This window comes from Theropithecus gelada, chromosome 13, assembly GCF_003255815.1.
Source record: "Theropithecus gelada isolate Dixy chromosome 13, Tgel_1.0, whole genome shotgun sequence".
NCBI lineage: Eukaryota > Metazoa > Chordata > Mammalia > Primates > Cercopithecidae > Theropithecus > Theropithecus gelada.
The window spans coordinates 70,213,857-70,358,035 of record NC_037681.1 but is presented as its reverse complement, the minus strand read 5'-3'; positions in this window follow the sequence as shown (position 1 = coordinate 70,358,035).

The window sequence follows — 144,179 nt, the reverse complement described above, 5'->3', positions numbered from 1 at the left end:
GTACAATTATCAGTGTTTGATGTTTTCCTTTTCATAGATTGTTTAAAATATTTCTGATTTGGAGGCTTCAGGAGTAAACACAATTGGTGAAATCTTCATTTTAGATTACCTAACAAAGTAACTATGCTTCTTTTATGAAAGTGTAAGTTGATTCTTTTTGAAGCACTGATCCTCCATTTTATACGTATTTTTTTCTCCTTGGGTCGCCTTTTTCTTCATTAAGTATACTGGCATACTATCAGATCAGAAATCTCTGCCAACTGGAGTTTGTGAAGATTTACTTCTCCAAGTCTTCATTTCAGATTCACTTTTCATCTCTTGCTAATACTAATTTCCTGCTTACTTCATGCCATGGCTTTTCTTGACTATATGGTGGTGTTAAAAAAAAAAAGAAGTATTAACATTCCAGTATAGGTGTAGCTGCAAGAGTTTAAGAATCTGTTCACATAAACACTTTGGCAAGATAATGAACAAGGAGTTGGAAAAAAATAGTAACTGTGAGAAAAGTTAAATATATTGTCAAAGTAGGTCATTTTGTATTCTACTTAAAGTTCAAATAGGCCAGAGAATATTTTTAAGCTGAATTAATCCTGTCCTATCAAATGCAGACCAAATCCCCAGGAAGTCTGATTATGTAGCATGCAGGCATATGCTGAGAGACCAATTGACTGCTTTCTCAGGTTATGATCATCATTAATGATAATGGACATTCTATTCTAGGACTGAGGGAAGGGTGTGCCTTTTTATTGTCTATTTATGCCACTGAAAATAATAGAGACATTTGTGTGGGGAAAATTAGGAGAATCTCAGGGAAGGTGGCTGGAGGTCAATTCAGCATGGTAAAAGAAACAACATCCGACCACTCAAAAGCGTTTGGCTGGCCTGTGAGTTGGGGACGATGTTTTGACAGATAAAAAGTTTGCCACTTTCCTATATTATTCATTTGAGTGCTTTCAATATATTCTTTCCATATAAATTAGTTTTCTTTCTGTGTTCCTTCATGTGTCCTAGGTAAAATGGTGAAGTGAAGTGAGTTTTACAAAGCCTTCTACAGGGAAAACTAAGGGACAAGCTGGAGAACACAAACCCTTTGTCTTGAATAGCTTGGTGTGTCCAGTTGTGCCCCAGAGGGTGTCTCATGGCTCCAGAAGACCCAGAACTGAGTGGAGTCAGATAGTATCTAGGGAAGTATTTGTGTAATCAATGAGCTGAGGAGAATAAAATTGAAAGCTATAGCAGAGCAGTGCATGAAATCAGAGACCTGGGGAAACTGGCTCACCTCTCAAGCTGAAGGGAAGAAGCGAGAACATAAATGAACGATTCTCAGAATCTCTCTCTCTTTTTAAAGTTTACCATTTTAAATGAGATAATTGGACGTGAATGAGAGAAGTGAAGTCAAAATCAAGGAGTCATCGATATCCTAGTAAAGCTCTCTCTGTACATAAAAGATTGAGAAAATGGGAAGACAAGCGAGGAGTGGAACTGGTAAGATTAGGCAAATTGGGCTTCAAGCATCAAGCAGGGCATTTCTACACAGAGATTAGGATTTGATTGTATGTGAGGGAAAGAAACCTCCCAAATAACAGTGGCCAAAACAGGTTAGAAGTATATTTCTGTTTCACGTAAGAGTCTGGGTTGGCACATCAAGGCTTAAATAACATAATATAGTGTTTGGGGCCAACGATTCTTCTCTTTATGTCCTACTTGGTGTTATGTTACCTGTGTTTCCAGCAGTGGAAAACATGAAGACAAGGGGAACATACAATAATTGTTAAGAAAGAGTCTGTGAAAATGCCGCAAAGCAGTTCGGCTTACCTCCCACTGGTCAGAACATAGTCATATGACCATATCAGCAAAAAAAATGGCTCTGAGAAATGTATTCTTATTCTCATAAACCATATGCCCTATTAAAATAAGAAGAGAGAACATTATTTTACCAAGGAATAAAAAGGGAATAGCTCTTTGGAGAAAATTTAACTACAGAGCTAAACGGGATCAACGGCATTATAATCATATGACCTGGCGAATTGCCCACTGAAAAGATAGAAAATGATTCATAGCCTACATAGGGAGGGGCAAATGGAATGTTTCAATTATCAGGGACTCACCCTGTCTTTGAGAAGGAGTTGGAAATCACAGGGGACAAATGATAATGAGATAATTCAAGTCAAAATCAGGGAGATATTCATATCCTGGTAAAGTTATCTGTGCTTTTAGCAAACCAGCCTCCAATGGTCAAGCATCTGAGAGCTTCTTACTTACTGTGGACCATTCTAGGAGTTTGAAACAGAGGTTCAGTCCTCATAACTTAATATTCATGAAACACAGAGCACAGTGGGAAATAACTTGAATTTGTCCCTGGCACTTAAACATGTACAGATCCAATTGGAAAACTTGGTTTTCCCTAAGGAGATTGAACTGAAGGAAAAACTTAAGCCTCTTAAAAAAATTACTGTGAGTTAAGGAATCCAGAGAAATGGGCCAGCATTTTGGCAGCAGCAACTAGCTGTCAAAATAATGGTTTCAAATATAGTGTGAAACACATCAGACTAACTCTTCCTTTTCCACCTGCAGAGTGCCATACTTGCTTGAAAGGGGTGGGCTTCCATCTCAGGGAAAAGTCTCTGCATTCAGGGACCAAAGCTCACTTTCTGAGCTCCCCTGACAGAACTGGTGATCGGTAGTGCAAGGTGTTTGCCCTCTACAAGGGAGAAGAGAACTAAAAATTTAACAGCAGAAGGTCAAAAGCCCTGGTGGTGAAATAAACAGAAACCTGTTAGAAACAAAATCCCAGGTGATGAGAGTGTTGGCTAACAGAGCAGAATTGCTGTGGGGCTGCATATGACAGGTTTGAAAATCCCAATCATTCCTGGCAACCTGAGACTCTGAGAGAGAAATATCTGTGAATGAGATTGCTAGAGCATTTCAGACTTCTGAATAATTGGTCTGGCCTCAAAACCTTGGTATTTGGATAGTGAGATGGATGGATGGATGGATGGATGGATGGGGATGGATGGATGGGGATGGATGGATGGATGGATGGATGGATGGATGGATGGATGGGGATGGATGGATTGGATGGATGGATGGATTGGATGGATGGATGGATGGATCCCCCTGGATGCTACATACACCGTGGGTGTGAATCAGTGATGCCAGGATCCCCAGGGCCCTGCACAAGGGCTACTGGGAAGGCACTTTTGCCCGTGGGGTTCCAGGTACCCTTCTCTGCAGCGTCATTTTTTTCCACATATATATATATCATACATATATATCATAAAAATATCAGTGATATATCTGATCATATATATCATATATAATATCATATGTGTATATATATAAAAAACTATATAGTGTTTTCTATATAGTGTTTTCTATATAAGATGTCATCTTGGCTCACTGCAGCCTCCACCTTCCAGGCTCAAGGGATTCTCCTACCTCAGCCTCCCAAGTAGCTGGGATTATAGGTGTGCACCACGACACCCAGCTAATTTTGTATTATTAATAGAGAAGGGGTTTCACTATGTGGGCCAGGCTGGTCTCAAACTCCTGGGCTCAAGTGATCCATCTACCTCAACCTCCCAAAGTGCTGGGATTATAGGTGTGAACCACTGCACCTGGCTCCGGATAGTGCTTTAAATGTGACAGGTCAATGTTCATTGATGGGACACAGCAGAAGTAATGCAGATTAAAATAGGAATGAGGCAAAAAACTGATCTATTAGAATTCAGATGGGAGCAGAGTCAAGATGAGGGTGGGAAGCAAAAGCATTTGAGAATTAGAAACTAAATTATTTAGATCTCTTGCCTAGAAATTTGAAATGAACACTAGAACAGTCTCCTCTGGCAATGACATCCTGGTGTTCTGTTCAGCATACACAGTATTCATTAAATTAAGAAAGTCAATGGAAGGGCTATGAAATGCCCAAAACATAGCCAGCTCTCATTCCTATAGAAAAAAGAAAAGAAAAAAAAAAACATGTGCACATGTTACTGGGGACATAGGATGGAAATTCTTCAGTCAAATACACATTGGGAATTAGGCATGTTTGGATGTAAGCAGTCAATGGTTTGGGTCACACAAAAATCATGTGGTTAGGGCAGATTACTGGATCTTGAAAATATGCACTGACTCAGGAATAAGCTTCCTATAATGAGGAATAAGATCAATAAGAAATATGATTGACAGGAAATGACCCTCTCACCCCTCTACAAAGAAATGAAGTTTAGGTATACAGGCCAAAAATAACTAATGGATACTAAGCGTAATACCTGCCTGGGTGATGAAATAATCTGTACCACAAACCCCCATGACACACGTTTACCTATGTGACAAACCTGCACATGTACCCCTGAACTGACAATAAAAGTTAAAAAACAGAAACAAAACAAAACAAAAAAAGCAAGGAACATGGTTAGAGATGAAAGCACCCATTGAATCTGTAGAAGCATAGTGACAGTTTGTTTTCCAGTCCACTGAACACTCTAAGGTTAATTTTTTCTGTAAGCATTTACATTTTGTCCTTTCTTTGGAAAGCAGTTTTGCTGACTTCACAATCTAAGATGGTCAATATTATTCAATTACTTTTCTTTCACTTTTACTGTTGGGAACTCTGCTGTCATTCTATTTGTTTTTCTTAGGTGATCTCTTTTTTCTCTGACTTTTTAAAAGATATTTTTATCTTTAGGGCCTTCTGACATTTAATTTCAATATATAGGCATATTTTATGAAGACAAGTGAATTTATTACTTTTGATTGGTGCTGTATAACTTATGCCATTACTTTTTAAAAATATTACTTCTAACATCTCCTTCCAGCATTCCAAGTATATGAGCTAATAGGTTCAAAATGTCTTGTATATCTCTTAGGCTCATTTTTGAATTTATTATCTTTTCCTTAGTGCTACATTCTGGATAATTTATTCACATATGTATTCCAGCTCATTTATTTTATCTTTAGCTATGTCTAATCTGCTGTGATTTTTCTTTTTATTTCAACAATTATATTTTTATTTTGAAAAGAAACTTTATTGTGTATATTTAAAGTATACAGTATGATGTTACTACATATAGATAGTAAAATGGTTACCATAGTGAAACAGATTAACATATCTATGATATCGCATAGTTATTTTGATTTTTCTTTTTATGCAAGCAGCTAAAGTCTACTTCTTTGGCAGGAATCCCAAATACAGTATAATTTTGTCAACTATAGTCTTCATGTTGTACATTAGATCTCTAGACTTATTCAGCCTATGTATCTGCTACTTTATAACCTCTAAGTCATATCTCCCCACTCCAACCCTGGTAACCACTGTTTTCTGTTTCTGTGTGTTTGACTCTTTTTTTTTTTTCCAGAACACCTATAAGCAAGATAATGAAATATTTTCCTTTGTGTCTGGTTTATCTCAGTTAGCATAATGTTTTCTAGGTTTATCAAGTTGTGGCAAATGGCAGGCTCTCCCTTTTTATGGCTGAATAATATTCATATATATATATGTGTATGTATGTGTGTGTGTATGTGTGTACATACACATACCCATTCATCTGTTGATGGACACTTTGTTTCCATGTCTTGGCAGCTATGAATAGTGATACAGTGAATGTGGAAGTGAAGATACCTTTATGAGATAGTAATCTTATTTCCATTAGGTTTATGCCCAGAAGAGGGATTTGTAGGACACAAAAGCCCCTAGGAGAAAACAGAGGGGGAAAGACCCTTGGCATTGGCCTTGGTAATGATTTTTGGATATCTCAAGAAAAGCTCAGACTACAAAAGCAGAAACAGACTACCTCAAACTAAAAATGCTGCTGCACGGCTAAAGAAACAATTATCAAAATGAAATGGCAGCTTACAGATCAGTAAAAAAAAAAAGTTTGCAAATCATATAACTGATAAGGGATTTATATCCAAAATACACAAAGAACTTATATAATTCAATAGTAGAAAAGCAAATAACCTGATTTAAAAATGGGCAAAGGACCTGGATAGGCATTTCTCTAAAGAAGAAATAAAAATGGTCAACAGTTTTATGAGAAGATGCTCAACATCATTAATCACGAAGGAAATGCAAATCAAAATGACTTTAAGATATTACTTTACACTCATTAAGATGGCTATTATCAAAAAGTCGAGAGATGACAAATATTGGTGAGGGTATGGAGAAAAGGAGCTTATACAGTGTTGATGGGAGTGTAGGTTGGTTCTGCCATTATGGCAAACAGTATGGAGGTTCATACATTAAAAAATAGAATTATATATTTCTTATTTTGAGTGTTTTGTAGTTTATAATTCTGAGCTCATTGCTTTACATTTCCTATCTGTTGGGCCTATATTAAGAAATATTTCTCTTCATAACAATTCTTTTCCAACTATAATATCCATAAGAACCACCTGAAGAATTTACTGAACTATAGATTATAATTCAGTAGATCTGGGTTGGTACCTAAGAGTCTGGGTTTCTAACCTGCTCACAGATGATGCCTATGCTCTTGGTCCTCAGACCACACTTTGAGTAGCATGAAGTTATATTTGCTTCAGCTTCTGTGTCTGCTAGAAGTCAGAAGATTCTACCTAGAAACTGGCTCCAATTAACCACCTCCCTTGACCTGAAACCATACAGGTAACTGTCCTACCACACAATTAGCTCAAAGCTCATTACTCTGATCACACCGATGGTATTGTGGTTGGCTCTCAGAAAAATCCTGCATCTCCCATATGAAAATAAGAGATGTTAAGAGTTGCTTCTGCTAGAAGTGATACCATAACACATGTATTCTGTACAATGCATGGTGTCTTGATGCAGGAAGGCCCTTTAGAGCACCCTGTCAGTCATGATGCCAGAAACAAAAGTTTGGTTTACTTTTAAAATACTTCAAAAAATAAAATAGGGGTCATAATGGAGCCATATCTAGTTGTCACAACAATTAGTGGAGATAATAGAGTCTGAAGAGCACTGATAACCATAAAAGGCTGTAGAAATATACGGTGATTTCTTTTCATGATTATTGATACAGTTTGGATATTTGCCCCACTCAAATCTCATGTTGAAATGTAATTCTCATTGTTGGAGGTGGAACCTGGTGAGGGGTGATTGAATCATGAGGGTGGATCCTTCATGAATGATTTAGCACCATCCCCGTGATGCTGTCCTCACTATAGTGAGCTCGCTCAAGACCTGGTTGTTTAAAAGTGTGAGGCACTTCCCCCACCCACTTCTTGCTCTTGCTTTCACCATGTAATAAGCCTGCTTCCCTTTTGCCTTCCACCATGATTAGAAGCTTCCTGTTTCTTGTATGACCTGTAGACCTGTGAGCCAGTTAAAACTCTTTAAAAAAAATAAATAAATCACCCAGTCTCAGATATTTCTTGAAAGTAATTTCAGAATGGCCTAATAAAGCTGAGTGCAGTGGCTCACGCCTGTAATCCTAACAGTTCAGGAGGCTGAGACAGGTGGATTACCTGAGATCGGGAGTTCAAGACCAGCCTGGCCAACATGGTGAAACTGCATCTCTACTAAAAATACAAAAACGAGCCAGGTGTGGTGGTGGAAGCCTATAGTCCCAGCTACTTGGGAGGCTGAGGCAGGAGAATCACTTGAACCCAGAGGGCAGAGGAGAAAGAGCGAAACTTTGTCTCAAAAGAAAAAAAAAAAAAAAGTGTGACCTAATACAATTCTCTTTCATTCTCCATAATGAACAGACAAATTATGCAGTGCTGTCATAAGACAAAATAATACTTAGTCTCTTTGTTTTGCGTATACGGTCTTTGAACTGAGACATTTCCTTTTGGCCTTTTTTTCTTCTCCTGTCAATTTTGATGATATTTAAGCTCTCAAAACAACAGTGCAAACTTATTTTGCCTTAAATGTTATTTTTACAACAGTTTTTCTCCATTTTATAAAATTCATATTACTTGTAGGATGCAAATTACCCAGTAAGACATAATGTAATATTTCATAATGAAATATGACCATAGCACTGAGTTGAGATAATTTACATTTAGTAGTACCTTTGCTCCAAAAATTTCTCTACATGCCTGCTTTAAACAATGTGTTAGCTGATAAACACTGGCTACTAGGCTGAGGCAAAGTAATGTCATACCCGTTTATAGCACAGGTAAGCTAAGGTGTGTGCAATTCAAGTTGGTAGCTCAACCATGCTGCAAAGCGGTATTACATATATATAAGAACTTGTTTTTAGCAGCTAACTAGCAGGTCTTCTAATGCATGCCAGGTGTGGTACCCTCTGCTCTCCCAGTCATTAAAACATTGCTGAGAGCACATTTCTTTCCACTAGAATTTTCCTAGGGGTTCTATCCAGGTGCATGAAACAGTTAGGAGGACCACATATGCATTTGCATTAAAATTAGTTTCTGATTTGCATATCATTTACATACTCCTACACAGACTGTGTCATCTATTCTTAGGCAGCTTTTAGCAAAACATTATTTATTGCTACCATTAAGGTTGACACTTCTTGATTTTTCTCTTTTAATTTCATCTTCACCCCATCTTTGACCTCAGAGTTTGACATCAAAGAAATACACCAAGATGGTGATGATGAAGAGCAAGAGTAAAAGCTTTCTGCTAGGTTGTAGTGTGAAGAACACAAGAGATATTTCAAGGAAATGTTCATCTACAGATCCAAATTATACACTGCTGTTTTTTTCTTTTTTTGGGAGAGAGAGAGTTGAGATCTCTCTTTGATGGGAGAAAGGAGGTAAACGAATGTTAATATTGTAAGTATGTGAACTCAAAAACACTTGATGGAGTGATTCATTTATTTAACAATAGTTATTGAACACTATAATGGTGAAGGACTTTACTAGGTAATGGACATACAACAGTGAGCAAAACATATTCTTTAAAAATGCCTGTTCTCATAGTTTATATTCTAGTTGCCAAGAAGTGGGTTGAAAGAGGGCAGACAAACCAATAAATGAGCAATATACAGAGAGTTTCAGACAGTGATCAATTTTAGGGACAAAAATAAGGTAATGAAGGGGGATAAAAAACATAAAATATTGAGATAGGGAGGTTACAGTTTCAAACAGAGTGGTCAGAGAAGATATCTTTGAGATGTTTTTGGTATCAGTAAAATCCTAAAGGAATTAAGAAAGCAATCTATGCTGACATCCAAGAAAACATAAATGGTTTTGGAAATTTACTGACGATCATATTAAAGTGAAAATTTCTGGACTTACTCCCCAAAAATCTGATGTAGGAGGTCTGGGGTGAATTCCAGTTGCCTAAATTTTATTAGTAATCACGAGAGATTCTAATGTAGAAAGTCCTCATTTGTGAAGCACGGATCAGGTGTGACAGCGAAATTCTTCATTTTGTGGGCATGTTATTGCAGAAGAGTTTCATTGTTTCTTGAGATATTGCATTTCTGAAAGCATTCTTAGAAAAATAAACACATTGTAATGCACACAAAAGTAAAAGTTGGGAATTATTTTGAAATATTTCATTGTTTTAAAAATCTGATATCTTATATACACAGTGCCATGAAATAGTAGCAGGCTAACAAATGGAATATAAGGTCCAATTTCAGTCTTAAACAGAAATGTATTCATCAAAGTTTGACTATTTCAAATAATATACTCTAGAAATACAAGTTTCTTTGTTCAGTTTCTGGTTAACTCAAACATTTACATTCTTTCCTTCTTTTATTCATTATCTCATTAATGTAACATGTTGGAAACTTTCTAGATTGCAAGAAAACTTGCTAGATGCTGATAAGCCAAGATGAATCAGTCTAAATCCCTGGAGAAATAGAGTATCTATCTCCCTAATAAAGCTCCTTGAATAGTGCTAAGGAAAGGATTTCTTCTACCTAAAAGGTTTGAGGAAGGGCTTATATGGAGTAGAGAGCTGAGGTTTGAAAAGTGATTCGAGTATTATCAAGCATAAAAGGTGTGCCTGCTTGTTCAGGGTGAATGTGGCGAGGTTGCACGGACGAAGTGCAGGTGGTTAGAGAACACTCAAAGCAGAGGAAAACTAAGCAAAGGTATGGTGTTTTAATCACTTTCACATTCAGAGAAAGGTCGATAGTTTTTGTTTTTGTTTTTGTTTTTAGCAAGGGATACCACATTGGTCTTAGGTCACGTTGTTATAACAAAACACCATATGCTGAGAACATGAGCAACAAAAATTTATTTTATGGAGGTTAGGAAGTCAAAGATCCATGTGCCAGATGATTCCCCTTTTGGTAAGAGTCTTCCTGGCTTGCAGGTGGCACCTTTTGCAATGTCCTTGCATGTTGGAGCTAGCAATCTCTCTTTTCTTCCTTTTGTAAAGTCATTAATCCCAGTGATGGCTGCAGCGGCCCATCTGGAGCAGCCCGCAGGGATGCTAGCTTCAGCAGGGGAGGCCCTGCTGGGGCAGCAGGCTCCCTGGAGTTTACAGGGTTGGGCACAGATGGGAGCCATGCCCCCTATGGAGTTGGTGGGGCAGGAGGCCTGTACTCGTGGGCACAGCTGCAGCTGCCCAACTGAGGCTCCAGACCCACTCATCTCTGTGTACTCTCTGGGTGGGAAGCACCCCCCACTCCCACCTCAAACTCGGAAGTGCTTGCTCCTGCTCCCAGGCCTCTTCCCAACACCCTGCATCCTCTCTGGTGCAGAGCAAACTTTCAGCTGACCCTGGGTGCTGTCGAAACCTGGCTGGGTGTGCATGCACTCAGGGTGGCTCTGACACGCCAGCCCCCTGCTGCCTTGGTCCTCTCTGGACTTTGGCCCAACTTTGGGAGGTGGGTGATTGTGTGGGAGGGAGACACTGAGGGAGGTTTGGCATGAGCCTGCAGGCAACCCTCGATGGTGGGAGGCAGACAGGATGGGAAGGTACAGTCCCTGTTGAAACTCCACTTTGGTCAAGCTTCAGGCCTGGGGTCCTGGGTGCCATTCCTCCTTGACATTCTAATTCAGTGAGGATTTCATTGATGACCATTTGGCCTATTGGATGATGCTTTTTCCAGGCCTGCCCCTGGCTGCCCATGAACCAATCAGCATGCACTTCTTCCTTTCTGAGCCCATAAAATCCCTGAACTCAGGCCTGTGTGGTGGCTCATGCCTGTAATCTCAGCGCTTTGGGAGGTCAAGATGGGCAGATCACCTGAGGTCTGGAGTTTGAGATTAGCCTGGCCAACAAGGCAAAACACCGTCTCTACTAAAAATACAAAAATTAGCCAGGTGCGGTGCTGGGTGCCTGTAATCCCAGCTACCTGGGAGACCGAGGCAGGGAGAATTGCTTGAACTCAGGAGGCAGAAGTTGCAGTGAGCCAAGAATGTGCCACAGTGCTCCAGCTTGGGTGACAGAGTGAGACTCCATCTCAAAACAAACAAAAACCCCTGGACTCAGCCAGACTTACACAGATATCAGGGCTACCAGCTATGGTAAGGAGCCACTCAAATAGGGTCTCCTCAACTCATTGGGATGACCTGCCAGCAGAAAGGAGCTACCCACCTCAGGTCTCCTCTCTGTTGAGTGCTGGATGCTCATTGGGACATCCTGAGAGCTGTTCTGTTGGTCAACAAAGCTCCTCTCCACCTTGCTACCCTCCAGTAGTCCATGTACCTCATTCTTCCTAGATGTGAGACAAGAACCCAAACTCACTGAATGGCGATATTGAAAGAGCTGTAACACAAACAGTGCTGAAACATGTCCCCTGCTTGCCACATTGTGGGCTATAAGAAGGAGTGAACTGTGGCCCTTTGGGGAGTCCAGACTTAGGGGCTTCCTGTGCCAGGGCTCTTATGCCCTCTTTGGGGCTCTGTGTTTCCTGGTGTTTCCAGGCTTCTGGGCACCATCGTGTTCCCTGGTGCCTGCAGTTGAAGCTGCTTGCAGCATCCCTGTTCCAGCCGCAGCCTTCCATGGAGTTTGTGCCTGGAGCTGCCCACCCTGCTGCAGCCGGCATACCAGGCTGTGCACAGTGACCAGACTCTGCGCTTGCTTACATACCCCTCGCTTCTCTGTGCCTGCTTCACCCTTGGCAGGCATGGGATTTGAGCCAGTAGTGTGAGCTGAGCACAGCATGCTGGGCTAAGTGGGTGGAACAAGTCCAGCAGGCTGACCATAACTCGGGCAAAGGCACTATTGGCCACATAGGTTTCCAGCTGGAAATGTGACACCTCAAGGATCCTGTGACACCATCATGAGGGCCCCACCCTCCTGGCCTCATTTAACCCTCATTACCTCTCAAAGGCCCCATATCCAAATACCATTACGCTGGGGCTTAGGGCTTCAACATATGAATTTTGGGGAACACAATTCAGTCTATAGCAATTTATAAAGGAAGTGTCTAGAGGTCAAGAGGAAACATGATAGGGGATGGGATGGGTTGTGAAGGCCTTTTTAATGAAAATAGGGCTTTCCTTTATAGACAAAACGTAGTCACTGAGCACCTGTTCTACTATATATTAGCTGGGTGCCCTTGAGCAGTTTCTGTATACCTCTTCTTCCTGTTGTAAGTATAGATTAATACTACCATCTGGGTGTGATAACAGTCAATAGGATAATGCAGTAATTTTGCAATATGAGAGGTAGAAAATTCTGTTGAACCTTATTATTGGGGGACTCAAACTAGTTTGAAAAAAGATGCATCAACTAAGAGCTAGAGATGAGGAGCTATAAATGGGGAGAAAAAGGCCGCATCTCAATACCTGCTATACACTGACCTGAGTTTCAGGCACTGTGGAGGAAGATGGGGCTGAATGAAATGGGGATTGAATAAGGGAAAAGACTGTCCTAGAAAGCCAGACTCTTTATAGAGGTGCAATAGCTTTCCACTGTTGCTAGTCCCTAGATCTTCTACATTGCTTTTTGGTTCCCTTAATCCTACCTCTTAACATTTGTCTCACCTCTGGATGGTACTTTCATGAAAAATACAGCCTATTATAATTTGTCAATTAAAAATAATATCTATATAATAGGTTTATTCAACTCCCCCAGATAATACTTCTTGAATAAAGGAAAAAGAACCTGTGGGAACTTTTATGGTATAGGCCTAGATTTCAATTCTCTCATAAATGGGATGTGCTGGGGATATTACAAACTCCTGACAAAGCTAAACACCTTTTCTTGCCTAAATGGGTCCTGAGCTTAGGCAGTTTAGAGAATTGACTAGGCCTGTTAGACTATGGTATGTTTTTTACCTGCTAATATCAGGCATTGGGCAAAGGGAGGGAGGTGTACTTTAGGGCAAAGATGGTAGGAAAAGCAATGTATTCAGAGTGTCTCAAAAATCCCAGCTGAGGGTGCCATACATTTCTTGCTAGGAGCTTGCTGCAATTTAACATAAGATTCTTTTAAAATAATATTTCATTATTAATCAGTTATGATTAAAGATATATATTTTTTCAATCAAAAACCCCAAATCTTCAATGTAGTACAACCCTGCACTGTGAATTAAAGATGGTGTTTAGGCCGGGTGCAGTGGCTCATGCCTGTTATCCCAGCACTTTGGGAGGTCAAGAGATCGAGACCATCCTGGCTAATATGGTGAAACCACGCCTCTACTAAAAATACCAAAATAATTAGCTGGGCATGGTGGGGCATGCCTGTAGTTCCAACCACTCAGGAGGCTGAGGCAAAACAATTGCTTGAACCCAGGAGGCAGAGGTTGCAGTGAGCCGAGATTGCACCCCTGCATCACTGCACACTCCAGCCTGGTGACAGAGCAAGACTCCATCTCACAAAAAAACCAACTTGTTTGTTGTTTACAACAACAAAAAAACATGGTGTTGGTGTTTAGCACTCTGACCAGTCTTGGTTCAATTTAGCTTCACTGTTGCTGTTTCTCTCTCTTCATATTTTTACTTCTTTTTTTATGGAACATGATAAACACAAGTGTTTTCTTGGAGCAAAATGTGGTTTTATTTCAACCACAATTACAAGTCTCCAGAAAGGCCAATAAATAAATAAATAAATAAATAAATAAATAAATAAATAATGAGGAAAAGGGAGAGTGGAACTTATTACATTTTATTAGTTCTATATCTTAGACTTAGTGCTCATGATAATATTCATGACCTCACTGACCTCACTAGCAACTCATTGCAGCCCCAAAATCTAATCTTTAAAGTCATATTGAGCCATCTAACAGTAATTCATAGGTTCACCTTGGGAGGCAGACTCTTTGTTGAGGCAGTAGTATGTAAGTCCCTGCTACGTTGAAATTGCATGGTAGGTAGTTTACTTCAAATGCCCCAGGTAACATATACTTTCTCCCCAAGTTATTCTACCTTTAAGGGCCCAGATCAAGTTCTGTCTGTTCCTTGAAGATTTCCCGAATGCTTCTGTCTATACTGATTTTTCTCCTCTCTGAGCTCTCAGTGAATAATTGACTACATTGTCAATATGCTAGATCTCATTTTCTGTTTTTTTTTCCCAAATAAAAAATCAATGAGTGTTTATTGAACAAAAAATAATAGGAGAAATTATTTCTGCTCTTAAAAAGCTATGGTCTCCCTGGAAAGGAGAGGTTTAAAACATTTTCAAGAAAAAGCAAGTCACGTCGTAATGTAGGATATGACTGATTGCCAAATGAAGGATCCAGACAAACACTAACTAGACCCATTTGGATGATGAAGGGCAGACAGCAGTTGAGACTGGGTAAGAAGAGATGTTTTACAAAGCAGATAGAATTTGAGTTTGATCTTAAAACGTAGATAAGATATAGACGGAGAATGCGGGAAGACTACCCTAGTTAGTAAGTGTATGTTTCTTCATATGTTCAGTATTCATTTGGCAATGTCTCTAGGTTCCTCACCAAGACTGCAGAGTTCTTTATTTCTTCTCTTCTAAAGGCAATAAGAAAGTGTTTAATAATATAGATGTATACATATTAGGTATCAATAATTTTGTTTCCTCCTCTATCGTCTAATCCTACCATATATCTGACAAATAACTAGGCACATAATGTCCAATGCAAAAGTTATTCCACTAACAGAAATTATATGATTCATAATTTCATTTCTAAAATTGGTTTGTTAAACTTAAAGTTGAAATGTTTTATTAAACTGTGATATAAATAAATGTACTGGCTAGAACATTACCACCCCCAGAAAACTCCTCTGGCATTTTCTATTAATTACTGGGAGGATAATTCTTTATCTCTACTGAATATAATGAATATACCAACATCACATAAGGAGGCATGACTCCTTATATGTATAAAAGTTTTTTTTTAAAAAAAGTATTTGTCCACCTTCTCACTTCTCTGTTACAGTTCTTGAAATAATACAGAGTATCTTTTCTTTGGGTCCCAAATTAATCTAGAAACCATAGATTGTCTTCTTTATCATTTTCAGTTTTCTTGTCTACTAAAATACAGAAAACTTCTTGAAGACCTGAAAGTTGTGCTTTCTCTCTCTTCCCCCTCTTTCTGTCTTACTGGTAAAGGGCAAGAGAAAGATGATCTTTTCTCTAAAAACATCTCTTTTTAGATACATCAACTACTGAAATACTTTTCTGTTTTCTCCTGTCCTTACTGTCTTTAGGCCAACTCCAAAATCTCATAATTCTATAATAATTAAAGTCTGAGCAGTCGCATAATAGTTTTTGTGCTGATCAGTGCTCAGTTTATATGCCTGTCTGACTCCCCACTGAAGAGACAGGGACATCTGTGTTTGTTCTTTTTCAGTTAATTTGTCACGTAACAGCTGGGATAGGCATAAGAAAAAAGAAGTAGGGATTCACCACATGGTTGATCTGATAGCTTTCCCCGGAGTTCTTATTATGAGAAAACAGAGGAGGATGATATGCAGGTTAGGCAGAGGAGCTGGCCTGAACACATGGGCCACTTTTAGGTTGAAGAGAGAAATCTCATCCTTTTGTGTGTTGGCCTGAAGTTGGACAGTGGTATATCTTATAATTCTTATGAGTATGACTTCCTCTCCCTGATTATGAAAGGACCAGCTAAACCTGAAATTTCCCTGCAGCTACTAACCTGGATTGTTTTTCCTCTAAGTTCCTCTATGATTTATCATTTGAATATTTTTCCATACTTCACTTTTGCTGTCCTTCTATTTCCATATGCATACTCCTACCTGTCCTAAAGTTTAGAAAAATTACCTATGAGATACAGATAAAGTTTAATTGTTGAACAAAAATGTAGATTAATGTAAAAACCTATCTCCCAGGAGTTAAAATGCTTCATTTCAATTTCAGATTTACCACGAACTGAAAATCTTGGCAGAGTCACCAACCTTTTCATTTATGAGTTGCAGTTAAAAATACTTGTCCTACTTCTTGAGGTTTTGAGGTTGGATTGAAGAATATGTATATTTCAATACTTAGAAATGTTTATAAAACACATAAGCAAGGTGTTAATTACTGTAGACACACACTCCAAATATTCTTTCTTAAAGGTAACAAGTTACATAATATTTAAAAGTTCTTAACTTTTCTATTTTGCATCACAGAAAAGGTCACAGCTGAGGAAATAAATGATGGGTACTTGCAGAACTACAATGGGAAGATGCTGAGTTTCTCTTTGATTTACAAAACTTGTTACTCTTTTAGTTTCATCCTTTTAACCAAAAGATTTAAATCTTTCAATGTATACATTTTTGAGGGCCAAATGAAAAATAAAAGACATGTTACCTGACATTAAGGGTTGTACATGTTGACAAGACGACGTGCCTACAAAAAACAGAACTCTAGGAAGGTGTGTATTTCCAAACCATGTACAACAGAACACTGGTATGCCACAAAATTCGGTTGATCCTATCAGTATTCTGTATTCTAAAATCAATATATTCCTGCTTCTAAAAATAAGTAAGGAGTTTCTATTTCAAGTTGTGACTAGAGCCCAGCTCCCTCATAAGACCCCAATAAAATGAGAGCATATAAATCTATAGGAACAAACATAATAGAGAAGGCACTATAAAAGGAAAATATATTTTAATATATCATTTGCAGAAAGAAAATATGCAGTCTGTTACCAGATTAAATAAAGTTGTATCCAGAATAACTGAATCTACCTGCCTGGTAGAATCCCAGAGTAGTCTTAACTCAGTGTGAATGGGTGTCATTGAAAGTGGAGGGGAAATGGTATTGGAGTAGAGAGTGTGAGGGTATCTAAAGTACAGCTAGAGCCATTCCCCACTACCCAATGCTTTCTTCCCCTCCCTATCCCATCCTTGTATATGGGAAACAAATAGGCCAGCCATATACACTAGTCAAAAACCTATGCTCTATGTAATTTGTCTGTTTGCTGACATTGGAAGGCATACAATAAATTTGGATTTTTAGAAAAGGCAGCCATGAGAAACTCAAAAAGGATAATATTCAGAAAAAAAATAGATCATGATATTATAGTATGGAAATAGAAACGGCTTAGATATTTTAGTTTCCAACGATGTAGTTGAGAAATTTGCAGTGCTTTTCTATATCTCTTAATAGAGTCTCATGATATTTTCTGAGAAAGAAATGTGAGATTCAGTAAAAACAGTGACTTCTTGAAGGTCAAATGGTTGCTAAGCAGAGCATTCTGGGTTAAAATCCATGTGTTAGCCACTCCACACCCATCCTTGGCCCCACTACTTACTACCAGTGTGTCCTAGAGCAAGTTATTCCCTCTAAGCCTCATTTCCTTAACTCTAAATGGAAATAATTATGTCACCTACCTCAGGGAGCTGTTGGAAGATTTAAAGAAAACAATGTACACGAACCATTTGGCACACTAGCTGACACTTAGAAAGGACTCACGTGTTAATAAGTAGCAGATTTCTTTTTTTTTTTTTTCAGTACTTACTATTTTCTTTTTTTTATTATTATTATACTTTAAGTTCTAGGGTACATGTGCATAACGTGCAGGTTTGTTACATATGTATACTTGTGCCATGTTGCTGTGCTGCACCCATCAACTCGTCAGCACCCATCAACTCGTTATTTACATCAGGTATGTTCTTTATACCAAAACATTGGATCAGAGACGATCTAGCTTACCATAAGAATAATTTTTGCTTACAAAACAATATAATATTTTTAGATTTTCCAAAAATGTTTTCCTCTAATGTATCAAAATATAAACTAGAATATTCTGAATGGTAAACTTCCTCTTTGCTTGCTTATTTGATATACATACATCCACACATATATATCTGATTTGTTTAAACTGTGTGTGTGTGTGTGTGTGTGTGTGTGTGTGTGTGTGTGTGTAGTTAAAACCAGGTAGACAAGTCATACAAACAGAAACAAAAAACAATTCAGAGATATTTTTGTACATTGGTCACTGAGGAAACATCTATTTTAATATACTTTCTATGGCTCTTCTCCTTCATGAAGGCTAAAGGATGAAAGTTATAGAAAACTTGCAAAAATAAGTACTTATGTTAAAGGAATAATTATATTATTTGAAGCAAGGTTTTAAGATTAAATATTTCCCAAATACATTTCTTCACTTTTACCATTTATAGGGAGTTTAAAATAATGAAGTTATATTTTAAAACAACTGGTTTAATTCAGAGACACACACTTTAAAGAACATATGCTATTATTTAAGGCAGTTTACACGTAGTTACCAGCCCCCACATGACAATACTGTAAATTGTTTTCATTCTGGGCATAAAGTTTAGAGTGTAGTCTCAGGGGAAAGGAGATTACTGAAACTGCCAACAGTATTTAGCAGTATTGTAGGAAAGGTACAGAGAGAATGACTGGATCTCTGCTTGGATGGAGACAATATCTGGCCAAGAACGCAGAGCCTAAGTGCACACATCCTGTCCTCTCGCAGTCATCTCTGAAAGCTACTTAGAGCAATAGGCAGAGCCAAAGGATAGACCAACAAAAAGTCTCTGCTCTTTCTTGCCAGTATGATCATGTCCCAAACCCTGTGAGTTTCTTGGATTAGGGATGCTAAGATTTATTTCATAACCCAAAACCAGGTCTAAGAGAAACCATGTGAAGGAAAGAAACTTGCTGCTTCTTAAGCCCTGAAAGGAAGTCACGGAAGCCAGAAGATCCAAGATTTTCTATGGGCCATCCTTCTAAATAGGATTAAACACTTTCCTTCTTGTCCTCCTCATGTTAGCCAGAAAGGCATATGTCTAAATGACAGAGAAACCCTAAATATAGTGATGGTGACGTTTACTCTAACAATGTCATTGAGTTTGGCCTTTCCTTGCCTTCATTCTCAGTATTTCTCTTTTCTGAATGTCAGGGGATTGATTGGATAGGGAGCAGAGCCCAACATGAACATGTTTATCCAAATAGAACAAGATTAGGGAGAGACATCTGTCTTTATATGACTCCTCTCTTTCTCATTATCTTCTACTGCACAAGTCTGGTATATGCACCCAATACAAACATTTGGATTGGTGAGTATCTTAGTCTATTTGAGTGGCTATAACAGAATACGATAGACCAAGTGGCTTATAAACAACAGAAATATATTTCTCACAGTTCTGGTGTCTGGGAAATCAAACATGAAGACATTGTGAGGGCCTGCTTCCTAGTTCATATACAGTGACTTTTCCCTGTGTCTTCACATGGTAAAATGGGGAAGGCAGCTCTCTGAGATCTTTCTAAGAGCGCAAATCCTATTCATGAGGGCTCCACTCTCATAATCTAATTACCCCCCGCCCAAAGGTCCCATCTCTAATAGCATCACATTGAGGATTAGGGTTTTAACATGAAAATTTTGAGGGGGACATAAACATTCAGTCTTTAGGAGTGAGATTTTATATACAGCTGTAAATGTAAACTTTGGTCTTATTGACCAGTTCGTATGTTTCTCAAGACATTAAGACGTACCTTTCAATCCTTTTAATTTCCTTTCATCAAATTCCTGTCATTTAAAAAATTGACATAAAACTGTGCTATTTAAAATTGCTTTTTTCAATGCTTAAGAATACCAGCAACAATTAGAAAGCAACGCACATATTTTTGCCTGAAGAACATATTTTATGTCAGAAAATGGCCTTTTTGCATGTTTTTTTTCTGTTAGCAAATAAATAATTTCAGTCGTTATGCTTAACATCAGATATTGCTCATTATTACTGTTTGATACTGTGTTTCTTCCAGTCTGCACTAAAGCCACAAGGTAAAGCAGCTTTTGCATAAACTAGGTCAGTCATATTCATCTCCAATTAGGGGTTAGGGTTTTTTGAACCATTGCTTTTAACTTCAGATAAAGTGGCAGAGAAAATAATTTCTTGCCCACTGGAAAGCACGGAAGGTAGAATTTGCTACTTCTACTTATTTTCTCTGGGTGACGAGAGAGGGTTAGTTATCAGGCTTAAACAAAATAACCGTGATCAAGGAGCTTATTTAGGAACCAGGTTGAGCATCTTGATGATATACTGTTTTTGTTTTGAATTTTAAGGTAATGTTTGTAATAGTTATTAGGTATAGTTGCACATAACTTTGGTCATTAAACCAGGTAAAAATTTCAAACATATACAGATCTATAAGCCCACAAATTTAGTGAGACCAGAGACATGTTCTCCCTGGTGGGAATGATGTAAATAGAAAACTCAGATTGGAATTCTTAAGTGCCTTTGCTCTCCAACTCACCTGTCAAATCAAAAATCAAATCAACAGGCATGTATCAGTTGCCTGCTGTGTCCTATATATTATCTGGGAGCTTTATATTAGGCAGTCATATAATTTTTGTATTGCACATTGCCTCTACTTATTTGATGTACAACATGTACATTGCAACCTCATTAGCTTAGACTCTCCCATACTAATTTTGAACTGAAATAGAAATGACATATAAAATAGATTATTAAAAAAATAAGTAGTTTGGAATTTTGTTAGCATTGTAAAAAGCACTGTTTATAGTTAATGGACCAGTTGAATGAGGCTTTCATTCAACAATTATTTACTTAATAAATGGCAGGCACTACAGTAGGCATTATGATTATAGAGGAAAGACAAGGCCGTGTCCTTGTGGAAAAACTAAAATATGCTTTAGCTAATCAATAAGGTGGTGAGCACAAAGTTGCCAATTGATGACAGTCATTTTGTAGAATCAGCCTTAACACACCACTACCAACAACAAAAAAACTATTCATAAAGGGAAACTTCTAGCCTAGCCAACTAACATTTTGCTTTCAGTTAATTTATGTTAGTAGTAACTGTTTGTCAGAGAATAGGGTCTGCAGTCTTTCTTTTATAGACTGAAAAGTTGATGAACAAAAAGGTTGAATGACTGATCCTTCAGTTATTGCTGCATAAAGTTTAACCTCCAGTTAGGAGAACTTCATAAGCAGCCTAATCATGAGGCTTTAAAGCTGTATTGACTGTGATGCACACTAAAAAAATAAATTTCTGTAACAACTAGGTACCACACATGCATATTATTGGAACAAAATATCCATGAAAAATTCACACTTAGCACATACAATATGCTTAAATACCTTCTGTCTTTTTCTATTTTATTTTTTAAATAATGTTGGTTGCAACCCAGTACATATATTTCACAACCCACCAGTGAGTATTAATTCAGGGACTAAAAAAGGAGATAAATATGTTCCTGTACATGGAAAAGTAAATATGGCAGTTTCTATGTGTATATTTTTATTATGATTTATTAAAATGTTACCATTTTCTTGTAATGTGTGTAAGGTTTCACAAGTGATTGTAAATAATCCTAATTCTTTCCTGTGACAAGTTGCTTAAGTTATGCAAAATTTGTTCTTCATACTTGGAATTCATTCAGTACCTATTTCAGCATTTCTCATAATCTCGTACAAATGATGTTCATGGTATATATTTTTTCACTTTCTTCATATTTTCTAAGAATCTAGCACATTTCCTAGCGTTAAAAGGAGTGTGTTGAATAAAGGAATGAAAGAATGAATAAATTTTAAGTTTTGCCTTCCATGTTTTGTTGGGTGAACTGCACAGCAAATTTGCCTTTGAAGGAAAATTGGACTGGGCTAAATGGAGAAGAGCCTTGAGAAGGGGAAGCATGAGCAAAGACTTGGAGATAGGAAGAAGTACTCGCAGGCCATTCATATATGCACGTTGGTGAGGTGGGTCCTAGGACTGACAGTGGATGAAGGAGCAGAACATAGTAAAGATAATATTTGGGGTGGGAGTAAAATACGGTGAGGAAGGTAAATGGGGCAAGAAAAGAGAAAATTAAAGCTAGATATGTTGCTTACTGTTGAATGCTTGATTCTGATTGCCCCGTATTTAACATACCAGCCTGCCTAGAGGTATTCAGTGGCTATGTGATGAAGCTGCCCCATTCCTATAATGCGACTATTAAGCTATTATCATCAGGGCTGGCAGAGCAACATCCACTGATGTAAAAAAGATTTTGGAAAATATGGGCCTCATGTACTTAGAATCAGTACATAGAAAGTCATCCTTTAATCATCTTATCAAAAATAGGTCAACACGTTAAGTTTGTATATTTTATAGCATTTAATCAAAATGTATAGTTATGTTGTTTAATTTCTTCTGACATTCCATTAGATGGTAAGCTCCATGAGGTCAAAAACTCTGTTATATTCACTGTAATTATTCCTCAGGAATAAACACAACACTTAGCACTCAGTAGTTGCACAATATTGAAAAAAGTGAATAAATGGAATGTGTACACAGATACACATCACAAAAGAAATGGGAGGCTAAGCATATATAAGGTTGTGTGCAAGCCTTTTGTTTTGAGTTCAACTGGAAAGCAAACATCCCCTCACTGAGCAAACACAACAGAAATTTTGACGTGATTACAGCAAGTCAGAATACAAATGGTCTATTCTAGCATCTGCTGAGTGGCTTACAAGGCTGCCAGCAAATCCATTAGAAACTCAGCTTATCTTCCATAAAGAAGAGGAAAAAATTGCTTAAGGCTGAATTGTTTCTTATAAGATATTATCTGGAAAAGAAATGAATTTTTCCAATTAACTGTATGGTAATTTAAAAAAAAATTTATAAATTCAACATTTGATGTATATGTCCATGCTTTCTATTCCATACTTGTACTTTCAATAAAGAGCTTTGCTCTGTTTTATGAAAAGTCTTTATCCCATGAATGTCTTTTGATGAAGTGATCTTCTTGCTATTTAATATAATTAATATTAGAAAATTATAACAGAGAGGTAAAACACAATGCTTTGGAGTGAAGTATATGAGGTTTGAATCCCAGCAGTGTGATTTCATGCAAGTTATTATCCTTTCCGAATTTCAGTTTCTTCTTCTGATGAATGGAAGTAATAAAGCAATACTGTAGCATTGTTACTAGGATGAACAAATCGCATATGTAAAGTCTGGGGCATAAACTATGAAACAAGCCTGTAGTAGAAGGTATCAAAACAATCTTAAATTTTAATTTCAGTTTTTAATTAGAAAGCAAGAAATAGTGGGAAAGAGGAGCAGGGAATTAGCATTTTTTGAATACTTCTAGTAAGAGGCACTTGTTAAAGTTAGTTCTGTTTTTTTTTTCTTTTTTTTCTTTTTTTTTTTTGAGACTGAGTCTCACTCTGTTGCCCATGCTGGAGTGCAGTGGCACGATCTCGGCTCACAGCAACCTCCACCTCCTGGGTTCAAGTGATTTTCCTGCCTCAGTCTCCCAAGTAGCTGGGACTACAGGCGCATGCCACCACATCAGCTAATTTTTTGTATTTTTTTTTTAGTAGAAATGGAGTTTCACTGTGTTAGCCAGGATGGTCTCAATCTCCTGACCTCGTGATCTGCCCGCCTAGGCCTCCCAAAGTGCTGCGATTACAGGAGTGAGCAACCACGCCTGGCCAAAATTACTTCATTTAATTAGTCGAATAGTACCTTTCTCCGATTTTCTGTTTTTCTTTACTTCTGGGATTCCTGTTTGACTGATACCTCTCTTCATTCTATCTTCTGTGTCTCTCAACTTCCACAACTATTAATATTTCTTTAAATGTTATAAAATCTCTTTATATGTTCTATTTTGTTTTTCTTTTTCATCTAGGTTTGGTTCAAAAATGAGCTCTTTATTATTAATCTGCTGCTTAATTCCTCTAATGACTTTTAAACCTTACTTACTTATTTCTCCAAGTTTCCTTTAATGTTCACATTTGTCTTACATTTAGACTACTTTTTTAGAGCAGCAAATCATTTAAAATATGTTTATTTTAAAATCAATTGCTCTCTCATTGAAATATATTAGTGTATTCTCTTTTATGTTTTCTTCTTTTTTGATCAGCTGCTTCTCTTTATGCCTTGTAATGTTTGAGTTCAAATTTATTTTTATATCCAGACTTTTTTCTGATGCAATCTCATGTGGCTTGGAGTGCGAGACTGGCCTCTCATGTGCATTTGTGTTTATATTTTCTATACTTGTTTCTTGGTTTTGCATTTTGACACCAAGAGGTTGGTACAAATTGAAGTGATAAATTTTCCCAAAGTGTTATCTATTTTTTTAAAAAAATATTATTAGAGACTTCAAACAAAATCTAGATTCAAAGAAGCTAAAAATACCTTGTTGCAAACTTTTCCTAGTGGGTGGATCCCTTGGACCCTGAAAGTGCTACTTGCAAAGGATAAACAAAGCCAAAGCTCCTATCCTTAAAACCTCATCTTCTATCATTGAAAGAGCATTAATACATTTGTGCTAGCCATAACCATGTTCCAGAATAAGTAAGACCCCCCCCCACCCCATACTTAAATGGGATATATGCAACCTCTCTCTCTCTCTCTCTCTCACCTATTTTGTATAAGTCACTAAATTCTTCCATTACTTTCCTCTATCATGAGCCCCCCAATGAATGTAATGGTAGTATAAGGGCTATCAGATACCTAAAATTTAAATATCTTTTGAGATTGACTCAGAAATTTGGGGATCATTTTATTTTGATTATTATAATTTGTGCTAATGTCAAGAACCATATCATGAATAAACAAAATGACCTGGCTTGTAATTATTCTTAAATAGACTTTTATTTTTCAAGAAGTGTAAGCAATTTGGGAGCAAAAAGTTACCTCAAAAAGAGCAACTCGGCAGTGTTTCTGAGTAACCAGTATATATATTTAATTTGGTCCCCCCCTTTTTTTTTTTTTTTTTTTTTTTTGCAATCTCTCATCAGTACTCGAATTATGGATTATAGAATCTTAACTCCAAATGATTAATCAAAATTAAAGGGGCAATCTTTACCTTTAATATTGTCCTGCCAAATACCTTTTTTTAGGGGAATCTTAAAAGTAAGAAAACGTTAACAGATAGGAGGGGAATTTCTGTTTTGTTTCATAATTTCAACCTTTATTTTAGATTCAGGGAGTGCATGGGCAGCTTTGTCACATGGATATATTGAATGATGCTGAGGTTTGGGGTAAGATTGAGCCCACCACCCCAGTACTTAGGGTAGTACCCAATAGTTACTCAACCTCCTCCCTCTCTCCCCCATCTAGTTTTCCACAATGTCTATTGTTGCCATCTTTATGTCCATGAATACACAATGTTTGGTTTCCACTTACAGTAAGTGAAAATGTGCAGTATTTGTTCTTCTATTCCTGTGTTAATTAACTGAGGCTAATGGTCTCCAGCTGCAACAAAGTTGCTGCAAAGGACATGATATCAATCTTTTATTGTGGTTGTATAGTATTCCATAGTGTATATGTACCACATATTCTTTATCCAATCCACTGTTTGTTTTGTTTTATTTTGTTCCAGACAGAGTCTCACTCTGTTGCCCATGCTGGAGTGCAGTGGCGTGATCTCAGCTCACTGCAACCTCTGCCTCCCGGGTTCAAGTAATTCCTGTGCCTCAGCCTCCCAAGGAGCTGAGATTACAGGCAGGAGCCATCATGCCTGACTAATTTTTGTATTTTCAGTAGAGACAAGGTTTCACCATGTTGGCCAGGCTGGTTTCGAACTCCTGACCTCAGGTGATCCACCCACCTCAGCCTCCCAAAGTGTGGGATTATAGGGGTGAGCCACCGTGCCCAGCCTCCAATCCACTGTTAATGGGCTGCTCCTGGGCTGATTCCATGTCTTTGCTACTGTGCATAGTGCTGTGATAAACACATAAGTATGTGTCTTTTTGATAGAAAGATTTATCTTCTTTAGAATATATACCTAGTAATGGGATTGTGAGGTTGAATGGTAGTTGTGAGTTCTTTGAGATATCACCACAGTGACTGAGCTAATTTACATTTCTACCAGTAGTGTATAAACATTTGGGGGGTGGGGAGGAATTTTGATGTACCTGTACCTAAAAGAATAAAAGCCATTGCCCAGAGAACACAGATACTAAAAATAAATGACACTTTAACAAACAAGAAATCTCAAACTTTTAGTTAAACTACTGTTAATTTCTGAAGAGGGAAAAGTTAGGATTCTTTGTTATTTGCTTATATTTATTTATAATTTGCAAAGATGAATTCTTTCTTTCTGTAAGAAAGGCTTCTACCATAATTAAAGTCATCAAGCAACTTACAGATTTCTGTATTTCTCTAAATGTTACTCAACACTGAGGAATTTAGCATAGCTTATACATTTCAAATGCTAATGATCACAATCAATATAGAAACCCTAGCCTGAAAGAACATTTAACTAAAAGAAAAGCAAATTTATAAATGGAAAAGCAGATGTTAACAGGAGTTTGAACTTTACTCTTACACATGGAGTTGAGCAAAGAAAGTGTGGTCTGCAGACAGTGAATGAGGAAAATAAAACCAAAAACTCCTCGTATATCTACATCCACAATCATATTAAAAATTTCCAGAGCTTTGATATCAAAATTAAAGTTTCTCCATTAAAATAATAAAAATAATGAGCAATTGCAATGCTATTATAAATAGCTAATTACTAATATTAACATGCTGTCAAAGCTGATGTGAATATAATTAGCATAGACATTTTGGAGAATACTTGGCAGTACTTAGTGAAACTAATTATGTGTATTCCCCAGAACCCTGAAATTCCGCTCCTAGGTATTCACGCTTCAGAGAAACTGTCACGTAGAAGCACAAAGAAACATACAGAACACTTATTGCTAAGATTGGAAGCCAACATGTTAGTCATTCCAGGGAAGAAAATAAGTAAAATGTGGCAGATACCTAAGATAGAATACTATACAGAAGTGAGAACAAAATTAACTAGATATGCAGTATGGGTGAGGTCTTCAAAACATTGTTACATGCATTTTATTTCATGCAAGAAAGTGAGAAATAGAATGATATATCACAAGTATATATGAAATTTAAAACATACATAAATCAATGCTATATCTTATTCATGTACACACATTTATACAAATAAGCATATACAAATTGAAGATAAATACACTGAAGGGTAAAATCTCCTAAGATAGAAACAGGATTTGGAATAGTAGAAGGGAAAATGGTATAATGAAATAGAAAAGCTAATGAAGACATAGCTTTTCTATTGGGACCTTACCCAGACTGCAGTCAATACCATGTAATAAATTAATCATTAAGATAATTTTGTATAACATGTTAGGAATAAGGAGACATTCAATATATACAAGTCTTCAAAAATAAGGGATTACTAAGTAACTATGAAATAAGTTACAAACAAAAGTCAGGTATAGTGAGTGTTCCTGCCTGTAGTACAAGCTACATGGGAGGCTGAGGTGGGAGTCAGGTTCACAGTCCTCCAGGTAAGAGCTGTCGTGATCTCATCACAGAGAAAACTCAGCAGAAGTTTGTGGAGTAATGGCAAATCTGGCCTTCCCCTCCCTCCCTTCCCTCACTCCCTTCCTCCCTCCCTTGCTCCTTTTCTTCCTTCCTTCTTTCCTTCGTCTTGCTCTGTCAGTCAGGCTAGAGTACAGTAGGCCTGTCAGGTCTCACTAAACCCTTAACCTCCCAGGCTCAAGCCATCCTCTCACCTCAGCCTTCCCCGTAGCTTGTACTACAGGCAGCTACCACCACACCTGGCTGGTTTGTTTGTAGAGATGGAGTCTTACTATGTTGCCCTGACTGGTCTTGAACTCTTGGGCTCAAGTGATCCTCCTGCCTTGGCCTTCCAAAATGCTGGGATTGCAAGCATGAGCCACTGCACCTGGCCAGTATGTACTTATCTTAACTTTTCTCTGTGTTCTACATTTAATGAAAAAATGCATGTATTACTATAGTCATACAGAGGGAGGAATATGGGGAAGAGCATACCTGAACCACTCTCTTTTAGGGACTGCAAGACTTTAATTAAAGACCAAAACCATTATGAGGCCAAATATATTTTATGCCCAAAACAGAAGGAACAAGAAAAAGCTCTTATTAAATTTTGAGAAGTATTACCTTTTACCTTAAAAAATAACCGAATGAAAATCTATATACTTAACAGTGTATCTAAACTAAAAGTTTGCAGATACACTGCTTTGCAGTGAGCACTCAATCCCTGGAGGATATCAAGATTAAAAATGATTGGAGGTGCTTTAAACCCATGAGTGCTTCTCCAAAATTAACTGTAAGTCCTAGTTGTTCAAAGTATTTTTATTCATCAGTTTCTGGGTTTTTAGTTCTTTAGCTTTTAATGATTTTGGGGGAGAATAATATTTTTTGCTGCTGGGATCAGAACTTTTAATTGATCGGGATGCTTAATTTAAATTTCTAGCACTAAAATTAAAAGTCAAAATAATACCAGAGTAAGGTCTTAGGATAAAGTTTTACTAGTCAGAGAATCTCAAAATCATTGTCTTCTTTGAAGAGAAAACATGAAAGTTAAGAAGGAAGGCATAGGTAAAACATGAATGAAAAGCTTCTAGGGTGTTTTAGAAATTTCAAATGAATTTCACTCTTATTTTGAGGCCAAATTACTTCAAGTAGCTTCCTTAGAAATTGTCATCATCTCAGAGAACCAAAGGAAAATAGAGAAAACATGTTGAACACATGTCTCGCTCCTTTGACTGAACTAAAATTAGAAACATAGCAGAAGAATAAAGTTTTTCTTTAATTTGGAACTTGGAAAGCATTCAGTATGCTGTATGGTCATGATCATTTTGTTTAGAAGAACACTTCTGTTTAGGATATATATTTTTAAGTTTAATGAGATGAGGTTATACTGTTATGGGAATACAGTTATGTGAAGGATACATTAAGGGAGAGGACTGTCTTTAAAATCATCTCTTCTCTGCCGCACCGTCCTGGCAAGACAACAGCTCTGTCCTGTGTAACTCACTGAGTTCTCTCTACATCAAAGTGCTTAAAACCAGTCACCCATTTTAGTAGCATGCAACTAAACAGATGATCCACCTGCCTCCAAGATATAATCAGGAGTAACCCATTATATGCCTGTCTGTTTAACCCCCTCAGCCCTGAAAGGCACAATTCATGGGTCATCTTTCATTCATTACCTGCACTCCATATAGCTTTGTGCAGCCTCTGCTCTGACTCAATCTTACATCCAAACATTACATTCTAATTTTTTTCTCCATAACTCACAGTCTGTAATCAATAAAGCCCTTTGTATCCTCAACCTCTTATCGTGAGACTCTAATCAAAATTCAGCTCTCCTTTGAGGTCTCTGCTTGCCCTGCAGAATTCTCAAATGGCGGTTGTATTTTCTCTCTCACCTCATGTGGCACTGGGCTTAGAGATTGAGTAGATATAGTTTTGGCTCTTCACTGCTCCTTCAAGACAATTTCTCCTACTTCTTTCATATGTCAACTCCATTGGAATGCATATGATTAAACAAAACCCCATTAACCTTCCTTGCTGCAGTCATCTGCTCTCCTTCTGGTAATTGCTCCCACTCCTTCCATTGAAGATTTTAGTATCTGCTTAATCCTCTTTCACCACCACTCCTGTCATTATAATTGATGACTTCAATATCCACAAAATGATCCTTCCCATATTCTGGGTCTCCTCACCTCCAATTATCTTGTCTTCTAATGACATCAGCTAACCCATTTCTATGATTAGACCAAAGCTATTGCCATTTGCAATAACAGCATTCGTTTTATCATCTCCATTTTCAATGTTCCACAGGCAGACTCCCCTTTCACAGTGCCTCCCTTTATTTTTGTTCTTCCACTAGACCCTCAAATCCATTGACACACCACATTAGTGCTCTGCTTGATTCATTTCCTCACATTCTTCCTTATAAGGCTTTGCTTCAATAGACCAATCACAGATATCTCACTCATCTTTGTTTTCCCTTTCTTCCTTCAGTCATACCAACTTGACAATGCCTCCACACTGACTGGCCCACCTTCTTAGTACCTACAATTTAACTGGAGAAAAATATCCAGGTTGACTGAACTCGCTTAATATTTTTATTTTTATTTTTTTTTTAGTAACAGAGTCTCTGTCGTCCATACTAGAGTGAAGTGACATGATCACAGCTCACTGTAGCCCTGAACTCCTGGGCTTGAGCAATTGCTTCCACCTTAGTAGTCTCCTGTATAGCTGGGACCACATGTGTGCACCATGACATCCAACTGATTTTCTATTTTTAAAATTTTTTGTAAAGACAGGGTCTCACTATGTTGTTTTCCAGGCTGGTCTCAAACTCCTGGCCTCAAGCAATTCTCTCATCTCAGCCTCTCAAAGTGCTGGGATTACAGGCATGAGCGACTACTCTTAGCTGAACTCACTTTAAAATTATGACCACAAACCTTTGGTTGGCCACTGGGTTATCTGGAAATCCTCTCAGATTTCCCAAGTCAATTCACTCTCTCATTTTCTGAGACAACTATTTTATATCTTCTCATTTCTCAAATTTTTAACAGTCTTCCTCTATTCTCAGCTAATAACCTTGTTCCATATTTTACTATTAAAAGAAATACAATAAGAAGGTAATGTCTATGTAGTTCTAGCATTAAAACTACCTATTTTTATCTAAACCCATATACCTTGTCTTACTCCAGCTGGAACAGATGACTCTCCATGCTTCTATTCAAGGTCCATCTTTTCCTACATGCAGCAAAGGACATTTCCTCTGACTCACTGACAAATATTGCTCTTGCACTCGATCCTTTTTCGTCTTGGAGAATTAATTTCCTCCTCCCTACTTAATTGTTTGGATCTCTATGTAAAAATTCTGCAATGTCTTTTTTTTAAAATTCAACTTTTATTTTAGATTCATGGGATACATGTACAGGTTTGTTACATGGCTATATTGCATGATGCTGAGGTTTTGGGTACAATTGATCCCATTATCCAGGTACTGAGCATAGTACTCAATGGTTAGTTTTTCAGCCCTTCTTTCCCTCTCTCCCCTCTTTAGTAGTCCCCAGTGTCTATTGTTGCCATCTTTATGGCTATGAGTATCCAATGTTTAACTCCCAATTGTAAGTGAGAACATGTGGTATTTGTTTTTCTCTTCCTGTGTTAATTCGCTTGTGTCTTCTATTTTAAAAAATTATCTTATCACGATATCTTTATCCAGATACCATCCCACTTTTCTGCCCTCCTTTAGAGAAAATGTCCTAAAATATTGTCTATATTCACTGTCTCTATTTTTCTTTATCTCTCTTTTGACTCTGCTCCAATCAGGATTTGTTTCCATAAATTCATCAGATCTGTCGTTATTGTCACCAAGTAAACTTCACCTTGCCGAGTCCATTGGCTTATCTTTCTCCTATTTTATTTGATAATAGCAAAATGCATACTTGACTTCGTCTGGAAATACTTTCTTCATTTAGCCTCCAGGACAATATTACCTTTTTCCTTCTCCTATACTCTGATTGTTCTTTACCATCTCTTTTGGTGAATCATTCTCATCTTCACAGCCTCTCAATATCAGAGATCCTCAATGCTCAATTCTCAGATATTTTTCTTTTCTATCTACTTTCACCCTATGTACTCATCTAATTCAATTGTTTTAAATACCAACTTCAGCCCTGATCTTTCTCATGAAATTCAGACTCATGTTCAGTCTCTGCACTTGGATGTATAAAAGGCATCTCAGATTCAATCTACCAAAAGTGAAGTCTTGATTTTCACTCTGCTTTTTTCAGTCGTCTCCATTTCAGTAAATGGAAATTGTGTTCACATAGTAGCTTAAGGCCAAAAAAACGTAGAATCATCCTTGATTCCTCTCCTTCTCTCACGATCCCCTCTCAATTCCAATCCAATTTAGTGACAAAATGTGTGTGTTCTCTCTTTAAAATCAACCAGGATCTAATTACTTTTCATATCTTCCTTGATACAAAGATACTATTGAACTATTACAACAGCTTATTAACTGGTCTCCATCCATTTGCTTTTATCTCCCTACAATCTATTCTCTCTAAAGAAGCCAGTGTTTCTTTTAAAAATGCAATTCCAATAGAATAGCTTCCTAAGCTCAAAATTTTCCAAAACATTCCCCAGCTCACTCAAAATAAAATGCAACTTGTTAACTTAACCTTAAGGCCATATGTGATTCATTTATCCATACTCCACTTTCTCCTCTCATACCTTACTGCTAACATTCACCCATGAGCTCACTGCATCACCCATACTACCTTGCTTCCCATTCTTCAAACAACAAGGTATGTTCCTGTCTCAGGCCTTTGCATTTAGTGGGAGCAGTTCTCTGACTCCGTGAATGCTCCTTTATCCCTGTAACTTAATACCTCATTTTATTTTGGTCTCCTTTACTCTTCTGTGAGGTCTTTTCTGACCACCTTATATAAAAGAAGACCACTGTTGGATTCCAACTATCCTTTTATCTTGCTTTTACTTTATAGCATTCAAATTCACTGGCTTTTATTTATTTTTACCATTGGTCTCCTCCAATTAAAATATAAGATTCATAAGGGTAAGAACTTGGTCTGTTTTATTCACTACCATTGCTTATTATCTAGAAAAATACCAGGTATGTAAAAAAGAACTCAATAAATATTGCATGTATGGCATGTATGAATGAATAAATCCAGGAATACCATTTGGCAACATGCAAAATAAACAGAAATTGTTTAATAAAAAACATTTCTACCATTCTTATGGTGAGAATAAATAACAGTGATATTGAAGTCTTACTATTTAAGTAAGTTTTCTTTAAAATGAAAGTAAACCATAGTCTTGGACTTCTATGCATAGAAAATGAGACATTGAGTGGCTGTTCAGAGGAAGAAGGGACATTGTAGTCCTAAGTTAGAAAATTTCAGAAAGTCTGTTTGAAAATGGCACTGATAATATACATTTGAAGAAGCCATAGATTGTTCTATAAAATCTTTAGAATATATAGAGAGATTACAATAGTTGTTGAAGGGAGTAAATACTAAAGATAACTGTACTGAGGTTTTTAACCTGTATGATTCATTACATGAAGTTTTAGTGCTTATGAAGGGAATTTCTTTATGAATACTTACCTCCTCATAATTCTAAATATTCTGTACCTTGGACTAAATCTCACACCTCCATCCTTATCCAACAATCTCTTTCACTGTAACTCAATGTATGTATTCCCAGAGGTTATGACACAAAATAGATCGTTACTGAAAACTATACCATCCTTTCATGATTCAGTTTCAGGCCCTCCACTCTTACACTGCCCATTCAGTCCATTGATGTTACATCATTTGTCGATCACGCCCCCATTTCTTTACATTCTTCCTTATCTGTTTTAGCTGGAACAGTTTCATTATCAAAACTTCCTTTTATGCCCATCTCCCTCTGTCCTGTCCCTCTTTATTTTCAGTTCTTGTCTTTTGGAAAAACACCAGCATTAGTAAAGGCAACAGTCCATTTTTTCATTGACTACATTTGGGAAGCTGAATTTAATGGAAACACACATGTACACATTACGCTGGCAGGTATTACTTTAAATTTATAATGACCAACATCAAGTGGACCTTTGGAAATGCCTTTGCTGGTCTTCTTGGCTGTATTTTTTTTCTTATCTCACTCATCTTAGATCTTTATTTCCTTCCTTCTGTATATTTTAGGTTTCATTGGTTTTCCTTTTCCATGTTCTTGTTATGGCTTTTTCAATCATGGATTTTTTGTATTTGTAAACTTTTAATATATGCTTTTAAGGCTATAACCTACTCCCCTATAGGGGAGTTTAACTGTATATCACAGATTTTTATATGCCATATTTTCATGGTAATACTCAAACTATTTTATAATTTCCATTGTGATTATTTCTTTGATCTATCTATTTTTAAAAAGGTCATATATTCCAAACATTAGATGTTTTCTTGTTATTTTTATTAGTTTCTAAGTTAAGTCCCCCTTGTTATACATGATTTAAAGCCTTTAACATTTTCCGAGACTTTAAGGCTGATCACGTGAAACATTTGTTTAATATGCTGCAGGTCTATTTGAAATGACTTTGTACTTTGAAGTTATTTGGTATTTGTTAAATGGATTGTTTAGGTCTTCTATGACTTTGTCTGTTCTATCAGTTACTAAAAGAGATATGTTAAAACCTTTATGATTTTTCTATTTCCTCTGAAGTTGTATCTAATTTACTTAATATATTCTGAGATTATGGGATGGAAGCATACAAATTTAAAATTGTTACATTTTCTAGTAGACTAAAACTTTTATCATTATGAAATATTCTTATTTTTTTCTGGTAGTTCTCCTTGCCTTAAATTCTACTTTATCTTATGTCAATGTGGCTATATATCTTACACTACCTTCCTTTCCTTTAGAATTTGCCCGAGATATGTTTTTTTCCCAACCTTCTGCTTTTGACTTTTGACTACTTTTTGTTCTGAGTAAAGATGCATTTCTTGTAGTTTCTATGACAGATGCTGTAAGGTTCCATCCATGTTCCTTTGGACAACATGACCATTCCTGTGTATTTCTGCTTATCTTCCAATAGCCAGCATTTGTGTCATGTTTTGGAGAGCTGGCCACAGCCTGAGGGAGCAACGAAAAGATGTTCATGATATACTATTCAGCATTGGCCTGTGGAATTCTAAACCGTGCAATAAAGCCAGAGAAGTGCAGAAAAAGCATGCAGATTGGAATAGAAGAAATAAAACTGTTCTTACTCACATATGGCATGACTTTCTACATATAAAATCCCAAGAAATCTACAAAAAATATTTCTAGAACAAATAAATGGGTTTAATATGGCTGAAGTATGCAAGAACAACCAAAATTACCTGTGTTACTATAGGTGAGCAGTTAATAATTGTAAAATAAACCATTTACAACATTTCCAAACATTAAATAATTGATATAAATATAACAAAACTTGTGTAGGATCTGTATGCTCTAAATTTTTAAAAATTCCAATAAATTGAAGAAGATTAAATAAATGTAGAAACATAGTGTTTATAGATCCGAAGACTGAACATAGTCAATTCTCCTCAGAGTAATATATAGATTTAATGCAGTTGCAATCAGTATCTAAGATTTTGTTTTTAAATATGAACAACAGATTTCACAATTTGTATGGAAAGACAAAATAGTCTAGCCAAAACAATACTGAAAAGGAGGAATAAAGTTGGAGGAATCACATCTGGCTTTAAGACTTACTATAAACCTATAATAATTCAAATGATAAGATAATGATAAAGCAATGAATACCTAGATCATTGAACAAAGTGAAGCGATCACAGATTGATTTAGAAATATGGTCAACTAACGTTTGACGAAGGCACAAAAGCAGTTCAGTGGAGAGAGAGTAATCTTTTTAACAAGTAGTGTTGAAAAAATTGAATATCCATATGGAAGGAAAAGAACAATGACCTACATTTTATAGCTTGTACAAAAATTGACTAGAATAGTCATAGATCTAAATTTAAACCATAACATTATTAAACTTTTAGAAGACTATAAAGGAGAAAAATCATTGTGACCTAGGTTAGTCAAGGAGTTCTGAGGCATTACAGCAAAAGCATAATACATAATAGAAATAAAAAACCACAATAAACAGGACCTCATCAAAATTTAAAACTTTTGCTCTCCGTAGTTCCTGAGAAAAGAATAAATATTAAGCTAAGGACTGAGAGAAGACATCTGAATATGATATATCTAATGAAGAAATTGTATTAACATAACTCTCAAAACTCATCTTTAAAAAATCAGTAAAAGACTTCAAAACATTTCTCTAAAGAGGGTAGACAGATTGCAGATAAGGAAACTAAGTTGTGTTCTATATTCTAAACAATTAGTATATTCTAAACAATTAGTATAAACTCATTGCAATCCAGATATAGCCCACTTTGCAAAACTGGCTGCCCAAGTTACATTAGTAAATCGGCATTTCAAAGAAATTATAACTATTTGACAAGGAATTTCACATGAAGTTTTAATATTCAGACTTTAAAGCAAAATACAGTGCTAAATTACAGAATTCATAAACACAATCTTTGGCTTAACAATTGAACTTTTGAGTACCTATTACAGTAATGATGAGAACTAAGTAAAGACTGATGAAGCACACAAAAATCGGGGAACAAAATATTCTTGCTTTTCTCTGCTGAATGTCACTTTCCATAAAAATTGAACAAACTGTATTCCGGATTTCATATTTTAGGTTGCATATGCACGTCAGAAATTTTGTGTAATTTTCACAACCAATACTACTTTAGTAAACATATTATTTCATCAATGCTTTTAAGAATAAATAGCAACATGGTAATTTTTTACTCAGTTCTCATTTGCTTACAACCCTTTTGCATATATGACTCCATGGTTTCTGACGAGAAATCCAAAGACATTTGAATCATTGTTCCCCTCTAGGTAATATGTTATTTTTCTTTGATTGCCTTCAAGATATATGTCTTTAGCTTGTCTGCAGTTTGATTATAATGTGTTTGTGCATAAATTATTATGAGTTTAGAAGTTTGGTGCTCGCTCAGTTTAAATTGATAGGTTCATGTCTTTCACCAAATTTGTGAAGTTTTCCTTTGCTATTTCCTCAAACATTTTTTTCTGTATTGCAGTTTTTATTCATCCCTCCTTAGACTATAATAATGTGAATATTTATACTTTGTTATTGTCTCACATGCTCATTTTAGAATTTTTTTTTTCTCTCAGTTCTGAATGAATGCTTTCTTGACCATGGCGATTCTTTATTTTTATTTTTATTTATTTTGATTTCAGTAGCTCAGGGGTATAAGTGGTTTTTGGTTACATAGATAAATTGTATAGTGGTGAAGTCTGGGATTTTAGTGCACCTATCACCTGAGTAGTGTACATTGTACCCAATAGGTATCTTTTTCCTCCCTCAGCCCCCTCCTACCCTTTCTCGTTTCTGGGTCTTCGATGTCCATTATACCACTCTGAATGCCTTTGTGTACTCATAGCTTTGCTCTCACTTATAACTGAGAATATGAGGTATTTTGTTGATTCCTGAGTTACTTCACTTAGAACAATGGCCTCTAATTTCATTCATGTTGCTGAAAAAGACTATTTCATTCTTTTTTTATGGCTGAGGAGTATCCATGAATGATACTTTTTATTGACCTATGTGCAAGTTGTTTGGCTCTTACTTTTATTATCTCCAGTTGTCTACTGAACTAGACTACTAAAATTATTTTTTTGCTCTTAAAATTCTATTTGGTTATTTATTCTTAATATCATCTCTTTGAAATTTTCTTGCTTTGTTTCAAAAGTGTTCACTATAAAATATTAAAGCGTATTATAGCTTTTTTAAAGTCCTTTTTGATATAGTTCTGATATCTGTGTCATCTTGGCATTGACATCTGTCATTGTCTTTTTCTGGTTCTTAGCTTACTAAGTAATTTTAGATTGTCTCCTGAACATTTTGAGTATAATGTTATAAAATTCTAGGTCTGCCCAGGCATGGTCATTCACACTTACTACCTCAGCTATTTGGGAGGCCAAGATGGGATGATCACTGGAGCCTAGTCTGGGCAATATAGCAAGACCCTATCTCCACAAAGTTTTAAAAAGATTAGCCAGGCCTGGTGGTCTGTGCCTGCTGTCTTAGTTACTCAGGAGGCTGAGATGGGAGAATTCCTTAAGCCAGGAGTTCAAGGCTGTAGTGAGCTCTGATCACATCACTACATTTCAGCCTTGGTGACAGATCAAGACCCTGTCTCAAAAAAGAAAAAATTCGGAGTCTTCTTGAAGTCCTGTGGGAAATTTTAATTTATTATTACTTTTAAATTTTGAGCAGGCCCTTGGTGTGGTTAGATTCAGGCCACAAGTTTTGACTAGCCTTCTGTGATTATAGTTTCAATGTCAGTTTCATTTTCAAACTTTTTGCAATGTTTTGCTTATCTGTTCCATGGTTATACTACTCAGTGGCCATTTGGGGACCTGAGTGGTAGTCTATTCCATTGTTTACTTCTCAAAGTCTATGGTATGCTGCTAAGATCAGATCCATGTATACGCAGCTTGAGAGTGAGGCTGAAATTTCAAAGACAACTTATGGGGTCACTTTCATGAACGTTTTCCTCTTATATCCTTCTTCTGCTTTATAGTTCTGCAATCCTTTCTTTTTCTTTGCCCTTGCCAGAAACCTGGGATTTGATTTGCCCTAGTCTATCATACATTTCACATGATTGTGCCTGCATCTTGCACTATGTGATATCAGGATACACAGAAATAAATAGCAATGAAGATTTCATTTATCCATTTGAAATCACAGCTTTTCTTATAAGAAAGATTACTCTCCATAAGAAAATTAGGCTCTTGTTGGCTCCTGTCTCTGCCGTTGTTGGTGCCACCACTGTTGGTGATTGCTTCAGGGCTGAGGTGAGAAAAAATAGAAGAAAAAATAAAAGAAAAATGGAGGAATTTCATCATCTTTTTATCTCCATCACAGTGTCATATGCACAAAAGGCATTCAATATGTGTGTGATGAATCAAATATATTAGTTTATTCATCCAACCTATTGAACAAACATGTTTTGAACAGAGATCATGTACTATGCCATGCACTGAGATAATTTTCACACATAAATGAAAATGAATTTCATTCATTTTTTTTCTGACTATTGGGAGACCCTTTTTCTCTGTTTGAGCCAGAACTAGAGACCTTTCCCTGGAGCTGCCTCTGTTAGTTTTGGATTGTGTTGAGTTGAGATTGTGAACACTAGAGGGCAAAAACAAAAACAAAAAACAAACAAAAAAACCCCCCAAAAAACCAGAGAGATAAACTAATAAATAGTTTGGTGGTACTTTCAATTCCAGTTGTCTAAATCTAGCAGATATTATTTACTCTCTATTCCTTAAATAGCTACTTCATGCATTCTGTTCAGTTTGCATAGCTGTATTTAGTGAAAGAGGCAGGATAGAATGGGCTTACTCTTTCTCACCCAGAAATAAACTACCATGGGAAACCCTAAAATTTTTTTAAGTGTATCAATGTTGTTAGTATCTTATTTTTACATCATTAAAACTTTAAAAGGATGGAAATGGAGGAAAGGCATGGAGATTTTTATTTTGGTGTTGATTAGCTGTACTCTAATACATAAATTCTTTCATGCTGTAAAATTAGGAAAAACACACTGATTATTTGAGGGGCAATCATACCAACATTTGCCTTCTCTTTAGATTCTTTAGATTTAGCTCATCAATCTGAGAAGCCCAGCACTATCTGCTATCCTTACGTGTTTGGAATTATTTCTACAGAAATAAGTTAGTGATGGTAACATAAACTCCAAGAAGAATGCTAGCTGCAAAGCATCTAAATAACTCTTTATAGCTTAAACCTTCAGTCATTTTACATGTGACAATTAGACCAGTGCATGGCGTAGTACATGAGCTGTAATGAATGTTCAAAACATGTTTGTTCAACCTGTTGGATGAATAAACCAATACATTTGATTCATCAAACACGTATTGAATGTCTTTTTTGCATAAGATACTGTGATGAATGGAGATACAAAGATGATTAAAGCATGATCCCTGAAATCCAGGGACTCATAGAGTAGGAAAGATAGACATGTAAATAACTATTATTATAGGGCAGAACGAATCAAATAAGAAAGACGTTGGGGAACTCATCAAAAGAAAATCTGAATGGGGTATAATATTTCTATTGAATGTCATTAAAATAACACATAAAACCTAGCTGATTAAAGTCAACATAATTTCATGGAAAAAAATGTTGAATTTGGAGATAGGAGAAAATGAATTTCTTTTCCTAGTTCTGCTACCATTTGTCTCTTGTCTTGCAGTCCATATACTGTCTCAATTTTCATCTCCATATCTGAAAAAGAGACAGCTTATCCATATGGTCGCTCATAATACAAATGTATTTTGTGATGCATAAATGCTCCATCAAGAATTAGTAAATATTGATGTTTTGATATATTCATTTCTGATTTTTAAAAAGAATATAAAACATCACAGATAGAGCCTCCAATCATTCCTTCCCATCTTCTTTCTACACAGGGAGTTATTATTTTTAAGTTGGTTTATATATTTCTGGTTTAGCTTTAAATATTTTGACTACATTTTGGTCTGTCTACATTATTGTGTCGTATATTTTTATAGTTTACATAACCTTTTGGTTTATTTTAAACAGGGGTTGTGCTCTGTCACCCAGACTGGAGAGCAGCGATGCAGTTACAGCTCACTGCAGTCTCAAACTCCCTGGCTCAAATCCTCCCTCGTTAGCCTACCAAGTAGTTGAAACTGCAGATGTGCACCCACCATGCCTGGCTACTTTTGTTTGTTTGTTTACTTATTCATTCATTCATTTATTCATTCATTTTGTAGAGATAGGGTCTCGCTTTGTTGTCCAGGTTGGTGTCAAACTCCTGGCTTCAAGCGATCATCCCACCTTAGCCTCCCACAGTGCTAGGATTACAGGTCTAAGCCACCATGCCTGGCAACATAATTTTTATTACACTGTTAATATCTTTTAGTAGCTTGCTTTTTAGAGCGATGAAACTTCATTTTTTCACTGAAATGTATACAGTAGAGATATATTCCTTTGGGTACATATAATCTAATTTCTCAAATAGCAATACTTTATAAGAATATACCATTATGTGTATTTCTACCACCTGTGGATTAACATTTAAATTTCCTTACTATTCTTCATTACAAATCATGTATATATTATTTATATTCCTGGTCCCATATAATGAATTTTCTATCACACATCTAGAGTTGAAATTGCTGAATAGTAGTATATGTATGTCTTCAAGTATATTAGAAGTCAAAAAACTATTTTTCAAAGTAATTTTACTGTCAGTGTTTGAGAATTGTGATTTATCCAAATACTCTTACACTTTTCTGACTTTTAAAAATAACTTTGTGCATATCATATAGTAGTTTATCTGCTATAGGCTTGGGATTAGCATTTCTTATTAAAGTCCCTTTCAATTTCTGGTTTGCTAAGAATTATTTGTTAGGTGTTGGCTTTTTTATTTGGTTCATAATAATGTTTTTGCAACAATTTATAAATTTTTAATCAAATTATTTTTTGAAAGTATCAAGATAATCAGAAAATTTTACCCTCTTAATATGTTTCAACAGTGGATTATATAATTAAATTTTCTGAAATTAAATTCTTATAATCTTGAAATAATCCTTACTATGTATATGAGACATTGCTAGATTTGAAGAGCTAATATTTTATTTACAAATTTTGTGTCTATATTCATCAGTGATATTTATTTCTAATATTATCCTTGTCCAGCACCAAAGTTTCAGTGGTCTCATAAAAAATATTGGGGATATGTTTATCTTTCTGCTTTCAGATAAGTTTTGAAATTGGAGTTTATCTGTTTCTTGAAGATTTGGAAAAATCCAGAAAACCATCAAAACCTGTTAGTTTCTTCTGAGTAGAACTGAGATGTCTGTTTTACTGAAGTCATTTGGAAATGCATTTTATTTTCGGAAATTTAGTTTTTCACTAAAATATCCATGTTTACTGGTAGGAAGTTATTTGCAAATCTTTGTTATTTTTAACTTTTATCTGCTGCCTCATTACTGAATATATTGTAGTTCTGTCAGCCTTTAAAATGTAAATACAATTAATTTCCTATTATTTTTGTATGTTCATCAATCTCAAAATAGGTTTGTATATTTTACCTTTGTTTCAAAGAGGCAGAATGTTATTCTTCTGTTCCTCTGTACTACTTATTTTTGCAATTTATTTCTAATATTATCTTTGCTATTTTTCCTCAACCTATATTTTAAAATATACTTGTTATTCTTTTTCTAGCGTCGACTTTAATGCTTAGGTTATAAATTGAGGGTTTTTTCTTTTTAAAATACATAGATATAAGGTTTTAACTGTTTATTCATAAGTTCTTTTAATATGATACCTAAGAGCTAATAAGACTAAATTTCTGAAGAACTGTTCAGTTGCATCTCAAAAACTTGAACTGTATATTTTTCATCACTCAGTGATAAGTACTTTATATATTTGATTATAAAATTTTCTTTGCATCAATAGCTACTTAGAAGTGTATTTTTAATTCTTGTATGTAATATTTGGAGGAAGATACTTATTCATTTCTAATTGTATTGTGTTATCCTCAAGGAATGTGACTGTATAAACAAATTTTCTTATATTTGGTGAGGAATATCTGAAGAGTTTCTCATATTTGCTCCATGGAAGAGAAGACCAATATGCCATCTAAGTTTTGGTTCAGATGTTGAAATAGAGAATACTGCACATGTGCCAAAAGGAAAAGATATTTAATATGTTAGTTATGCAATGAGGCCCTGGAGACAGAAAGGCAGCCACATGAGCAGGTTAAAAAATACCTTGAGAGAATAAGGAGAAGCATGGCTTGGGGGTCCTACTGTTTCTTTGTGTAAGCACTTCATTAAAGATGAGTTCTATACACACACACACACACACACACACAAACACACAGTTCTCATGGAGTTCTTTTGTAAGCCCTGTATGGCTAACATGTCTTTAATGGCCAATTGCGCATTAACTTCTGACACAACCTCAAAGATATTCTTGTATAAATATTTAGATTAATTTGCCAACTTGGGATACTGCATCTCTCAGGGCCTCTTATCAGTGGGTGAACAAGGTCTAAGCTTTTAATTTTTGGTGGTAATATCTTTCTATACCTGAAACACCAAATAGAATGAGAACAATTTGCTGTGTCTGTCAACCAATGGGTGTACATATTTACTCACTTTTCCCAAAAGTTGGAGTTCTCCAAGTGCCTATTTTTTATGCAGAAGGCTTAATACCAGTTCCCTCACGGTATTGAGGCCATGGATCCTGTCCTTCCTTTGTTTATTAAGCTCCAGTCACATTTGCTGACTCCTGCATGTGGGCCCTCATAGATCAACTTATATTTTTGGTTGTGATTTCAGTTTTTCTTTCTGAAACCAGTAGTTTTTAGTTTAGTTTTTGTTAGTGTAACCACTTTAATATACTTTTTTTTGTTCTGTTCTATCGTGTGTGCGTGTGTGTATGTGTGTATGTGTCTGTGTGTGTGGTGCGTGGTGTTTATTTTTTTATTTTATTTTATTTTTAAATTATATTTTCAGTTCTAGGGTACATGTGCACAACACGTAGGTTTGTTACATATGTATACATGTGCCATGTTGGTGTGCTGCACCCATTAACTCGTCATTTACGTTAGGCATATCTCCTAATGCTATCCCTCCCCCCTGCCCCCTCCCCACAATAGGACCCGGTGTGTGACGCTCCCCTTCCTGTGTCCAAGTGATCTCATTGTTCAATTCTACCTATGAGTGAGAACATGTGGTATTTGGTTTTCTGTTCTTACAATAGTTTGCTGAGAATGATGGTTTCCAGCTGCATCCATTTCCCTACAAAGGACACGAACTCATCCTTTTTTTATGGCTGCATAGTATTCCATGGTGTATATGTGCCACATTTTCTTAATCCAATCTGTCACTGATGGACATTTGGGTTGATTCCAAGTCTTTGCTATTGTGAATAGTGCCGCAATAAACATAAGTGTGCATGTGTCTTTATAGCAGCGTGACTTATAATCCTTTGGGTATATACCCAGTAATGGGATGGCTGGGTCAAATGGTATTTGTAGTTCTAGATCCTTGAGGAATCGCCACACTGTTTTCCACAATGGTTGAATTAGTTTACAGTCCCACCAACAGTGTAAAAGTGTTCCTATTTCTCCACATCCTCTCCAGCACCTGTTGTTTCCTGATTTTTTAATGATTGCCATTCTAACTGGTGTGAGACGGTATCTCATTGTGGTTTTGATTTGCATTTCTCTGATGGCGAGTGATGATCAGCATTTTTTCATGTGTCTGTTGGCTGTATGAATGTCTTCTTTTGAGAAGTGTCTGTTCATATCCTTTGCCCACTTTTTGATGGGGTTGTTTGTTTTTTTCTTGTAAATTTGATTGAGTTATTTATAGGTTCTGGATATTAGCCCTTTGTCAGATGAATAGATTGCAAAAAATTTCTCCCATTCTGTAGGTTGTCTGTTCACTCTGATGGTAGTTTCTTTTGCTGTGCAGAAGCTCTTTAGTTTAATTAGATCCCATTTGTCAATTTTGGCTTTTGTTGCCGTTGCTTTTGGTGTTTTAGACATGAAGTCCTTGCTCATGCCTATGTCCTGAATGGTATTGCCTAGGTTTTCTTCTAGGGTTTTTATGGTATTAGGTCTAACATTTAAGTCTCTAATCCATCTTGAATTAATTTTTGTATAACGAGTAAGGAAAGGATCCAGTTTCAGCTTTCTTCTTATGGCTAGCCAATTTTCCCAGCACCATTTATTAAATAGGAAATCCTTTCCCCATTTCTTGTTTTTGTCAGGTTTGTCAAAGATCAGATGACTGTAAATGTGTGGTGTTATTTCTGAGGACTCTGTTCTGTTCCATTGGTCTATATCTCTGTTTTGGTACCAGTACCACGCTGTTTTGGTTACTGTAGCCTTGTAGTATAATTTGAAGTCAGGTAGCGTGATGCCTCCAGGTATGTTCTTTAGGCTTAGGATTGTCTTGGCAATGTGGGTTCATTTTTGGTTCCATATGAACTTTAAAGTAGTTTTTTTCCAATTCTGTGGAGAAAGTCATTGGTAGCTTAATGGGGATGGCATTGAATCTATAAATTACCTTGGGCAGTATGGCAGAATATTGGTTCTTCCTATCCATGAGCATGGTATGTTCTTCCATTTGTTTGTGTCCTCTTTTATTTCACTGAACAGTGGTTTGTAGTTCTCCTTGAAGAGGTCCTTTACATCCCTTTAAAGTTGGATTCCTAGGTAGTTTATTCTCTTTGAAGCTGTTGTGAATGGGAGTTCACTCATGATTTGGCTCTCTGTTTGTCTGTTACTGGTGTATAAGAATGCTTGTGATTTTTGCACATTTATTTTGTATCTTGAGACTTTGCTGAAGTTGCTTATCAGCTTAAGGAGATTTTGGGCTGAGACAATGGGGTTTTCTAAATATACAATCATGTCATCTGCAAACAGGGACAATTTGACTTCTTCTTTTCCTGACTGAATACTCTTTATTTCTTTCTCTTGCCTGATTGCCCTAGCCAGAACTTCCAACACTATGTTGAATAGGAGTGGTGAGAGAGGGCATCCCTGTCTTGTGCCCGTTTTCAAAGGGAATGCTTCCAGTTTTTGCCCATTCAGTATGATATTGGCTGTGGGTTTGTCATAAATAGCTCTTATTATTTTGAGATACATTCTATCAATACCAAATTTATTGAGACTTTTTAGCATGAAGGGCTGTTGAATTTTGTCAAAGGCTTTTTCTGCATCTATTGAGATAATCATGTGGTTTTTGTCTTTGGTTCTGTTTATATGTTTATTGATTTTCATATGTTGAATCACTCTTGCATCCCAGGGATGAAGCCCACTTGACCATGGTGGATAAGCTTTTTGATGTGCTGCTGGATTCGGTTTGCCAGTATTTTATTGAGGATTTTTGCATTGATGTTCATCAGGGATATTCGTTCATCAGGGATATTCTCTTTTTTTGTTGTGTCTCTGCTAGGCTTTGGTATCAGGATGATGTTGGCCTCATAAAAAGAGTTAGGGAGGATTCCCTCTTTTTCTATTGATTGGAATAGTTTCAGAAGGAATGGTACCAGCTCCTCCTTGTACCTCTGGTAGCATTCGGCTGTGAATCCATCTGGTCCTGGACTTTTTTTGGCTGGTAGGCTATTAATTATTGCCTCAATTTCAGAGCCTGCTATTGGTCTATTCAGGGATTCAACTTCTTCCTGGTTTAGTCTTGGAAGAGTGTAAGTGTCCAGGAAATTATCCATTTCTTCTAGATTTTCTAGTTTATTTGCGTAGAGGTGTTTATAGTATTCTCTGATGGTAGTTTGTATTTCTCTGGGGTTGGTGGTGATATCCCCTTTATCATTTTTTATTGCATCTATTTGATTCTTCTCTGTTTTCTTCTTTATTAGTCTTGCTAGTGGTCTATCAATTTTTTGATCTTTTCAAAAAACCAGCTCCAGTGAGCTGAGATCCGGCCACTGCACTCCAGCCTGGGCAACAGAGCGAGATTCTGTCTCAAAAAAAAAAAAAAAACAACAACAACAACAAAAAAAAACAGCTCCTGGATTCATTGATGATTTTTTGGAGAGTTTTTTGTGTCTCTGTCTCCTTCAGTTCTGCTCTGATCTTAGTTATTTCTTGCCTTCTGCTAGCTTTTGAATATGTTTGCTCTTGCTTCTCTAGTTCTTTTAATTGTGATGTTAGGGTGTCAATTTTAGATCTTTCCTGCTTTCTCCTGTGGGCATTTAGTGCTATAAATTTCCCTCTACACACTGCTTTAAATGTGTCCCAGAGATTCTGGTATGTTGTATCTTTGTTCTCATTGGTTTCGAAGAACATCTTTATTTCTGCCTTCATTTTGTTATGTACCCAGTAGTCATTCAGGAGCAGGTTGTTCAGTTTCCATGTAGTTGAGCAGTTTTGGTTAAGTTTATTTATTTTTTTTTATTTTTTATTTTTTAATTGAAATTCTTTTTTTTTTTCTTTTTTTAATTTATTTATTATTATTATACTTTAAGTTGTAGGGTACATGTGCATAACGTACAGGTTTGTTACATATGTATACTTGTGCCATGTTGGTGTGCTGCACCCATCAACTCCTCATTTACATCAGGTATAACTCCCAATGCAATCCCTACCCCCTCCCCCCTCCCCATGATAGGCCCCGGTGTGTGATGTTCCCCTTCCTGAGTCCAAGTGATCTCATTGTTCAGTTCCCACCTATGAGTGAGAACATGCGGTGTTTGGTTTTCAGTTCTTGTGATAGTTTGCTAAGAATGATGGTTTCCAGCTGCATCCATGTCCCTACAAAGGACACAAACTCATCCTTTTTTATGGCTGCATAGTATTCCATGGTGTATATGTGCCACATTTTCTTAATCCAATCTGTCACTGATGGACATTTGGGTTGATTCCAAGTCTTTGCTATTGTGAATAGTGCTGCAATAAACATACGTGTGCATGTGTCTTTATAGCAGCATGATTTATAATCCTCTGGGTATATACCCAGTAATGGGATGGCTGGGTCATATGGTACATCTAGTTCTAGATCCTTGAGGAATCGCCATACTGTTTTCCATAATGGTTGAACTAGTTTACAATCCCACCGACAGTGTAAAAGTGTTCCTATTTCTCCACATCCTCTCCAGCACCTGTTGTTTCCTGACTTTTTAATGATTGCCATTCTAACTGGTGTGAGACGGTATCTCATTGTGGTTTTGATTTGCATTTCTCTGATGGCCAGTGATGATGAGCATTTTTTCATGTGTCTGTTGGCTGTATGAATGTCTTCTTTTGAGAAATGTCTGTTCATATCCTTTGCCCACTTTTTGATGGGGTTGTTTGTTTTTTTCTTGTAAATTTGTTTGAGTTCTTTGTAGGTTCTGGATATTAGCCCTTTGTCAGATGAGTAGATTGCAAAAATTTTCTCCCATTCTGTAGGTTGCCTGTTCACTCTGATGGTAGTTTCTTTTGCTGTGCAGAAGCTCTTTAGTTTAATTAGATCCCATTTGTCAATTTTGGCTTTTGTTGCCGTTGCTTTTGGTGTTTTAGACATGAAGTCTTTGCCCATGCCTATGTCCTGAATGGTACTACCTAGGTTTTCCTCTAGGATTTTTATGGTATTAGGTCTAACATTTAAGTCTCTAATCCATCTTGAATTAATTTTCGTATAAGGAGTAAGGAAAGGATCCAGATTCAGCTTTCTACTTATGGCTAGCCAATTTTCCCAGCACCATTTATTAAATAGGGAATCCTTTCCCCATTTCTTGTTTTTGTCAGGTTTGTCAAAGATCAGATGGCTGTAGATGTGTGGTATTATTTCTGAGGACTCTGTTCTGTTCCATTGGCCTATATCTCTGTTTTGGTACCAGTACCATGCTGTTTTGGTTACTGTAGCCTTGTAGTATAGTTTGAAGTCAGGTAGCGTGATGCCTCCAGCTTTGTTCTTTTGACTTAGGAGTGTCTTGGAGATGCGGGCTCTTTTTTGGTTCCATATGAACTTTAAAGCAGTTTTTTCCAATTCTGTGAAGAAACGCATTGGTAGCTTGATGGGGATGGCATTGAATCTATAAATTACCTTGGGCAGTATGGCCATTTTCACAATATTGATTCTTCCTATCCATGAGCATGGTATGTTCTTCCATTTGTTTGTGTCCTCTTTTATTTCACTGAGCAGTGGTTTGTAGTTCTCCTTGAAGAGGTCCTTTACATCCCTTGTAAGTTGGATTCCTAGGTATTTTATTCTCTTTGAAGCAATTGTGAATGGAAGTTCATTCCTGATTTGGCTCTCTGTTTGTCTGTTACTGGTGTATAAGAATGCTTGTGATTTTTGCACATTAATTTTGTATCCTGAGACTTTGCTGAAGTTGCTTATCAGCTTAAGGAGATTTTGGGCTGAGACAATGGGGTTTTCTAAATATACAATCATGTCATCTGCAAACAGGGACAATTTGACTTCTTCTTTTCCTAACTGAATACCCTTGATTTCTTTCTCTTGCCTAATTGCCCTAGCCAGAACTTCCAACACTATGTTGAATAGGAGTGGTGAGAGAGGGCATCCCTGTCTTGTGCCAGTTTTCAAAGGGAATTTTTCCAGTTTTTGCCCATTCAGTATGATATTGGCTGTGGGTTTGTCATAAATAGCTCTTATTATTTTGAGGTACGTTCCATCAATACCGAATTTATTGAGCGTTTTTAGCATGAAGGGCTGTTGAATTTTGTCAAAAGCCTTTTCTGCATCTATTGAGATAATCATGTGGTTCTTGTCTTTGGTTCTGTTTATATGCTGGATTATGTTTATTGATTTGCGAATGTTGAACCAGCCTTGCATCCCAGGGATGAAGCCCACTTGATCATGGTGGATAAGCTTTTTGATGTGTTGTTGAATCCGGTTTGCCAGTATTTTATTGAGGATTTTTGCATCGATGTTCATCAGGGATATTGGTCTAAAATTCTCTTTTTTTGTTGTGTCTCTGCCAGGCTTTAGTATCAGGATGATGTTGGCCTCATAAAATGAGTTAGGGAGGATTCCCTCTTTTTCTGTTGATTGGAATAATTGCAGAAGGAATGGTACCAACTCCTCCTTATACCTCTGGTAGAATTCAGCTGTGAATCCATCTGGTCCTGGACTTTTTTTGGTTGGTAGGCTATTAATTATTGCCTCAATTTCAGAGCCTACTATTGGTCTATTCAGGGATTCAACTTCTTCCTGGTTTAGTCTTGGAAGAGTGTAAGTGTCCAGGAAATTATCCATTTCTTCTAGATTTTCCAGTTTATTTGCGTAGAGGTGTTTATAGTATTCTCTGATGGTAGTTTGTATTTCTGTGGGGTCGGTGGTGATATCCCCTTTATCATTTTTAATTGCATCGATTTGATTCTTCTCTCTTTTCTTCTTTATTAGTCTTGCTAGTGGTCTGTCAATTTTGTTGATCTTTTCAAAAAACCAACTCCTGGATTCATTGATTTTTTGGAGGGTTTTTTGTGTCTCTATCTCCTTCAGTTCTGCTCTGATCTTAGTTATTTCTTGCCTTCTGCTAGCTTTCGAATGTGTTTGCTCTTGCTTCTCTAGTTCTTTTAATTGCGATGTTAGAGTGTCAATTTTAGATCTTTCCTGCTTTCTCTTGTGGGCATTTAGTGCTATAAATTTCCCTCTACACACTGCTTTAAATGTGTCCCAGAGATTCTGGTATGTTGTATCTTTGTTCTCATTGGTTTCAAAGAACATCTTTATTTCTGCCTTCATTTCGTTATGTACCCAATAGTCATTCAGGAGCAGGTTGTTCAGTTTCCATGTAGTTGAGCGGTGTTGATTGAGTTTCTTAGTCCTGAGTTCTAGTTTGATTGCACTGTGGTCTGAGAGACAGTTTGTATTAATTTCTGTTCTTGTACATTTGCTGAGGAGTGATTTACTTCCAATTATGTGGTCAATTTTGGAGTAAGTACGATGTGGTTCTGAGAAGAATGTATATTCTGTTGATTTGGGGTGGAGAGTTCTATAGATGTCTATTAGATCTGCTTGCTGCAGAGCTGAGTTCAATTCCTGGATATCCTTGTTAACTTTCTGTCTTGTTGATCTGTCTAATGTTGACAGTGGAGTGTTGAAGTCTCCCATTATTATTGTATGGGAGTCTAAGTCTCTTTGTAAGTCTCTAAGGACTTGCTTTATGAATCTGGGTGCTCCTGTATTGGGTGCATATATATTTAGGATAGTTAGCTCTTCCTGTTGAATTGATCCCTTTACCATTATGTAATGGCCTTCTTTGTCTCTTTTGATCTTTGATGGTTTAAAGTCTGTTTTATCAGAGACTAGGATTGCAACCCCCGCTTTTTTTTTTCTCCATTTGCTTGGTAAATCTTCCTCCATCCCTTTATTTTGAGCCTATGTATGTCTCTGCGTGTGAGATGGGTCTCCTGAATACAGCAGACTGATGGGTCTTGACTCTTTATCCAGTTTGCCAGTCTGTGTCCTTTAATTGGAGCATTTAGTCCATTTACATTTAAGGTTAAGATTGTTATGTGTGAACTTGATCCTGCCATTATGATATTAACTGGTTATTTTGCTTGTTAGTTGATGCAGTTTCTTCCTAGCCTCGATGGTCTTTATATTTTGGCATGTTTTTGCCATGGCTGATACCGGTTGTTCCTTTCCATGTTTAGTGCTTCCTTCAGGGTGTCTTGTAAGGCAGGCCTAGTGGTGACAAAATCTCTAAGCATTTGCTTATCTGTAAAGGATTTTATTTCTCCTTCACTTATGAAACTGAGTTTGGCTGGATATGAAATTCTGGGTTTAAAATTCTTTTCTTTAAGAATGTTGAATATTGGCCCCCACTCTCTTCTGGCTTGGAGAGTTTCTGCCAAGAGATCTGCTGTTAGTCTGATGGGCTTCCCTTTGTGGGTAACCCGACCTTTCTCTCTGGCTGCCCTTAAGATTTTTTCCTTCATTTCAACTTTGGTGAATCTGGCAATTATGTGTCTTGGAGTTGCTCTTCTCGAGGAGTATCTTTGTGGCGTTCTCTGTATTTCCTGGATTTGAATGTTGGCCTGCCCTACTAGGTTGGGGAAGTTCTCCTGGATGATATCCTGAAGAGTGTTTTCCAACTTGGTTCCATTTTCCCCCTCACTTTCAGGCACCCCAATGAGACATAGATTTGGTCTTTTTACATAATCCCATACTTCTTGCAGGCTTTGTTCATTTCTTTTTCTTCTTTTTTCTTTTGGTTTCTCTTCTCGCTTCATTTCATTCATTTGATCCTCAATCGCTGATACTCTTTCTTCCAGTTGATCGAGTCGGTTACTGAAGCTTGTGCATTTGTCACGTATTTCTCGTGTCATGGTTTTCATCTCTTTCATTTCGTTTATGACCTTCTCTGCATTAATTACTCTAGCCATCAATTCTTCCACTTTTTTTTCAAGATTTTTAGTTTCTTTGCGCTGGGTACATAATTCCTCCTTTAGCTCTGAGAAATTTGATGGACTGAAGCCTTCTTCTCTCATCTCGTCAAAGTCATTCTCCGTCCAGCTTTGATCCGTTGCTGGCGATGAGCTGTGCTCCTTTGCCGGGGGAGATGCGCTCTTATTTTTTGAATTTCCAGCTTTTCTGCCCTGCTTTTTCCCCATCTTTGTGGTTTTATCTGCCTCTGGTCTTTGATGATGGTGATGTACTGATGGGGTTTTGGTGTAGGTGTCCTTCCTGTTTGATAGTTTTCCTTCTAACAGTCGGGACCCTCAGCTGTAGGTCTGCTGGAGATTGCTTGAGGTCCACTCCAGACGCTGTTTGCCTGGGTATCAGCAGCAGAGGCTGCAGAAGATAGAATATTTCTGAACAGCGAGTGTACCTGTCTGATTCTTGCTTTGGAAGCTTCCTCTCAGGGGTGTACTCCACCCTGTGAGGTGTGGGGTGTCAGACTGCCCCTAGTGGGGGATGTCTCCCAGTTAGGCTACTCAGGGGTCAGGGACCCACTTGAGCAGGCAGTCTGTCCCTTCTCAGATCTCAACCTCCGTGTTGGGAGATCCACTGCTCTCTTCAAAGCTGTCAGACAGAGTCGTTTGCGTCTGCAGAGGCTTCTGCTGCGTTTATTTTTTACTGTTCCCTCTCCCCAGAGGTGGAGTCTACAGAGACAGGCAGGTTTCCTTGAGCTGCTGTGAGCTCCACCCAGTTCGAGCTTCCCAGCAGCTTTGTTTACCTACTTAAGCCTCAGCAATGGGGGGCGCCCCTCCCCCAGCCTGGCTGCTGCCTTGCCGGTAGATCACAGACTGCTGTGCTAGCAATGAGGGAGGCTCCGTGGGCGTGGGACCCTCCCGGCCAGGTGTGGGATATGATCTCCTGGTGTGCCTGTTTGCTTAAAGCGCAGTATTGGGGTGGGAGTTACCCAATTTTCCAGGTGTTGTGTGTCTCAGTTCCCCTGGCTAGGAAAAGGGATTCCCTTCCCCCTTGCACTTCCCAGGTGAGGCAATGCCTCGCCCTGCTTCAGCTCTCGCTGGTCGGGCTGCAGCAGCTGACCAGCACCGATCCTCCAGCACTCCCCAGTGAGATGAACCCAGTACCTCAGTTGAAAATGCCGAAATCACCGGTCTTCTGTGTTGCTCGCGCTGGGAGTTGGAGACTGGAGCTGTTCCTATTCGGCCATCTTGCTCCGCCCCGGTTAAGTTTATTAGTCCTGAGTTCTAGTTTGATTGCACTTTGGTCTGAGAGACAGTGTGTTGTAATTTCTGTTCTTTTACATTTGCTGAGGAGTGCTTTACTTCCAACTATGTGGTCAATTTTGGAATAAGTGCGATGTGGTGCTGAGAAGAATGTATATTCTGTTGATTTGGGATGGAGAGTTCTGTAGGTGTCTATTGAGTCTGCTTGGTACAGAGTTGAGTTCAATTCCTGGATATCCTTGTTAACTTTCTGTCCCGTTGATCTGTCTAATGTTGATAGTGGGGTGTTAAAGTCTCCCATTATTATTGTTTGGGAGTCTAAGTCTCTTTGTAAGTATCTAAGGGTTTGCTTTATGAATCTGGATGCTCCTGTATTGGGTTCATATATATTTAGGATAGTTAGCTCTTCCTGATGAATTGATCCCTTTACCATTATGTAATGGCCCTCTTTGTCTCTTTTGATCTTTGATGGTTTAAAGTCTGTTTTATCAGAGACTGGGATTGCAACCCCTGCTTTTTTTTTTGTTCTCCATTTGCTTGGTAGATCTTCCTCCATCCCTTTGTTTTGAGCCTATGTGTGTCTCTGCATGTGAGATGGGTCTTCTGAATACAGCAAACTGATGGGTCTTGACTCTTTATCCAATTTGCCAGTCTGTGTCTTTTAATTGGACCATTTAGTCCATTTACGTTTAAGGTTAATATTGTTATGTGTGAACTTGATCCTGTCTTTATGATATTAGCTGGTTATTTTGCTTGCTAGTTGATGCAGTTTCTCCCTAGCATCGATGGTCTTTACATTTTGGCATGTTTTTGCAATGGCTGGTACCTGTAGTTCCTTTCCATGTTTAGTGCTTCCTTCAGGATCTCTTGTAGGGCAGGCCTGGTGGTGAAAAAATCTCTCAGCATTTGCTTGTCTGTAAAGGATTTTATTTCTCCTTCACTTATGAAACTTAGTTTGGCTGGATATGAAATTCTGGCTTGAAAATTGTTTTCTTTAAGAATGTTGAATATTGGCCCCCACTCTCTTCTGGCTTGGAGAGTTTCTGCCGAGACATCTGCTGTTAGTCTGATGGGCTTCCCTTTGTGGGTAACCCGACCTTTCTCTCTGGCTGCCCTTAACATTTTTTCCTTCATTTCAACTTTGGTGAATCAGACAATTATGTGTCTTTGAGTTTCTCTTCTTGAGGAGTATCTTTGTGGCATTCTCTGTATTTCCTGAATTTAATGTTGGCCTGCCTTACTAGGTTGGGGACGTTCTCCTGGATGATATCCAGCAGATCGTTTTCCAACTTGGTTCCATTTTCCCTGTCACTTTCAGGCACACCAATCAGATGTAAATTTGGTCTTTTCACATAATCCCATATTTATTGAAGTCTATGTTCATTTCTTTTTACTCTTTTCTTTCTACACTTCTCTTCTCACTTCATTTCATTCATTTGGTCTTCATTTGCTGATACTCTTTATTCCAGTTGATCGAGTCGGTTACTGAAGCCTGTGCATTTGTCACGCAGTTCTCATGTTATGGTTTTCATCTCTATCAGTCCTTTTAAGGACTTCTCTACATTGGTTATTCTAGTTAGTCATTTGTCAAATCTTTTTCCAAGTTTTCAGTTTCTTTGTGTTGCTTATGTAGTTCCTCCTTTAGCTCTGAGAAGTTTGATCAACTGAAGTTTTTTTCTCTCAACTCGTCAAAGTCATTCTCCATTCAGCTTTTTTCTGTTGCTGGTGATGAGCTGCATTCCCCTGGGGGGAGAGGCCCTCTGATTTTTTGAATTTCCAGCTTTTCTGCACTGCTTTTTTCCCCATCTTTGTAGTTTTATCTGCTTTTGGTCTTCGATGATGGTGATGTACTGATGGGTTTTGATGTGGGTGTCCTTTCTGTTTGTTAGTTTTCCTTCTAACAGTCAGGACCCTCAGCTGCAGGTCTGTTGGAGTTTGCTTGAGGTCCGCTCCAGATCCTCTTTACCTGGGTATCAGCAGCAGAGGCTGCAGAAGATAGAATATTGCTGAACAGCGAGTGTTGCTGTCTGATTCTTGCTCTGGAAGCTTTGTCTCAGGGGAGTACCCAGCCATGTGAGGTGTGAGGTGTCGGTCTGCACCTAGTGGGGGATGTCTCGCAGTTAGGCTACTCGGGGGTCAGGGACCCACTTGAGCATCTGTCCATTCTGAGATCTCAACCTCCATGCTGGGAAATCCACTGCTCTCCAAAGCTGTCAGACAGGGACATTTACCTCTGCCGAGGTTTCTGCTGCTTTTTGTTTAGCTATGCCCTGTCCCCAGAGGAGGAGTCTATAGATGCAGTTCGGCCTCCTTGAGCTGCAGTGGGCTCCACCCAATTTGAGCTTCCCAGTGGCTTTGTTTACCTACTTAAGCCTCAGCAATGGCAGGGGCCCCTCCCCCAGCCTCTCTGCCACCTTGCAGTTAGATCTCAGACTGCTGTGCTAGCAATGAGGGAGGCTCCGCAGGCCTGGGACCTTCCAGGCCAGTTGTGGGATATAATCTCCTGATGTGCCGTTTGCTAAGACCCTTGGTAAAGTGCAGTATTAGGGTGGGAGTTACCTGATTTTCCGGGTGTTGTGTGTCTCAATTTCCTTTGGCTAAGAAAAGGAATTCCCTTCCCCCTTGAGCTTCCCAGGTGAGGCAGTGCCTCGCCCTGCTTCAGCTCTTGCTGATCTGGCTGCACCTGCGGACCAGCGCCAACTGTCCAACACACCCCAGTGGGATGAACCCGGTACCTCAGCTGAAAATGCAGAAATCACCCGTCTTCCATGTTGCTCACACTGGGAGCTGGAGGCTGGAGCTGTTCCTATTTGGCCATCTTGGGTGCACCCCCATTCCTATTGTGGGAGAAAAGATCAGGAAATGGTACTATCCAGTACAATTAAGGTTAACAAACTACAAGAAACTTGGATTAACTTCTTAACCATTTATTTATAAGTATTATTAATGTGGTACCAAAGGGTCTTATAACACTAAGTGTCTTAGAAGTTGAATGGGAATTTTTCTAACCTTTGAAATGTTTGTCCCATTAATTTCATCCTTGTAGGGCAATATGAAAAGAATGTATTTCAGTCTTAGGATTTATTACGCTGACTTATTTCTAGGTAAGGTATTGATTTACTACAAGGAGGTTTATATACATTTTTCTCTATTTAAATTATCAGAAAAATGCAATTATACAATCTTTTATTAGGCTATTGATTACTATAATTATCACAATTTATTTGCAAGTTATAATGTACTTTCAAATTACAGACAAGTTCCTACCTGTCCAATATTGTCTAAATATAATAGACCATGATATGATTTAGATGTATGATCCCTCCAAATGACATGTTGAAATAAGATCCCCAATGTTGGAGGTAGGGTCTAGTGGGAGGTGTTTTGATCATGGGGATGGATTCCTCATGAATGGCTTGGCACCATCTCCGTGGTAATGAGTGAGTTCTCACTCTGTGAGTTCACGTGAGATCTGATTGTTTAGAAGAGTGTGGTACCTCCTCCCTTTCCCTCTTGCTCCTGTATTAACCATGTCATACATCTGCTCTGCTTTTGCCTTTTGCCATGATGGTAAGCTTCCTGCGGCCTATACCAGAGACAGATGCCAGCACCATATTTTCTGTACAGCCTGCAGAACTGTGAACCAAAATAAGCATATTTATTTATAAATTATCCGGCCTCAAGTATTTACAGCAACACATTGGACTAACCCAGACCACCAATGTTGACTAGTGGACAGCAAATTGGAACTTCTTTTACATGCTTAATAGATTATTACAGGCCCATTTCTCTTTGTTCTATGTATAGAGAAAGAAAATGATGAATAAATTGAGGAGCTAGAACTTCAGAACTTTTTCTTGTTGTTGGTTCTTTCCCTGTCTTAAACACTTCTTTAATGAGTCATTTATTTTTCTGATGAATTATTTTCTTCTTATTATTGGGCCTGTACCAGAGAAAATCAGATTAAATTGGATCTATCTGCCTTGCATATATTTTAATTTGGGGACCTTTACTTAAAGTGATCTAACTTCACAGAGCTTCTGTTCTTCCTTTGTCCCATCCTGTTACCTGGGAGCCCAGGATGGCTGACCCGGGCCGTATGGGAGGACAGAGCCTCAGGATGGTATTAATAAAGCACTTTCCAGGAGCAGGAGACATATTGTGACTATCAACTGCTGGGTAAAACTAATTTGTCTCTCTTTCTGTTTGTCAGCAGGAAGAATTGGTTCTGACTTTGCTTCAGCAAAAGTCAATCAGGGAATCAATTGATATTTATCAAGTACTACATTAGTTGCTGTGTAAATACAAAAAGTATGACACTTAAAAAATCTGTCAGTAATTATAAAACCTAATTAGAACATACCTATCTTAGATATAGCTTAAATAGCAGAGCAATGTATAAGTAGAATTGAAGGAACACCAGATTCAGAGTGTGGAAATCTGGGTCTCTCTTCCACTAAGTCAACTGTGTTCTCATAAGCAAAACTGAAATCTCTCCATGCCTTTGTTTTCTCATCGTGGGGGGGGAAAAAAAAATCTGTACCTTTTTTTTCTGATTTTTTTTTTTTTTTTTGAGACAGAGCCTTGCTCTGTTGCCCCAGCTAAAACTACAGTGGCTCAATCTCAGCTCACTGCAACCACCAACTCCCGGACTCAAGCAATTCCCCTGCCTCTGCCTCTAGACTAGCTTAGATTACAAGCATGTGCCACCATGTCTGGATAATTTTTTAAATCTTTAGTAGAGTTGGGGTTTGACCATGTTGACCAGAGGCTGGACTTGAACTCCTGAGCTCAGGCAATCTGCCTTCCTCAGCCTCCCAAAGTGCTAGGATTACAGGCATGAGCCACTGTGCCTGGCCTATATTTTTCTATTAAGTTGAAAAGTTTTTAAGTTTTGGAAACAATTTTAAATTAAAAATGGAAACAAAAGCAAAATGACCATGCAGACCAAATAAGACTTGTCAACAGGACGCTTTCACCTGGGCAATAATGGTTTGCTGCTTTGCATTTGTGACTCAGCACTACTAATTCAAATTCTCTCTGGCTGTCATGTTTTCAGATTTGAGGCAAATAAGGGACTATTGAAATAAGAAGGAAGCTTGAGGGCACTGTGGAACTAGAATTGAGTGTTGAAGATTAAGACTCAAGTAGACAGGCAAAGGAAAAATTATGGAGCTAAAGATGGGTATGAGCAAAGATGTGATACCAGAAAGATACATAGAGTAGGTTATAATTGGATAAGAGCAAAGGATAACTATTGAGGAACTATGGGAGACCAGGAAAGAGTATCTGGAGAGATATTAGCAACCAAGAAAGTGAGCTTTATAATCTTATCAATGTACATTTAAATCTGAATTATGCCTCTTACTAGCTATGGGAACTTAGATATTTTACTTAACCTCTCTAAACCTTAGTTTCTTCATTTATGAGAATAGTAGTCACACCTGCTTTATATGTTTTCTGTGAGGACAAAATTATTTAAAATGAAAAGTATACATTAGTCATAAATGTTAACCAAAATTAAAATATATAGAAAGGAAACAGATTGCTGAGGATTTTGACTGAATGGCTGTGGGATAATGACGTTAAGACAGAGGAACCTGGACATAAACAGCTAGTAGAAATAATCCAGAAATTAAGATGGATATACCCAAATGAATTAAATTATTCTATTATGAAAATACATGCACATATATATGTTCAATTGCAGCACTATTCACAATAGCAAAGACATGGAATCAACCTAAATGCCCACCAATGATAGACTGTGTATTACTCCATCCTCAAACTGCTAATAAAAACATACCTGAGACTGGGTAATTTATAAAGGAAAGATGTTTAATTGACTCACAGTTCTCCATGGCTGGGAAGGCCTCATGATCATGCCAGAAGGTGAAGCAGGAGCAAGGGCACATCTTACATGGAGACAGGCAAGAGAGCATGTGCAGGGGAACCACCCTTTATAAAACCATCAGATCTCATGAGACTTATTCACTATCATGAGAACAGCATGGTAAAAACTCACCCCCATGATTCGGTTACCTCCCACCTGCTCCCTCCCATGACATATGTGGAGATTATGGAAGCTGCAGTTCAAGATGAGATTTGGTTGGGGACACAGTCAAATCATATCAGACTGGATGAATAAAATGTAGTACATATACGCTATGGAATACTATGCAGCCATAAAAAATGAGATCATGTCTTTTTCAAGGGCATGGATGGAGCTGGAGGCCATTATCCTTAACAAACTAACACAGGAACAGAAAACCAAATACCACATGTTATTACTTAAGTGGGAGCTAAATGATGAGAACACATGGACACATAGAGGGGAACAACACACAGTGGGGCTTTTCAGAGGGTGAGGGTTGGGAAGAGAAAGAGGATCAGGAAAAGTAACTAATTGGTACTAGGCTTGATAACTGGGTGCTGAAATAATCTGTACAACAAACCCCCATGACACATGTTTACTTATGTAACAAACCTGCACATATACCCACAAATTTAAAATAAAAAGATATGGACAGTAGAAACTCTGTTGTTTAACCAGTGTCAACCAGCCTTCCTGATCCAGAGGCTTTTATGAAGTGGCATGGTATGGGTTGTGTGTGTGTGCATGGAGGCATGAGTTTGCATGACCAGAGTCAATATAACTATAATTCTGATTGATTTCAGATAAAGCACTATTTATTCCATTCATAAGTCTCCTATACTATACTTGCTAGTGGCAAAAAACAAACAAAACAAAAACTTTGGGATATTGGATTTGATGTGAAGCCAAGTGGCCTTAATTTGTTAAAATTTTGAAGCAGCAACTGCAGTTTAGACTGAGAAACAAAATGCCTCCAGGAGACACAAGAACTATGTCAATTTTGTATGGCCATTCAGGACACATATGGACAATTTTATCCTTTCTCCAATTGGTATGTGCTGAGAAAATACAAACTGAAATATATATTTTCCTAAACAAAAAGGTACCGTGGTACCTAAGTCACATACTGTGTTCAACAGATAATTGGAAACTTAGAAATAGCAGCCTTCAATTCTCTGTCACTATCAATTTGGCAAATTGCTTTACTCCCTATGCCTTACTTTACACATATGTCACACAGTTTACATATGAGCTAACTGCTTTTCTTAAAAAAATTGTTATGAAGATCAAATATCAGTTTCTTTATTAAAAAATTAAGGGATCGAATTAACATATTAGCAAGGATATTACAGAGAATGTGACTGATAAACCTCCAGCCTGAGTGGGTTAATACAAGACATGTTTTATGTTTTTATCTTGCTGGAGCAACCATCATTCAAACTAAGACATTTTTTCAAGTGAAAGGGAATATATTAATTTGGGAAAATTGGCACAAAGACCATCCTGGGCAAACCTGGGCACACTTTATCTCCCTACACAGCAGTTGAAAGTAGTTGTTACTGGTCAGCGAATTCTTTTTTTTTTTTTTTTTTTTAAAGTAATGAATCAGACAAAAATTTCTCCCAGATTTTGGCTCTGTCACCTTCCATAGGTGAATTAGGAAACCATTCTAGTGACAATGGTATTCTAGTAAACCTAGTAAATCTAGTAAATCTCTCCAAAAAAAAAAAAAAAGAAAGAAAAAAGAAATACACCCAAAAAAGAAATGGAAAAAAAGCCCTCATAATAGCATTGCTGATTTCACTAGATCAGTAGCAACATCATGGTCAATTTGAAGCTATCAACATTTTAACAACTGGCTCACAACATCCCCGAATACTTAATAATAGGCTCTTGTGTGTTGGTGGGATCCATCCCCAGCGTGTCACTGACAGAGTGTCTTCTTCATTCCCATCAGCTGTCCCTAACAGGAAGAAGGCATAGACTGTTAGGCATGGAAGATATTTATGTGGGCCAGGCCAGGAAATAGAAAACATAATGTTCACCTGCAATCTACTCATTAGAATTCAGTCACATGCAAGGACCACAAGGAAGCTTGTGACATGTAGTTTAACTGTGTACCCAAAAGGAAATAAAATTGGGTTATATAAACAGCAACTAGATAATTCTTAGTTCTGCGACAAGTACTAAAGAGATTTTTCTGCCACAACTAGGTAATTTCTAAGATTATTTCTTGATGTAATATACTATAAAAATATAATTATGAACCTGTACTTTTCTGTCCCCTAATAATACAAATACTAAACCAAATATGTATTTGAGGTGGAGAAATTGCGTGATCATAAGTAATCTAACTTCTATAATGTAGACTTACTATATTATTGTGTAGAAATTTTAGAAATTGTTGTCTTTATGTCTTTGTAGAATAACTGTATATGTATTCCTCATAAACCAACTAGTAGATTCTATTAAACATTGAAATGTTGTGTTGCAATATGAGAATCAAGGACTATTCAAATTGCACTTTTAGCTTCGATATTTAAATGTAGTATTTTCTACTTGAATCATTTGGTGGGAATGATTGAATTGACATTATCTGTATTTTTATAAAAGATACACAGGTAGCTCTACTAAAATGGCAGTTTGAAGAAATGGAGCAAAATGAGGCCACCACTCATTGAGATAAAGTTCCCATGCATCAGCTTCAAAAGTGAACTTGTTAATTTTGTAGCTAGATCTCTGATGATTTTTTCATGAGACGTATGAGAGAATGCTTAATAAATTACATAAAAATCCTATTTTCTTCAACTTGAATTTCAATCAATATTGATCATGCCATTATTTGAAAGTACTTTGTGTGGGAAAGTATTGAATTGATGGAAGTAAGACAATCGAATATGAAATCTAACTGTAATAGTACCATTATGTTTTCTACTGAACTCATTTTCAGGACATAATTTTTCTCACATAACAAATTCATTTTGCATTTTTTGCTGCTAATTGGTTAATTTGGTAGATAGTATCAAGATATTAAAATGTTAGGTGTTTTCAGATTATAAGTTTCTCTGAAATTTGTCACTTGCATAACATCCATGATATGGTTTGGTTGTGTCCCCACCCAAATTTCATCTTGAATTGTTACTCTCACAATTCCCACATGTCGTGGGAGGTAATAGAATCATGGGAGTTGGTCTTTCCTGTGCTGTTCTTGTGATAGTGAATGTCTCATGAGATCTGATGATTTTAAAAATGAGTTTCCCTGTACAAGCTTTCTCTCTTTGCCTGCTGACATTCGTGTAAGATGTGCTGGGCTAGGAATGGTGGCTCACACCTGTAATCCCAGCACTCTGGGGGGCTGAGGCAGGAAGATCACGAAGTCAGGAGTTCCTGACCAGCCTGACCAACGTGGTGAAACCCCATCTCTACTAAAAATACAAAAATTAGCTAGACATAGTGATGTGTGCTTGTAATTCCAGCTACTTGGGAGGCTGAGGCAGAAGAATCACTTGAACCCAGGTGGCAGAGGTTGCAGTAAGCTGACATTGTGCCACTGCACTCCAGTCTGGGTGACAGAGTGAGACTGTCTCAAAAAGAAACAAAACAAAACAAAAAAAAACATGACTTGCTCCTCCCTGCCATCCACCATGATGGTGAGGCTTCCCCAACTACGTGGAACTGTAAGTTCAATAAACCTATTTCTTTGTAAATTGCCCAGTCTCAGGTATGTCTTTATCAGCAGCATGAAAACAGACTAATACAGTACATTGGTACCAGGAGTGGGGTGATGCTGAAAAAAATACCTGAAAATGTGGAAGCAATTTTGGAACTGGTTAACAGGCAGAGGTTGGAACAGTTTGGAGGGCTCAGAAGAAGATAGGAAATGTGGGAAAGTTTGGAACTCCCTAGAGAACTCCCATTATTAGTCCAAAATACTAATAATGGTACAGACAGTGAAATCCGGGCTGAGGTGGTCTCAGATGGAGATAAGGAACTTGTTGGGAAACGGAGCAAAGGTGACTCTTGTTACATTTTAGCAAAGAGACTGGTGGGATTTTGCTCCTGCTGTAGAGATTTGTGGAGCTTTGAACTTGAGAGAGATGATTTATGGTATCTAGTGGAAGAAATTTCTAAGCAACAAAGCATTCAAGAGGTTACTTCGGTGCTGTTAAAGGTATTCAGTTTTAAAAGGGAAACAGAGCCTAGAAGTTTGAAGAATCAACAGTCTGACAAGATGACAAAAAAGAAAATTCCATTTTCTGAGGAGAAATTCAAGCTGGCTGCAGAAATTTGTGTAAGTAACGACAGTCAAAAGTTAATCAGCAAGAAAATGGAGGAAATATCTGCAGAGCATGTCAGAGGCCTTTGTGGCAGCCCCTCCCATCACAGGCCTGAAGATTTAGGAGGATGAACTGGTTTTATGAACCATGCCCAGGGTCCTTCTGCTGTGTGCAGTCTAGGGACTTGGTGCCCTGTGTCCCAGCTGTTCCAGCTGTGACTAAAGGCAGCCAAGGTACAGCTTGGACTGTTGCTTTGGAGGGTGGAAACCCCAAGCCTTGGCAGCTGACACATCGTGTTGAGCCTGCGGTTGCACAGAAGTCAAGAATAGAGGTTTGGGAACCTCTGCCTAGATTTCAGAGGATGTATAGAAAGACCTGAATGCCCAGGCAGAAGTTTGCTACAGGGGTGGGGCCTTCATGGAGAACCTCTGGGAGGGCAGTACAGAATGGAAATGTGGAGTCAGAGCCCCCACACAGAGTCCCTACTGGGGCACCACTTAGTAGAGCTGTGAGAAGAGGGCCACTGTCCTCCAGATCTCAAAATGGTACATCCACTGACAGCTTGCACTGTATGCCTGGAAAAGCCACAGATACTCAATGCCAGCCTGTGAAGGCATCGAGGAGGGTGGCTATACCCTGCAAAGTCACAAGGGCAGAGCTGCTCAAGATCATGGGAATCTGCCTCTTGCAGCAGGGTGACCTGTATATGAGACATAAAGTCAAAGGAGGTCATTTTGGAGCTTTGAGATTTGACTACCCTGCTGAATTTCAGACTTGCATGGGGTGTGTAATCTTTGTTTTGGCCAATTTATGCCATTTGGAATGGCTGTATTTACCCAAAGCCTGTACCCGCATTGTATCTAGGAAGTAACTAACTTGCTTTTGATTTGACGGGCTTATAGCCAGAAGGGACTTAATTGCCTTGTCTCAAATGACACTTTGGTCTTCGGACTTTTGAGTTAATGCTGAAATGAGTTAAGACATTGGGGGACTGTTGGGAAGGCATGATTGGATTTGAAATGTGAGGACATGAGATTTGGGAGGGGCCAGGGGCTGAATGATATGGTTTGTCTGTATTGCCACCTAAATCTTATCTTGAATTGTAACTCCCATAATGGCTATATGTCATGGGAGGGACCTGGTGGGAGGTAATTGAATCATGGGGGCAGGTTTTTCTCATGCTGTTCTCATGATAGTGAATAAGTCTCATGAGATCTGATGGTTTTAAAAATGGGAGTTTCCTTACGCAAGTCCTCTCTCTTTGCCTGCTGCCATCTATGTAAGATGTGACTTGATCCTCCTTGCCTTCTACCGTGATTGTAGGGTTCCCCAGCCACGTGGACCTGTAAGTCCATTAAACCTCTTTTGTAAATTGCCCGGTCTCATGTGTGTCTTTATCAGTAGCATGAATGGACTAATATAGTCTATAATACCTGACATGTGAGTCCATATGCAATGGATGTGGACTATTTGCTTCCTTAATGTCCATGGTATATGTGTTATAAAAACCAGTTGCCAGCAATAGACAATAGTGATAACAATCACTGATCTAAGGCCAAGATGTTGGAGACTGAGGCCTCACCATCACTTTGTAGCTATGTGATTTGAAGCAAGTCACACTATCCTTTCTGTGACTTAGTTTCTCTTCTGTGAAATGGAGGCTGTAAAATTTGAGTCCATGCCTCACAGGTTTGTAAGAAGGATTAAATAAGTCAATACATAAAAAAACTTTAGTAATAGCACATTGATATAGTTTAGATATTTGTCCCCTTCAAATCTCATGTTGAAATTTGCTCCCCGGTGTTGGAAGTGGAGACTAGTGGGAAGTATTTGGGTCATGGAGACATATTTGTCGTGAAGAGCTTGGTGATCTCACAGTAATAAGTTCTCATTCTAATTAGTTTTGTGATAATTTATTGTTAAAAAGAGCCTGGCACTTCTCTCCCCCACTGTCTTTCTCCCTCTCTCATACAATGTTATCTTTATATGATGGTTCCCCTTCAGCTTCCACCATGAGTGAAAGCAGTCTGACGCCTTCATCAGTAGCAGATGATGGCACTGTGCTTCTTGTGGAGTCTGCAGAAGCATGAGCCATATAAACTTTTCTTTGTAATTTCCTTTATAGCAACACTAATACACTAAAACACACATGTCCAGTGTTTTATTGCATCGCATTATTGCAAAGCATTATTGTAAATATATTTGCTAGCTGTTGGTGGTGAGATTATTATTAAATACATCTCTTTAATTTTATATCTTTTCTTCAATTATCTGTATTTTTTTACTAAAAGGAGCATTTTCTCATTTGAAAGCAAAAGCAAAACAAAATTATTTTCCCATAGTCTTGATAATTCTCTCACTAAAGGAGCTGAGGTTATTTTACTAATTTTAATCCCAAATGAGGTGGAGGCCATGTTTAATATCAATTATTTTAATATATTATAATAATACTTCACAGATCAGATTTCATGTTATTGGAAAATTGACAACTGCAAAATTAGTTCCTGATTTGAATTTTAAGAAAAATGGTAATTGACGTTTTTCCATACTTTTAGCTAAATCACGTGCATCATATTCTGTTTACATTTCTTCTGTCCATAAAATTCCTTTGTCCTATAATCTTTAAGTCATCTTTTAAAGAAAGCTATTTTTAGTTATTATTAGAACAAATATTCAGTGGAATATTGGTTGGGTTTTGGCTTTTTGCTAGGTAGAAACAGCACTGAAGTTGGAATCTGTCACTATGACCTATCACTTTCTGGCTATTCAATTCCTGAGGTCTCAATAGTAAAACAGACTAACAATAGTGAGGTTTAAAAAATATAGGTACAAAGACATTTGTTTCTATTTATAGGAAAACCCTAAAGTGTTGACTGGACACAAAGGCTTTTGGTGCTTCTTGTATTCTTCTTAAATGTGAATCCCATTGTCCAGTAGTATATCACAGTCTTTCTTAGAAGCCTGGATAGCTTGCCTCCTGCTGGAGCTATATAATGTACATGTAATTTTTCTCAGTGAGAAAATGGTAGTTAAAATTATAGTTAGAGCATTTATAACTTTATTATCCACATTAGAGCTAATGTTAGGGTATTTGTCTGGCTAATATTATCATTGTCCACTTCTACATTTATATACCGTGAGAAATTAGCTTTGTAAGTTTGGTTGTCTATACACACACACACAACTAAATAAATAAATTAATAAATAAATAATTAATTTGACACAGAGTCTTGATCTGTTGCCCAGGCTGGATTGCAATGGTCCAATTATAGCTTACTGCAACCTCAAACTCCCAGGCTTGAGTGATGCTCTCACTTCAGCCTCTCGAGTAGCTGAGACCATAGGCATGCATCACTACATCCAGCTAAATTCTTTTTTATTTTTAGTAGAGACAGCTCTTGCTATGTTGCCCAGGCTGGTCTCAAACTCCTGGTCTTAAGCAGTCTTCCCACCTCATCCTCCCAAGATGTTGAAATTATAGACATGAGCCACTGTGCCCAGCATGTCTTCAACATTTAAATGTTCTGACAAATGAGGATGTTATAGTAGATGTGTTTGTTCTGTTTCTTTCCATAACAGCCCATAGTTTATGGAATTTGACAACTCCCTGAGATTCTTTCTGAAATGCACATAATCAGGAGGGACCAGGAGGTGAGGGAACAAGGGGTCAAGACTACAAAATGGTTGCAAATGTCAAACAAACATCGTGCAATAGCAATATTAGAATCAGTGATACAGGGACAGTACAAGCATAGAGTTATTGCTGTCAGAAGTTTTCTGACGATCAGATAATGCATATGACAACATTCTGAAAATTATAGAATAGCATGCAGATAGGAGGTGATAGTGTTATTGTTGCATGATATGGTATGAATATTTTGGAATAGGGTAGAGCTGGAGAATAAATGCTTTGGCAGGCAGTTAGTGTGTTGTTTGAGAGTATGAACTCTGAAGCTAGACTGCTTGGGTTTGAATTTTGGAGGCGCCATTTCCTAGCCATGTGATTTGGGCAATTTATTTCATATTCCTGTGACTCAGGTTCTTCATCTCTAAAAATGGTACCTATTTTACAAGGATTGTTATGAGGATTCAGTTGCCTAATTTATGTAAGGTAATTTAAAAGGTTCCTGGAATATGGTAATTTTTATGTAATTTTTTTTGCTGTTTTTTTTATCTAGTCAAACTCCAAATTATTGAAATTAGAAAATTTAGAGTCTTTTTCCTATCTTTTAATAATTTTCCATTTTAGTAATAAGGGTATTAAACCTTTTACAATTGCATTTGTGGCAAATTTTTCTATCATATAGTGATTTGCCTTTTGTCCTAAAACTTTATGTAGTCAAAATCATTGATCTTTTTAAAGGGATGTTTAAAGACAAAAAACCTTGAAATCACAACAAAATTTCAACTTTGTGTATTTCCATTTATCATTTACACATACTCATTTTTACAGTTATAAACATCCCATGCATACTATTTTGTATTCTGTTAACATCTTATGAAACTCTTCCTTAATTCTTTTTACTCTACATAATCATCACCTATAAGGGCAGCAATATATTGGCTCATATTGGCACTGAACCTTATAGTTGATTTCTCCCTTTCCTTTCATTTCCTTTAATGTCAGAGTTGAATTTGTGACTGAATTGTAATAATTGTATACAATCCTACTTTTATAATTATTATTACAAAATTTGGAGTACTGATTAGCCATTACAGTACTTTTGTGATTTTGTGTTGTAATATTTTCACTGTGATGGTTAATGCCACAATAAACCCATTTTTCCTTTTCATTGGAACCTCTCTTCAAATAATAAGAAAACCTAATATAGAAGTAATAAGCAAGGAGTTGTTCTGGGTAAAACAGGAGTGAGATCCCAGAGCTCCACCACACCTACCACCTCTCTCACTCTTTCTCTGGTGTCTATAACAGAGACCATGAGTTCTGTGTAACAGTTTTAAAAACCACAAGCCTATAAACACTTTATAATTCATTCTACTATATACTGTAAATATGTTTGTTATTCATACAAGACCATAAGAGGCCTCTGTATTTTTACCATTATTTAGTCCCATAGTAGAATTATTCAGTAAGCTATACTTTAGGACTTTTGATTTGCACTTAAGTACATGTGGTAAGCATGCTGCTGAAGAGCTTTTCAAGTTAATTAAAGAGTCATTTTTATGAGGCTCCATGGAAGAATTTTTCTTATACTTTAATATTTAGTAGGGAGGCCAGAGAGGGGAAATGGGCTTTATTCTATCCATTGGCGTTTTATATTAGGAACAATAAATCTATATTGGTCTGTTTTCACACTGCTGTAGAGAACTTCCCTGAGACTTGGTAATTATAAAGGAAAGAGGTTTAACTGGCTCACAGTTCCATATGGCTGGGAAGGCCTCAGGAAACTTGCAAACATGGCAGAAGGGGAAGCAGGCATGTTTTTCACAAAGCAGTCGGAGAGGGAAGTGAAAGTGAAGGGGGAAGAGTCCCTTGTAAAACCATCAGATCTCATGAGAACTCACTATAATGAGAACACTGTGGGGGAAATTGCCCCCATTATTCAATCACCTCCCTCCCTCCACACGTGGGGATTATATGTCCCTCCCTTGATAGGTGGTGATATGGTTTGACTGTGTCCCCACCCAAATCTCAGCTTGAGTTTTGTCTCCCAGAATCCCCGTGTGTTGTGGAAGGGACCCAGGGGGAGGTAATTAAACCATGGGGCCCAGTCTTTCCCGTGCTATTCTCATGATAGTGTATAAGTCTCACAAGATCTGATGGGTTTATCAGGGGTTTCTGCTTTTGCATCTTCCTCATTTTCTTCTTGTTGCTGACATGTAAAAAGTGCCTTTCACCTCCCACAATGATTCTGAGGCCTCTGCAGCCATGTGGAACTGTAAATCCAATTAAACCTCTTTATGTTCCCAGTTTCAGGTATGTCTTTATCAGCAATGTGAAAATGGCCTCATACAGGTAGGAATCACAATTTGAGATGAGATTTGGGTGGGGACACAGATCCAAACCGTATCAAAATCTTATGATTGACTTGTCTCTCTGCTTTGATCAGAGTTGAGTTTGTAACCCAACTCTTAACAATTATGTACAATACTTTTTTGTATTAAATATAATACAACATCTTTGTAGTAAATTTACAGGATATTTCTTTACCACTGTACCTTTATTTTTTTACTTTGCCTTGATTCATATTTTTTCTCCTGTGACTTATGCAAGTAATTTTATGATTATTTATCAGGTTAAGTTTCCAGTAGTGGATTATTGTGTAAATGTATATAAATATTCTAGTATCTCTTAGTATCTATTGTAGCCTTGATTTGATGGAAGCATCTCCACTCAGCTTCCAAACCAATCTTATTATACATTTTTCATGAATTAAATGCATAAAATGAATCTAATATGTTTAAAATGACCAATGAATATAAGGTACGTCTCATGATTGTTGTGAGAATTAAAGGATATATGTAAATTATGTATAATAGCTATTTACTATGTATTAATAAATATTAGCCATTAATAGAGCATTTTCTAGCTAACCACATTACTGGTGTCTTCAGTTGTGATTTAATAAAAGAGATTGAAGGTTATATTTGCAGCGAATGTCTTGGCAATAGAAAACTTATGTTCTTTTACTAATTGTGTCATTGATGTCTTAGAGTCTTTATTGGACAAATGATTGTCTTCTGTGGTACACATTTTAGTCAACTGCATTTTTTAACAACAATCTTCTTGTGCCTGTGCTATAATTGTCCTTGTGAAATGGTCAAGAAATATGGTAAAAAATATATGTGTAAAATATATGTATTTTAATGTTCATTCATTAACCAAAATACAACAAATACTCAAACATGTGAGTTTTGTAGGGCTTTGTTTGTTGCATGTAATGAATGACATTACCGCACTGTTTATTTTCAACCAATAATTAGCTTTTAATTGTAAAAGGAAGGAATTACTGCCAGGACTTCTATTTATTGAGTTGACTCCATCATTGGGCTTGGGGATGATGCTGTGTTTACCATGGAGTACATGTTATTTACCATGAGGATTACTTTCACACTCAGATAGTTCTAAATGGTAAATTAACTCAGGTAGAGGGTCTCTATTAACATGTACAACTGAGCTAACTGTCCACAAACTGAAAAAAAGATATTTAATTTTCCTAGAAACAGATTGAACAATAAAGATGTGTCAGCATTGTTTGAAAATATGTACTCCACTGTATGTGAAATACATTCTATTCTTGTGTTCCTTGTAAGAAAGAAAAAAGAAAGAGAAAAAAGCCCACTTGTTATTTATCCAGCGTTAGAAAATGAATGTGTCTGTGGCTTACTATACTTTAGTTTTTAATTGCCTGTTTGACAGTAAACCTGTTTCCAGAATGCAGTGTATATATTTCATGCTTTACTTTAAGTATGTGCTCCTAATTCCAGATAACAGCATTTAGTTCTTTTTGTTTATATAGTTTATTTTGCATCATAGCATTGTCTATTAATAAAAATCACCATTCAAGAAGATTTTAAGGATCCTTATAGCCTTGTGAAATGTTTGCTTCCTTTGCTCAATATTTTTGAAGAAAGTCCAATTTTTTTAAAAAATATGGTTTTTCTGTATTTTTAAAAAACAAAAAAATCTAGTTTAGATGCATACTTGCCCTGCCCCATCCCTCCCCACCAAAAAAAAGAAAAAACAAACAAACAAACAAAAAAACACACAAAACAACGAGTAATGCTCTGGACCAGAAGTCTTTATTTTATTTTATTTTATTGTATCATTGAAACTTTCAATTTGTTATAAAATCATGAAAAAATCCAGATCCATTAAACATCAGAATAATATGTCAACATGTAACATACATTAAGTATAAGTGTAGGTTATTTAACTTTAGGCTGATTGGTACATCCAAAGCTTTGAGTTGTCTTCCTCAGAATCATATGATTACACACAGTGGCTCTAGAAGCTGCTAGCCACTAGCCATCAAGACAAGGAGACCTAAATGAGCGGTGATCTGAAGCCCTACACCACTGCATTTCTTATTTCTATGTGTTTGCTTTTTTAAAGAACAACAACAAAAAATTCCAAAGAGCATAATGCACTGACATTCAATAAAGTTAATTTTACAGATGAAAAAAGTGAAATTTAGAAAAGGCAAAAGACTCGCCTCCTTGCCTAGGTCATGACCAGCTAGTGGTACCTACATGCATAGCCATGTATGTTTACTTTCACCTTTAACCTTTTTGCCTAGCCTACTTCAATTACCCTAGATTCACTTTCATTTTATTATTGACAAGGTGTCACATTCTGTAAGAGATCCTGATGGTTGCCCTATGTAACTTTTCCGTGAAATATAGTCATGTGCTGCAAATGTTTCTGTTACTGACCACAAATATGATGGTAGTCCTAAAATATTATAATACCTACCGTATTTTAACTGTACCTTTTCTATGTGTAGATGTGTTTATATATACAAATTCTTACATTGTGGTAAAACTGCCTACAGTATTCAGTACAGTAACATACTCTACAGGTTTGCACCCTAGGAACAATAGGCTATTCCACCTAGCATGAGGGTATAGTAGGCCATACCATATAGGTCTGTGTAAGTACACTCTATCATATCTGTGTGACAAAATCTCTTAAAGACACTTTTCTCAGAATATATCCCTGTCATTAAGTGTCACATGCCTGTATATGGATTTTCCATTAAGTTATATTTTGTAAAATAAAGAGATGTGATTCACATGCAATGAAATGCACATATCTTAAGTATATAATCTGATGAGTTTTGACAAGTGTATACACCCAGGTAACCACATAGTAGTGCAGAATATTTCTATCATCTCTTCCTGTTCTCCTCCCACCCTACAACTCTACTGGCGGTAACCAATTCTGCTTTCCCTCACTATAGACTAGTTTTGCTTATTCTAGAACTTCATAAAATGCAGTATATGGCATTTTTTTGTGTCTAGCTTCTTTTGCTCAACATAATATTTTTTGAGATTCATCAAATAGCATTGCATATATCAGTAACTTATTTTTTATTGTGGAGTTGTTTTCCATTCTTTAAATATGCTATGATTTATTTATCCACTCTTTTGATAATGTATATTGTTTTTTTCAGTTATTTATTTTTATGAATAAAGCTGATAGGAACATTTTTGTATGTCTTTTTATGAACATGTTTTCAAATATCTTGGGACAATATTTTAAAATGCAATTGCTAGGTTATAGTAAATGTGTATGTTTAATTCTGTAAGAAACTGTCAAATAGCTTTCTAAACTGGCTCCATTTTATATTCCCACCAGCAATGTATGAGTATCAGGTGCTACATATCCTCCCAACATTATCAGTTTTTAAAATTTGGGTTATTTTGGTGAGTATGAAGAAAATATCTCACTAAAGTTTCTATTTGCATTTTCCTTGCTACTGAAGACGTGAAGCATTTTTCATATGCTTATTGGATACTTTTCTTTTTTGAAAAATTTGTCTCACAGCCATTTAAAAAATTTGGTTGTCTTCTTTATATTGCTGATTCATAGGATTTCATTATATATTCTGAATATGTCTGTTGTAAAATTTGTGTCTTAAAAGTATATTCTCCAATCCAGTGATTTGACTTTATTAATGGCAGTTTTCAATAAGCAGAAGTTCTTAATTTTGATAAAACCTATTTAACCCTTCCTTTATTTTTTCTTTTTTGAATTCATGCTTTTGTGCCCAGGAATTTTTTGCAAGAGAACATAAAGTTGCTCTTTTATGACTCTCTTCAGAAGCTTTATATGTTAGGTTTTATGTGTAAGTTTATGAATCATCTCAAATTATTGTGTGTGGTGTGAGGTTGGGTTGAGGTTCAGTTTCTTCCCCCACACTTTTAACCAGCATCATTTTCTGAAATGATTTTTTCCCCATAGAGGTGCATTGATCTCTTTGTTGAAAATCAGTTAACCATATATGTGTTAATCTATTTTTGGATTTCCTATTTTGCTCCATTGATCTGTAAATTTGCTGTTATTCCAATACCACACTGTCTTGATTAATGTACCTTTATAACAAGTCTTGAAACTAGGCTTGTAAGTCCTCTAAATTTGTTCATTGTTTTCACTATGTTTAGGCTATTCCAGGTCCCATTTTCATTTATATTCTATATTTATCAATTTCTACAAAAGTATAACTGAGATTTTGATTGAATTGCATGAAATACATACATCAAATGGGGGAAAATTGAAAATAATGTTGTTTTCAAAATAATGAATATTATATGTTTCTCCAGTTTTTAAGGTTTTAAAAAAGTCATCTAAGTGATTTGTTGTTTACAGTGCAGATATCTTGTACTGCTTATTTGAAAGTTATTTGTGATTATATTATGGTTTTTTGCACTAATATAAATGGTATTATCTCATTTTCCAATTGACTGCTGCTAAGAATAGCAATGCAATTGAATTTTGTATATTGACCTTGTCTTCTGTGATCTTGCTAAGTTCCCTTATAAATTCTACAGTTTTAAAATAGATTCCTTAGGATTTTCTACATCATTAAGCAATAGTTGAAGACAGCCACTCTAGATGGCTCATAATTAAATACATTATAATTTGCCAACTGAATTACCCAGATAATAATTTCTATTAGAGGTCATAGGGAAAAAATCATTAAATGAACATAAGAAATTCTTTATTAGAAAGTTAGTATATATCAAAACATACACTTGATGATTGTTTAAATCACATTGTCTCCAAATAAAGGGACTTTTACTTCTTAATTGCTTGCCTACAATCCTTTTGCTTTTTCTCCCTATCTTACTGTATTCTCTGAAACTGCCAATGCAAAGTTAAATACAAGTTGTAAGAATACATCTTTGCCTTATTTCTGATCTAAGGAGGAAAATATTCAAAATTTTACCATTCAGCAAGATGTTAGTTGTGTGATTTTCATAGATACCCTATATTTCAGGTTGAGAACATTTCTTTCTAAGAACTACCAGTTCACTGAATTTTTTTTAAACATGGATATGTATGAATGTGGTCAAATATTTTTTCTGTATCGTGATTTTTCTCCTTTATTCTGCTAATGTAGTAAATTATACTGCTAGACTTTAAAATATTAAAACAGCTGTGTCTGCCTAAAATGAACTCCTCTTGGTCAATATGTCTTTTTACATATTTTTGGGGATTTTTGGCTTTGCTTTTAAGTTTATTTGAATATATAAAACATACAAATGTATTTGTGAATATTGTTTTAAGATACTTGCATCTACATTCTGGAGGAATATTTGTAATTTTCTTATAATATCTTTGTTCAGTTTTTGGTATCAAGGATATGCCAACTTCATAATGTAGTATTCCCTCCTCTTATACTTAAGAGTTTGTACAAGATTTTTATTACTTCTTCCTCAAATGTTTATTGGTATTACCAATAAATGCAAAACTTATGTTTTGATTTGTAGTAACTTTCTAATTAATGAATTTTGTATGTTCATTTAATGATTTTCCCGTGTGACCTCTAGTTGAAATTATTATCAGAGTAATTCAGTTGGCAAATTATGATATATTTAAATATAAGACATCTACAGTGGCTGTCTTCAAGTATTGCTTAATTATTTTGTTATTGCTGTTCAGTTTTCCACATTATTTTCTAAACCTCCTATATGTAAGATTTTTTATGGTAAGAGACTGTCTTCTATGTCTGGCATTGTCTATGATTCTTAGTACATTGCTATGTCATCTTAGGCACCAGTAACATTTTTACTGGTATGATCTTCTGTCAGAACTTTAAGGGGGAACATCCTTTATTTGTATTTAAATAGATCTTTCAAGTATCAAGGGACTCCCCTTAGTTACAGTATTATTAAATTGGCTAATTATCTAATCTCTTATTCTTCAATAAAATATCCATTTCTTGTTCCACAATAAAACTTTAAAGTATCACCAGTTTCTATAAGCAGGTACTTTAACTTCTGCATTTACCATCCCTGAACTGAATTTTTTTCAAGCATTCATTTTTCTCATTTACTTCTTTTTTTTTTTTTTTTTTTTGAGACGGAGTCTCGCTGTGCTCCCAGGCTGGAGTGCAGTGGCGTGATCTCAGCTCACTGCAAGCTCCGCCTCCCGGGTTCACGCCATTCTCCCGCCTCAGCCTCCTGAGTAGCTGAGACTACAGGCGCCCGCCACCACGCCCGGCTAGTTTTTTGTATTTTTAGTAGAGACGGGGTTTCACCATGTTAGCCAGGATAGTCTCGATCTCCTGACCTCGTGATCCACCCGCCTCGGCCTCCCAAAGTGCTGGGATTACAGGCTTGAGCCACCGCGCCCGGCCATCTCATTTACTTCTAAAACAAAGAACCACCCCTATAAATCAGCCCTTTCATTACTTATCGTATTATTTGCAGAAAATTATCTATTAGACAATTAAAAATGGTGAAATATGACTTTTTAAAAAAATCGAAGAAGTCAAAATGACAGAATATTCAAAATTTAAAAATTGTAAACTCAAATATACTTAGAAGACAGAAAGCAAAAGGAACAAAACTCTATTCTCTTTGGAATGATTCAGAAATTATAAAGTCCAATTCTGGCCATGAGATGCTAGAAAACATTGGCAGAAATTTGGAAAAGAGTCATATTTACAATTAAGAGAGAACTGCTGGGGAGCATGTCCTTCTATCCTTTTGAATAGGAAGAAGGAACAATGTAAACCTTCTTCCTCCTCAGAGATACTTTGAGACCATTAAGAGAACCAGTTTTACATTGAAAATGCGGCTGTGGTTTACAGAGATAAGTAATAACAAGAGGCTGGACACTTGAGGAAAATATTGAGTTTCTCAATCAACTAACCTAGAGAACTACCCTACACTTGTACTTTATTATATGAGCTAATTAATTACATCATTGTTTAAGCTAGACTTTTCTTACTGGCAGCTGAAATATCCTCAATATTATGACCTCATAACCCAGAAAATATAAAAATGAATAATGTGTGTGAATGGTTGTGTGTATGTTCTGGATTCTAGGGATTAACTTATTAAAATGGCAGGACTTAGGCCACAGTACAATGTAAACCACTGGAATATGTACATGACACAGGGATAGATTTTAGAGAAATTATGAAAGATATTTAAAGACCTTAGAAACTGTGGTTTAAGTATTGTATTTAGGGAGGAAGCCAGACTGAACAAGATAAAGGGGAAAGCTGGCTCAGAGGAAGTGGGTCGATAATATCAGACTCATTTTAATATGGATATGAGTTGCAGATTAATTACTTTAAGTGCAAACTTGAGAGTTCTGTTTCCATGGTTTGTAAAATTTCCTATGTGGCCAAAACCAAAAGAAAAAATATTAATTACTAAGTGGATGTGGTATTATATCAATAATTGCTATTTACCTAAATAGAACACACATAGTTGAACACAATTTAAAGTCATCAATAATTACTATTTTGTTCTTATTTTTATCTTTTTTTCCTGAGTGTCATCTATCTCTTAATATTGAATTTTGATGAGCAATAAAAACAGACATTAGCAGAACAAATATAAAGATATATAATTAGCCTATTTACTCAACCTTGAAAATACTGATAATTTTATTATTTATAGAAAATTACATTTTAGACAATCATAAAAAAGGTGAGGTATGACAAATATTAAAAATATTGAGGAAGTCAAAATTACAGAAAGTTTAAAATTTAAATATTATAAACTCAAATATGCTTAGAAGACAAAAACAAAAGAAACAAAACTCTATCCTCTTATTCAGAATAATTTAAAAATAATCATGAGGTCCAGTTCTGGACATGAGATGCTGGAAAACATTGACAGAAATTTGGAAAAGAGTCATGTTTACAATTAAGGTATAACCTACTTAATTGTAAGGGAAAACAATTCAAACAGGGAAAAACACCCTGTTACCAATACCTGCTAAAATTTTGAATAAAAGAATCTAGGACTATATTAGACCTACTTCATGTCCTCTGTATCTAATCAACACAGCTAATGTGTTTTCAGTTTGATATAACTGAATTTCTCAAGTATGATCGTAGCCATACTTAACTCTGCTGTTCTCTGTAATGGCATTTTCCTGTGTCTCATTTTTCTTAGTGCTTATTTCAATGATAAAGTTTTGAAAAAAACAGTGGCTGTTCCCAGTGCTGCTTTCTTTTTAAGAATATAGGATTCTTTATTTCTACAAAGAGAAGAAAATCATGAAAATCATTTTTAAAGTTTTCAAAACCTTGGCACATAGTTGGTGCATAATATACACCACCCTCCCCTGTTTTTTTTCTTTTTTTTTGGAATGGAATAACATAGACTAATTGTTCTATTCAGAATTCTGGAAGTCCAGATATTCCCATTATTTCTTCTTTCCATTGTTCTCACTCACATAGCACAGTGTAACCAGTGAAGGCATGGCACATTCTCTCTGCTACTAGCTTTACCTGTCATCTGCCACCTCTCTGTGTATGTAGTTTAATGGAATTAATGGAAGAGATAAAATGGTACACTTAGGTCACCTTCTCCTAACCTTCCCAGTATTTATCACACTAGGTGAAAGGTAACATCAAATCTTTCATATACTAAATTTTAAGGCAGATGTTATTTGATGAATTTTCGTAAGTATCCAATTTTTTAAAACGATCTTATTTCTCAGTTCAAAAATGAGTGCAGGAACAATGACAACAAAACAACCCCCCACCAAATTGAAAATGGGGTCAAAGCTGACAGCTTAATATATAAGAAACCAGAGTTTATATTTTCTGGGTCAGGTAAAAAGAAAGATAGTGCAAAGAGAATCCATCTACAATTTGAAAATAATTCAGTGCAAGCGTGCTTTCAAATCCATGCCAATTGTTCTTTGACCAGGAGTGTTATTTAGTAGTTATTTTTAAAAAAGTAATGAAAAGAGCTTGCTTGTCAAAAAGGAATATTAGATTCAATTAGTTAAGGGATATATTGAAAGGCAAATAAGTATTATAATTTGTGACTAGAATTTTGGATCATTATTTTGTGTCTCTATGTGTTATACTGTTTTTGACTCTGAAGCTGTGAAACAAATGCAGAATGCCTCAGAGAGGACCTGTGAAAGATTAAGCAGTGAATGGGAGTCTGGACAGGAATTAGGATGTGTGGACTCAGTTCCTCCTGCTCACACACTGCTTTTAACCTGTAACTCTCAAGTCCTTAGTGTCCAAATGAGATTAATAACCTTGAGATGTAGCAAGAGTTTAAAGAAGCTCTTTGAGACTTATGATAGAAGATATAAAAACAAGCCAGGATTATAGCTCTGTGATAAAGAGTTTGCAGAATGTTATTAAAATAGAAGACATGAACCTCAACGATAATGTAATATTCACAGTTAATGACATGATTGCAAAATTTATGCTACTGTTGAGACTGAGGGCTAATAGGACTAGCTTCTACTTTTTAAGGGTATTCACAAGAAGAACCTATACCAAAAAAGACTGGAATGATTTCAGTGCCTATGAGATAAGCAAATATGATACAAATGCAACTCAATAAAACATAATCTATATTCTGTTAAGGGTATAAAGCTCATAGGTGTTTTGTTTTGTTTTGTTTTGTTTCCAAAGTTCACAATTCTACTTTGAAAAGAAAGACTGACTAGATCAAGAGAGTAGAATCAAGTACTGAGTTCGGTCCAAATCCCATGTGATTACATAAACTATAAATAGATGGTACCTAGATAGAGATGGAAATAAAGATCTAGAGAATAAAGAGAAAGTTAGAGGATTAATCCATAGCAATGTAGGAAAAGATGATATACTCTCATCTGCAGAAGAATAGTTGGTATCACCCAAAAGTAGGAAACAAATTGGGTGATGCAGACATACAGATGAAACCACAACAACCTGCTAAACCACCCACAAGTGGACTGCCGTAAAGACAGAGATAGTTTGGAAGTAGCACAAGTGAAGTACAGAGATAGTTTGGAAGTAGCACAAGTGAAGTACAGCAATAAGAAGGAACAATTTGGAATCTTTAATATATGTATAGTGATTAAGCAAGCCCTCTTTCCCTGACTTGGGCTTAATACAAACAGCAAGGATAAGCATCCCTGCAGCAAAACATCAAGCATACCTTCAGTGGCCCAAGTAGTTACAGTCCGCAGGAGCGGCAGATAACCTCCACAAGCAGACCACAGCTCTGGGTGTTAAGAACTGTAGGACCCTTGGCACATAACAACTCCATCCTAACCTCTGCACTGAGAGACTTGACAAAGTCTAGCATGACTTCTGGCAGCTTAAGACTGTGTCCTTAGGATGACCCTACCTCTCCAACCTCCACTTTTAAAATGCCTGCCTCAGCTCACTGCTGGCAGGTGAGTTTATGGTTTGTTCCAGCCAAAATTTGTTGATATGCAGATGGGCCTCTGAACCCCTTATAGAGCAGTTACTGTAGAAAACTTGCAATTATGAATCCTTTCTCTGCTTTTAAAGCTAAAAGTCTACAACCCCAAATGGTTTTCTTAAGGATCTCAGAGTTGTATTTTTGAAATGCGAATATTCAGGGAAGATAACTCTTGTTCCTACTCCCAGTCCCATGGGGGCATAGGACTTACTTTCAGTGGGCACCTTGCTTCAACTTGCCCCACTGCCTTCTGTCATGAAAGTAGAAGTTTCTTTCTTCTTCCAATGAGCACTGATTAACAAATCTAGGTAGTACCATGGTTAAGAGAGGTACCCGTAACATCCCTCAATGCTTTGCTCTTAGCACACTCCAGCCTTTAAAAAGCATCTAGCCTTTTGTTTCCAGGGTTTGGGTTTAGTTCACACTGGACTCTTTCCCTGTCTGCAATAGGTACTGAATAAAACCTGTTCTGACCTCTTTAATTAGTATCTGGCTTTATTCTTCTTTGCCGGTATACAACTCCAGGATTCATGGCCTGCCTTCCTCCACACCGCCAGGCTACTGCAAACAAAATACCTAATAGAGTCAGGTGAACAATTATTTGTAAAGAGTAGTGGTTTAAAGTTATGAGTTCTGAAAATGTTAATTTATTAATTTTTAAGTCCATTTCATTTCTTTTTCATAATTGTTCTACCTTGGTTAAATCACTCAGTTTCTCATATCTAAATAAAGAAGTTAAAAGAGTATAAGTTCAATAAAAGCAGATTTTTGTTTGTTTTGTACACTATTTCATCCTAGGTGCCTAGTAAATATTAGGCACCTGGCAAATATTTGGCTTTCAGTATCTATTTCTCAAAATAATGGTATCTCTTTTTAGTTTTCTTTGTGAAGATTAATGGACTTAAAACTTATAATGTACTTGAAACTGTTCTTGGCATATAGAAAACACCTCAAAAATATTAATTCATCTTATATATGTTTAATATTAATAGCAGCAACAAAAGGACATGAAATAAAAAATAAAACAAGAAAACAAAAGTAATCTAAGTTAAATATGCAGCTACTATTTATATATACATATGTGGTTGTGTGATTATACATATATATATTCCCTTCCCCACATATATATATGGGGAAAGAGAAAGAAAAGTCTCAGGAAGCTAATAGAACAGATAATATATCCATAAAGAAAAAACTAAAAAACCTGTAAAAGCTGAAGCAAAACTCACATTTACTGTTGAATTATTATTAGAATTCTCATTAAAACTGGATACAAAAAGGATTATGCAATAAGATAGCTACTATTCAATATAGTTCTAGTCAGGCAATAATAAAAGTAATAGGAAGAAGCAGTATAAATATTGGCAAGGAGAAGACTAGATGACAACATTTTAAACTACAAAACTCAGAGAATTCACAGGAAAGCTATAACAAGAAACTACCAGAATTTAGTATGGTGGTTGATCCAAATATAACTTAGAAAATCAATAGCTTTACTATATATACACTGATAACAAGGTAGAGAAAAGTTCAAAAGGATCTACTTCATAATAGCAAATAAAACTATCAAGAATCTTTGAAGTAATCTCATAATGAAATGGGAGAGTTCTCTTATCTCCCTTGGCAGGGAGTGCAACAGGGGTGTGGATTGCTTTTTCAGTGCCCTACTGCTCAGACCCCTAGGGGAGCATGCAGACCAGACAGGCAGATGGTCCTTGGGAGTACTTTTGGGCTTTGACCCCAGGGTACCGTCTAGGGGTGAGTGTTTACAATTCCCAAAGCCCAAGTTTGGCATGTGTTACAGTGTACTCTTTCAGCTTTGCTGTCTGCAGGTGGCTTGTGTTAATAAGCTCAATTAGACCCTCTGCCTTATTGCAAGGACAGAGGCTTTCTGTATCCTGGGTTCTTACCCTAGTGTACCAAAAACATCGGATCACATGTGGGCTTAGAGAAAGAGTGCAAGTTTTTATTGAGTGGTTGAGGTGGCTCTCAGCTAGAGGGATGGGGAGCCAGAAGGGGGATGGAGTGGGAAGGTGGTCTTCCCCTGGAGTCAGACTGCCCAGAGGCCAGATTCCTCTGATGGCCCTCAGCTGAATTGCCCTTGCATCCACGTCGTTCTACCATCACTGGTCTACCAATGTCTGCTGGTGTGTTCTTCTGCTCCTCTCGACAGCCAGCCACTTGTGTGTGTGCCAGCTAAGGTATCAGGCTTATATGGGGATAGGACAGGGAGGTGTGGTGGGCCAGACTGATCTTGGAAAATGCAACATTTGGGCTTGAAAACAGGAGTGCCTGTTCTCACTTACGTCTTTGGCCACAGGCCTCAGGGTGGAGCCCTCGCCAGGGACCCTGCTCTTCTCTACCCACCACTTCCCTTCCCCCATCGAATATCAATAAGTGATGGGTAAGACATATGTGAATATAACCAGAAACTGTACTGAAGAATGTAATAGCCTAAGGACACAGAATGTCATGTACTAAAGGAATAAGAAATAATTTTAAATTACAAAGAAAGCCCAGTAAAAACCTCAACAGGAAATCTGACTTCATTTGAAAGAACACTTACATACACAAAAATGAAAAAATTATGAAAATAAGAGGATCTATTTCACACAATATATACTTCATGTGATATTCATAACTTATTTTCACAATATATGACAATCATACATGATAATGGTTTTCTTATATGACAAATCTATGATCATTTAGACATATATCAGTGTGCCTATTTTAGACAAATAGATAAATGGAACAAAATATAATCCAGAAACAGTTTCACATAAATAGAAAAAGTTTAACATAAAGGAGTCTTTCTAGTCTGGCAAGTGAAAGGTTAGCCAATTCAATGAATAGTATTAATAAAAATAGTTATTCATTTAGAAAAAATTAACAAATTACAGTCATCTTGCAGTATATGTGGGAGACTAGTTCCAAAACTCAGCCACCCCCCATAGCAAAATATAAGCATATTTGAGTCCCATAGTCAGCCCTGTGGAAACCACTTATGTGGAAAGTTGTCCCTCCTTAAACACAGATTTTGTACTCCTTGAATACTGTATTTTGATCTGAATTTGGTTGAAAAAAAAAATCTGCCTATATTTGAACCTACGTAGTTCAAACCTGTTTTATTCAAGGGCAACTGTATGTCTTTAACTGTCCTCAACAAAACAAATCCAGATAATTTAAAGAGTGAACATTATCAAAATATTAAAATGACATATAAAACAATATATTTTAATCCTAGAATGAAAGAAAGCCTTCTGTACAAGACATAACCAAAAAATAAAGAAAAAGTAAACGGAATTAAATAAAAATTTAAAATGTAAATCTTCTACAAGCAGGAACAAAACATGACAAAACAAAAAGAACGATAAACAATGAAGATCACAACCAAAGTTTATAAACTTCAACATGACCAAAGAATGAAACAGACGATTTGGGTCCTACAGAAATGAATCCTAATCCTGTTTTCACTTTTATGATATTACATTTTTTAGTTGATAGAATCTCAAACACTCTCACTAACATCCCCAAGTCTTTAGAGAAGTGATGTAAGTGGGTGCAACTAGTATTTCTCTTTCCTGATTTGAAAAGAATGGAAATGTCTTTTGAAGAACTGGAGCTAGTAGAAAGGAAGCACACATATATGCATGTCTGAGGAACAGGAATGCTCCAGAATCCTGCACTAGATTGGCAGAAAGCCTCAAAGGTCAAGGGTATCTATCCTGGTAAAATGATGCACGCTTGACTAGGTACAGCATGCTCAATGTACAACATTTAACAACAACAAAGAAGCAGCAGCAGAACTGGTAATGATGATGATAATGGTAACTATGCTCTGACACAGACTCTAAATCCACCAGTGAATTCTAAACCTTTAGTTTATTGTCTTATTTGGTCCTCAGAACACTGTGAAGGAGGAAATAATTTTATATTTTATGTCCCTTTACTAATGGGGAAATTGGGATTCAGAACAGTTAAATAATTTACCTGTGGCCACACTGCTGGCAAATGATGGAATTGGCATTTACATGCACACCTGTATCCCCATCTCCAAGGGCCACACTGCCTCAGAAGACCCCACTTCTACACACGTGCTTCAGCTCTCGTGCTACAGAGGAATGCACACAGCACAAAACGCTGCTCACAGACTGTAACTCAGAGAGGAGCCCAAAGATGTCTCAGAAGGGAATAACAGAGAAATCTCCCACAGAACATGACAGCCAAAAAGCCTCAACAGAGCTGCCAAGCGTGAGCAAAATGAAAAAAGAAAAATGGCCTGAAATTATGTAAAGAAGTAACCAGAAAAGAAAGAAAAATGAGACAGGCAGGGAAAAGGGAATGGAGAAAGACTAGCCAGATTAGTTTTAGCTACAATCAAAAGAAACTCTGAAAATGGCAATTTAAACAACATAATTATTAATCTTTCATGTTAAAAGTGTCTGTAGAAAAATGTTCAGATTTTCGAGGCTACTACCAATATAATCAGAGATCCAGGTTTCAACATGTAGCAACAGCTATAAAATGACCATTTAAGTTCCAGCCTTGTATTCATATTTCAGGCAGCAGGAAAAGGAGAAAAAAGGGTATATTGCACCTCTTAAAGGATTAAGATATTAAAGACATTTATAATTACATCAAATGGCAAGAACATAACCTTAACCTCCTAACCATACCTACCTCCAAAGGAGGCTGAAAAAGAGAATTTTAATTCAAGTAGCCATGCGCCCAAAATTAGGCCCCTATTACTCTGTAGAAGGGAAGAATGGATGTTAGGAGTAGCTGTGTGTCTCTGAAACAGAAGAAAGGAAAAGGAAAAAAAAATCATAGTGAAAATAATCTAGGAAAAGAAGACAATGTGAAACACATCCAAGACATGCAAGCTATTGCACTGTAAATGTTCCATGCTGTTGAATAAGTCAGTAAAAATATTAACTTGCTAAAATTAGAAATTCACTTCAGAATGAAATTACAAAGGAAACTGCAGAGCTAAGAAAGCAAATTGAAAAGTCAAACTAATAAATAAACCAAATCATAGAATAGATAGGGCTGAAATAACATTAATAGTCTATAAAGAACTGTGCTAATCACAAAGAATGCAAAGATATAAATTAGACCAAATACAATAGATAAGAAAGACAGCAGGAAAAATCCGACAGGAGGATAGCTTGTGTCTCTAGAGTAGAAAATTCAATGGATAGAAAACAAAACAAAACAAAACAAAACAGTACTTGAAAATATGAGATTTCCCTAAAGTGAAAAATTTGAGAATTTAATGTTGAAAGTATATGGTTTAATTAAGGAAATTGATACAAAACAATTGATTCTTCCAGTCACAGAATCCCAACTTCCCCATTAGATCAGGTATATTCTTGTTATTATGAATGAATGTTATTATGAATGAATCTCTCAGTCTTCTGGGTAAAACATATGTATAAACAAGCAAGCGGGGGAATAAGTTGGTTCCAGGTAAATTCACCACAGCATTCAGTGGCAGAATATACCAGAGAAACATCTATTTAGTTTATGGAAAATAAAATATGATCCAAAAAGACTGTACTCAGAAAAGATATTCAAATACAGATTCAACCAAGAAACAGCCTCAAATATAAACTAACTCAGGAAATAAAGCACCCATGCTGTATTCTTGCAAAAAATCAAGAAGAGAAAATTTCAACCCATTAAAAGATTAATAAAAATGAAAAAAATTAAACATGAAGAAGCCAGATAAAGCTGACATCTGTTTTTAAATCTATTTATTTAAACATTGAATTAAAACTAAAGGGCTATAAAAACTATAGTTGTACAATGGAATCTAAATATTAGTCTAATAATATAAAATCAAATTTGTAATGTAAAAATTGGATGATAAGGCAAAATAAGAATGCTGATTACATCGTAACAAGAACTATATTGAAAACTAAATCTTGAGGTTTTTGAAACGTGTATCAGAAAAGGACTGGGGATACAGGTGTCCATTTAAATGTCAATTCTATCATTTGCCAGCAGTGTGGCCACAGGTAAATTATTTACCATCTTAGTGATTTTCATAATCGCTTTTTAATCTTTCGTGGTACTTTGAAAAATACTAGATATTATAGTAAAGGAATATTTATTACATGTTTAAAAATTTGTTTAGTTTTACTTCACTTTCTCATTTTTAAAAAATGTAATACTTTTCAACAGAAATATTCTAGTTGCTCTAAACACAGATGTCTTCATTTGCAACAACAGGAAGCTGATTACTTAATATTTTTTAATAAATGTTAGGGTTTGGGGTAATATTTTCCTTCATTGCACATTTAAGTGCTGCTTGAATTTTTTATATGTGTAAATCATGTAAATTAAAAAATTATATTTTAAAATACAGAGTACATCAGTGAAGGTCTCTCTGATGAGATGAAACTTAAGAAAATATCCAAAGGAAGCAAGGAGACAAGAGCAAAGACTCAGAGTGAAATACACTAGACATATCTGAGGGACTTTCAAAAAGATGGTGTGTCTACAGTAAATTCAGCAAGGCATGCAGCGGTAGAAAACGAGATGACGTAATGTTTTGTGGATCCTTGTAAGGCTGTTGGCTTTTATTCTGAGTGATACGGAAATCGACTGCAGATTGAACATAGGAATTACCTGGTCTGGTTTACATGTTTAAAGCTTTCCTCTGATTTCTTCATAGAAGATATACTGCAGGAAGACACACCGGGTAGAAATGAGGCAAGATGAGAAGCTATTGCAATAATCCAGGGAAGAGATAATCTACCTTGAGCTGTAGGGGTAGATGTGATGGAGAAGATAGATGGTTAGATTTTGGACATATTATTTAGGGAGATCTAATGTGAAATGCTGATGGATTGAATCTTAAATTTGAGATAAAATGGGTAAAATAACAGCAAGGATTTTGACTGGAGTAACTGGAAGAATATGACTGCCATTTGCTGAGATGGGGAAACCTGTGAGAGGAATGAGGAAGAGGTTCAAGAAGCAGCTCAGTTGCAGTCCAAAAAACAGAGCATCAGTGAAAGTGATGAAGGTGGAGCCCCCAAATTACACATTAGAAGAACCTAGGAAGTGAGTTCCTGGACATCAAGCGATCACAGAGTTTTAGGAGGGAGGGAATAAGCAACTGTGTCAAATGGTGCAGAAAGGTACAGGAAGATGAGGACTGAGAGTAAGACATTGAATTTAGCAGCATGAAAGTGGTGGATGCCATAGACAAGAGCTGTTTTGATAGAACAGTAAGGAATAACGCCTGATTGAAATAGGTATAAGAGAGAACTGAAGGAGAGGATTTGGAAACAATGAGAAAGGGGTTTGGCTGAAAGGGATACATCATCATGGGTTAGTAGGTGAATGGAAGTTGAGGATCACAAAAAAATTCTTTTGGAGAAATTATGGCATGTTTATATGCTGATTGAAATAATTTATCAAAGAGAGAAAAATGACTTAGGAAACGAAGCAAGAGTACTGCTGGGGCCCTATGTAGATGAAAGATGGTACCTAATGCCAGTCAAAGGGTAGGTTTTAGGCATGGCACAGAGGGCTTGCCCAAAGTAATAGTGTGCAAGGGAGAAACATTTGGGTACAATAGAATTCATAGAAAAAACACAAGTGGCCATTAGCAGAAGAGGTGATGTTCAACTTCTCTAATACCAGAAATTTAACTTTTAAAATTAGATCTATTCACATATAAGATTGACCAAAACTTACAATGTTGATACAGTTTTAAGTGATGGGTGATATTCAAGAAATAGCCCCTTTCTTGTAATCATAGTATTAGTATAAAGTATTAAAACCTCTTTTGGAGGACAATGTGGCAGTATATCTCAAAATTTAAAATACACATACCCTTAGAACCAACAATTCTACCTCTAGAAATATGTCTTAGGGAATTTGCAGTGCAAGTGCAAAATAGGAAAAACTGCACAAATATGTTCATTGTAATAATTATGGTAATATAAAAATGGGAACAGGCTACATGACAAAATAAGAGAGTGAGAAAATAACAAAATATGACACATTTATTATAGGAATAGGGATGCAGCTGTTATAAAGACTGAGGTACAAACATAAAACTATCTCCAAAATGTCAAGAGAAAAGGAACTTGCTTATAGTAAGATCCCATGTGAAAATGTATCCAAGTATGTTCTTCCTTGTTATTATTATTGGCAATAGAAGTATATGAAAAAAAGTGACCAACAGCATAGTGTAATGGCAAGTGAGAGCACTGATGTTCAACAGATACAGGTTTAATTTCTGTATACAGTGTGAGGCAGGGGTCCCATTTGTATTAGTACTTCGATAGCATGTTCCTCTGGTCTTATGTGAAGGTTTTGAATGAGCCATTTTCAGCTTCGTGGGCTGCTGAAAGAAATTTAAGGACCTGTCTTAGAGTTTAACAAATCTACTTGTGTTCAACTCTACTTTTTATTGTACTTCTAGAAAGACTTGAAATAAACATTCTATGAACATTTTGGGACCTTCAGCACAATTTCTGCTGCCTCTTAATTTTTTCTAAATGCCATCCTGGGACTTGGCTATTTGCATATGCTAATGAATTGTCATTCATCTTTCTGCTCTATCCATTTCCAAAAAGCTTTTGCTATGATCTCCTTTTCTATTATTTTTGTTCTTTCGATTTCATGTGTTAATCTTTTTACTGTCCTTGTAAGGGACTTTTGGGAGAGGGAGTAGGTAACGAGTTACTGAATCTGCCATCTTTTACTTTAAACTCCCCTATTCCTACTAGGATAATGTGCCTTTTTCACCATTAGCAAGTGAAAAGTTTTGAAAGTGTGAGTTCCTCTTAGATGTGAGAAAAGAATCAGATAAAATAGTTTCTATTATTGAGTCAAAGTTTCGAAGATGGATCATTTTACTTCCCACCTTGGAATTACCATTATTTTTATCCGCTGGGAAAAAGTAAGAGATGCTCAAGGGTATGCAGAGCCTCAGGTGACAGAGTTACAATTTCTTCCTCTTCTGAAACCCTTTTGAAGTTTTGTTTCTGTTAACCTGGGTGGTGAATCACATTTTGTTAATATGAGAGAGACCCTTCTAATACAGGTTGTGCTGAACCTCATGTCCTCACCAAATAAAGTCAACACAATGATAAGAACCCACTGAAAGTTAAATCATTGTCTACTTCACTTCTAAGCTTCTGTGATTCTTCTTGAAAGAGGGTGAGGAGACTTTTATATTATTTTGGAAGCCCCACTAGAATCTGGAAACAACATTGCAAAGAAAAGGTCAATATAGAGACAGTTGCACTTAAATAAGAGTAGCTCCAGATTTTATATCAAGTAAAAATTGACAGAAGCATTACCGTTTTACTATTTTGTAAGCAAGTGTTTATATATATACAATCTAAATATATATAAATATGACCTATACATAACATAGAGGGAATTCTTAAAGAAATACATAAATATGACAAAAGGCTTTGTCCTTGGGTGATCTTCATTCTTCCGTTTTTCTGTATACTTCCAAATATTCTGCAGTTAATATGCATATGTGAGTGTATTTCTGTGTATATGTTAAATCTTTGAATATATTTCTTACAGCTTGCCACATAAGACAAATATATTACTGACTGCTGATGGGTTTATAGTAGTTTTTGCTATGGTGAAACATAGAATTTGGCAATAATCCAACCAAAATTTATTGAGTATATATTATGTATCAGGCATTGTACTATGAACAGTTATAGATATATATTTGAAATAAGACATGATTTTTGCCCACAAGAAACTAATCCTTCACTGAATTTAATGTATACAATAATAGATAATAAAAAAGGTTCAGTGAACTATTTTGCAAATTGTACAGTACATGAGAATCACCTGGACAAATTATTAAAGATGCAGATTCTGATCCCTTCCCCAGTAGCCCTGTAAGTAGGAATTTACATTTTAGTAAGCACCTCAAGATGGCTCTGATGTAGGTGATCTTTTAAAAAATACCAAAATTAATGCTAATGAGCACAGATTTAAGAGACATACATATTTGGTATGGTTTCTTGTTTCTGGCTATTTCTAGGAATATAATTGGGAAACTTGTTTAACCTTTCATCTTCAATTTTTGCAAATATAAATTGAACATGCAGAATATGCTTACCTACATTATAGAGATATTATAAGTAATGTAAATGACAGTCCTATGATATCCAACCTTTTTAGAAGTATATTGTTTGTGCTTTCTGGTACATAGCATGGCAGCTTTTTCTCAGTTCGAAATAAGTGCTAGGATAGGAAAAAGGAAAGAAATGCTGAATCTACTGTACTGAGGGAACAGAAAAACTTCATGCAGGAAAGGAATTTGGATTGGGTCTCAAATGTTGGGAAAAATTCTGATAAGCTGAAATAAGGGAGAAATATATTGTAGTTAGCAAAACCTGGTTGTGAGAAACAGTTATGATTGGGGATCTCTGAGCTGTGGACATGACTAGAGCAGAGAAGGCTTTAATTGTCATGGAAGACAAATATGGAGACATACCTTGTGGGTAGATGATAAACCATATTTAAATACATACAGTTTCTAAAAAGAAAAAGAAGTAAAAGTCATATAAAAATCAAACTAATGAATTTTAAAGTGCTCTTAAATATGGCAACTTTTCAATGTAATTTGAGCAAGGAATGATTAGCGCAGTTTTAGCATGATGTGCTGCTCATGCAGATGCATCGAAGAGATGATAGAAGTGGGGATATCAGTTCACAGATAATGTGGACTAATTCAGATAAATAGTGATGAGTGTCTGGATTCAGGCAGTGAGGAGGAAAAAGGAAAAATGAATGCCTATGAGGAGCATTTCCGAAAGGAAGCTAGAACTTAAAGGCAGATGAGATGTGGAAGTTGAAGAATGAGCTATTTAAGTTGACCAAGAAATGTTAAGCGTCGATTAATGGAAAGACTGTCATATCATTAAAAACAAAAAAGCAAAAAGAGAATAGTGTCAGAAAAATAATCAGAGGAAAAAAACTAAACAAAACTGAGGACTGACTTCAGATTTGGTTATGTTCAGTGGAGGTGCTAGCAGAATGATCAGGTGGCAATACCCGACAGGAATTTATCAGTGCGGGAGTAAAGTTACAGGTGAAGAATAGGAGGAAAAGAAAGAATCAAAAATTATTCTCAAGATGGCCAGAATTTGAAGATAAGGAATGGATGTAACCTTTTTCTAAGCATCATCATAACAATGACAAAGTATTAATTGTATGGTGTGCCAGACATTGTCCTAAGCATTTGTCATACTTTAAATTATTTACGTTCACAGCAGCCTTGAGAGGAAGGTGCTGTTATTGTTACCATCTTATAAATCGGGAAAGAGAGGCCCAGACAGAGTATTTTCTATGTGTGTTGTACGGTTAGGATTCAAATCCAGACAGGCTATCTTCAAACTATATATTTTTAGTCTTGAACCTGTGCTGTTCTCAATAGAAAGTATAGTTTGAAAAGAGATAAGCCCATGGGGAGAACTTTTAGGAATACCCATGTTAAAATTGGGCTGGAAAACACACAGACTCGAGAGTCAGGACAAAAAGCGAGACAACCAGCAGACCAAGGTGCAGAGAAAGAAAAGTGCAAAGAAGTAGCTGATTGGTCATGACAAATGCTACACAGAGGACTAGGAAGATGGTCCTGATCTTTGTTTGCTTGTTTGCTTTTTACAATACAGGAAAGGTATCTGGTGATTACAAAATCTTCCAATAAAATATGACTTTAAGTTAAATCCTACCATTCATTTCCTCCCTATTTTTCAACCTAACTATATTAAACGTCATTTATAGCACTTATTAAAAGCATGCAAACATGAAAATGTGGCAAAATTAAATCTGTGAGAAGACTAATCTGGCTGGATGTGTTGGATGCTGCAGTTTGCTTGGCTCACCTTTTGTCATCTGGTCTCTCCCCATTACCTCCTAACTCTCTCTCTCTCTCTGCCTGTCTTTTCAGAGTTTGTTTTGTGTTGCCGGTTTTCAATTTTTCCATCATGCACTCCTTCACAATTTCTCTTTAATGCCTTTGCTAGATTATGTGGAAAATCTTTAGCATAAAACAAATGTAACAAAAAGAAAATTGTTTCAAAAATCTTAATCAGGCTAACTTTAAAAATAACCCATATTATATATTTGTACACATTATTATTAACTTCATCCTTGTTTATCTTTAAAGGCAGTATTTGGCATTTACATGATTCCACATGCCCATTTTGACTCATGTGTGCCATGAATTTGACCCCTTGTCTGAATTCTTTTAATCCTAACATATCACACCATTCCACTCTGCCCTTACGGCCTCAAACCAACTTCTGGCCCTGGAACAATTTTTGTGTCTAACCTGGCAGTACATTAGAATTTAGACTGCTCATCAGACTGTAGCTGGCAACAGACTAAAAGTTTTCACTGTGATGGTTGAAAGATTCCCTAGTACTTATCTCCCCTTGGTACCTCCATTTTTAACCCCTACTTCTTCGCACACTGTCTTGATCTCACCCTAGCTCCACGCAGATTTGAAACTCATCTCTTCAACAGGATTTGATTTAAAAAAAAAAAAAAACGTACTCACACATAAACTTCATGAGAAGAATGTTGTTGAAGGTTTACAGAAGCAGTTTTGGAAAGGATTTTATTTTATTTTATTTAAAGTTCTAGGGTACATGTGCAGGATGTGCAGGTTTGTTATATAGGTGAACGTGTGTCATGGTGGTTTGCTGCACCTGTCAACTCATCACCTAGGTATTAAACCCAGCATGCATTAGCTGCTTTTCCTAATGCTCTGCTCCCTCAATCCTACCCACTGACAGGCCCCAATGTGTGTTGTTCCCCTCCCTGTGTCCATGTGTTCTAATTGTTCAGCTCCTACTAATGAGTGAGAACATGTGGTGTTTGGTTTTCTGTTCCTGTGTTAATTTGCTGAGGATAATGGTTTCCAGCTTCATCCATGTCCCTGTAAAGGACGTGATGTGGTTCCTTTTTATGGCTGCATAGTATTCCATGATGTATATATACCACATTTTCTTTATCCAGTCTATCATTGATGGACATTCGGGTTGACTCCATGTCTATGAAAAGGCTTTTAATTGAGTCCTGCGTATTGTTTCTCTTCCTTCCCTAATTCTCCTTTCTTCAAACTATTTTTATTTTCTCTCCTTCTCGGGAGAAAAAACATTCCTTTTATGTTCCTAGGGTAGAACTGGATTCATTCCTTCCTCTAAAACTTTGATCACTATTGGTGCCTTTAATATTTGAGTTTTTTTTTTTTTTTTTTAAACCCAAAAACACTTGTCACTGCTTGCCTTTCCAGCAAATATAACGTTCTCCCTAAGGGGCAGTTTTATAAATAATATTTTCTCCAGCTGATCACAATTGTGAGAACTGTTTCTAGGCTTTTCTGATACACACATGACTTCTGGGAGCTCTACAGCTTGCCTTCAGATGGGCTTCCTTTGGTTGCCTTGCTGGAGCAGACAGTTGCTTTAGATCTCTGTGTGTTTTGTCTGCTGACTTGTGGCCATTCTGCATATGTCATCTGAGTACTGTTGCCCGTCCTCTGACCCTCATTTGGTCGCTTATCTCTGAGCACTCCTATCTGAAATAGTTTACTGCTTTCCTTATTCCACATTCTGACACCTGGCTTTTGCCTCACCTTGTGGATCTACTTGGATTTTCAAGCTTAGGCTTTCCAGTTTCATCCACTTTATTGCTTCCTGAATCCAAATTTTGACACCATGGGAGTATTAAATAAACGTAATCAATAATGAATGCTCACAACTCTTCCTGCTTTAGAAAGTCCATAGACTGGTACTGTATAGTGTGTCTTTCCTAGGCCATTTATACTACTGCTGTGCTAAGATGGCATCCTGGGATATGTTTGAAAGCCATTGTCCAGAATGCACACATCACCACTAGGCTCTGATGGCATAATATATAATTTTGGAACAAAATTCAAAGGAAATATGAACTGGGTTAAACTTGGAGATGACTCTGTTTTATATTTGTTGTTTCTCTTATTTTTTAAAAAATAAACAAGTCTTTTGAAACTAATTTCTTATCTTGCCTTAATAATAGCAACCAAGAAAATTGTGAGCACCTCATTTATGATTAAGTATATAATTATTTTATACAGGTTTTATTATGCCTCTTCCCAAGAGGACAACCTATAATCCAATAATTATATTTATTTATTCTGGGAAAGTTTTTGCAAATGTCCACCAGGAAATATGTGCAAAATGCCCATAGCATTAGAGTTAGTTACGAAGAACTGAAAACTGCTCAAATAGTCATGTTTAGAAGAATCCCATAATTTTTTTTTTTTTTTTGAGATGGAGTTTCACTCTTATTGCCCAGGCTGGAGTGCAGTGAGATGATCTCAGCTCACTGCAACCTCCGTCCCCCGGATTCAAGTGTTTCTCCTGCCTCAGCCTCCCAAGTAGCTGGGATTACAGGCATGCGCCACCATGCCAGGCTAATTTTGCATTTTTAGTAGAGATGGGGTTTCACCATGTTGGTCAGGCTGGTCTGGAATTCCTGACCTCAAGTGATCCAGCCATCTTGGTCTGCCAAAGTGCTGGGATTACAGGTGTGAGCCACTGCACCTGGCCCAATAAATTGTAATGTTATACAATGAAATACTGTACAGCAATGAAAATGAATAAGCTATGTATGTATGTATCTACATAGATAAACATAGAAGTATATTAAGTAAACAATCCCAGAATAATATATAAAATGTGACCCTGTTTTTATATGGCTTCTAAATACATAAAATAAAGTAAAATAGCATGTAGGCAATTACATTTATTTTTTCTTAGCAACTTAACCAGGGAAAAGTGGAATTTCCAACAATTATGAGAAAGAAGAAATGGAATTGAATTAAATCAACCTTTTAACATATAAGGCTTTATTACAGTGAGCTGTCACTCTCTCTAGCATCACAGAAGTTGGTAACATTAGTTCTTGGGAAAACCTGAAAAATTATTTTCCACCCAGTAGAAGAGAATATTGATGAACACATGGCTAATTATGATTTAAGAACTTGTCTCAAGAAGTTTTCTCTAGTGCATAAGGCTAAAAACCCACTGACCTAAGGACACAGTAAGGGATGAGTGATTTGAGATAGTGCAAAAATTAGGGACATAAGAAGGAAAATTATGTTTAAAATATGCAGGAAAAAGAACCAAAAATTTCTTAGTAAAACTGAAAACAAAAGCGTTAGTAATCAAGGGAATGTAAAACAAAACAAGTTGACAAGTTGGTCAAGTTGTCAAAAATTAAGCTACACAATTTAATGCTGGACATTTACCTACACTGTTGGAACAACGTAAATTGTTCAAAGCTTTAGAAAAACATTTGGCATTTTGTAGAAAAGATTTTAAAAATATTTATATCCTATGACTAATAATTCTTTGATTTTCAACATAGATGTAATTGCAAGGTTATTACATTATTATTTATGATGTGAAAAATTAGAAAGAATATGATTGCCCAATAATAGTAAAATGGTAAAAGTAATGGTGTATGCCGATGATAAAATGCTATATAGCTTCATATGAAATTTCTCAAAAATATTCAAAGATATTAATATATTTGATATAAACAGAAATTGATAATAGGAAATTGAGTTATAATTTTAATGATGTCAACTATATAAATATAAATGAATATGTTTATGGAAAAAGTTTTCCTTCAGATAGTAACATTATTGGTGAATTTCAATCTATTTATATTTTCCATGTTTTACAACTTATCTAAAGTGAAGACGGCTTTTTTATCTTAAAAAAATAAGAAAAAAACTTTAAAAAATGATGTATTGCAAGCCTTAGAAAATTTTCCTTTCAACTCTTTCAGCTAAGTCTTCAGTGTAGCAGAAAGAGCACAGGCTAAGCATCAGGAGATCTAATTTTGCCACTAACTAACCAGCTTTGTTAGAAAATCTCTTTGAGCCTATGTCTTTGTCTTTAAAGTGTCCAGCCTACCTCAGAGGGTTTTTAAGAGGATCAGATGGCATAATGTATTTATAATCTCTTTAAAAGTACAAAGTACTATACTAATGCTGTTGAGACAAAGCACTCTCTTCCCAAAAAGTGATTGGAAATGCGGGAATTTTTCTCCCAATCTTTGTCAGAATATCACAGATTGTACTAAGGTAAAAAGTATGAATATGATTCACGTATCTTACGTTGAATGAAATGAACCTTAGTCCTCAAAATAGGCGAAGTGGACAAAGAATCCAAAGATCCAAACCTAAAATTACTTTAATTTCTCATAGTTAAGAAAAGTAACAAAATATTATCACTTGGCTTAGTAGTCCAGGAAAGAAGTAAGGTAAATAGTCTAGTAGGGAGATCTGTCATCCAGCTGGAAATTACAATATCTAAAGGAAGAGAAAACAGAGAAGAGAAAGAAAATACTATGAACTTTACAAACTGGGCTGTACTAACTTGATGAAATGAATGCCTCAACATCCCTGCCATAAATTTTTTATGGGCACCTTAATGGATTGGTTGGAAAATGGTGGGCACACTAGAAAAAGGAAGTTGATTTTGGAGAAGCCTAAGAAGGACGGGAAAATTAAGGATGTACTGAATATGAGCTCTGAGATAAATTTGACTTCCACTCATGGATGATATAGGAAAGATTTAATCTAGCATCTTCTTGCTAATAACTCAAGGATCTTCATTCTGTCATTCCTGTCACAATTGAAAGCCAAGTGATTAAGAATTGGGCATGCTAATTAGCATGTAGAATATAGACACTCTAATTCCTTGACAGCCTGGAAATGCCACTTCTCAAGGAAGAAAGAACTAAAATCACAAGGCAGAATCACCGTGGACGCCCAGGAATGTCATGGTTTCAAATTGGTGGTTTCCGTAATTAGGCACATGTTCATTTTATTAGATTATATGGAATACATTATAGAAAAATAGTTTGCTTTTTGATTATAAAAACACAGTGCAAACCTGTACGTTAGTACTGAGTCAAGAGAAGTTGAATAAAATAAATAAGATTATCCAAATGCCTTAAAACTTGTGTTACTCAAAATCTTTTGTTATGATTTTCCTTACGGTAAACAATGAATAAGATCTTCCTCGTATCTGTTAGATCTATAACAGTAAGATTGCAAGTGCAATTGAGATACCATATGTGATAATATATTGAACCATCTTGAAGAAAAGTAGGACTACCAGAGAGGTATTGCTTTTTTTTCTTTTTTCTTTCTCATAGTTTAATGTGTGTGTGTTTTTAAATTATATGTTAAGTTCTGGGATATATGTGCAGAACATGCAGGTTTGTTACATAGGTATACACGTGCCATGGTGGTTTGCTGGACCCATCAACCCGTCATCTACATTAGGTATTTTTCCAATGCTATCCTTCCCCTAGCCCCCAACCCCTGACGGGCCCCGGTGTGTGATGTTCCCCTCCTTGTGTCCACGTGTTCTCATTGTTCAACTACCACTTATGAGTGAGAACATGCTGTGTTTGGTTTTCTGTTCATGTGTTAGTTTGCCGAGAATGATTGTTTCCAGCTTCATCCATGTCCCTGCAAAGGACATGAACTCATCCTTTTTTTCAAAGGACATGAACTCATCCTTTTTTATGGCTGCAAAGTATTCCATGGTATATATGTACCACATTTTCTTTATCCAGTCTATCATTGACGGGCATTTGGGATGGTTCTAAGTCTTTGCTATTGTAAACAGTGCTGCAATAAACACACGTGAGAAAGGAATTTCTGAGATCTTCTATTCCTGAGAATGATTTTAACTATGTTGAACATTCCTCTGAGTGCTCAAGGATCACAGATCACATACATATCAAAGTGCATAGGTATTATGGTATCAAGAAGAGCATAAATACCTAGAGAATTCATATAAATAGAGTTGGAACAGTATAATAGAAAAACATGTAAATATGAAAAATTGATTTTATTGGAGATGAGTTTCATGACGTTTTTTTTATTTTTAAACTCAGATATTTTACCAGATTAGATGGCATTTTAGATACTGGAAATTTTGTACTCAGTAATATTTGAAGTTTACTGAAAAGAAACAATGGACTGAAAACTCAGAAAATAAAGTATAAACAGTAATTATTAAATATGAGACAAGATTTATCTATCTGATCTATTACAGATAGTTGTAATCCAATGGAGGAATTAAATTAAATATTTCACAGTAGGTCTAGTCTGGAATTAAAATCCTAAAATAAGAAATATTTACAAGGGATTTGAAACTGTGTATCAGTTCACAAAGAAATGTTATTAGCAATAGGAAGAACCCCTGATATTTTAAAATATGAGTCATATTGTGACAGTATGGAAAGAATAAGTCTAGAATAGAAGCCCTGGACTGTGGCACTGACTTTGTCTGTTAGAAGCTGGTTAGCTTTTGAAAAATTGACCTTTCTCAGCCCTAATTCCCTCACTATGAAATGGGTGACAATAATAATTTCCCTAACATCTTTAAAAGGCTTTTAAAAATAATTATCCAACATATAAAAATAATCTGTTTTGAACACATTAAACTGTAATGCGTTATACAAATGTAAAATATTGAGAAAATAGATATATGTAGAAACAATGACTGTGTATCACATATTAACTATTATTTGTGAATTAAACTTTGTGGAAATAATTTTAAATGTGTTATAAGAGTATACTATTTAAAGAAATTTTGTGGGGAAATCATTTGTGAAACTAATAACTAGATTTTCACAGACCAGATTCCTGTAAAGAATATGTAACATTTTATATCGTATTAGCGACATAAATAGGTTTGAGAGTTTTACCTTTAATAAAAAATAAGAACATTTTCTACTTGGTTTTGTGACTCTCTCTACTTTGTCCAACAAAGTCAAAATTACGAATTTGATTTAGTGTTATCATTTTTGGTGAACAATTAGCTGCTAAGCTCTTTAGGATATTTAGGAACAGCATCATGAGAAAGGTCAACTTAACAGAACTCTTTGACCCATATTGTAATTATTTAATTATTCCATTTACTTTGTTACTAATATTTATTTTATGAAGCTTATGGAGGGTGTACCTCATATTTCTCACATAGTCCACTCGATTCAGAGAGAGTTATTTGATAAATATTAATTTTAATATTGTCAGTGGTTAAATTGTTTAAAGTTGTATAATCACTCAACAACCCATTCCATTACTCTATGTAGAGTTTATTCTGTCCCTAAATGGTTTTCTCATCTATATTTTTGTGAAAAATATAATAGTAGAAAAGTTTAATTTTTATATTTTCCAACACGTAATTCAACAGAAAAGTCAAATTTAACTTTTTTTTTTTTTTTTTTGCCGTGCCATTCTTTGTGATTCTGCTTGCAACTAACTGGTAAGCCTCTTTTCTAAAAAATAATTTCAGCTTTTATTTTAGACATGTGCAGGTTTGTTACGTGGGTATATTGTTTTGATAGTGAGCTCTCAGATTCCTCAAAAATTTCTTAGATGCTAATTGAAAGTTAAGATGACATATATAAATTTCCACATAAATAAGTTAGTTGGATAATGTGTTCTAATGTTCGTGATATATCTCACATGAACAATAAATGTTTTTGCTTTACTGAAAGTTACGTGAATACAAAATGAGCAGGAAATAAATTTGCATCCATCCTCATGACTCTGTTGTGTTTTTTACATTGAATAATTGCTTACAATATTATTTATGTTTATACAATTACAATGACCTAGAAAAAAATCACTGAACTATCTGGGTCAGGAGTATTTTACTTGATTTCTGTGTAGGTTATTATGGGCCTGAAAAATTTACAGAAGCAAAAAATCTCAAATTTCCTACAAACTGGATCATATGACCATTCAGGAAATTCTATTGACCTCTATTTTTGTAATCCTTTTGACATTCGTTTATGGTTTGTGTTAGACATAACAATCCATAATAATGTGGAAGTACTGTTTAAGTCTTTTGGCATCTTTCATACAAATTCCCAGTGAGGAAGAAGAGAGAAAATATATGTCCAAGAGGCTACAACATTGGGAGAACATCTTACGCCAGACTTTGCTCATGCTCAGCTCTCAATGAAGGTTGACCTGAAATCGTTTCTGACAAAAAATAACTATTAGAGACTGATAGAACAAAAGGGAAATTGGCCTGAAAAAAAATCAAGTTTAGAAGACTACTGGCCAAGAAGCATAAGAACATAAATAAAAAGATCAAAATGTAATAATAAAAATGTGATGTTCCAAAGATCCTTAGGTGACAAAAGTTTGAAAACCAATGCAGGAGATGATTATTCAAGGTATATTTGTTTGTTTGTTTGTTTTGTTTAGAGATTTTGGAATAAAAAGAAGGTTCTCAGAATCATTTTATTTTTTTTTAATTTTTTAACATAAAAATGTTTGTGTGTGTGTGTGTGTGTGTATTTACAAGGGATTTGTAAATTTGATTCTAGTCCCACTTCATATATATATGGCTGATTTCTACTTTTGAGAACAAGCAAAATACAACAATTGTCCTGCATATCTAAGCTGTTAGCATCTGGAGCGTATGAAATGGATGTTCCACCAAGTGTTTCTTTCACAAGGCTCTTGCCGACCTGAATGAACTAGCCAACTGGAGTTTGTCTCCTTTTCTGTTTGGTCCATTGATTTCAGCCTGGACATATTGATCCTAGACTTTCTAGACGGCTCACAAACAGCTCAGGTTAAATTAACTTGAGGACAGTGTTTGAAAATGCAAAATCACTCTCCCTTTTTCATGCCTGTTATTAAGCATTGTTTCCAGAAGATCAATCTTTTAATTATATTGAGCCTCCCTACTGGTGGCTCAGTAACAAGAAGTGTATTGTGCACTGATTGGAAAAATAAAAAGAAGGAAAAAATTCTTACAGCACATTGCCTTTGCAAAAAGATGACATCTCCAGGGTATTGAACAGAGTCTGATATTTATCAGTATATCTAAAGTCAGTCCTACATTTTCCATCAGAGGTTTGCCTTCATGAATTCACAGTTGATAGGAAGAACTTATACTGGCAATGTGCTAATATTTGTTATGTGCTGTGTGATAGGAATTGTGTTAAGTATGTTAAATAAAATAAACATTGAGGTTGGATTTCTTATGGCTCTTCCCTATTTTAGAAGTGTGCAGACGTAGCTTCACTTACATAAATTAGTTTGTCAAAGGCCCTATGGAAAAATGTGGCAAAGCTGTGTTAAATTACTTCTGTCTTAATCCAAAGGTAATGGTATTGACTCTGATGCTGTTCTTTTTTATGTAGTATATATTTTTTGTTTAAACAGCTTAACATACTCTCAATATTTTTACCTTTGTATTGTGTCATTCTTACTAGTAAAGAGAGGCAGGGATCATTATTACCACTTTGCAGTTGAGAAAAATAGGGACAAAAATGAGTGCCTTTGCCAAAGTACGTAAGAGAGGAAAAAAATTAAAAGAAAAAAAGACACTCACCGTGAGTGTCTTTTTGTTTCATAGATATTACATTACACATGCTGAAAATTCTTTGTTACTTCCTTTATAGTAAGGTGGAGTCTAATTCTCTTAAATCTGGGCAGGCCTTGGTGTTTTGCTTCAACAATGTAATGCAGTGGAAGTAATGTTCTGAGGCTTTATAAGAAGCTTTGATAATTCTTCCCAGTGGTGACCTGGTCACTCTGGGAGAAATCAGCCGTCCTGTAGGAAGCTACTCTCAGCTCACCATTCTTGTTTGTTTGGTTTTTTTTTTTCTTTCTTTTTTTGAGAGGGAGTCTCACTCTGTCACCCAGGCTAGAGTGCAGTGGCACGATCTCAGCTCACTATAACCTCTACCTCCCAGGTTCAAGTGATTCTCCTCCCTCAGCCTCCCAAGTAGCTGGGATTATGGGTGCCCACTACCATGCCCAGTTAATTTTTGTATTTTTAGTAGAGAAGGGATTTCACCATGTTGACCGACCAAGCTGGTCTCAAACTCCTGACCTCAGGTGATCTGCCCACCTTGGCCTCCCAAAGTGCTGGAATTACAAGCGTGAGCTACTTTACTCGGCCTGAGCTCATCATTCTGTGGGGAAGTCAAAACTAGCTATATGGGGAAGCCACAAGGATAGGAAACAACGCCTGGCTAGATTCAGCTCTTCTATCCATTTCATTCCAGGAACTAGACAAGTGAATGAGAAGGTATTTTGAGCCTTCCAGCCCTAGCAGCTGCAAGGTAGAGAGGCATTAAGGAACTCACCCAACAGCCAGGACAAAAACCCCAGGTAGACTGCCTCAAGAAAGCAATTCCAAACATATCCAGACATTGGAGTCATTCTGCTTGGGTCCCTTTTGGCACAAGGGAGAGTGCCCAGTGAACCAATTGCTCCAAGGAACGCTAGAAATGCAATGGTGCCTTGTGATCTCTCAAGTTACATTTATCTGCCCCATAATCAAGATATTTTATTATGGTTTTAAATATTTCACTTCTGTGCTATGTTAATAACACAGATTATAGTAAGACAGTATTCTGAGCCACCAGGGCCATGTCTAAGCAAATCTGAATACCAACTGTAGGCTTTAGGTTCACTGTTTCCTACAGTATTTTAACTTCTCAACAGATACTTTTTTCATGATTCAGTCTTACCTAAACATGGGGACTTTAAAAATTGTAAGAATAAAATGAGATGATGGACTTAGGTGTATTTTGAGAAGAGATACATGAATAAAAGTTCTGACAATATAAATTTCACATTGCACACTGTCATATCTACCAGGAGATTTAAATACCTTAGGTACTAACAGTCTGGTTTGAGGTATACTTTCCCTACATAACCCTGACCTCTCTCCCTTTGAATATTTTTGCTATTTCTCAGGTGTTACTTAGATTATTCAGACATGATGGTAGTGGTGGGAAAGATGTCTATCCAAGAGTATCTGGAAGTTAACCTTCTCTTCAATAAAAGGTGTGAACAAAAATTCTAGACAGACTTGATTTGACACTTCTAAGCACTTGTCATCAACCCATAGACTTGTGAGATCACCCACAGGGTAATATCTAGTCATAGAAGCTACAGAATATATTTATCTCTCATCCATTACATTTCTAACCTTTGAAATGTCTAGGACCTATATTTTTCGTAGATTAGAGAAAGGGCTAAAGAGGAGCTCCATATTATACAAAAGGGAAGGAAAGAGATGTAATACCTTTTCACCTCTGTTATCTCTTTATGCTGATTCTAGTCCCACTTCAAATATAAGCTGGCATGAAATAGCAAGTTATAAAAAGCATTAATGTCACTGGAAGCAAAAAGATGGACAATGCAGAGTTTTTAAGGACATTTCTTTGAAGACTCTGACCTATATGGGGTAAAATTCTAGCGTCTTTTTCTTCTTTCCAAGGGGTTTGAGTAGCAACATTTGACATACTTCTGTTACATTATTATCATCTTTCCAAAATGTTTTCTAGTCATTTATTAAAAATCTACTTGGCTTTAGCAGAAGTGAGAGCAATACTTGTAGGGCATTGAAATATTGAATCTATAATAGGTCTCTCAAAACTTGTTGATTAGTGCCATGGACAGATGTGGCTAAAAACATTTTATATTAGCAAACTTTTCAAAGCTGTGTGCTAGACCTCATGTCAGTTCACCCTGGTGTTCTAAGGATTCACAGATATATGAAGCATTGAGTGGGAAGTATGTAGTCAAGTAGAGTAATGGAAGAAAGGGTACTTTCTTGCTAAATATTAGCTTCATGTTAAGATTATTTCATTCTGAAGTTTAAACCACATTGGCCTATCACAAAACACCACACAGCTAAATGAAGATTTTTTTTCTTCTAGTCCAAAAGTCCAGGAATAGAGTTCAAGAATATTAGGGCTAACCAGAACCTTCATGAATTTCAAACCAATTGGTTCTTGAAATGTAGTCTATCATTCTTCACAAAATTAGAAAAAACTGTTTTAAATTTCATATGGAATTTATGAAATTTATATTTCATAAATATAATTTGGCCAAGATAATCCTCAGCAAAAAGAACAAAGCTAGAGGCATCATGCTACTTGAATTCAAGCTATACTACAAGTCTGCAGTAACCAAAACAACATGGTACTGGTACCAAAACAGACATATAGACCAATGGAGAAGAACAGATAACTCAGAAATAACACCACACATCTACAACCGACTGATCTTTGACAAACCTCACAAAAATAAGCAAAGGGGAAAGGATCTTCTATTCCGTAAATGGTGCTGGGAATATTACCTAGTCATATGCAGAAAATTGAAACTGGACCCCTTCCTTACACCTGTTATAGAAGATAAACTTAAGTCAGATGAATTGAAATCTGAGTGAATGTCGCCTTACACACTTTTCCAACAGAATCTCTCTGCTGGAATGCCTAATATGCTTTCTGTCTTGGTGGTTGGCTCCCAAAGTCTGCTTCCCTGAGTCATACATTTTGTAGACACTTAAATCTAGACTTATCACTTAGAGCCTTCAATCTCAGTCCCAGTTTCTACAAGTCATGTTGTTTAGCATCTTATACTTTCATAGGCCCAAACTTTTTCCTTCAGTTCACTCCATATCATCCTCTCAATGCCTGTCATTTTTCAGAAAATGCCAAATTTATATAGCTACAGGTTATGGTAATATGCTAGACACTGTTACTATATCTATGGCAGTCAAGACTCTGTGATACTGGCTAAGGGCTGAACACATAGATTAAAACAAGAGAATATCCAGAAAAAAATCCAGAAAAAAAAAAGAACCTCAAACTAATTCTCAAACCTTATTCAAAAGTTAACTCAAAATAGATCATGGATTTAAATGTAAAACATTAAAATAGAAAATTATTAGGAAAAATACATAGTAGAAAAATCGTTGGAATCTAGGGAAAGGCAAAAAGTTCTTAAGAGTTCACACCATAAACATATTCCATAAAAGGCAAAATCAGTAAGCTAGATATCATCAAGAGTTATAAAATTTATTTAAAGATCTTGTCAAAAATAATGAAAAGATAGGCTACGAAGTGGTGAAAGTACCTGCAAACCTCATATCCAACAAAGAACTAGTATCTAGAGTGTATCATAAACTCTTTGTTTTTCATAAACTCTTAAAATTCAATAGTAAAAGAACAATCAAATAAAAAATGGGCAAACACATGAAGAGGCATTTCACCAAAGATGATATTCATATAGCAAATAAGCACATGAATAGATGTTCAATATTACTAGCCTTTAGGGAAATAGAAGTAAACCACAATGGGATAGCAGTATATAAGTGTATATATAGCTAAAATAAATAATGACATCAGCAAATGGCTGTGAGGATTCAGAGAAACTGGATCAGTCATACAGTGCTGGTAGAGGTGTAAAATATACAGCTATTCTGGAAAAGCGTGGCGTATTCTTTAAAACTAAACAAGAACCTACCATATGGCACAGTAATTGCACCCCTGGATATTTGTTCCATGGAAATAAAAACTTGGGTTCACACAAAAACCTGTACATAATTTTTATGGCAACTTGACTATAGCCAATAGCTGAAAACAACCCAGATTTCCTTCAATGAGTGAATGGTTAAACTGTGGTACATTCATACCATTGGATACTATTTGGCAAAGAGAGGAACATACTATTGATCCACCCAACAACCTAGATGAATCTCCAGAAGATTATGCCGGAGTGAGGAAAAAAAATAGTAATCGCAAAAGATTACATTGTATATGATTCAACTTATATAATATTCTTAAAATGACAAAATTATAAATATCGAGACCAGATCAGGGATGTGGGATGCGAAAGGGAAGTTAGTGTAACTATAATGGGTAAAATGAAGGAGGCTTGTGATGATGGGAATGTTTTCTGACTTGACTGTATAAATGTCAGTATCCTGCTGGTGATATTACACTACAGTTTTGCAAGATGTTACCATGGGGGAGAAACTGTGTAAAGGGCACATCAAAACTCTTTGCATTGTTTTTTATAATTGAATGGAATTTACAATGATTTAAAAGTAAAAAATAATTTTTAAAAACTCTGGATATAGCATGGAATGTGGATTATAAGATTGTAAGACTGAAATAAGAGATGGTGAGCTAATGGAGTGAAGGGATGGGAGTGGTTTAAGACTGGGAGGTTGGCATACTACACTTAGCACAAGCTATTTGTAACTGCTGCTAGTAGTCTCTCAGATTTGTTTATTTTCATCGCAAGTTACCTAAAGAGTAGATGTTTTGCAGTAAGTGTGAAAACTTTATATATCCTATTGTTTTAAAAAATCTAATTTTATTTGACATGCATGAATGAGAGCTTTGAATTATATTGTACAGAAAAGGATCAGGTTTTGATGTGAGTAAATATCCACATTTTACCTGTGAATTAGCATTTTCTACGTTATGCTTTCATTAGGCAAATGTGGTATAAACTTAGTGGGATGGAAAAGCATATGTGTGTGTGTCTTTGTATATATGTGTGTGTATATATATGTGTGTGTGTGTATATATACACATACACACTGCATTACATAACACAACATAGACAACCACACCTTACCCATACACCCACCCCCTCCAATCTTACAAGCAAGTCTCTTTGTACTATAGGGGAAAAGCAGTTCTATCTTACACCATCAGATTTTGGCTAACTGCCCTCAGACTCATGCTACAGGATATCTAGCACCTAAATATTCCAGTTCATTTCATTAGTGTGCAATGAGAGACGAAATGAGCATCTGGAAATTGCAGCTCTCTCTGAAAGGCATAATTTTCTATTAATTTTAGATGAGAGCTTACTGGCTCTCGAGTGAAATACACTGCTGAATTCTTTCAACCTAAAGAAAAATAAAGGCAGACTTGAACATTTAGGGGAAGATGGTAGAGATGATTTAGATAACTACATATTCTTGGATAATTTCATACATATTCTGACCTGAAAGTAAAGGAAAAGAAAACATAAAATATCACATCATTTATAATGGAGAGAGCTAAATATCACTGCATGTATTTTGTATTGTATTTTCTCCCTCTGCTGGCCAAGTGGCTACATCAACATTAAATAAAAAAGATTTTTTTTTCTTTGCACTGTATAGTCAGGCTCTAAAACTAGAAATATCTATTGAGAGAAAATGTCATAAAATTTCTTGTATATTGTTCTCAGCTTTAGTGCCCTCAAGCATTCTCTACACTCTCACCTAAAAATAGAAAGAAAGAAATAAACATTTTGTCCTTAGGAAAGACCTATATTAGCAACGTCTACCTTGGTGTGATTTTAAGCCAATATGCCCCCTGGAAGAGTCTATTCAATTTCACAAACATTTATTGGGTCTACATGTGTCAGGTGCTCTACTGGTTGCTGGGCACATAAAAATGAATAAAGCAGTGTCCTTCTCCATCCCTCAGGAGCTCATAGCCTAGCAAAGAAGGGAGATCCATAAACAGTTAAAATTCAACATAAATGCTGCAAGAAAGAATTGTATAAAGTGCTAACGAATTGCAGATGAAGAAAGAATTGGTAGACTGAAAAGTCAGGGAGAGCTACAGGAAAACAAAGAGGCAGACAAGTGAGATTTGAAGCTTCAAGTATTTTTCCCTATGTTTTACACTGGGGAGGGTCTTTGGGGATAACAAAACATAGCCAAAGGTATGGAACAGTGAAGTTTTATTTTGGGATAATGATGACCAGGCACACAACACAGAGTTAGAATTTGTGGATGAAGTGGCTGGAGCAGAGGCTGGGAAGGCGGTTTTAGAACAGAAATGTAAGAGCCTAGATAGATACTCTAAAGAGTTGAAATCCTGCCTTGCAGCAAACAAGAGACCACGATTATTTTTAAGCAAGTGCTTTACAGGATTATCTTAGTATATTTGCATTTGTGGCTTGATTTTGTTCAATGTGCAAAGAATTTACAGTCTCAGTAAGAAGGGACAGAGTTTTTAAAGAGATTCTTTCTTAAACCACTGCTAATCATAGGAGGTAGGAAGCTGGGACTGTGTGTGTATTTAAGGCTGAGATGTAGGTCTTGGCCACTCCCTCAGTTTATTTACATTCACTCTTTGATGACCTAAGGAAATGAATTCTTATGAATTTGACAGCAGAAGTGAGGAAGATGGAAGGCATAATTTCTCATAGTAATTCTACAAATGCCTGATGTATAAGTAAATATAAAATGGAAAGTATATTATTTCTAATGTGCTAAAGGACAGTTTCAGATGGGTCGATGCAAAAGTTACATTTTACTTTGGACTGCAGCATCTCAATTTGCTTCAGAAGTTGCACCTTTTATTCTGTGTTGTATTAAAAAATTAAATCTATAACATGCAGATGGAAATGAAGGCAAAGCATTTAAGTTGCTGGTAAATTAATGTTCTATTTCTGAACATGGACTCAAGGTCACTGAGGGTCCTGGGAAGTCTTGTTTTGTACCCTGCAGAAGCAAGAACATGTTATATCCCAAAACGTGAAGATATTATTTTATTTTGTTCCGGATGATTATACTCCTTCGTTCTCTCTCCCTCTCCTTCCCCAACTCCTCTGACAGTGGACTGGTACTGGTCTGTAGCCTGTTAGGAAATGGGCTGCACAGCAGGAGATCAGGAGCAGGTAAGTGAGCATTACTGCCTGAGCTCCACCTACTGTCAGATCACTAGTGGCATTAGATTCTCATAGGAATGCAAACTGTATTGTAAACTGTGCATGCAAGGGATCTAGATTGCATGCTCCTTAAGAGATTCTAATGTCTGATGATCTGAGGTGGAACTGTTTCATCCCACAACCATCCCCCCATCCCACCTCAACCTTGGAAAAAGTATCTTCCAGGAAACTGAAACCAGTCCCTGGTGCCAAAAAGGTTGCTGACCACTGCTGTGCTGCTGTAAAGGACATGATTTTGTTTTGTTTTTATGGCTGCATACTATTCCATGGTATAACATATGTACCATACTGTTCTTTATCCAGTCCACTGCTGATGGGCACCTAAGTTGATTCCTTGTCTTTGCTATTGTTAACAGTGCTATGGTAAATACACAAGTTCAGGTGTCTTTTTGGTAGAATGATTTATTTCCCTTTGGATATACACCTAGTAATGGGATTGCTGGGTTGAATGGTAATTCAACTTTTAGTTCTTTGAGAATTCTCCAAAGTACTTTCCACAGGGGCTGAACCAATTCACATTCCCACCAACAGTGTATAAGCATTCCCTTTTCTCGACAACCTCACCAACATGTTATTTTTTGACTTTTTAATAGCCATTTTGACTGGTGTGAGATGGCATCATATTGTGACTTTGATTTCTCTAATGATTAGTGATGCCGATAATTTTTATTCCTGTTTCTTGGCCGTGTGTACGTCTTCTTTTGCTAAGTGTCTATTCGTGTCCTTTGCCCACTTTTTAATGAGGTTTTTTTTTTTTTTCTTGTTGATTTATTCGAGTTCCTTCTAGATTCTAGATATTAGTCCTTTGCCAGATGCATAGTTTGTGAATATTTTCTCCCATTCTGTTGGTTGTCTGCTTACTCTGTTGACAGTTTCTTTGGCTGTGCAGAAGCTCTTTAATTTAATGAGGTCCCAATTGTCAATTTTTGTTTTTGTTTCATTTGTTTTTAAGGACTTGCTCATAACTTCTTTGCCTAGGCCAGTGTCCAGAAAGGTATTTCCTAGGACATCTTCTAGGATTTTTATAATTTGATATCTTACAGTTAAGTATTTAATCCATCTTGAGTTAATTTTTGTGTTTGGTGAGAGGTAGCTGTCCATTTTCTTTCTTCTGCATATGGTTAGCCAGTTATCCCAGCACCACTTATTGAATAGGGTATCCTCTCCCCATTGTTTTATTTTTGTCAACCTTGTTGAATATCAGTTGGTTGTAGGCATGCAGCTTTATTCCAAGAGTCTTTATTCTGAAGCATTGGTCTATGTGTCTAGGTACTAGTCCATGTGCTAGTACATGCTCTTTTGGTTACTGTAGCCTTGTAGTACAGTTTGAAGGTGAGTAATGAGATGCTTCCAGCTTTCTTCTTTTTGATGAGGATTGCTTTGGCTTTGCAGGTCCTTTTTTGGTTCCATATGAATTATAGGATAGTTTCTTTTCATTCTGTGAAAAATTACCTTGGCAATTTGATAGAAAAAGCATTTCATCTATAAATTGTTTTGCACAGTGTATTAGTACATTTTCACTCTGCTATAAAGCATACCTAAGACTGAGTAATTTATGAAGGAAAGAGCTTTAATTGACTCACAGTTCCTCATGGCTGGGGAGGCCTTGGGAAACTTACAGTTATGTCTGAAGGGGAAGCACACACCTTCTTCACAAGGCAGCAGGGGAGAGAGAGAACAAAGGGAGAAGAGTCCCTTACAAAACCATCAGATCTCATGAGAACTCACTCACTATCATGAGAACAGCTTGGGGGAAACCATCCACGTGATCCAATCAACTCCCACTAGAACCCTCCCTCAACACATGGGAATTACAATTCCAGATGAGATTTGTGTGGGGAGACAAAGCCAAACCATATCAGGCAATATGGCGTTTTTAACAATATTGATTCTTCCAATCCATGAGCATGGAATGTTATTCTGTTTATTTGTATTGCCTGTGATTTCTTTCAGCAGTGTTTTGTAGTTCTAATAATGACAATATTATTTAAAATGGTAAAGTTATACTTATTGTAATGCCTAAAATTGGGCATTAAACTACTAAAATAATAAAAGTGGCTGAACTTAATTTTTATTGGACTTGTCAGTGTGTTTTGTTTTTGAGTGGAAATACTTGGAGGGGTAAAAATTTAAAATACACATAAAAAATTAGTACATCTTTATTACATTTACTTTTCTGCCTTTTAGCAAAATGACTCATTTTGTTGGAATAATCAAGATTTTCACATAATTTTTATTCTAGCAAGACAATGATATAAAAGATAAAAACTGACATGTGAGGCCGGGCGCGGTGACTCACGCCTGTAATCCCAGCACTTTGGGAGGCCAAGGAGGGTGGATCATGAGGTCAGGAGATCGAGACCATACTGGCTAACACAGTAAAACCCTGTCTCTACTAAAAATACAAAAAATTAGCCGGGCGTGGTGGCGGGCGCCTGTAGTCCCAGCTACTCAGGAGGCTGAGCCAGGAGAATCGCTTGAACCTGGCAGGCAGAGGTTGTAGTGGGCTGAGATCGCGCCACTGCACTCCAGCCTGGGCGACAGAGTGAGACTCTGTCTCTAAATAAATAAATAAATAAATACTGACCTGTGATCAGTGTACAAAGTTTAAATGTTTTCAGCAATAATGTAAAGTAAAAGATGGAAAATTTTAAAATTTTTGTATGTGCTTTAAATTTTTTTTCTATCATATTCAACATTTTCTATTGAATTCAAAATGCATTATAAAAATTATGATTAATTAAAGATTTTTAATCACATATTGATGAGGATGGGATTTTTATTTAATTTTTTGAAGTAGTAATTGAACCTGAAGTTACTTTTATGGGGTACAACATGATATTTCAATGTATATAAATTATGAAATTATTAAATCAAATTAATTAACATATCCATATCTCACATACTTTTGTGTGTGTGGTAAGAATATTGAAGATCTAGTTTCTTAGCAATTTGCAAGTATACATTACTAACTACTGTCACCATGCTGTACAATAGATCTCCAGAACTTATTCATTCTGTCTAATTGAAACTGTGGTTTTTACCCCCATCTTTCCATTCCCACTGACCCCCAGTGCCCAACAACTACCCTTCTTCTTTCAGCTTCTATGAGTTAGTTTCATATCTAAAAATTACATATTATTTGTCTTTCTATGCCTGGCTTATTTCACTTAACATAAATTCACCCAGGTTTATTCATGTCATCACAAATGACAGGATTTCTTTCTTTTTAAAGGCTGAATAGTACTCATTTGTGTATAAATGCCACATTTTCTTTATTCAGTCACCCCTTGATGGGCACTCAGGTTGATTCTGTATCTTGGTTATTGTGAATAGTGCTGCAGTGAACATGGGAATGCAGGTTATCTTTTTGACATACTGATATTACATCTTTTGGATAAATACACAAAAGTAGCATTGCCAGATCATATGGTAGTTCTATTTTTAATTGTTAAGGAAAACTCTATACTGCTTTTCACAATGATCCTGCTAATTTACATTCCCATAAAAAATGAATAAGGTTCCCTTTGCTCTATACCTAACCTTATTAACTTTTAAGATACAAACAACCAGATTTGTAATTCTAGGGTTCAATGTCCAATTAATTGATAATGGAAAAAAGTAGTGTTCGGCTTATGCTTGTATTTTGCTAACCCACGTATATACAAATTTGAGTAGTGTGATTTATTTCATATTGACAAATCATTCTCAGCCTCCATTGTAACTTTTAGAAATAACACTCTAATACATGAGTATTCAGAACCACCAATTGGAATGCCTTGAAAAGGAGCAAGGAAGTGGATACTTGGCACTGCTGGGAAATAACGCTTTGTTAAGCAAGAATCTGTTCCCTTTGTGCCATCTAAGAGGATGCATTTGCGAAGTTAATTAATTTAATTTTTGTTGTTGTTAAACTAAGCACTTTTAGGCTGTACTGTAGGCAGCAGCATAACCCATAAACCTTCATGACATTTGGGTGAGGCTGCCTTTTTTCACCCTGATTAGTGTTAGTTGTAAGGATTAATATTTGGGATTATATGTTGGGCTCTATTAGCCTTGAGCACCAGATTCCAATGGCAGGTGTCCCCCTGTGTCTTTAATGAATTTTTCTGAATATGCATTTATAATATGCAGGCCATCTAAAGCACAGGGCTCAACTAAGCAGCATCTCTAGCCAGCTCTAAAGGTATGACTAGTGGCATGGTTCAGGGCAAGTCTTGTATCATTTATGTTTTGATTCTACATCATTTTCATTCAGATTTTCCTCAATTCCTTCGTATCTATAGGTGTTTTCAAGTGCATGAGATTTTGGAATTGTTTCCTGAGTCAACTTTTTTGGCATAGTTTTCTCCCCTCCTATTCTTAGTTGTGTGGGAAATAGAAAGTGGAGCAGAGGTCACTGTGTGAAGTACATAATACCATAGGGTAAGGAATTTTTACTTATATGGTGTAACTATTTTTATGTATATTTACAAACTATTTATAAGGTTTCAAATAAATGCTATTATGAGTTAGAATGACTTTTGAATAAATTTGTTGTTTGAAAATGGGCCATTTTATAACAGTGAGTCTTCGCTGAGGCTGAAGGCAGTCAGAGAAGATATATAAAAAGGTGCATCTTTGGAATTAAGCAATGAGAGGCAGTTGGAAAAATCAGTACAAGGTCAGAGAAAATTAACGCTGAGAAATAACATTTAGGGAAATTAATATCTCAGATCTGGTGGTTAGTTGGAGGAGAGGAACCTCCACAATTAGGTAGAGAATTATATTTGGGGTAAAAGGGAATGTTTGTGAGTTTGTCTGTCATACACATTACCCAGAGAAAATGCTATTATGTTTATGATGGCAGAAACTGCCATACTTAGGAGTTAGTTTCTGCTGTTTTGCAGATGCAGTTTGAGCCAGTGACTGACAGTGCTGAAATTATTAAACACAAAACTCAGAATTTGTTATAACTAGAAGAGGCATGGGAAGCTATACAATCTGTTTCCTTCAGTTTACATGTTAGGCATTTCTCCTCTAATAGAGTTTTTTCTTTGTTTTTCCTTTTTCTTATTTTAGTCAATACATATTACCCATACATATTTATGAGGCACATGTGATATTTTGATACATGCATACAATGTGCAATGATCAGATCAGGGTATTTAAGACAACTGTCACCTCGAACATTTATCATTTCTTTGTGTAGAGAACATTTCAAATCCTCTCTTCTAGCTATTTTGAAATATGCAGTATATGGTTGTTAACTGTAGTCACCCTACTGTGCTATTGAAGATTGGAACTTATTTCTTATTCCTAACTGTGTATTTGTACCCACCAACCTCTTTTCATCCCCCTCTCACTCTTCACAGTCTCTGATAACTATCATTCTACTCTAATAGGCTTGAATTAATTACTTCTGAGTTTGTTTAATAGATATGTATTATTTTTGTAAATTTTACTTTCGTAATTCTCAGTCAGAAAGAGTTATTTTAACTGCGCTTCTGTGTTAGCAAATAGTAAAGGGTTTTATTTTTATAAACTAAATATCTCAATTCCAAATTTGTGTTATCTCTACATCTTAGGTATCTGTTGAAGATTATTCTGCTTTTCACTCTTTGTTTTAAAATAATTGATACTTCTTCTCTCATAGCAGCAGTAAAATCTCAGAATGCAGAAAACACTCCACAGCTGAGATAGGAAAAGCCAGTTAAAAATGGCTCTGAAGTCTTTAAAATAATAAATGGCAACAAATATGTTTATAAGGAAATTGAGAAGGGAAATTTTGATAAAGCCCCAGAGTTGGTTGCGATTTTAGCAGAGATATCTTTATCCCAAGTAATGAAAGAGAAGATAAAGAAGATAAATAACATGTTAAAGTACTATTTTATCAAAAATTCAGTGACAGTTTGATAAATAAACATTGTGGCACTAACATTTTATGAAACAAAGTTATAGCTTAGGTAAAAACCTCAGGAAATGTCTCATTGTCTTTACTTGTGTCTTAGGTGAAGCAAGAACGGACCTTGGTTTTAGTTTTATTGTTTGTTTGTTTGTTTGTTTATTTATTTGAGATGGAGTCTCACTCTGTTGTCCAGGCTGGAGTGCAGTGGCAGTATCTCGGCTCACTGCAACCTCCACCTCCCTGGGTGCAAGCAATTCTCCTGTCTCAGCTTACCGAGTATCTGGGACTACAGGCATCTGCCACCACCCCCGGCTAATTTTGGTATTTTTGGTAGAGACGGGGTTTCACCTTGTTGGTCAGGCTGGTCTCGAAGTCCTGACCTCAGGTGATCCACCCACCTTGGCCTCCCGAAGTGCTGGGATTACAGGTGTAAGCCACCACACCTGGCCCATTGTGTAATTTTTAGGGTAAGTTCCTCCTTGTTGTATAGGACTAAGGCTTATATGCATGGCTAAGGGGCAAAACGAGGCTTGAATATTTAAGGAGAGAATATGCACTTGCAAACCTCACCAATCCCCTGCTTTTCCTGTTCTTTTTAACCTCAGTGTGACATCACCATTTATCCAATTGCTCAGTCTACCCAGAAACTCTATAGTTATTTTAATCTCCTTTTCCCCATATCCATAACCAAGCGGTTGTTCTGGTAATTGTTAAATAGCTCCCTAATCCACTAGTATCTCTTGACTTTCTCTAATTCTACCTTAATTCAGGTGCCATCACTCATTATTAATCAACATTTATTGAGGACCTACTTTGTGGCAAGCATCATATTAGGCAGTGGGCATGCAAAGATACATAAATCACATCCCCTGCACGTGACAATCCCAAACTCTCCATCTCTCTGATTTAAAACAAAATGTTGAAAATATAGATGAGGAGAAGGAAAGGAGGAAATTGTATGGTATTAGTGGGATTACTGTTGATTTTCCAAAGGCTTATTGAGACAGCATCCTAATTAGTTTTATTATCTCTAGAGTCTCTCACCTCAAGACATCCTTCAAACTATAATGGGGCACCTATCCAAGATAAAACTAATTAGGATGCCTCTTCAGGGCAACCTCCTAAAATTCTTCAGTGGGTCCATATGTAATGAATAAATTATTGGCTTGGTGCAAAAGTGGTTGCAGTTTTGGCTATTATGTTTAATACTGAGCAAGATGACATGAAGCTTTCTAGGGTCTTGTTAGGTTTTCTTCTCTATCCTTAACTCTAATACCACTACTAGGCACCTTCGACTCTTACAGATCCCACTCTAATAATATGCAGCTCTCCCAGATTTCTCACATTTTCCACACTTCCTTCTTGGCACACATTGTTTTCTCTTCTTAAAAGCCTGTTCCTTGTCCCTTCCTGTGGAAACTGTATGACCGACTTTAGTTTATCTCCTCTGAACCCTTCCTCTGTCCCTCCTCACATGCTGAAAAGGATGATCACCTTCTTTTCTGACCTTACTTGTCACATCTAAGATAATTAATTACTTTTTGCCTATTTCACTCACCCACTTGGCAAATATCTTATTCATTTAAAAAAATTCCAGAATTTGGGATAACACCTAGAACATAACAGATCCTTAATACAAATTGCAGCAATAATAACACTCAAATTCATGAAGAAATTTTGAACACATTGCAATCTCATTCTTATGATTTCAGAAAGCCTATTCTTGACATGTAATATTTTTGTTGAACTATATACTTGTTATGCCTAATGTTATTTGTTAATGTTTTTAAATTTAGCTATAATTGATATTTAACATTTTATGTCATCTATTAACTGTTGAAAAGTATATCCAATTTAATGAGCTAAAGTTGAAATACAATAAATCTTGCAGATATTTTAGATATTAGGACATTAATGCAGTCTTATTATAAGCTCTACCATAGGAAAATCTCAGAAATTATACAGGCAATGTAAGAATGCCAAAGAAGGCATTCTCTTTGGCAGAAGGAAACCAGAATAAGTGAGAAATTGCCCAAAAAGAAAAGACCAGGGTCAATGCTTACATTTATTGCTGTCCTTGAACTCCTCACAAGTGATGTGAAGGGGACATGCATGAAATAGTGTCTCTAACCTACTTAATCATGTTTCTTATAGATACCAATGTCCTAACCTCGATGTAAAACAAATAAGCTTGCAAACTGAGATATAGGTACTAGATACAGATCATATCAGCCAGTCTAGTCAGGGGATAGAAAACACACCAGTGATTTAAATAGAGAAAATCTAATATGAAAAATTTAATATAAAAAAGAATTAACTAGGCATAAAATTATTAAGCAGGTAACCAATGGGGAAAAACAAAATAAAGCAAACAAAAAATCCCCCAAGTTATCAGAAAATTGCTACTACCACTAGAGAATAGAGGAACAAGCTCAGAGTAATATAAAACCTAGGAATTTAGAGAAGGGATGCCTAAGACTGCGGCCCAGACCGCTTGGCATTCCGTTGCACCTATGGGAAGAACTGTTGCTGCTGGGATAAAGAAGTACTGCTGGCATGACAGCAACTAGAACAGCAATCAGGGAGGATGAAGGCAGGAAAGACTGTCTTTCTCATTCCTCCAGTCTTGCAGGCTCACTCTGTCACCCCCTGTTGAACACCTAACAGGAAGCCAGATGGAAAAACACAAATGTGTTTGCAAAGTCCCAGGCCAGCATCAGGAACTGGGTTTAGAAATGTGGGCTTGGGCCAAGAGTGGTGGCTCACACCTGTAATCCTAGCACTTTGGAAAGCTGAGATGAAAGGATCACTTGAGCCCAGGAGTTTGAGAGCAGCCTAGGCAATATAGTGAGCGAGACCCCCATCTCTACAAAACATTAAAAAATTAGGTGGGCATGATGGTACATATCTGAAGTCTCAGCTACTGAGGAGGTTGAGCCAGGAGGATCGCTTGATCCCAGGAGTTTGAGGCTACAGTGAGCTATGATCATGCCGCTGCACTCCAGCCTGGGTGACAGAGTAAGACCCTGTCTCAAAAAAAAGTGTGTATTTGGAGAGGAGAGGTAATAGCCTAATAACCAGCCTGCATGCTTTGATGAAACTGGTGGGAGAACAGATGGGGTATGGAATGAATATATGTTAATGTGCCTCAGAGCTCTTGCACACTGCTAGCCTCTTTCTGTCCAGTGGCTGCCCAGTGGCTGCCCTCACCTACCCACAGTCAACAGTATGTCCCTGCTCTGCAGCCTAGGCTTGAATCTGAACATTGCGTTCATACTCATTACACTGTACTGACAGCCAGCTCTCTAGAACATGCCAGCCTAACACAAACCAAGCACTTCTCATAGTTCTTGGATAAAGAAATAATCTGGCTAGTGGAGCCAGAAAAGTGACTTTAAGAGCCAAATCAGTCATGGATTATTAATTTAGGGTTCAATGATTTCTGAATTAATGAAAACAAAGGGAAAAACTAACATAATAAACTAACCATTATCAAACATGTTCCTGTCCTGAAGAAATATTAATATTGCAATAATTTTCATCTTCTCCTAGATATAGAAAAGGGGGAGAGGGACATACATACTTAAGTCTCCAAAGAAAGATTCAATCCCATACTAGCAAAATCAGATAGTGGATGGATAATTCACAAATGGGAAGGAAAAGCAGGCTTTTAAACTCTATTTCAATTGAATCACTTTTTTAAAAAATCACTGTTCTTCTCCATCTTTGTATATTTATCTCTTATTTGAGAGTAAGAAGTCACTCAGCTAGGAATCAAATCAATACCTGTCTTACAAAACAACTTAATCTTGAGTACTGCTAATGTTTCTACAAGCCTCCTTTAAGTTAGTTAAAACTGCCAGGCAGTCATGAAAATTAATACAAGCTTACTATCATTGAGACATGAAGAAGGCATAACAAGCCTAAAGAAATCGAATAAATGATATCATACTCATGCTTATAAACATTCAGTAAAAGTCATTTAAAGATTTTTACTATTTGATTGCAACTTAACTTTCCAGTTTCATCTTATACCACTTTCCCAAGGTCTTCTATACACTAGCACCCTGAATTGCTCGATGTATTAAGATTGAAATGCAGTATGTTCTTGTTTTTTCCTATGACCAGAAGACCTTTATGTCCCTCCTCCCTCCTACTTGGTGAAATCCTTTTAAGTCTTCATCATTACTCCCCGGAAAGCAACTCCACTATGAAGATAGGCATTATTTTCTCCCATTTTCTCCTTCACTCTTTGGTAAGACTCATGTAGCATTAATTTCTTTGTAATTATTACATTTCTCAAATGTAAGATGTCATTGATTGTAACATGCCCCATTACTTTGTATACCACTCTGAAGGAAAAATGCTTCACAGTGAACTATGATCGATTTTATGGAGCATCTTGATTTCAGAGGTGATAAGAATGTAAATAAAAGGTGTATTTTAAAATGTGGTAGTTGTATATGGAACTGTCTTTCTTGCTAGATTGCTGAGTTGTGAGCTCCGTGGCAGCAAGAAACAGGACTCAATCCTATTTTGTCTCTAACATCGAGAATACTATTGAATTCGTAGCAGATACTTCAATAAATATTTGTCTAAGTGTGCACCCAAAACTAGGATGGAAATAAAACTATTAGCAACACCTATTTAGCCTTGGCTTTGTTCTATGATCACAGCTGATAATGTACATGATCCAAAAAAGTGATATACAAACTTTTTCTCACAAACCTTCAAAAAATCGTTGTTTTTGCAGGATGACTAGGCAGTTATATAAGTAGCTTAATTTTAATAGAAATGGAAAGGCCCATGCTCCCAAATCAGCCATTTGCTATTTGTTGTTGCCTGAAAATCCCACCCTTAGGAATTCCCTCCCTTGTAACACAATGTACAATTTCCTGAGGGGAAATCTCATTAAGTTTTATCAGACAGCATCACTACATGAAATAGTTCACCAGGTTCCTCTCCAGCAACAAAAAATAACCAACTTAAAAATAATTCTGAAAAAATAGAGTCCTTCAAATGTATTTTTAGTATTTCCCAAGAAAAGGCAGATTTGAAGAAGAGGTTTGAGAGCTAAGGACAAGAGGACACTGGCTTCAGCAGCAGCTCAAGAGGTAAAAGTGGAGGCTGGCAAGACAGCAGGGGGCAAAATGCAACTTCGGTAAGAAACTGTCCTTGGCCAGAATGCTACCTTTCTGAGAAATAATATTTTTATTTCTCTTCTTTTCTACTCTATAGCCGTTTTCATTATTTCTGTTAATTGCTTCTATTCTGTCCTCTGGTCATTTACAACACTTACTTACTTTGTTTTAATGCATATTGCTACATGGCATTCATTTAGACCTTACGTTTTCAATGCCTCTCTCTCCTCTCCTTTCTGGGTCACCATTTTCCAAGCTTCTGAACGTTTTCTACTTTCCTTCATGTTAGTCTCCTAGTTTAAGATCTCTACCTGAGAATTAAGTGCATGAAAATCTGATAATGCATGTATCTCTGGAATTTTTTAGCTTTTTCCTTGGCCTGAGCCCCACGGTTACTATTCTCTGCATCAACTTGAACTCCACTGGCTCTGTTTTCAGTGACATGGAGAGCCACCTCTCAAGTCAAACTATGTCCTCTGGGGAAAAAAATGTGGACTTTCCTTTTTTTATTCCACATATGTGTTCTTTTCTATTTTTTTCTTTTAGTCTTTACAGCTATGACTAAGCTATTGGACTAAATATGCCCTTTGATGTCATGTAATTGGCTTAAAATATTGTTTCTGCACCTGTGCATTTTGTTTCTCCTCTCCATATTTAAAGCATTCGCATTAAAAATACCCTGTTGTTTACCCTTGGCAGTGCTATGTATCAGCTTAAGCCTCTCTAATTAGGGAAAAGGGTCCCCGCAGATGTCTCAGACACAGCCAGTGGAATGCACCCATCAATATCAAGAATTAACACCTCGCGTTATGTGACACTTCAAACTTTTTCTTAGTGCTTTTACTTATAGTTTTTATTTTCACCTCATTTTTACGTAGCTGAAAATTATGACATTGCTAGTGCCTTTTTAGTCATCCATTTTTGTCTTTTCTGGCAGTCATTCCATTTCTGAATAGCATTTATGTAATTTTTATCACTATAATTCTGTATAATCAAACCGGCAATTTGGTGAATTTTTTTATGAACTATATTTCTTTCAAACCATCCTCTACTATCCCACTTCTAAAACTTCTATTTAATCTTCAGAGTTTGAATTACTGCCAACATGTCTTTCAGAGTTATCCCCAGTAATTTTATAATGATAGTTCTCCCAATGTGATCACTAGGTAAACAGTCTATGACTTCTTTAATACGTCTCTTGACAAGTCACCATCATGCTTTGGAAAATTATTAAGTTTCTTTCTCTGCTATCTTCCTCTATGAGGCTGCTTCTGTTCACCTCTCCCCAACCCCAAGTCTGACATTTCTCTTATTGAATCTTTGGGAATCACCAACAGCTATCATTCAAATATTGGGAAGTCTTTTAAACATTTCCCACTTTATTTTTTTTCTGTAACTTTTGTTTTCTCCCCTTCTTGGGTATTAACTATTCACTCTCTCCCATAGGCAGAGTACTAGCATGGCTCCCAAGATTCTTTCCCCTGTTGTACATACCCTGTAAAATCTTCTCCCCTTGAATTCAGTAAACCTGTGACTGTATGGAATATCATTTAGTGATGTGACTAAGTAATGGCAAAAGGGATTTTGTAGATATAGTCTAATCAAAAGAAAGATTGGCTAGGTGTACCTGATCCAAACAGATAAGCCCTTAAAAGAACAAGTGGCCAGGTGTGGTGGTTCACACTTTTAATCCCAGCACTTTGGAAGGCCAGGCAGGAGGATTACTTGAGGCCAGAAGTCCAATCCTGCAATGAGCTATGATGTCCCCAACACTGCACTCCAGTCTGGGTGACAGAGTGAAACTTTGTCTCAAAAATTAAAAAAAAAAAATTAAAAAATTTAAAAAATAAAGAAACAAGAAGCGACAGCAGATGATCTCCTGCTGGCCTTGGAGACACAACATGCTATGTTGTGGGAAAGGCCATATGGTAGGAAACTCCAGGCAGCTTCAAAGAGATGAGTGACCCCTCCACTGACAGTCAGCAATAACACCGGACCTCAGTCCTACAAACCCAGGGAACTGAATTCTGTCAACAACCAAGGAGCTAGGAAAAGGACCCTGAACTCCAGATGAGAAGTCAGTCTAGCTCACACTTTCATTTAAACCTTGTAAAATTCTGCACAGAGAACCTAGCTATAGAGTACCTAGAATTCTGACCTGCAGAACCTAAGTTGGTGATAGTTTGTTTCCAAATAATGGAAATAGCAAACAAACAGAAAGTATTATTTTCTTCTTCTCCTTTTGGTGACTAATCTCTTCTGGTGACTATAATTCCTACTCATTGTCTTAACTGTAATCTCTTGAGAGCAAAATGCTTCAAGCCCTACCAATATTTGTCCTCTCCATTGGGCAGGTTTGTTTTTCTCTCCTCTGATATTCCAACCTTCTGACTTGACTTGGTCTATTTGCCCTTCCCCTCCTGGAGATTTTTTGTTGTTGTTGCAATTTTTAAAATAATAGACTTAACCTAATCTGCTTATTTTCTTTCTCTCATAAGAAACAATCCTTTGGCCTACGTCTCATTAGCTAGTAGAGTTGAATTCAAAAGCAAACCTGCAGTGATGGCATACTTTCTGATGTTCCAATGAAATTGATGTACCCATTCATTTACTATTTCACTCATAGTTTTCATTCAGCAGTTAGAATGACAACCTAAAATGTCAAGTAGTCTCTTAGGCACTGTTATTCCAAAGATAAATAAGATGAAGACTTTAGTTCTAAAATATTCACATTATAGTGGAGATAGGATGGTTGTCAGAATCAAACAAAATACTAAATAGGACACTAAAAATTATGTAAATTAAAGACATTACTATTTAGAATAAAATCTAAATACATATGTAAAAGAACAAAGAATTTCAGGCATGTATGGGACAAACAGTAAATCAGTTAAAGATAAAAGGAGGGAGAAAATGGATTCAGTGCAGTATTTCATTTTCAAAATATGAATTGGAATTTTGTTTTTCTTTAAAGCCATTGTATCATGTTGTAAGTAACTATTATATGTAGATCAATGTATCAGGCACTTGGGAATGGGTAGTAAGGAGTTGCCAGGATGTAGGAACACAATCTTGCCCACTAAAACAGACTCTCTATTTTCTCCATGATGATCACATTGTCTATTCTTATATCCTCTAGAGTGCCCTTCCCCAGTCAATAAACAAATATGCACAATGGTCCAGGCCCAGACCATGAGCCTAGAATTGGGGAGCAGCACATCATTGTATCATTTCTTGTCAACAAGCACAGTTTGGCATGCAGCATCCTGTAAAGGCAGAGGGTGTGCAAATTACCATAGCCCTAGGATATGTAGTTAAGCATGAAGTCAACTAAATGGATGTCATTGAATCGGGGTAAGACACACTCCAGCCCGAATGGAAAACAAATACATTTTATATGAATAGTGTGAATTTTCCGTGGAAATGAGAAAAGAGAATTCCTAGGAGAACATATTTTCCTTGCCTATTTATTTTTGCCCTGTAGGAAGATGGTAATAGGAGATATTTTAATAATATTGTAGACTTACAAAGGCAGTGCAATTTTTAAATGGTAATATAGTATTTTTTTTTTTTTTTGCTGGAGTCATAAACATAACCAATGTCTCACTTTCAAAATATGTACATCATCTTGAAGCCAGATTGGCCATGAAGTGTAAATGTCTCTGAGCACCATTTATGCAGTTGAAAGTAATACAGCAAGTTACAGATGTTTATGCCCAGTAGTATAGACAGACTCATGTAACATCTGTGAGGAAATGTGAAATCACATAGATAAAAAAAGATCATTTTGCACAGCAAATGTATCCTAGGTGTCTTAGGTTGTTTTGTGCTGCTGTAATAGCATACCTGAGATTGGGTAATTAAAACAAAAACAGAAACGAAAAAAACCATAAATTTATTTTCTCACAGCTCTAGAGGATGGGAAGTCCAAGATAAAACTCTGGCATCTGGTGTCAGCCTTCTTATGGCATCCTCATATAGTGGATGGCAGAAGGCAAGTGGGAACGAACATTGTGTCCTTACATGGCAGAAGAATGGAGAGCCCTACCAGTATTTGTCCTCTCCATTGGGCAGGTTTGTTTTTCTCTCCTCTGATATTGCAAACTTCTGACTTGACTTGATCTATTTGCTCTTCCCCTCCTGGAGAGTTTTTGTTGTTGTTGCAATTTTTAAAATAATAGACTTAACCTAATCTGCTTATTTTCTTTCTCTCATAAGAAACAATCCTTTGGCCTACGTCTCATTAGTTAGTAGAGTTGCAAACATTTTTTATAATGTCATTAATCCATTTATGAGGGCACAGCCCTCATAAAAGTACTGGGTAACAATTTTTATGCAGATATCTATTCTTAACTGTTCAATATGGAAAATTCTCTTTCCTTTTTCCTCTTCCAACCTAGTATGTTACCAACAAAACTGTTATATGAATAGTTTTGTTTAGGCAATCGTAAAGTCTAAAAAATGCATTTTAAATATTGCTATAATAAAAATCCATGATAAAAGTTTTTTAAAAATCCTACCTTATCAATTATTTGATGTACCCAAGTTTTAGTCACAAGAAAAAATATTACAACCTTCTGAAACTAAATATAATTAGTATCTGCCTCATTGAAGTTAGGGTACTGTTGTCAGACTCTGCACAGTGGTCCCTTTTCAAACACTAGATGCAAGTCTGTTTATTCAATAAAGGTGGTTATTAACTTCTCATGGACAAACAGGACTAAAAATCTTCACAGAGATGTAATGGGAACTGAAAAGCCCCAACCATGGAGAAAAAATTGCAAACTAAAAAAATAGAGCATTAAATGGAAGAATTCATAGATGAAAGCTATTGATCAAACTGCAGAGGTCTCTCCTTATCAAATTTTATTGATGTAGATTCAATTTATTCATGTGTATTTTATTTGTTTTTGTATAAGAGAATAGAAACTATTTTTCCCTATTATACTCTCACTCAACATAGAACACTTCTGTGGTCAGATATGTGGGGTTTTTCCCCTACATTCCAAGGAATCCTCCAGGATACTAACTAGATATCCTATAATTCAATCTAATTTCAATGCTGTCTACATGGAGATAGTATCAGATCCCACAGGTTGAGGGCTCAGTTGAGCAGAACTGCTGCCATTTCAGATGTTGGTCAAAAGTAGTAGATTGCAACTTACGCATCTGACCGATGGGTTACAAGCAAAGGTTACAACTATCTCATTTTTGGGTTTGATTAATTTGTGAGGACGGTTCATAGAACTTAGGAAAACACTTATGTTTACCTATTTATCATAAAGGATATTACAAAGAATACAGATGAACAGACAGCTGAAGAGATGTTGATATAGTTTGGATATTTGTCCCCACCCAAATCTTACATTGAATCGTAATCCCCAGTGTTGGAGGTGGGGCCTTGTTGGAGATATTTGGATCACTGGGGTGGATTCCTCATAAATGGCTTGGGCCATCCCCTTGGTGGTAAGTGGGCTCTAGCTCTCAGTTAATATGAGATCTGGTTATTCAAAAGCATGTAGCATCCCCTCTACTCTCTCTCTCTTACTCTGTCTTTCACCACGTAAAGTGCATGCTCCTGCTTTGCCTTCTGCTATAAGTAAAAACTCCCTGGGGCCTCCCCGGAAGCTGAGTGGATGCTTGTGCCATCCACTGCCTATACAGCCTGAAGAACTATGAACCAATTAAACCTCTTTTCTTTATGAATTACCCATTCTCAGGTATTTCTTTATAGCAATGCAAGAACAGCCTAATGCAGAAAATTGGTACCAAGGGTGGTGCATTGCTATAAATATACCTAAAAATGTGAAAGCAGCTTTGGAACTGGGCAACACACAGAGGTTGGAAGACTTTAGATGGCTCAGAAGAAAATAGAAAGTCAAGGGAACACTTGGAACTTCTTAGAGACTGGTTAAATGGTTGTGACCAAAATGCTGATAGCATTATGGACAATCAACTCCAGGGTGCTGAGGTCTCAGATGGAAATAAGGAACTTACTGGGAACTGGAGCACAGATCATGTGTGTTATACTTTAGCAAACAGCTTGGCTGCCTTCTGTTTGTGCCCAGGTTTGTTCAAACTGTAGAAGTTTGAACAAAAGAGTAATAATTTACGGTATCTGGTAGAAGAAATTTCTAAGCATCAAAGTGTTCAAGATGTGGCCTGGCTCCTTCTAACGGCCTATGCCTAGATGAAGGAGTAAAAAAAAATGACTAAAAGTGGGAACTTATAATTAAAATGGAAGGAGAGCATTAAAGTTGGGAAAATTTGCAGACTGGCCATGTGGCAGAGAAATTCCTACCTTGAATTCAGGGTAGGAATTCAAGCAGGTTGTGAATCAACCACTTGCTAGAGACAGCTGCCTAACTAAAATGGTGCCCCCCATGCTAATATTCAAGACAATGAAGAAAAGGCCTTACAGAGTTGCCACTGGGTCACTGCCTAATGGAGCTGAGAGAAGGGGGCTACCCTCCTCTAGACAAGAGACTGGTGGATCCACTGGCACCTTGCACCCTGCGCTGGAAAAGCCACAGGCACTCAACAGCCGGTGAGAGAGGCCTCAGGGGCTTAATCCTGCAAGGCCACAGGGGTGGAGATGTCCAAGACCTAGGGAGCCCACCCCTTGTATGAGTGTGACCTGGATATGGGACATGGAGTCAAAGGAGATTATTTTGGAGCTCTAAGAGTTAATGGAGGGATGGAGCTGTCCAAGATGGCCAACTAGAAGCAGCTAGTGTGCACAACTCTCATGGAGAGAAATAGAATGGGTGAGTAAACACAGCACTTTCAACTGAAACATCCAGGTATATGCATTGCGATTCATCAAGAAAACAATTTGACCCACAGAGAATGGAGAAAAGCAAGGCAAGACGATTGCCCATCTGAAAGCAACATGGAGCCAGTGGAGACTCCGCTGTCCAGGTAAATGGTGAGTGAATGAGGGACCCCAAGGACCCAGGCTTCTTCCATGGATATCTGCAACTCTCAGTTCAGGAGAGCCCCTCATGAACCCACTTCACAAGGGCCTCCAGGCTGACACACAGAGCTATGCAGAGTCTTGACCTGAAAGCAACGTGGAGCCAAGGAAGACTCTGCCGTCCAGGGAAGTGGTAATTGAATGAGGGACACCCAGCACAGTGCAACAGCTCTACAAAGAAGGACTCAGGCTTCCTGCATGGATATCTGCAACTCTCAGGTCAGAAGAGCCCCTCATGAGCCCACTTCACAAGGGCCTTCAGGTGGACACACAGAACTTTGCAGAGTCTTGACCTGAAAGTAACATGGAGCCAGGGGAGACTCCACTGTGCAGAGAAGTAGTGAGTGAATGAGGGACCCCAAGTAACCACACTTCTTCCAAGGATATCTGCAACTCTCAGGTCAGGAGAGCCCCTCATGAACTCACTTCACAAGGCTTTCAGGCTGACACACAGAGCTATGCAGAGTCTTGGTAGAGCTAATGCTCAGGCACACGTGGAGCCCCAGGAGCTTTAGATACCCAGGCTTCCCAGCAAAAGTGGCTACAACTCTGGCACAGTAGGAGGTTAGACCCCCATACATAGCCATAGGAAGGGGGCTGAATCCAAGGGACTGAGCAGCAATGGTCTGAGGGCCCTGATTCCATAGCACCTCATGGGATAAGACCTACTGACTTGGAGCTTCAGCCAGTCAGCAGTAGCAGCATTGCACTTCCCTGATTTGGAGTTCCCAGAGGGAGGAGTAGGCCGCCATCTTTGCTGTTTGGCAGCCTTAGCCTTTGTTGCTTTCATTGCAGATGCCCTATAGGAAAGTGGCCAGACAGCTTTTTTATGTGGGTCCCTGACCATACTTTTCCTTACTGGGTAGGACTTCCCAACCAGGGTCTCAAGCTACCCTCACTGGTGTTTTCCAGCTGGCAGTGGTTCCGAACCTCCCTGGGATGGAGCTCCCAGGGAGAGGGATGGATGGAGCTTCCAGGGGGAGGGATGGATGGAGCTCACAGGGGGAGGGATGGGTGGAGCTCCCAGGGAGAGGGATGGGTGGAGCTCCCAGGGAGAGGGATGGGTGGAGCTCCTGGGGAGAGGGATGGGTGGAGCTTCCGGGGAGAGGGATGGGTGGAGCTTCCGGGGAGAGGGATGGGTGGAGCTTCCAGGGAGAGGGATGGACTGTCATCTTTGCTCTTTCACAATTTTAGCCATTGTTGCCTTTGGGCTCTAGGGAATGGGTGGCAACTAGGGACTGAGTGGTCCCCCAGCACAGTGCAACAGCTCTATGAAGAAGTGACCAGACTGCCTTTTCACATGCATCCCAGATCTCATTTCACTGGGCAAATTCTCGTGACCAAGGTCTACAACCACACCTGCTGGTGTTTTCTGGCCAGCAGCAGTTTCAAACCTCCCTGGAACAGAGCTCCCAGAGGGAGGGGTGAGCCGCCATATTTGCTTTTTACAGCGTTAGTCACTATTGTCTTCAGGCTTTGGAGAGTCTGAAGTGACTAGTGACTGGAGTGGACCCCAACACAGCACAACTGCTGTGTTAAGCTAAGAAAAAGAGGCCAGACTGCTCTTTCTTTCTTTCTTTCTTTCTTTCTTTCTTTCTTTCTTTCTTTCTTTCTTTCTTTCTTTCTTTCTTTCTTTCTTTCTTTCTTTCTTTCTTTCTTTCTTTCTCTTTCTTTCTCTCTTTCTTTCTTTCTTTTATTATACTTGAAGTTCTAGGGTACATGTGCGCAATGTGTAGGTTTGTTACATATATATACATGTGCCATGTTGGTGTGCTGTACCCATTAACTCATCATTTACATTAGGTATATCTCCTAATGCTATCCCTGCCCCCTCCCCGCTCCCCACAATAGGCCCCGATGTGCTTTTTTAAAGCAGGTCCCTGATCCCATTCCTCCTCAATGGGCAAGGCCTCCCCAACCAGGGTCTCCAGCCACCCCTTTCGGTGTCTTCCAGCCAGCAGCAGTTTCAAACCTCCCTGAGATAGAGCTCCCAGAGGGAGGGCAAGGCCATTGTCTTTGCTGTTTAACAGCAAACATGTTTCGGTGTTGTTGCCTTCAGGCTTTAGAGAGTCTGAGGTGACCAGGGGATGCACCAGACCCCAGCACAGCACAGCTGCCCTACAGAAATGTGGCCAAACTGGTTTTTTGCGCAGATCCCTGATCCCATTCCTCCTCATTGGGTGGGATCTCCTGACCAGGGTCTCCAGCCACTTCCTGCCTGTGTGTTAGGGCCAGCATCAATTTTATATCTCCCTAGGATGGAGCTCTCAGAGGGAGGGGCAGGCCTCCATCTTTGCTATTTCACAGCCTTCACTGTTGATACCTTCAGATGCTGGAAAATCTTAGGTGACTAGAGACTGGAGCTGACTCCCAACATACTGCAGCAACACTACAGAAAAGTGGCCAGACTGTTCGTTTTGTGGGTCCTTGATCCCGTATCGCCTCACTGGGTGGGTTCTTCCAGCCTGAGTCTCCAGCCACCCTCCACTAGGGCTATTTAGCCAGTAGCAGCTCTTCAACTTTCTGGCACAGAGCTCTCAGTGGGCATGTTTCCGTGTTTGCTGTCTCACCACCCTTGCCATTGCTGTCTTCAGGCTCCAGAGAGTCTGCAGGGACTACAGGCTGGTGCAGAGATCCTGCACAGAGCACTCACCTCATGGAAAAGTGACTGGACTTCTCTCTATGCAAGTCCCAGTCTTCATTTCTCACTGGGTAGGGCCACCCGACTTGGGACACCAGCACAACCACTCTGCCTCTGCCTGATCACCTGAATCAGAGACCACCTAGCATTTCTCCAAGGAGGATATCCAAGAATAAACTCATAACTCCTCTACCACTGCAGTGGTAGGGTATCACCCAAATAGCCCTTGGGCTGGGGAAGGAACAAAAACCCTAGTCACTATGCTGGCACCGCTGGCACACTGCAGACATTATACAGAGAGGAGTCCAGCCTCTCTTCCCTGGGAACCCCTGCCTCCCACTATTCACCAGGTAGGGCCCTTGGCTTGTGACCACAGAACAGTTACCCCCACCCCATGGCTAAACATACTCAGTGGTAGTGCCCCAGAGTTTCCCTGGGGAGAGAATCCCAGAGGTATCCAACAGCACCTCTGCCCCTACCATAGCAGGGTCCTATTACTGCTACCCTTGTTATGGGGAAAGAAACAAAGAGCCTGAGGGCTACACCTGAGCCTATAGCATGCCACAGTCACCCTATGGAGAGGAGACTAGTCTTTCCTCCCAGTGAGTCCTCATCCCCCTTGTCCCCAACAAGCCCCAAGTTCATTCCAGCAGTACAGATGCCTCACCTCACTGGCTAAACTCTCTCAGTAACAACAGCTCCACTTTTCTCGGAGGTGGACCCCCCAGGGGCAACCAAAAGCCACTCTGCCACTGCTTCTGCAGTGGTACTAACCCCGCTACACTTGGACTAATGAAGGAGCAAAGACCCTAAGTGTCCTATCCACACCTTCAGTGAGCTGCAGTTGACCCAAGCAGAGGAGGCCAGTCTGCCTCCCATGGGTCCCACCCACTGCTCATCACCAGGTAGGGAATCTCTGGCTTGGGCCCACAGCACCAATCTCCCATCTCAGACTGATGGCACTGAGCCATTGCTGATCTGCATCTCTCTGGAGTGGGTCCCCCAGTAGACAAGTAAAAGACCCTGGGCCACAACCACTGCTAAGGTCCCTTCCTCTGCTCTCTCCAGGTTGCGGAGGAAACATAAACCCTGAGATCACTCCTGGCCCAGCCAAACTGTGATGTATAGTCCACACTCAAGTGGGAGAGGAGCCCACACTATCAGAGCATTGAGAGGGAACACAGCTGCAACTGTGAAGCAATGTAGGGGAGCCACTCAACTGAAAGAGTCTACCAACTGACCAATATGTCTAACTACCACCTACTGGACCACACTCCAAAGCTTCAACACAAAACTTATCTCACTAGCATGACCCCCTGTGAAACCAAAGACAAGAAGTCTGCTTCAAAAATTACCCTGCACAAAGCCTCAACCCTGTGAAAACATACAGAACTCACTAACTGTACTCAATCTACACCACAGTTAAAGGAACACTGACACAGAGATGAGAAAGAACCAATTCAAGGACTCCAGAAACTCAAATGGCCAGAATGTCTTCAGTTCTACAAACGACTATACTACTTCTCCAGCAAGGGTTCTTAACTAGGCCGAGTTGGCTGACATGAAAGAAATATAATTCAGAATATGAACAGAAGCAAAGATCATTGAGATTCAGGAGATGTCAAAACCCAATCCAAGGAAACTAATAATCACAGTAAAATAATATAAGAGCTGACAGTCAAAATAACCAGTATAAAAAAGAGCCTAACTGACCTGATAAAGCTGAAAACACACTATAAGAATTTCACAGTGCAATCACAGGTATTAACAGCAGAACAGACCAACCTGAGGAAAGCATCTCCAAATTTGAAGACTGGCTCTCTGAAATAAGAGAGTCAGAAAAAAGGAGGAAAAAGAAAAATGATGAACAAAACTTCTGAGAAATATGGAATTATGTAAAGAGACCAAATCTATGGCATCCTTGAAAGAGATGAGAAGAAAGCAAACAACTTGGAAAATGTATTTCAGGATATAATCCATGAAAACAACCCCAACCTCACTAGAGAGGCCAGCAGTCAAATTCAGGAAATAAAGAGAACCTCTGCAAGAGTCTACACAAGATTATCTCCAAGACACATACTCATCACATTTTCCAAAGTTGAAATGAAAGAAAGACTTAAGGGCAGCAAGAGAGAAAGGACAGGTCACCTACAAAGGGAACCCCATCAGAGTAACAGCAGACTTCTCAGCTGAAACCCTATAAGCCAGAAGAGATTGAGGGCCTATATTCAACATTCTTAAAAAAATCTTCAACCAGTAATTTCATATCCAGCCAAACTAAGCTTCCTATGCCAAGGAGAAATAAGATTCTTTTTAGATAAGCAAATTCTGAGGGTGTTGATTACCACCAGACCTGCCTTACAATAGATCTTGAAAGTGGCACTAAATAAGCCACTGGTTATTCAAGAAAGATTTTAACATTAATCTGTGTTTTAGTCACCAAGTGGTTGATAGCCAGAATCATAAATGCTGCTCTGTGATTACTATCAAACTGAGTATTTAAAAATGTGATCATCTAATAGTAATAACAAAAAAGGTCCAGCACTTACACAAATCAATACAAGTATCTTAAAATACTTGACACACAATCATGAAACATCAAGTTTCAGTGAAGATCTTGATTGATCTTGTTCCTTTAAAATAATGATGGTCTGTTCTTCAACTTAGACTGAAGTATAACCAGAAGTAGGGTAGGACTGGGACTGAGAAATACACTCAACTACAACTTGCAAAAAGATAAACTATAGCAAACATAATATGCAGCAAAAGTATCTAAGTTTATCTCACTATAAACTATAGCAAACATAATATGCAGCAAAAGTATCTAAGCTCCAAAAGTATCTAAGCTAAGTTACTTTAACACCAGCTTCACAGAGCCATCACATTATAGGAAAAGACCAGAGCAATACTAACTCTCCATGTCAGTATTTCATGTTTCACAGTTTATGTATTTCAAAGAGAAGATTATAACTGTTTCAGAAACTCATAGAGTTTATAAATCTCGAGCAATCTGTATCCACTACTATGCTTTCTAATTCTGACCTAAAATCAGCTTTCACTAACCCCAGGTCTTTTAAGCTGATAAGTATCCTTGATATCTCTCCTTTTGGAGACCACACTCAGACCCTGGGAGGATTGTGTTCTCTCTTATTCAGCAAATTTATAGAGGTCAGCTTTGAATAATCAACACATTTCACTGGTGACCTTTTTATGGAGATTTTGACAAATAACTTTATAATTGATGTGATAATAAAAATAATGATGATATGAGTTTTTTCCTTGCCTAGAGATTAATTAAATACATAACCTTGTTATTCCTTGAATGGTACTTTGGTCCTTATGCTTAATTGGTGAGTTGGGGGCTTGTACCCCACATTTATATTCACATGGAGTTTATCTCCTTTGCTGTTACACAAATGACTGGATATTAATTTTGTTAGAAAAAAATTATCAGTCTCTGAAAGTCCATAAAAAACGTCTTAGTATACACTTTCACAAAATGATTTCAAGAACTTCTTAAAAGTAGTTAAGCTGTTTCCCATTATGCTTATGGGAGACTTTAACGTGAACTGTAGATGGATTCTAGGGTTGATGATCTTTAAAATGGACTGACTATCCCTATTTTTTGCTCCAGAGTTGTATTCATGAGAAATCTATAGAGAGGCCTTTGAATTGTCACAGCAGTTTACGATCATTATCAAGTTAATTTGTGTGCCACTCCAGTGAGAGAACCAAATACTGCTACCCCTTTTTAACAAATGAAGAAAGTGAAACATAATAGAGGTCAAGTTTCATTTCCAATCCACTATACAAATTAAGAGGATTTTTTTCTGTCCCTCTCTCTCAGTCATCTTCAGAGTAAGCGTAGACTCTTGCACTCATAATATTGTTATTTGTTCCAAATCACTAGTGTCCAGACACAGAAGAGAAATTCATAGTGTTTAGAACATAAATCCATCAGTGGGAATAACCCCATTAATGGGATTATAATGTTTTATCTGTAGAGACCAATACAAATACTAATTTGCTGTTTCATCATAAAACATCACATGAATCAACTGCTCAACACACGTAATGGCTCCGGTAGTGACAAAACGGTTCATCCAAGAAAGTAAACAGTCCCTCCATTAAACTATCCCCAACTACTGCCAGTGAGTCTTCATAAAATAATATGTTCTAATTATAGCTTCATATAATAATTTTAAAAACTTTTCTTCTTTTCCTTTTTTATAACAACAGTCAGAGAAATTGAGTTGGCATGGAGTATATGCAGATGAGAGCTAGATTGTGCCATGATAAACTATGTTTACCAATCAAAGTGAAATAGCCCATGGATTTTACATACATTGCCTCATTTATTACTTATAACAATCTTGATGTAAACAGGACACATATTATTCTCTGTTGAATCAAACAGGGAAACTGATACACAAAGTGCTTATGCTACTTTCCTGAAACAAGTGACAGTGGAAGTAACCCATGCTCTTGACTGGAAGTGAAGTCTCCAACACATCACTACCTCTCATGTCTAAAGCATTCTCTAAAGTCCGATGGCCACAACTCTTGGTACAACTTGTCCTGGTAAAAGCAAGTCTGTGATCACTATCATGTGAATAGAATATATTAGCTTAAAAGCAAAACTTCCAAAAACTATTGCCACTTTAAAGAAGTTCCTCATATACAAATTAACTGCCACTTGAATGTTTTAGATCACTGTAATATCCTGTAGAGGTACTTAATGCCACCCTGCTGATCCGTTTCAAAAAGTACAATTTTGATGCTAGGAATATTTTTTTTTTCTTCTGTATTTTAAATTTCCAAAATGTGATACCATTCTCTCTAAAACATTCACATTATTTTATATTCTAAAATACACTTCTGCATTTCAATTTTAGCAAAGAGGGTCAACCTTATTAATACCTGAAGAAATGTATTACTGGTTTCTTTACTGCTTTAACATGTATTGTAGTTATCTTCTATTATCATAAACACTTAGTCATAGTAGAGGAATTCTTAATATCACATCTGTAATGTATATCTGAGCCAGCTCTTCTGCATTAGAAAAAATTATTCTGCATTAAAAAAAATTATGGGGTCCACTCTTCAAAGGCACACATTTTGAGAGATTTTGCATAACTGTGGTATACAGAAGTTAAGAGCATGTCATTTAGTAACTGAGGTACTTGAATTATTAAACATGTCTATTACCTCAAGTCTCCTGGAGTGTGTTCCTCCTGTAAATAGGGCTATGGAATTTAGCTAAAGAAAATAAAGCTTAGAAGCTTAAATATATGACTAAAATATGTTTAAGCATAAAACGGGAAATAAAATATTCTAATAATCAGGAAAATAGATTTTTTTAAACCTTAGGTAAAAGGTTAATAAATAACTCATAAGAACAAATTAGCAAGAAATGCAGTGCCTAGTCAAGGAAACTTCAGATAATAACAATAACAGCTAACATTTATTGAGTATGCTGGATATTGCTCAGCATTTTACATATACTATCTCTTTTAATCCTCACACAAACTCTAAGGTAGTATTACTATCTCCATTTTATACGTGAGAAAATACACTGGAGTTCACATTAATCTGCTAGGGCTACCTTAACAAAGGACCACAGAAAGGGTTGCTCAAACAACAGAAATTTATTGTTTCACATTTTTGGAGTCTACAAGTCTAAATTCACAGCGCTGGCAGGGTTGGTTCTTTCTGCAAACTGTGAAGGAAGAATCTGTTTCAGGCCTTTCTCCTTCATTAATAGATCGCTCTTCTCTCTATGTGTATCTGTGTCCAAATTCCCTTTTTGTAAGAATATTAGTTGTGTTTCAGTAACAAAGACTTGGAACCAACTGAAATGTCCATCAGTGATAGACTGGATTAAGAAAATGTGGCACATATACACCATGGGATACTATGCAGCTGTAAAAAAGGATGAGTTCATGTCATGGATGAAGCTGGAAACCATCATTCTGAGCAAACTATCGCAAGGACATAAAACCAAACACCACATGTTCTCACTCACAGGTGGGAACTGAACAGTGAGAACACTTGGACACAGGATGGAGAACATCACACATCAGGGCCTGTCATGGGGTGGGGAGAGGGGGGAGGGATAGCATTAGGAGATATACCTAATGTAAATGATGAGTTAATGGGTGCAGCACACCAACATGGCACATGTATACATATGTAACAAACCTGCCTGTTGTGCACATGTACCCTAGAACTTAAAGTATAATAAAAACAAAACAAAAAAATAAGAATATTAGTTGTGTTTAATTAGGGTCCACCCTAATGACCTCATTTTAACTTGATTACCCCTGTAAAGATCTTATCTCCAAATAAGATCACATTCTGAGGTACTAGATTTGATCCAATAGATGTTTAGGATATCTACTGTGTGCTAGGAAATACGCCTAGTATTTTGGAGAGAAAGAAATAACAATGCAATATCTGGTAAGAGATAAGGATGCATTATCTGGGCCCTCCTCCCCTCTCCAAAATGAGGTCAAGATTAGCCCAGCTACCTAAACTCTGCCAAGGAGCCAGAACAGGGAAAAGCTCTGTAGAATCCAGATTAAAGCAAGGACTTCCCATCATGAAAGATGGGTGAGATAAGCCAGAAACTACAAGAAGTATATGCTCCAATGCCCAGGAAGACAAGAACCAGGGTTGAGTTGAGACCCTATGAGACCAGGGAGATGAGATGGAGATCAGAAAAATCAAGTTGTGATCAAACAGGATGGGAGGGTTTTTGTAGGACTGCTTAGCATTTCATCAATTGGTAGTAGCTACAAGAGTTTAGGGATGATATAATTAATCCTCCAAACAGGGAATGTTTTGGAATGAAAAGAGGTGTGTATTAGAGTTCTCTAGAGAGACAGAATGAATCAAATAGATATCTGGTTAAAGGGGAGTTTAATAAGTATTTACTCATATGATCACAAGGTACCACAATAGGTTGTCTGCAGGTTGAGAAGGAAGAAGAGCCAGTCTGAGTTCCATAACTGAAGAACTTGGAGTCCGATATTTGAGGGCAGGAAGCATCCAGCAGGGAAGGAAGATGTAGGCTGGGAAGCGAGACCAGTCTCTTCACATTTTTCTGCCTGCTTAATTCTAACTGCACTGGCAGCTAAATAGATTGTACTCACCCAGATTAAGAGTGGGTCTGCATTTCCCAGCCCACTGACTCAAATGTTAATCTCCTTTGGCAACACCCTCACAGACACACCCAGGATAAATACTTTGTATCCTTCAATCCAATCAAGTTGATACTCAGTATTAACTGTCACAGGGTGTTATAAATAATTCAGTGGGGACAATAGGCATACATAGATGTTGTTTTAGGCCACCTGAGAGGAATAGTTATCCTAGACAAAAATATAATGACTGAGAGGGTTAGCTTAAGGGTTTTAATTTTAAGTTTTAAAAACAAGAAAACACACAGTAGAATTCAACTTTATGAGCACCATTATACATCATATTTACGCACAAAGGAGGCATAGAGAAGAAGATAATGAACAGTGGATTGGGTCGTAGAAGGAGTATCTTCTGAGTTGAATTTTGATTGACAAATTAGAATCCCAGCTATGAATGAAGGAAACGGAAAGGCTTTCCAGAGCAAGGAAATAATATTGCAGTAGCATGGAGGCAGAAATATTACAGCTAGTTGTAGGATTCATTCCTTTACTTAACAAATATTATTTAAGTACCTGTCATGTGAAAGACACTGATTAAAGCACCAGGGATCAGAAGTTACCAATATAGTATAGATACTTACATTCTATTAGAGGAAAACAGGCAAGTTTGGAAAAGTGGTTCATCCTTATTAATAACTGAGTAATGAAGATACTGCTATTTCCTTTATTGCTATTTTTAAAATTTATCTTTAAAGACTTAGTAATATTAGAAGAATGTATGATATCACGTCTCTAATAGATGTCTAAACAAGCTCTCTTCCATCATACAAAATTATTTTGGGTAATAACCAAATGGTTATGTAATTCCAGGTATACATCTAGAAAATGAAAGAAAGTATACATAAGATGTGAGAAGACCAGGGATGGCATTTTAGATGGGACCGTCTGGGTATCTGACTAACGTTGACTGCATCCCCTCTCATACCGTTGCCATGTTTTGATCTTTTCATCATAATGACATGGAAAGTACAAAACAAAAATAATATTGAGATATTCCTAGTTTGCTTTATGTGCTCTGCCTAGAAGGTAGGTCATTTTGACTTTCCACACAGTCGTAATTAGCAAAACTGGTATTCTTCACTCATATTTGGTAGCAGAAAACAGATTTTTTTGTTTTTTGGTATAAAATAACAGACCATTTTTCTAGGAAAATTCCCGGTGATGGTTCTCTAGTCCAGAAAATGGAAGGGATCCGCTGGCCTCTGATTAAAGTGTTTAAATGGCACTGTTTACATAGTCATAATGAATCAGAATCAAGCCAATGACTTAATCCCACAGAAAACCCCTGTTAGATTAGTCCATCTGAGATACTTACTTTCTTTCTCCTCCTTCCATCTCTTTCTTCATTTATTTCCCTTTCTTTCACCTTTAATTTTTTTTTCTTTCTTTTACTGTCTCCTTTTTAATTAGGTAAATATATTGAAGAGATCAGCACATGACAACAGATTTAAGGAGAGGATTTACAAGGATTATTATTCTACCTCAAGACAAATGTAGTAATTTTTAAAAATAATTTTTGTACCTTTTCCTGTGTTAAATAAGGAAGGCCCAGTTATGTTAATTGGAAGAAGGACCATAATTTAATGTTTACATTCTCTTGATAAGAATAAAAAATGGTATTGTGGCAGGAGCTGGGAAGATCAGACTTCTTGTGAAGATTTTCTACACCATCCCCATAAAAATAGTTTCACGGCATTGTGAACTGATTGATGCTGCTGTTGTGACCCTGAGGTAGGGCCTGATAGGAGACAGGGCTGGAGAGACTGGCAAGAGTATGATCAAAAAGGGGCATGAATGGCAGTTGGAGGTGTTTGAATACTATAAAAGAAGAGAGAAAAAAAAGGAAGACAAAAGATAAATTTGGGGATTGTGCATTCTTTTATCTATAGCACCTTAGTATCTGGCAAGAAATATCTTGAATAGATACAGTAGAATTTCTAATATTCAGATAAATATTCTGGGAGAAAAAAGGGGCATTGAAAGGTTTTAAATATGGCTGTCCTTAATCTAAGCCCTTTTTTCCTCCAAACAATAAGATTTGGATTTTAACATCTCTTTTATGAAGTTGTACAGGCACTTCCCACAAATATCATTTGCTTAAATGCAGACAAGCCACTGTCTTTTTGGCTTAATCTTTACCCAGCAGTACGAGTAATCTGACAGCATAAGCAAGAATTACTAAGACCAAAAACCTTGCATTAGACTTGTATCTACATTGTCAATCTCATTTATTTGCTTACCCCAAATCATAGATATGACCATGTAAAATTAAATGGTCTATGTCTAATCGGAAGCAGGTGCTCTTAGAGATGGTCTCTTCCAGCCCTGCTAAATAGATTGTAAGTTTTAGTTTTTTCTGGGACTAGGAAGATAAACTATGCCTTTGTCTTAACTAGTGTGCTTCTTTTCTTCATATTTTCCTTTCCTTTTCTTCATTTTCAAATTCTGTATCAATCTAATAGAAGGAAGTACCACTTTAATTTTATTACTGACTGTATAAATAGACCTTCCTGTATGTTTGTTTTTTAAGTGTAAAGGAAAGCTTCATTAAATACTATCTCTATAATCACAGCAATAATAACATGACCATTCCACGCTGCTTTATGTTTTTATTATTTTCTTTGCACATAAACTGTCAATAATTATAATGCATCAAGAACAGTATTCTGTAAATTATAGTAATATACTGTACTTCTTCGACCTTTTCAATATTGTGTGATTTCGTTGGATGGCCTCTCTATTTATAGCCCTGCTGAGTAGAGGGGAAGGAATGAATATCCTGCTGCTAATGAAAATATCATATATTGAAAGAGTCAAATGATAATACTGTCTTGGTCTGGATGACAATATTAACAAGATATACAGCCTCAGGCATTGTAATTCTGATAAATCATTCTCCTGACAAAGATATAATGTGATTAGAAAATTGCCAAAATTAGTTAATTTACTGAAAAGGCTCATACCCAGGCCAAAAAGAGCAAAAAGAGTGTGATGATTTTATTTTAAAATCTCATTAGAGTTTAAAGTCACATTACTTGTAATTCTCTATCAACATTTAAGATGGTATGTTTAGTACTTACATCTGTAGGTAGCATTAAGAATAAGGGGGAATTTCCTTGAATAGCCTTAAAGAAAAACAATCCAGTGCATTTTCTTTCATTGGAATTATTGCCTTACTTTTCCCTTTTGAAAACAAGCAATGTATTCTTTAGGTTTTGTAACAAATGGTTCTAGTGACTGAGATAATGTTAAAAAAATTATATTATTATTCATACTGTTGTCTTTTTGGCTGCATGCATATGCCAACACATGCCAGGTTGCCTGACTAAAGAATATGTAATGTCGTTTCTCACTATTATGAGCTCTTCATTAAACAAGTCATTATTGTTGTTATCCACTTATTTCATAATATTCCTTTAGATTGCAGGAAAGGGAAGGAGGATATAAGCTAATTTATCCCAACAAAGAGAACCTCTTCTGTGTCAGTTTGTGTGACTACCTTGCCATTATTTAGAAGGAACTTTTGCCCTGAGAATGTGTAGAAGAGAAGATGAGCTCTCTTGCAATCCTTGCTAATTTTCATGATATGTTAGTGCATGCAGGAGCAGTCCTAATTAATACAATGACCTGGCTCATTTTGCTGGCATCTGAACTTTGCACCAAGACAGCAGTGCATTCTCTATAGTCCAAGTTTTTAGAAACATGGCTCTACCCACTTCCACTCTATTCTTAGTAGTTTTTTTTTAAAAAAACTCATTGTAAATGAAGAGCTTGCACTTCAAGGAGACCTGCAACCTCCCCTTCTGTGAAGCAGCAGAGATCTACTCTGCTGTACAAGTTCGTTTTCAATTAGTGTCTTGGATTTACTCATTTGAAAAGCTTATGGGAAACCATTATGTGTTAAAGGGTTTTAGACAGGTTAGGTATGATTTATAACATAAGGTGGAATTAGACAGGTTTAGTTTGATTAAACAGCACATCTGTTGGGGTGGTGGAGGAGAGATTTATGAAGTAAAATCAAGTTAAAGGGAGAAAAATGAAATAGCTATGTGTAGTATGAAAGAGGGTAAACAAAACCTATATGATTGAAGATACTTAATCATGTCTGTGAATATAGCTTTCTGAATTCCTAATATATGCTCAGGTAATTTCAAAACCTTGTCTCATTTCATCCTCAGGAAGATTCTCCAAGATAACCTGCTATTCCCATTTACAAAAGAGGAAAATGAGCTTCTGAGAAGTTGAATGGCTTACTTGAGGACAAACAGCTAGGCTGAAACAGAGCCACGAATCAAACCCAAATTGTTGGCATTGTGTTTTCCTGTCTCTAAAGTCTATACTCTTCATTTCTCTATAATGATGTACGATTTGTTAATCTATTTCTCTCAGACTGCTCATGTGTGGCAGTGCCTTGAGTCTCACCTAAAGTGGTAAAGATATTTCAATCTGCCCAGTACTAATAAACAAGTTGAAATTCCTGCTTAAAGCGTAAGTCATCTACAACATAATGAGACACCTATAGGGTACCATATCAATCAAGCAATATTTCTTTAGCACCGAATGTCAGCATGCTTCTTCTTTCATTCCCCACACTTAGACGCACATATAGCAAACAAATCCCTATTAATGTTTATACATATTATGTATACCCTGTCTTGAACAAGAAAGGATTTCAGTTGGCTTCTCCATTGAAATTCTCTACTGTAAATACTAATACTTTCATTTGGATACAGGAGAACTGTTATCTCTACTATTTACCTGGTTACAAAAATATAACAGCACAGGCTTGCAAAAACTATGAGAGGAGAGAGATTGATATTTTTAGTCAGCGAAGCATTCCTAACAATAAAGGTAATCACCCTGCCTTTCCTTAAGACTGATCCTGTACTGTTAAAAATTACAGTAAATATTATTTTATCGTAAAGTGCAGTACTCAGATCAGAAATACAACTGGGCTAATCCAGATTAGCTGATTCTTTTATCTCTACTGCCAGCATGGTACTATGCTGTTGAATACGAAAGGATGTCGCAACCACTTTAGAAGAATTTGTTGAATATTCAAATGATAATCAGGTAGGATGCTTATAACTGAAGAGGTTTTGTCAACGTAGTGTTAGCTATCCAAGTTAAAAACTTTTTAGGCTAGGCACGGTTACTCACACCTGTAATCCTAGCACTTTGGGAGGCCAGGGCGGGTGGATCATAAGGTCAGGAGATCGAGACCAGCCTGGCCAACACAGCGAAACCCTGTCTCTACCAAAAAATACAAAAAATTAGCCAGGCATGGTGGCAGGCGCCTGTAATCCCAGCTACTCAGGAGGCTGAGGCAGGAGAATTGCTTGAATGTGGGAGGGGGAGGTTGCAGTTAGCCGAGATTGTGCCATTGCACTCCAGCCTGGGCAACAGTGTGAAACTTCGTCTCAAAAAAAAAAAAAAAAAAAAAAAAAATCTTTTTAATATGAGGGTGGTGGCTCATGTCTGTAATCTTAGCACTTTGGGAGGCTGAGGCAGGAGAATTTCTTGAGGCTAGAAGTTCAAAACCAGCATGGGCAATATAATGAGACCCTGTCTATACAAAAAATTTAAATTTTTTAAAAAACCTTTTTTACAAAGAAAACAAGTACTGTAATGATTTTAATTGTTTGAAGTATTTAACTACAAAAATGAGAAATATAATATTATTTTTCTTTGTTTATTTTCCAAATCTCATTGATTTCTGTACATATCTAAGAGATTGTGCAGATTTTTTGTTGTACAATTTCACAGAATTGGTTTTCTTTATGGTAAGCGGATTATTAACCAAACTTGATATAGTATTATATGAGGTAATTCCACTTGGTTGCAACAAATTTAACCAGTGTATTAAGTTAAATCAAGTTACAGTAAATAACATCGCATTGCATTGCAAAATCATTTTATTTATCTTTACATCAATGCATAGAACAATTATGTTTCAAATGGTCAATTGTAAAATTTTAGCATTATGTATTGGTGCTATTTTAAACCTACATGGGGACAAGTAGCAGAAAAGGGTACTTGATTTGGGTCCTTAAATATTCTTATATGGAGAGGAAAAAGTAATAAGACTAAGAGAGTATTTGCTACTTAAAGGCAAAGACCCAGTAGGCTGGGCAGACTGTTTAAACACCATTATGTCTGCTGTGTGTGATACTTGGCTAAACCGTTAAAGAAAATCTACAGCATGTGAGTTCCCAGTTCTTTCTGCTGAGTGTTTCTATTGGAAGATATTCACCACCCAGGAGTTCCAAACACTGAATTATTCAGTGGAACCTCAGGCAGATCTTGCTTCAGTGGTGAGCATATAGAATGTTGTATCTCCCTACACCTATCTGTCAGCTTCCTTAATTATGGGCTCTGCTTAGTAAGGAAAACAGCCCTACACATTTTACTTCTGCTGAAGCTTGGTAAAGAGATTGTATACAGTACAATTGTTTTGTTGTTGCCATTTTAACTGATTTGGCATTTTCAATGGTACCCACTAGCAGTGTTAGAGATAAGTATCTATCAGTTCTGTGGTAACTGATTCCTGTCAGAATCTATAACTTGACTATGGAAAAAGTTTCTTTGAGCTAAAATCTGATATGCAAATATCTCAGTCTGAAGGAAGGGTAGAGGGGAAAAAAGTGAATTCTTCATAGGCTGATTGATTCTAGCCACACATTTGTCTAAAACCACCCAAGATAATTTTTATTATTCTAATCTTTTATTTTAAATTAGGGAAATCAGAGGAACTCAATTTTCTGGCACACATATTTGATATGCAAAAAATAACTATTAAGAATAAGTAGAGTTTAAAATGTGGAATTTGGCCTCTTTAATCAATTTCAGTATTTCATCTCAGATTCTTCAACCTCAGAGTCAACAGTTGGCAGGTTTATATGTCAACCAGCAATATTTTGGGGTTACATAGTTTGAAAATAGTTTGATGCCTGTTTAAGTGTTTGGGTTTTAGTCTTGTCCTTAAGAAGTCTCTATTCTATCCAGAGTGATAAAATACATCACAAAATATACAGCAAAGTAATCACAAGTTAATAATATGCTGTAAATTACCTCTTCTTTTCTCCCAGTTTTGACTTTACTGTTTCTCCTTGGACTCTCAAAATTTTTTTTTTTTTTTTATCTCTTCCGATTTCTTCACAAACTTCTCTGCTCTCCTTTCTACTTCCAGATCTCCAAATGTTATCAAGTCTTGGAAAGAAAAAAAACAACATCATTTTAAGTAAATAAGATTAACAAGCCCCTAAAGAATGTCTAGCTTATAGCACATCTCCATAAATGGTACATGTGTTTGTATTATTACTCTTACAATCACTTATTATACATAAAAATACTCTTGAGTTAGCAAGAAAGAGTAAGTGAATGTTTTGATAATAATCAAACCAAAATTATTGAGCCTTTACTCTGGGAAAAAGTATCCTACTTATTTAGAGTTTAGGCTTTCTTAATTATGTTACGTTTACCTGAAGACCCAGTTTCATTTTTCCCACACCTGTACTTGTCAGGACATAAAGAATATTAGAAGCTGCATTTCCAGAGAATAGTCTGAAATTTGCTCCATTATTCTAATCCCATTCTCACTACTTGAAAGGATGTGGAAAACTCACTCACCAAAACACAGCTTTCCTATTTCTTTCACTGGGATATGCTTCTCTTCACCACTTAGGACTTCTTATCTTCATTAGATCTAGAGCTCTACAGTTGACCCCTAATTGGAATCTCACCCAACTGTTGTCAACTCCTTCTCTATCCCTCATTTTCCTCATTTTGAAAGGGCTGCTTCTTCTAAATAGTAGAAAAATATTCAAACAATTATTGCAACCTTTCTCACTTTTAATACCATGTAGCTAATATTTTTTTCCCCTGTGTGATGGGATCTCTTGAATATGACCTCTGGTCTGAGTAAGTACAGTTTGCCATGCTTATTTAAACCTTGTAAATTAGGTAGTTGGCCATTCCATAATACTTGGTCCTAGCCAAGGTTTAAGCTTCCTTCCCTCCCTACCATTCTGGAACCAATCTTAGTATTTCCTTTGCTAACTGGCAAAGACAGATCTCTAGTGAGATTTGAAGCGTATACAATATGAGAAGAGGTCTTTTTTTGTTAAGACAATAATACAAAATTGTAAATTCAACATTAAATATAGGGTCTTGAGAGAGCCCCAGGCAAATTAGGGGACTGACCTAAAGTTTAAGCATTGTTTAATGGTAAATATGCTTGTGCCTCTTAGAAGTAAAGAGGGCAATTAATGGCACCAAAATATTTCATCCTGGAACAGTGTTGTAAACCAAACATGTAGTTGATTCAGCCAAAATTGTTGTTAAATGTTTTTAGCTTGAAATAATTTTTGACTTACA